This window comes from Andrographis paniculata, unplaced genomic scaffold, assembly GCF_009805555.1.
Source record: "Andrographis paniculata isolate CXL003 unplaced genomic scaffold, ASM980555v1 Contig55END, whole genome shotgun sequence".
Taxonomy (NCBI): Eukaryota; Viridiplantae; Streptophyta; class Magnoliopsida; order Lamiales; family Acanthaceae; genus Andrographis; species Andrographis paniculata.
The window spans coordinates 2,517,238-2,661,416 of NW_026137590.1; the positions used below are offsets into that span (position 1 = coordinate 2,517,238).

General features: G+C 31.2%; 15 protein-coding genes and 1 non-coding gene across 23 annotated transcripts in view; 8 read left to right on the top strand and 8 right to left on the bottom strand.

Annotated features, from left to right (window-relative positions):
* The window catches only part of LOC127256147 (WRKY DNA-binding transcription factor 70-like), a 4,438-nt gene extending 1,225 nt beyond the window's left edge, over window positions 1–3,213 (top strand). Inside the window, exon 3 of the mRNA XM_051281995.1 lies at window positions 2,439–3,213. Coding sequence (XP_051137952.1) covers window positions 2,439–2,913 — 475 coding nt within the window. The 3' untranslated portion in view covers window positions 2,914–3,213. The remainder of the gene's footprint in view (window positions 1–2,438) is intronic.
* A 1,592-nt stretch (window positions 3,214–4,805) lies between these two features.
* LOC127256119 (WRKY DNA-binding transcription factor 70-like) lies at window positions 4,806–8,617 on the bottom strand. The gene is made up of 3 exons (XM_051281959.1): window positions 8,204–8,617; window positions 6,914–7,015; window positions 4,806–5,434 (listed from the first exon to the last, which is right to left on the bottom strand). Exons 1-3 carry the CDS (start codon window positions 8,509–8,511, stop codon window positions 4,966–4,968), a joined length of 879 nt encoding a protein of 292 aa, XP_051137916.1. The 5' UTR covers window positions 8,512–8,617; the 3' UTR covers window positions 4,806–4,965.
* Window positions 8,618–18,207: 9,590 nt separating this feature from the next.
* On the bottom strand, window positions 18,208–25,255 carry LOC127256455 (diphthamide biosynthesis protein 3-like). Of its 5 annotated transcripts, none has more exons than XM_051282471.1 (3): window positions 25,131–25,255; window positions 21,429–21,737; window positions 18,208–18,225 (listed from the first exon to the last, which is right to left on the bottom strand). In XM_051282471.1, the coding sequence occupies exon 2, from the start codon at window positions 21,673–21,675 to the stop codon at window positions 21,439–21,441; it is 237 nt and encodes a 78-aa protein (XP_051138428.1). In that variant the 5' UTR covers window positions 21,676–21,737; window positions 25,131–25,255; the 3' UTR covers window positions 18,208–18,225; window positions 21,429–21,438. The 5 variants fall into 5 exon arrangements, with proteins under 5 accessions (XP_051138428.1, XP_051138426.1, XP_051138425.1 ...); XM_051282469.1 differs by lacking the exon at window positions 18,208–18,225 and adding an exon at window positions 20,785–20,945; XM_051282468.1 differs by lacking the exon at window positions 18,208–18,225 and adding an exon at window positions 20,956–21,238.
* On the bottom strand, window positions 25,135–32,205 carry LOC127256453 (uncharacterized). 2 transcript variants are annotated; one of them, XR_007839859.1, is made up of 8 exons: window positions 31,704–32,205; window positions 31,453–31,522; window positions 31,234–31,289; window positions 31,010–31,085; window positions 30,885–30,921; window positions 30,053–30,167; window positions 26,590–29,975; window positions 25,135–25,255 (listed from the first exon to the last, which is right to left on the bottom strand). XR_007839859.1 is itself a non-coding variant. In XM_051282466.1 (7 exons), the coding sequence occupies exons 1-7, from the start codon at window positions 32,009–32,011 to the stop codon at window positions 29,732–29,734; spliced, it is 906 nt and encodes a 301-aa protein (XP_051138423.1). In that variant the 5' UTR covers window positions 32,012–32,205; the 3' UTR covers window positions 26,239–29,731. The 2 variants fall into 2 exon arrangements, 1 of the variants encoding a protein (XP_051138423.1); XM_051282466.1 differs by lacking the exon at window positions 25,135–25,255 and having other exon boundaries at window positions 26,239–29,975.
* Window positions 32,206–32,387: 182 nt separating this feature from the next.
* LOC127256452 (uncharacterized) lies at window positions 32,388–44,499 on the top strand. Its single transcript, XM_051282465.1, has 21 exons — window positions 32,388–32,631; window positions 32,957–33,055; window positions 34,526–34,677; window positions 34,951–35,023; window positions 35,175–35,297; window positions 36,078–36,186; window positions 36,968–37,047; window positions 37,200–37,281; window positions 37,510–37,649; window positions 37,730–37,840; window positions 37,947–38,063; window positions 38,154–38,243; window positions 38,556–38,609; window positions 38,726–38,800; window positions 38,879–38,954; window positions 39,162–39,261; window positions 42,224–42,293; window positions 42,845–42,918; window positions 43,133–43,242; window positions 43,516–43,761; window positions 43,880–44,499. The coding sequence occupies exons 1-21, from the start codon at window positions 32,506–32,508 to the stop codon at window positions 44,245–44,247; spliced, it is 2,475 nt and encodes an 824-aa protein (XP_051138422.1). The 5' UTR covers window positions 32,388–32,505; the 3' UTR covers window positions 44,248–44,499.
* Window positions 44,500–46,907: 2,408 nt separating this feature from the next.
* On the top strand, window positions 46,908–51,207 carry LOC127256483 (glycerol-3-phosphate acyltransferase 9-like). Of its 2 annotated transcripts, none has more exons than XM_051282514.1 (13): window positions 46,908–47,329; window positions 47,422–47,479; window positions 47,789–47,907; window positions 48,110–48,209; window positions 48,543–48,638; window positions 48,746–48,842; window positions 49,440–49,527; window positions 49,618–49,714; window positions 49,965–50,050; window positions 50,341–50,460; window positions 50,565–50,663; window positions 50,786–50,861; window positions 50,946–51,207. In XM_051282514.1, the coding sequence occupies exons 1-12, from the start codon at window positions 47,223–47,225 to the stop codon at window positions 50,832–50,834; spliced, it is 1,116 nt and encodes a 371-aa protein (XP_051138471.1). In that variant the 5' UTR covers window positions 46,908–47,222; the 3' UTR covers window positions 50,835–50,861; window positions 50,946–51,207. The 2 variants fall into 2 exon arrangements, with proteins under 2 accessions (XP_051138471.1, XP_051138472.1); XM_051282515.1 differs by having other exon boundaries at window positions 50,950–51,207.
* Window positions 51,208–54,538: 3,331 nt separating this feature from the next.
* TRNAH-GUG (transfer RNA histidin (anticodon GUG)) lies at window positions 54,539–54,610 on the top strand. The gene has a single exon. It is a non-coding gene; the product is annotated as a tRNA-His (tRNA).
* A 68-nt stretch (window positions 54,611–54,678) lies between these two features.
* Window positions 54,679–59,335, top strand: LOC127256318 (U-box domain-containing protein 62). 2 transcript variants are annotated; one of them, XR_007839834.1, is made up of 8 exons: window positions 54,679–55,309; window positions 55,434–55,686; window positions 56,264–56,345; window positions 57,133–57,190; window positions 57,464–57,552; window positions 57,668–57,777; window positions 57,855–57,925; window positions 58,124–58,201. XR_007839834.1 is itself a non-coding variant. In XM_051282278.1 (8 exons), exons 1-8 carry the CDS (start codon window positions 54,871–54,873, stop codon window positions 58,215–58,217), a joined length of 1,179 nt encoding a protein of 392 aa, XP_051138235.1. In that variant the 5' UTR covers window positions 54,683–54,870; the 3' UTR covers window positions 58,218–59,335. The 2 variants fall into 2 exon arrangements, 1 of the variants encoding a protein (XP_051138235.1); XM_051282278.1 differs by having other exon boundaries at window positions 54,683–55,309; window positions 57,685–57,777; window positions 58,124–59,335.
* Window positions 58,464–59,636, bottom strand: LOC127256319 (uncharacterized). Its single transcript, XM_051282279.1, has one exon. It carries the CDS (start codon window positions 59,322–59,324, stop codon window positions 58,656–58,658), a length of 669 nt encoding a protein of 222 aa, XP_051138236.1. The 5' UTR covers window positions 59,325–59,636; the 3' UTR covers window positions 58,464–58,655.
* A 17,842-nt stretch (window positions 59,637–77,478) lies between these two features.
* LOC127256488 (expansin-A2-like) lies at window positions 77,479–79,463 on the top strand. Its single transcript, XM_051282520.1, has 2 exons — window positions 77,479–77,705; window positions 78,530–79,463. The coding sequence occupies exons 1-2, from the start codon at window positions 77,555–77,557 to the stop codon at window positions 79,144–79,146; spliced, it is 768 nt and encodes a 255-aa protein (XP_051138477.1). The 5' UTR covers window positions 77,479–77,554; the 3' UTR covers window positions 79,147–79,463.
* A 3,959-nt stretch (window positions 79,464–83,422) lies between these two features.
* LOC127256417 (NPL4-like protein 1) lies at window positions 83,423–86,655 on the top strand. The gene is made up of 2 exons (XM_051282425.1): window positions 83,423–84,625; window positions 86,159–86,655. Exons 1-2 carry the CDS (start codon window positions 83,645–83,647, stop codon window positions 86,411–86,413), a joined length of 1,236 nt encoding a protein of 411 aa, XP_051138382.1. The 5' UTR covers window positions 83,423–83,644; the 3' UTR covers window positions 86,414–86,655.
* A 284-nt stretch (window positions 86,656–86,939) lies between these two features.
* On the bottom strand, window positions 86,940–91,533 carry LOC127256471 (alpha-galactosidase 3-like). Its single transcript, XM_051282496.1, has 15 exons — window positions 91,084–91,533; window positions 90,735–90,793; window positions 89,781–89,837; window positions 89,670–89,704; window positions 89,341–89,444; window positions 89,131–89,203; window positions 88,851–88,909; window positions 88,705–88,770; window positions 88,526–88,609; window positions 88,345–88,409; window positions 88,136–88,218; window positions 87,932–88,022; window positions 87,724–87,782; window positions 87,338–87,478; window positions 86,940–87,239 (listed from the first exon to the last, which is right to left on the bottom strand). Exons 1-15 carry the CDS (start codon window positions 91,296–91,298, stop codon window positions 87,120–87,122), a joined length of 1,311 nt encoding a protein of 436 aa, XP_051138453.1. The 5' UTR covers window positions 91,299–91,533; the 3' UTR covers window positions 86,940–87,119.
* Window positions 91,534–97,021: 5,488 nt separating this feature from the next.
* LOC127256473 (alpha-galactosidase 3-like) lies at window positions 97,022–100,372 on the bottom strand. The gene is made up of 15 exons (XM_051282498.1): window positions 100,062–100,372; window positions 99,901–99,959; window positions 99,773–99,829; window positions 99,646–99,680; window positions 99,460–99,563; window positions 99,310–99,382; window positions 99,167–99,225; window positions 99,013–99,078; window positions 98,704–98,787; window positions 98,565–98,629; window positions 98,406–98,488; window positions 98,253–98,343; window positions 98,128–98,186; window positions 97,906–98,046; window positions 97,022–97,325 (listed from the first exon to the last, which is right to left on the bottom strand). The coding sequence occupies exons 1-15, from the start codon at window positions 100,259–100,261 to the stop codon at window positions 97,215–97,217; spliced, it is 1,287 nt and encodes a 428-aa protein (XP_051138455.1). The 5' UTR covers window positions 100,262–100,372; the 3' UTR covers window positions 97,022–97,214.
* A 14,405-nt stretch (window positions 100,373–114,777) lies between these two features.
* LOC127256309 (uncharacterized) lies at window positions 114,778–116,592 on the top strand. Its single transcript, XM_051282263.1, has 3 exons — window positions 114,778–115,166; window positions 115,891–115,954; window positions 116,229–116,592. The coding sequence occupies exons 1-3, from the start codon at window positions 114,864–114,866 to the stop codon at window positions 116,399–116,401; spliced, it is 540 nt and encodes a 179-aa protein (XP_051138220.1). The 5' UTR covers window positions 114,778–114,863; the 3' UTR covers window positions 116,402–116,592.
* Window positions 116,593–118,250: 1,658 nt separating this feature from the next.
* LOC127256071 (self-incompatibility protein S1-like) lies at window positions 118,251–118,673 on the bottom strand. The gene has a single exon (XM_051281901.1). The coding sequence runs from the start codon at window positions 118,671–118,673 to the stop codon at window positions 118,251–118,253; it is 423 nt and encodes a 140-aa protein (XP_051137858.1).
* A 3,102-nt stretch (window positions 118,674–121,775) lies between these two features.
* LOC127256307 (adenine/guanine permease AZG1-like) lies at window positions 121,776–123,735 on the bottom strand. The gene has a single exon (XM_051282262.1). It carries the CDS (start codon window positions 123,684–123,686, stop codon window positions 121,950–121,952), a length of 1,737 nt encoding a protein of 578 aa, XP_051138219.1. The 5' UTR covers window positions 123,687–123,735; the 3' UTR covers window positions 121,776–121,949.
* Between the last annotated feature and the right edge of the window lie 20,444 nt (window positions 123,736–144,179).

Consider the following 144,179-nt stretch of genomic DNA (forward strand, 5'->3'; position numbering starts at 1 on the left):
TAATGTGTGTGTATGTAGGTCATTTTCATTCATCCTTTCAATATGTAATTAATTGGTATTTTTATTAATTATTGTATTCTTTCATCTTTATTTTTGAACTATTTATTAAAACAAAAAAATACTCTGAAAAATCACCTTTAATAGTATTTTTCATTCAAAACTTTATTATTTTTAATATAACTAAAATTTATAAACTTAGATGGTGTGTTATTTCAATTTTTTCCCTTTTGTTGGGTGTGTTCTTTTCATGTTTGTTTTATGTGTTTTTTATTTTGGATTTTGATATTTTGAGGTTCAATATAATGGGTTTGTTTGGTGTGTTTTCAATTTCTCATTTTCACTATTTATTTTATTTTATTTTATTTTTATCAAAATATTACATCCTATATCAATTCCTTAATTTTACTCTTTCGGTTCCGGATGAAAATATACATTTGAATTTTTGTAGTATATTGAAAAAAATAAATAAATTATTTCTTAGTGAAAGTGTGGAAGATAGTTTTAATACTTTTTCCTTTATATTTTATGTATATGTGTGTGTAATCTTGTCATTTATGTAAAAATTAAACATATTTTAGTATTAATGTTGTAATTAGTTTTACTATACGAAATGAATAATTTTGAGTAGGATAAAAATAATAAAAAATGTATTTTTAATTGAAACGGAAAGAGTATATTATATAGGAATTTTTTTTTATATTTAAAATTATATAACACAATATTGATTTATATTACATTAAATAATTATTATAATTAAAAAATATATATTAGATTAAAATACTTGAAAACACAACCAATATTTTTATATGAAAATTATGTGGAAGGATATAATTTTCTTGAAGAAAAATTGTAAGATTGTATAGAAAAGGAATTAAATAATAATAATAATAATAATAATAATAATATTATTATTATTATTATTATTATTATTATTATTATTATTATTATTATTATTATGATGATGATGGAACAAAACTTCTTTCTTTGCCCATTCCTCTTTAGCTTATCAACACTTGCCATAATTTATATCAAAAGATTGTCCAAATAAAAAGGTGTAAGTGATTACTTTTCTTGATGTGTACACTTTTGTCTTGTGTCTAATACTATATAATAAAAAATTTCATTAATAAAGCTTTATGTGTTCCAAATGGTGGCTGGTTTTAGAAAATAAATAAATAACATTTTGTTTGCATAAATATTTTGTAAAGTTTTCATACTAGTCATAAAAAATAAAAAATAAAAATTGTTTTTTCAAAAAATATAATATATATATTTTTTTCTAGCACAATATATCATGCCAAATATATAATTTTTTATTATTTTCAAATTTTTTCAAAACTTCCAAAATATATATGTAAATAGAGCCCAAATCATTGGAGATTTAGGTAATATTAATTTTTATTTTAATGTAGTCTTAAAAGGGTAAAATTCATTTTATTTTATCGGTCCATTTTCTTATTAATAAGTTTGATACCTAATTTATCATGATCATGGTCATCATCATCATCGCCATCACCATCACCGTTACTTATTATTTTCATATTATTGAATGCTCAATTGCATTTTTGTTTATTGTAATTTTTTTTTGTCAATTATGTTAAATTACTATGAAATAAATGAATTATTAATAGGATGAAATAAATTAGCAGCTCCTAACCAAAGCTCTATTTAACATTTAGTTGTACTGTTGCAATTTACAGTATTGACAAAAAGAACAACAGTAAACAAAAATGATGAATTACAGACCAAACAAAAGGCCAAAATGGAAAAAGGAAATCAAATAAAAGGAAACAAAAACCTACTTTTAAAAGAATAATAATAATATCTTATTATTATTATTATTATTATTATTATTATTATTATTATTATTATTATTATTATTATGTATGTGAAATAGTTGTTGAATGTAATATTTTCAATATATTTTTTTTAGTGCGTTTTATTTTCTTCTTTTGAAAACAAAAAAAAAACAACTATCAGTAAATGATGGTCAAGTTTTCATTTCTTTTTTTTAATATGAAACTAATTACATGTAAAAATTCGAATAGAAAAAGAAATGTGTTTGGAGATAAAAATGAATGTTTAAAAGAATTTAGAAATTATATATATAATTGCATATAATAAAACATCATCCTCAATTTAAATAACAAATTCTCTTATAATAATTTTTTTGTGAAACAATTAGGGTGTGTTTGTTGGAGGTTTGGATTTTGAGTTGAGATTTGAATAGTAAAAAAATTAATTGGAATAGTAGTATGATGTGATATAAATATGTATTAATGTGATATTTTCAACTTAACATTAATTTTCTGAATAATATTGAAAAATAGAAAATAGGTGTTTGATTTGATATTTTTTTTTGAAGAAAATTTTTTGTGTGAATTTTACAAACTTTTTAAATCCTTCAAACAAACTTCTTGGTGTGGGTGTTGTACCAGGTGCTATTACAGGTGTACCCACAAGAATGAAGGGTGCAAAGCTACAAAGCAGGTTCAAATGATCAAGAAGAATCCCACATTATTATACCAAACTACATACATCACTCGCCATTCTTGCTCCAATTTTAGGGCTTACAATAATTCCAATCTCATTTTGTGCCCTTCCGATGTCCCGGAGCCCGAAAATCTCATCAGTTTCCGGCCCACAATTAGGGATGATATCGAAATCATTAATTCTACAGAAAAAATCACATCTGAATCAGTTTCAGAAAAATCGAAGAATCATGATGATCAAGATCAATCGAGGGCAGTAATCTTGCCGGAGAATGAGAATGATCGAGCCGGAGTTGGTTATGGTCTGGCGTCGTCGTGTGAGTCTACTAGCTTGCAGTATTATGGGATGGACGACGTCGACTGCAATCAGTTTGATAGTTTATTCTGTTATAATGTTGATGATGATCAGATTGTGTTCTGATGATGAAAAGATTATTGTGTGCTGCTTGCATGGAAAATGTTTCATTGTTGTTGTAATAAGCTAAAAAAAATAAAATTAAGATACAAAGTTACTTGATGGAGTGATGAAGTTGGGATATATTGTTTTACCTTAAACATTGTTGTAATAAGTGAAATATTGGGACAAGGGTTTTTTTTTTTTTTTTTTTTTTTTTGAGTTTTAACGTGATGGAGTTGGACAAATGTATGTACAAGATTTACCTTGAACATTGTTGTAAGAAGTGAAACTTTTGTTTAAGGGTTTTGATTTATCGAGTTTTAATGTGATGGAGTTGTACAAATATTTGTACGAGATTTACCTAAAACATTGTTGTAAGAAGTGAAACTTTCGTGTATAAGGGCTTTGATTTATCGAGTTTTAATTTATTGGAGTTGGACAAAAATACTAATGAGTGTTAATTTAAACTTTGTTGTAACTTGTAATTAATTAAGAAGTGAAATTGTTGTATAAGGGCTTTGTTTTTTAGAGTTTTACCGTGTTTGAGTTGGACATAAGAGCACACTTATAGTATATTTGGTAGTACTCACTTCATCCGCAAAAATCATGTTAGTAGTTTTTTAATTATCGATTAAACTTATGCACAATTTATTTATAGTAACTAATTTTATTTATTTATAATTTAATTATTCCTTAACAATAATAATTAATTTTCCACTGTTTTTTCTAATCATACATCCCATCACTTTTTTTTTTTTTTTATCAATTATTTAATAAATTTTTATAAAACTTTTCACTTTAGTTTTAACCTATCCTACTTAAAAATTAAAAGACTATTAGTTTTTAATATCTATAATTTTTGCAAACAGAAGAACTATGTTATATGTTCAAGGAGGTAAATTATATTTGCAGAGTGGTGTTTTCCCTAGGCATTCGGTTTAGATAAGGGTGTTTCGGAGTTTTAACAAAATTTTAAAATAATAAAAATTAAGATTTGATTTGATATTTTTAAAATATATATATTTAAATTTTTGCATAAATTATTTGAATTTGGATTTATATAAATTATTAATATATATACTTTTTTCTTAAAAAATATTAAATCAAATCTTTAATTTTTCCTAGATATATATCTGTTGGATGTGATATGTTTAAGGTTGGAAATATATATCTTTGAATAATATAATGATTTATTATTTCAGTTTTAAAGTATTCAAGTCATATATATGCGCACATTTATATTATTTGATTGTGTGTAATATATTTTGAATTTTAAACGAGTTAAATAAAGTTGAGATGTACTTAAAATTTTTACTTAATTTATTATTATATGTATACTTTTTTAAAGAATCAATTTAAACATCTATTTATATCACAAATTACTTCAAACAATTACTATTGTTTAAAATTTTTATTATTTCAAAAACAACAAAACACAACCAAACAAATCCTTATTTATTGTTAAATTTAAAACATATACTCCCTCCGTCCCTAAGTATCCATTTACTTTTAGCGTGTTGATCTTTGGATATTAATTATTATATCAAAACGTATTACAAATCAAGGAAAAATTGCAAAAATATTTCTGTTAGTGTCTTATAATATTAATATAACATTTGTATAAAAAATTATACAAATAAAGATATTTTTAATATTAAGTACAATGACGTAAAATGTAAATGAATACCTTATTATGGGACGAATGAAGTATATAATATATATAGGGCTGTAAATGAATATTACACTGAATAGTTTGCTATATCTATAAAAGCTAGAACTCTTTCTTGGTTCAAATTATATTTAGATAAACAACAAACATTTTAAGGAAAAATATAAGATAAAATATTAGCAGTAACACTTACTTGTCTACTGTATTAGCAAATCTCAATCCCTGCACGAATCATTAGGGTATGTAATTTCAGTAATAAATCAAAAATCGACATTATTATATCTTAGAATACACTGTTTATTTTTGAATTTCAGTTATTTATGTTAGAACACACACACTTATACAACTCATATATAGCTTATTACAGCAAGGTAACAATGGAACACTTAGTATAATATATAACCAATTTAATACATGAAGTGATCATCAATCTCGTCGTCGCCAAAGCAAAAGAAGCTATCGATCTCCTCGTTGCCAAACGGATCGCTAATATCTTCACTATACGGAAAATTATTTGTTGACCCACAAGACTGTAAACCAGCAAGTGATCGTGCATCGGTTTGTTCTTCTGATTTCACCGCCGGATGATGGTTTCCGGAGGTGATGATACGGCTGTCGCCGCCATTTTTGGCCTCGAAAGTGATGATGAGATTATTAATTTTGTTGGGGTGCACAAGAACATCATCATCATCATCCAAACTGAAATTGGGGTTTTTGTAAAAAGCCCTAATTGGATTTGATGATGATGATGATGAGGAGCAAGAGTGATGATTGATGTATGTAATTTGGTAAAGTGTATTAGGCTTCTCTTTGATCATTTGAACTTGCTTTGTGGCTTTGCACCCTCCATTCTTGTACGTGCATCTGTAATAGCACCTGTTACGTGCAACATGTTACATGATAGCATATGAAAATAAAACAGATAACTAATGAAAATAGATTATACAATTAATGATCTATTTTGTGGATTGTGTTAGGGTGTGTTTGTTTGGGGGATTGGATTTTAAATACACTATTATTCATTCAATTTTTTTTCTAAAAAATATCAAATCACAACACCTATTTTTTATTTTTTATTTTTTATATTATACTAAAAATTAATTTTACATTCAAAACATCACATCAATATCTATTTATATCACATCATACAATTATTCAAGTTTAAAATTTTTACTATTCAAATCCTAACTCAAAATCCAAACCCCCAAACAAACACACCCTAAGATCTTGTAAGTAAGATCAAGTGTAATATGTGGTAACAGGCGCATATTTGATTCAGTCAGTATATGTAATAAAGGTAAACAACACATGTTTCTACATAGATATGTTATATAGAACTCCCTCTGTCCGATTCTAAGTGTCTCATTTAGCTTTTGCGTCGTTATACTTAACATTAAAAATATCTTTATATTTGTATAATTTTTTGTACAAATATCATTATAATAGTATTATAAGACACTGATAAAAATATTTGTCTTTTTCCCTTGATTTGTACTACGTTTTCATATAATAATTAATATTTAAAAATTCTTAGAGCCGACGGAGGTAGTATATAATATAAAAAACAATGGATGAAGATAAAGTACACAATCATTTTTATTTTATATTGTAGATCTTGTATGATGAGCTCAATTGTAGTCGGGACCAACCCTGGACCCGGGGAAGAGGAGTGATCGCGCAAGACAAATATAAGTAGAGAGTTGGTTATATATTTATGTTATATATATATATATATTTAATTTGTTATATATAAAACTTATTTGATATACTACAATGTAAACGAATGTGCTTTGGTGGTGTATGGTAGTCTTTGTACTAAGATCATAGGTTCAATTTCTCTTATCTAAAAATTTTGGATTTTTTTTTAATATTATTTTTGCATTGAAAAATGTTAAAAAAAAATTATATTTTATTTTACTTGAAATAAAATATTATTTATATACATTTAGAGGCCCTTATTTTTATTTTGCCCCAACCCTTGTGGTGATATTTGTTGTATCTATTTATATCCTATAAATATATCTTAGGTTGTTGATTTATGCATTGTGGATATATATACATATTATTTGTGCTATCATCATTATACTTAATAAACATAATCAGTGCAGTTAGACAGACAAAAAAAAAAATATCGATCTACACAAATTCTTACAACCATATATACACTTTAATTAGTGATCAGAAACCAATTAGAACAACTATATAGTGACCAATAGAAATAGTGATGATAATGAAGTGATGCACAACTTAGAACATACATATACATATATATATATATATATATAAAGAGAAATTATCATAATTAAAAATAATATGGGAATTAATAAATAATTAATTAAAAAATTAAATAATTACCTGGGATAATGGGAATTCAAGATAAGCTTTTGTCCATATTTTCTCCAGGCAAACTCATCTTCTGCAGTGGAAGACTCCACTGTCCATGAATCTGAAGTCCTTCTGGATATAAAATTAATAATTATATATCAAAATTCAATAAATGATGTAGTGCATGCCTGATCGATTATTTTTAATTAAAAATAATCATAATTAATTATATAACCCCACCATCAAATTAATTAAACCCCACAAAATGCTTGTTAAATAAATATAAGAAATTAATCTATATATATATATGTATGTTGATTAAGATAGCTAGGCAGTGGTGCTTGGAAGATAACAATAATAACTTTTAATTTGTTTCTAAGCCACAACTCAAAAAAAGTACCAACTTGGGTCATTTTAAGAAATAATTAAAGAGTTTGTTCATGGGAGATTTTTGGAAATTTGGAAGTTTGGAAAAAGTAAAAATTTACTCTCTCCATCCCAGATACCGTGTCTGGTACACTGTAGACACCGTATTTTAGGAAGAGGTGTAATTAATTGATAATTAATAATTATCCTATAATATAAATAATTATAAATTAAGATTAAGATAACTAATTAGTTTACTTAAAATTAAAAAAATTTAAAATGAGATTAAAGTGTGTAATCATTTTCCAAAAAAAGGAAAGTGACATGGTATGTGGGACGAACAGAAACGACAACGTGGACATGATATCTGGGACGGAAGGGGGTAGTATTTGATTTAATATTTTGTGAGAAAAAAAAAATGAATAGTACCAAATGAGTAAAAATATATTGTGTAAACAGAACAAAAATCTTTTTCATATGTATACCATATATAATATATATATATCTATAGGTTCCTATCAGCCATATGCCAAAATTTATGAAGAATCAAAAAGCAGCAAGTAGGCAGTAGCTGCTCAAGTTGAACTTGAACAGCAACTACGACTGTTTGTTGCAATTTAATCATCTCTCTCTCCTCTCTCTCCCTCTCTATGTATTAATCAGAAAAAAAAAAAAAAAAAAAAAAAAACATGATAATACTTTAGGTTCTGAATCTCTGATATACTTATGTATGTAAAGATCCATCACTTTTGATCATTTTCCACGAGAAGATGGTTTTTCCAAAAAAGGATAAATTAAGTACAGTAAATTTGACACTGAAAAGTTTGGTCGATTCTCATAAGCATTGAAGGAAGTGTGTGAATCAAAACAGATTCAGCAAATTTCTATTAAAGTATGATACTGATTAATTAATTAATTACTATATATCTCATAAAAATTAATTTCAAATCTGACCTTCGCTTGTAACAGCCCCTCCGATTTCTCAACCCTAACGGCGCCGGAGTCTTCTTCCTGACGCCGGAGTCAACGGCGGGGATCTGAGCTGACGACGACTCGACCGACACGGCGCGAGAACTGAGCTGGGAGAGAGAATTTCCAAAGGATGTCAAGATCTGGTGCGCGAGTTCCTCCGCGGAGACGACGAGGTCGTCGTCTCGAGCCGAGTTCTTCAGGTGATTGAGGAGCTGGATTGCGAGCTCTTTTCCTTTCAGAAGCTCCGCAGCCATCCGCGTCTTCCTTCCATGGCGATTTCCGCCTCCCATTTTGGATAATTTCTGTGGATTTTCGGATCTAGTTAGGGGAATAGAAACGAGGGTTTCGTGGTTGCTGCTGCTGCTGCTCTTTAGATGGAAAGAGAGTAATTAATGAACAATGGGGACAGAGGGTTTTGATGGTTTTATTTTTTATTTTTTATTTTTTATTTTATCAATAAATACAAAATATAATATTTTATTTTGAATTATTATTTATATTTTATAAATATATATATATTATATTTTTTATTAATATTCATTTAAAATATGTGTCTCCATAACTTATTGGATAGTAATACTATTATATCAGATTAATTAATTAATTCCAAAATCGAATGAATTATGATGCAGTAGAGCTGGCGTCATCTGGTGACGTTTGCGCGCCAAACGATCGGAAGATCTTGGCCGTAGACTTTCGGGATCATTGTACAGGAACAGGTCCCTGTACTGGGAGACCAGCTTCTGGAACTATTTCATTGCTCGCTATTTGTTAATTCAAATAAATATAAAGAAGTTTTTTACTTTTTTTTTTTTTCGTTTTTTACAATATACTTCCTCCCGTCTAATTTCAATGGACAGTTTTTCTATTTTTTTTTTATGGCATTTTATTTGATAAATTTTAGTTTTAGTAAATTTATCGATATTAAATAACTTAATAAATATAAATTAATTTAATAAATTTTTAACACTTTATAGGTAGGATTCACACAAAATCTTTTATTTTGATTTATTTTTTAGAAAATAATAAATATGTTTATCTATATTTAAATCTTCGCATATTTTATAAAATTAATTTATGTTAATTATATATAAATTAAAATATTTTTTATGTATTTACTTGTATTATATAAGGTTTTATTCTCTTTAAATTGATATCTATATTCCATTATATTTTTTATTGTGATATAATTTTTTAAAAATATTTAAATATATATTCTAATTTTTTAATCATATATAATATTAAATTTATTTTAAAACCATCAATATTATTAATTATATATAAAAAAATAATATTACTATAATAAATCACTATTATTAACTACTTAAATAGCATTACCTCAAACATTGTGTTCCTAATTAAACATGAGAATGTTAATTTACTTTTATCACCTTAAAAGTTTAAAATTATAAATACAAAACAAAAATGAAACATAAAAAATATACATATATTTTTTCATATATCTAATTATAGATGTAATCTTTATTGATAATTAATAATTACAATCATAACTAATTATTTGTATATGTACATGTATGTACATATTCATTTACATGGAGTTTGATACTAATAATGAAATTGCGAAGAAATAAAAGTGATAATAGAATCACAGAGAAAATAAATTGAATAGAGAATGACAATTCACTTGAAAATTTTTTAAAAAAGATATCTGTTTTAATGAATCGATTAAGAATAAATGATTAATCATAGGAGAAATAAATTTTAACTAGTGAAAATTTATTAAAAAATATTTTTTTGATTATTTTGTTTAGATAATAAATTAGATACGATGATCAAATTTTAGTGTAATTCTTTAAGAAATAGTAAAAATATATATATATATTTGAATAATAAATTAAATATGATATTTTATAAAATTGAAATATAATATTTTTAAAAATATAAAAGTTAAATAATAAAATGATATAAAAAATAAAATAAATATATTGTATCAATAGATCATTCTCTATATTTCTACATACAAATAAAATTAGAGAATGAGAAATGATTTATTTCTCAAATTTTAGGGGTATATTCAATATAGATTTTGTAGGATTCCGTTGGACGTTCAAAATCTCGGTGTATTCAATCAAGACTTTTAAAAGTCTTTTAAAATCTAGAGGTATTCAATCAAGATTTTTAAAAGTCTTTTAAAATTTTGAGGTATTCAACATAGACTTTTAAAAGTCTTTTAAAACATTGAGATATTCAACGATCCATAGACTTTGAAAGTCTATAGATTTTAATGGATTTTTGTGAAAATTTTGTATAGAAAAGTATCTCTCTTGACCATCACAGATTTTGATGGATTCTTAAAATTATTATTATTATTATTATTATTGTTGTTGTATATGTGATCAATAATACGATAATATTTATTACTATTATTATAATTTTTAATAAAAATAATAATTTAAAACTAAAATATATTAACAAATTATTATGAATTTTTTTAAATATATATTTTTATATTACAAATATAATTTTAAAAATATTATTATCACAATAAATATGTATTACTGTTGTCTTTTCTTTTCAATTATCGAATACACTGTATTATCATAACGATAGCGGTGAAATAGATATTTAAATATATATTTTTTGTTGAACCGGTTAATTTATATATATATTTTTTAATCATAAATTATTTATTTATTTATTTTAATATAACGGTTTTACATAAAAAAAGTAAATATGTATATGTTATTTATTAATACTTCAATATTATTTATTAATATTAAATATTATCTTATTAATAATTATTTATTATATTTATAAAATTTGTTGTTTGATATAAATTTATATAATTAATATATATTTAAAAAAAAAAATTTACAATCCTACAAAATTCATATAAAAAATCCATAAAGAATTCAATCAAATCCGTAGAAATCTATCTAAATCAATTACTAAAATCTATCAAACTCAATGTAGACTATGTGGATTTTCTAAATCCACATAAATCCATAGACTTTTTAAAATCCAAAACAATCCATTAAAATCCGAATTGAATACACCCCCTTAATTTTCTGCCACAATCAAACAGAGAAATAAAATCACTTTCATTTATCCGATTTCATTTCTATGTACCAAACAAACCCTTATAGTTGAATTTTGATGTTTTGGTATATTTTTAAAATTATAAAATTTTGAATTTATATAAATAAGTTGTGTGATGTTTTTTACTATAAGAATATACTTTATGAAAAAATATATACTCCCTCCATCCCATTGAAAGGTTGCCATTTTTTTACTTTCGTCCGTCCCAAAATAAGGTTACTATTTCCTAATTTAGTAATTGTACTATCTACCTAACATAATAAATATCATTCAAACTTACACTATATTACACAAATATCATTACTTTTATATTACACAATATTAATAGGGGTATTTTCGTCTTTTTTACTACAACCCATTATAATACTAATATTCAAAAATCTACGTGCAAAAAAGTAAACGGCAACCTTGCACCGGGACGGAGGGAGTATAATATTGTTGAAACAAATATATTTTATTGAAGATGAATAATAAAAGGGTAAACAATTTTGTAGTCATTTTAAGACTTCAATTGGACCCTGTTTGAAAATGGTTCCATAAGTTAAAAAATTTTGCTAAAAAAGTCATCCGGTATCGGAATCGACACACTGTCTCGCTGAAGCTGACGTGACGCTGACGCAACTGACATTTCATTGCAACGCCGATGCCACGTCAGCGACATGTACATTTTTTTTCTAAAATTTTTTAATTTAAAACAAAAATGATGACTTTGGTCAACATTAGACCAAAGTGTAATATGATTAACTTGGTGACCATAGACCCAGGAACAAACACCCTCTCTTTTCTCCTAACTATTTCCAACTTGCTCTAAAAGACTGCCGCACCTCTCCTCTCAACGCCGTCTGTGAAATCGCCACTACCACCTAAGGAGCCACCGGTGGGGGACTTCTTCACCGCATAAGTAGCTCTCTTTTCCTTTCTTTAATTTGGATAGGGTTTAGAAAATCTTCGAAAAATGTAACAAACATGCCGCCCATGGAGACCACAGTAATTTTCTTTGTAAAAATTTTTGAATTTTGTTTTGAGTTTCCTATGGTTATCTTAAAAACTTTTCCATACCAACAAAGTTAGGTGTTTGTTAATTGGTTGGCTATAATAATGAACAACAAGACCGAACCCCGATAGTGTGGGTCAGATGAGTATTTTGTAGAAATTTTTTAATTTTATTGATGCTAGTGCTATATTATCTGAGTTCAAAGTTTGTGAAAAGTGAATCAACAAATCTTCCAAAATGTTAACTTCCTTAATAACAACCGGCATAACTGAGTGTTTGTGTGGATGACAGAGTGTCACTAGAACATCATGGACAAATGAAAATTTGGGACGCAGGCTCAATTCTTGCGAGCAATATCATGTAAAAACTGAAATATGATTTAAATTTGTTTAAGTTATGTAGTTCGAGTGTAATTTGGTTTCGTTGTATTTCATTCTTAGTGAGGTGGAAAAGATGGGTGTAGATACATTCTTGCATGAGAATTGTGCAACTATATGCAACCGACCATTCACCGTAGGGCTTGATTGTGAATTTTGTGTGAGAATATCCATAGCAACAGTACGATTGTACTCCATTGAAATGACCTCTTTTTTTGGCCCCTCACTGTTTGATTGCAACCATAGATAAAAATAAAAACACAAGAAAATAAGTCACGATTAATCGTTAAAGATGTGAACAAGCTAGAATAAATGAAATTTACACTACGCCTTGGTTAGATAGAACTTGCAAGTGTCTTGTGTTTGCCCTTTTTGTGGTGGCACTGGGGCCTAAACAAAAGCAGTTATTAGCAATATTAGTAATGACAAGTATACAATCATTCATGCTCTGAAATATAGTTAAAAATAATTGAAATAATAGGTACCAATGTTAAAAATTATATCTGAAAGTTGTTGAGCAAATCTAAAAATGAGCAGAAGTGTGAATACCTGATCATCCAAAATTTCCACAATTTGTGTGTCGATATTTTGTGGGAAATAACGTGCATTGTGGCCAACTTCTTGACAAGTCCCACATGTAATCGGTTGCTACTGCGTTTTCAGCCTCATAGTGCCATTCTTTCCTTAACCTTTTCTCTGTTTTCACCAGCTTCCCGTTTCCTCAGCCTCTTCGGCCTACCAACTCCGTTTTTTATTGGTGGTGGCCTAGGTGGTACACAGTTGGTTGGCTTCTAAAACATTTAACTGCTAACATATTTGATGGAGAATGTGTAAACTCAATTGTATATTTTAATATAGTAAAATTGCTCAACATAATTTATCACGTCCTCTCCTTGGTTGTTCATGGCTAAAATAGCATGGTGGCAAGGGATTTAAATCAGCTGTCATTTCCTACACGTGCAGCTTCGTGCAGACAAGTCCATACAATGTTGACAACCGTCGAAACAGAAAATTTGATAATGTATATCATCATATTTCAATAGGATACAATCACCTACCTTAGCCTGATTCCTAGAAAGTACTTTCATAATCCTTGGACATATGACTTTATCAGTCCACCGTCTTCTGAAATAATCCTTGGAGCCTCTACATCAAGTACTCTCGAATAGATTCCAGCACGTTCAGAATACATTTGTCTCTGGCATCACTAATACATCTATTGAAACTCACATAAGTTATTTACAAGAAACTCCCACTTTGCAAGACACTTAAAATGTGACCTAATCCACTCGTTTACCAGCCAAATTTCCAACCATTCACAACATTTTTCATCAATCTGTTTAAGCTCCAACATTGTTGTCTTGAATTCTCCCACAGCGGCTACCTTCGTAGCTTTCCACAATCCATTCTTCACAACCAATCCTTTAAATCCTATTTTCATGAAGTTTTATGTAAGTGCCGTACATAACTTCTATGCTCCATCCAAAAAAGAAACTCTCTAATGTATTTACAAGTCTTTTTTTTTTTGTCGCATATAAAACACATTTCATGATGGTTTTACTTCAATTCGACCATTGACAAACTCCGGTGGCGACTCATAACAACTCTGACTCGATCTCTAGTCTACCGAAACAACCAGTGGCAGCCAACCACCAAGAAATGGAATACTCCGATCAAACGGCAGACGCTTCGATCATCTTCTCAAGTGACTTTTAGCAGCTCCGGAGACCAATTCCACCGTTGATTTATTAGGTGGCAGACTGTTCATTTGATAACCCCAACTCTGATCTTCATCATCTCTAGTGTTGGGATGTTAATTTGGGCTCAGATCCAAGTGCGTATATATTATACATACACATGTGTGTATGTATATATATTATGTGTGTGGGAATAAAGGGATATTATTTATTTTTAGGACAAAGAATCGTATGAGCACCATACCCTCGTAAAAATTAATAAGAGTCCTTCAGAAAACTAATACATTGTTTATTTTTTTTTTCCATATTAAGTCCTGCTAAAGTGAAATTAACATATAAATGAAAGGCCTTCAGGTGTTCGTGTCGAAAAAAAAAGTTACATTTCAAGATATAGTAGTTCGAAAATTTAACAGTGCTAGACTTAGATATTTATTTGATATTATTTTGTTAGATTTAGATATTTTCTTGATATTATTTTGTTAGTTTAGGCCTAAATCCACTATTATATATATCTTGTAAACTCTTACTTTTGAGAATAGACAATTTCATTATTTTCTTCTAAAATTTTTAATATGGTATCAGAGACCGATTATTAAAATACGAAACCCTAGTCGCCACCATCGTTGTTCACCGTCCTCCGCCGCCGTTTTTCGGCCGTCGCCTCCTGTCTTGGTTCCTTACGTCGTGGTGTGGTTGGTTTTGTCATCAAAGTTGATTTCATTTTGCGACTGTTACCGGTTGGATTATTCGATTTGATTTCTTGATTTGAATCTTGATTTCGTGATTTATACCGGTGCGTGATTGGTTTTGTCATCGGAGTTAATTTTATTTTTGTGTTGTTATTGTCATGGCTTCCTCGGTCCAAAATCTCGTGACTCTTTTGCATCAAGTTTTTGCTTATAATTTCCTTTATGTTATGAAAAATTCATGGTATTTTGATTCTGGTTGCTACCATCATATGACACCTACACTTGGCCTCTTGACTGATGTTCATCATGTGTCTTCTTCGTTGCCTATACATACTGCTAATGGGAATCGCATGGATATCACTCATTGAGGATCTGTCTCTACCATTTATATTTTTTTCTTGATACTTATTGCATTTCTCAATTGACTTTAAATCTTGTATCAATTGGCCAACTAATTGAGCAAGGATTTACTATTACCTTTTTTTTCTTCTGGTGTGCAGGTTCAGAATCCACGTACGGGTCAAATTCTTGGAACAGGTCGAAAAGTGGGTCAACTATTTGAGGTACAATCTTTGAAAAATTCCTCCAAGTAATTTCTCTGCTGCTACTACCCATACCCCTCTTAATACATTTCCTTCCATTAGCCTTCAATAGCACATTCTTCTTGGTCATGCGTCTTCCTCTGAAATTCAGTCTCTCGTTAATAAGGATCATTTGGGTTATATTCGTTTTGAGTCATTTGATTGCTTACATTGTCATTTGGGAAAACAACCAACTTTATTTTTTTCAAAAAATATTGTTTTCCTTGGTTCATTATGATATTTGAGGTCTTCATCTGTTCCCTCTATGAGTGAGTGTCGTTATTATGTCATTTTCATAGATGATTACTCCCATTTTATATGGATATATTTTTTGAAACACGTTCAGAATTACCTTAAACATACATTCAATTTTCGCAAATTGTTCGAACTCAATTTTCTTGTCCCATACAGACCCTCTTTACTGATAATACCCTTGAGTATAGAGATTCTACCTTATTAAGTTTTCTCTCTGCTCAAGGTACATTGATTCAGAGTTCCTATCCATGCACCTCTCAACATAATGGTCGTGCTGAGCGCAAACGTCGTCACATTCTAAATATTGTTCGTGCATTATTTTGGTCTGCTTCTTGTCCTGATAAGTTCTATGGGGAAGCCGCTCTCACTGTTGTCTATACCATAAATTGTATTCCATCATCTGTCCTCCATAATAGCACCCCTTTCGAGCGTCTATATGGTCAACCACTCGATTATAGTACCCTTCGTCCCTTCGGTTGTGTTGGTTTTGTCCTTATTCCTCCGCATGAACGTTCCAAATTAGAACCTCGTGCATGTGTACGTTGTCTTCTTGGTTATGGGTCAAAGCATAAATTTTTAGGTTTTGGGATCCGGTTTCTAAACAGTTGCGTATTTCTCGTCATGTTACCTTTTGGAGAGTATCATGTTTTCCACCCTATCTAAATTCCATGTCTCATCTGTTCCTGATTTACCTTCCTTCCTATCAGCATGTTCTCCCTTGTTTCCTGATCCTGATCCTATGGCTCTATCACCGTCTTTGGATCATGTTCCAGTTGAGGCTTATGATCCACCTTAAGTTGAGGCTTTTGATCCACCTCCGACCTTGTCTTCATATGTTGATCCACCTGCGGTCCCTGGACCTGTCATACTTCGCCGAACACATAGAGTGAGTCACCCTCCTCCTCACTTGCATGATTATCATTGTTACTCTGTCATATTATCTCATCATAAGCCTAGGTCATTTTGTGAGGTGAGTGCTGATCCATTATGGCATTAAGCTATGACTGAAGAATTGGAGGCTCTGGTAAAGACTCACACTTATAATTTAGTGGATTTGCCCTCTGGCAAGACACCTATTGGATGCAAGTGGGTTTTCAAAATTAAGACTAATTATGATGGCTCAATTGAGTGCTAGAAGCCGTCTATTGGCCAAAGGTTATTCCCAAAAGTATGGAGTTGACTATGAGGAGACTTTTGTTCTCGTTGCTCGTCTCACTACTATTCGTTGTATTCCTGTAGTTGCTGCTACTCATCAGTGGTCTCTTCTTCAGTTGGATGTCAAGAATGCATTCTTACATGGCACACTTTCTGAAGAATTTTATACGATTCCCTCTCCAAGTTTCTCGTATTCTGGAAAGGGTTGTCGTTTACATCGCGCTTTATATAGGTTGAAGCAGCCCCTTGGGCTTGGTATGCTACATTTAGTGTTGCACTATTGGAGTTAGGTTTTACCACATGCGCTTACGACTCTAGCCTAGTTCTTCGTCGTTCTTCATCTGAGATAGTTATACCATTGCTTTATGTTGATGATATGATTATCACGGGAGATGATGCATTTGATATTTCTGATCTACAGACATATCTTAACCAACAGTTTGAGATAAAGAGCTTGGGTCCCCTTCGTTACTTCTTGGGGCTTGAAGTCTCTAATTTTTCTTATGGTTTATTTCTGCCCCAAGTTAAGTATGTCTCTGATCTTCTTACTCGAGCTGGTCTCACAGACTATCAGGTAATCTCTTCACCACTTCCCTATGAAGTTCAACTTACTCTCACAATGGTTCTTTTCTTGATGGTCCTACCTTCTACGGTCAGCTTGTTGGGAGCTTGATCTATTTGACTGTCACTCGACCAGATATCGCTTATGCAGTCCATATTATGAATCAGTTCATGGCCGCTCCGAAGACTCTCACCACTTTGCTGTCTTACATATTCTTCGTTATGTGAAATGTGTCTTCTGCATGACTAACACTTCTCTCACTCGTCCTTGACTCTCAATGGTTACTTTGATGCTGATTGGACTGGTGATCTCAGCGATCGTTGTTCGACCACTGGTTTTTACTTCTTCCGGGGTGATTATCTCATTTTTTGGCACAACAAGAAGCAGACTTTAGTTTCCCACTCGAGTGCCGAATTAGAGTATCGTGCTCTTGCTGACTCTACTTCAGAACTTTAATGGTTTCGACGACTACTCACTGGTCTGGGTGTTCCTCTGTCATCTCCTACGGCTCTTCACTGTGATAGTTAGATTGCTATGAGGATGACCCACGAGCGCACTAAGCATATTGAACTTGATTGTCACTTAATTCGACATCATGTTGTTAATTAGGGAGTTCATCTCGTTCCAGTATCCTCTGCAGATCAAACAACAGATATCTTCATCAAGTCTAGTCTTCTAAGCCGGTTCCGGTTACTCTTGAACAAATTCAAATTGATCTTTACTGCCCTATCTTGAGTTTGAGAGGATGTTAGATTTAGATATTTTTTTATATTATTTCAATATATTATTTTTTTAAATTTAGGTCTGAGTCTACTACTATATATATCTCGTAAACTCTTACTTTTGAGAATATACAATCTTATTCTTTTTTTCCCAAAATTTTTAACAAACGGTGCGTGGGTTAGCTTCAAATTCAAAATTAAACCAGAAAACAGTTTCTTTTCAAAAATTAATGGCCGAATCAAATTGAACAATTAGGTCTCAAGGATTAGATGACTGCATTCCATGGCATTATCACAATATTATTATATCCCCACCCAATATCACAAAAAATAGTAATAATAATAATAATAATAATAATAAATGAAGAGTTTAGATGTGGCAGGGATATATTTCGTTGTGCCCGGTCCGATACAATGGCAAAGTGACTCAACTCTCCTACTCCTGTCTCTTCCCCGATACAATTAAACTCGTATCCATGACCAAATAGGCATATAAAAGAAACAATAATAATAATAATAATAATAAATTTCATCACCATCACCATCTCCATTTAAATTATATATATATATATATTTCAATAAGTTATGCCCATGAAGACAATTTATCAGGATAATTCTTCACCACATAGATTGGTGGTGTGTTTGTTCGGGGGTTTGGATTTTGAGTTAGGATTTCAATAGTCAAAATTTTGAATTTGAACAGTTGTATGATGTGATATAAATAAGTATTGATGTGATGTTTTGAATGTAAAATTGATTTTTAGTATAATATAAAAAATAAAAAATAAGTGTTTGATTTGATGTTTTTTTAAGAAAAAAAATTGGATGAATAGTATAAATCCAAGCCCATCCCCCAAACAAACACGCATAGGGGCAGCAATTAAACAGCATGCATTTGTCCACCCAAAACAAGATTAAGAGTGTTGAAAAATAGCTTAGAACTTTTACTTCATTGCTTTTAACTATTTGACCCGTAAAAATAAATAAATAGATAAATATTTTCTCATTGCTTTTAGTTGTTTGATCCGTAAAAGAAAATATTTAAATATTTGATAAATTAATTTTTTAAAATAGTTTGTTGGTTTCAAAAAACTAATTTTTAAAACATTATAAGTATATTAGAATGTTTCATAATAGTTGTTTTACTTTAATTTATTTTATTTCTTATTTGACTTTAATAATAAATCATTACATTTATACATATTGATATATTTTTCATTGTAATATTTATTAATTATATTAATATATATTTTTTTAAGTTAACCTTTAAATTTACTTTTATAATTTGATATAAATTGAAGTTATGCCAAACACACCCAAGCTCAAATTAATCAGAAAATTGATCAATTGCCTGCAACCTGGAATTTAGGAAATAATAATATAGCATAGTTTTTCCTTCTGTCTTGTTATCAATTTTTTACTATTCTATCTTTTTTTTTTTTTTTCCAACAAAAAACATTACATGATATACCAATTTTCAATACAATTCATCACATCCGACTCTTATTTTCATCCCAAAAACTTCAAAATGAACCAAAAAAAACAAAAAAATATTTTACTATTTAATATTTTATTCTCTTAAAAAACATCATATTCATATTTATTTTTCATACAAAACATGATGGCAAACAACTACTTTCCCCTTAAATATATCAAAACAAAAACACAAAATAATAAAAAAACCATAAATTTAAAAATATACTCTACTTCAAATAGATTAACGAAATTGCCTATACCTTGATACAAAGTAATACTTCCTCCGTCCGGCTCTAAAGTCTCGTTTACTTTTTGCATATTAATTTTTGAATATTAATTATTATATCAAAATATAGTACAATTAAAAAAAATTGAAAAAATACTTTTATTAGTGTCTTATAATACTAATAATAAAAAATATTTGTAAAAAAAATATATATACAAATATAAAAATATTTTTAATGTTAAATACAATTACACAAAAAAATAGTAATATTGAATAATATAAGAAAATACTATTATCGAACAACACACACAGGCGATGCACCATATGACATTGAACTACAATACCTGTTTATACAGCACATTTTCACTCATTTGCCACTATTTATTTTTAAAAAAATATCATATCAAATACATTTTTTTCTCTCACAAAATATCAAATCAAATACTAATTTTTTATTTTTTCCTAACTTCCAAATTTTCAAAAACCTCAAAAAAAAAAAAAAAAAAAAAAAAAAATCCTTGTCTAAACAAACCCTTAAAGTTAAAAAAGTTAATAATTTGGGCAAAATAATTAATCATATCAACAAACACTTAATTGAAGCAAATTATTCTGTCTAGGGCACAAACATATGAATATAAGTAGAATTGCCTACCTCAAACTATAGATATGAAAATACACCCAAGAGGATATTCTTCACCTAAAAAATTTACAGTGGGATCCAAACTCACAGTAAGAGTATTCTTCTATAGATAACTGCAGATTCACAGCACAATAAAATTTGATCCTGATAATAATTTACATTGAATATCAAACAAAAAATTTAATGGGTGTAGTTCTCTTGCCCTAATTTCATTCTTACTATCATCTGTAGGAGCAACCATGAAAGTTGACATTGCAGAAGCTGCGACTAAGATTTTAATCACATCTTAACTGGAAAAAGATTGAAAAAGTTTGAACCAAACTATAATGGAATTATGGAAATGAATTCCTAAATCACAAAAGGGAACTATAAAACAAAGTAAAATTGACAAATATAGTTCATGTTGTTCACTATTTAAAAGTTGCTTGAGAGAAAAGTCACAATGGTCTGTTTACAAGTGAGAAAAAAGAAAAGAAAAGTTAATCAATAATTGTTAATAAACAACAAACTTGACATCAATGGATTCACAGGGGACCAAATCTCACTCTTTTCAGCTCCAATCTAAAGAATCTTGTCTCTAAAACTACACTCAGTAAAAAATTTTATTGATTATCGAGTGAAATCAATCAATAAATTTGTATTTAAAACCGTATGAAATCCTATGTATAAATAAATATATAGTCAATTGTAAAAATTGTAAACACATTATAAACCAAACTCCTCAAAAAACAACACGGTGCAAAAATGATTCATCTATGAAAGTTGTATCCAACCTGAGAATTTTCAAGCGACGGCGACTGGCTGCGGCTCGACTTTTTTGCAGGACTTGTCCTGGAAATCTTCCATGTTGTAAATTACGGTTATGTAAAGCGAGCAACTAGGGCAGCGCGCAATTTCCTCGCCAATTCGCAGATCCTCCTTCGTTATCTGGAAGAGATCGCCGCAGGGGCACGGGTAAGTGTAAGCCTGGAGCACCTCGCTCCACTCCATATCCTCAATTTCCACATCATCGTATGACATCGCTACTGTGACCTCCTCGTCCTCGTTCTCCGGGGGCGGTGCGGTTGATATGATTCAAAGCCCTAATTTCAGATATGAAATCAAAATCGTTAAATGTACAGAGCAGGTGGTAAACATGCCAAATAGTGAAAAGATGAAACTTGATAGTATTTGTCCGAGAAACAGATTGGGTGTACTTAAGCATCATCATCAATCAAGAAATGACTACAACTACAATGAAGCCTGCATATTATTCAAATATATATATATATATATTTAACTTAAGCATCATCAATCAATGAATGACTACAACGACAATCAAGCCTACAGTGCTATTTAGAACTACAACTTAACCCACCTTTCTTGCCACCACTATCAAGCCTGCATTTTTCTTCTTCTACTTTACACACAAATGCAATCAATATATATATACCACCAACATAGCGAAAAAGTGACCATTCAACTGTTCTACTTTACACACATTTATAGATGGAATAAATACACAATAAATAAATAAATAAATATATAAAATCATATAAATGGTTCAATAACAATGAAATTAAAGCAAATAACACGAAAGTTTTCGGATACATTGGAATGAATTATTTTCATTCCAATGAACTGCTAATGAAGCATGATTAAGTGGAATTAATTAAACTGCATAAACCAAAAATATTCACAAAAACTACTGCTGCAATGTTTGTTTGCATGATATAACCGATCAGGCAAAAATGTTCTTACCGTAGCATGCACACATAAACAAAATAATTCTGAAACATACATAAATAGCCCCTTTCTTTCAACTTGAAATATAATATAGACCCAAGAAGAATATAATGTTGATAGAAAATGAACTTGTGATTGACTCATAAGTATCAATCAGCAGAACACTTTAACCATCGGCTTCACATTTGATGCTAACGAAATTGTCATACAGTTTCATTCACCATTGAGACACTAAAATAGGAAAGATGATATCACCACGTTATTGACTTAAATTCGTCTATCATCGCTGTCTATTTGTGAATCCTCCAAAATTCAACTATCCATTTCCCAATATAATATACTCCCTCCGTCCCAAACACCGCGCAACATTTAACTTCAACAAGAAAATTTAGGTAGGTAGTATTAAGTATTACAATTTGAGAATTAGGTGATATAATGAGAGATAAGTGTAAATTTATTTATTTATTCATTTATTTTGATTAATGTGATGGAATAAAATGTAAAATAGAAATTAAGTATATTTAATTATTTCTTATTTTGAAAATATTGCAGGTGTTCAGGACGGAGGGAGATATTAGCCCTAGCAATAATAATGAAGTTTTAAGCTGATTACTAAACCTTTGAGTGTGGAAGTATATTGACCTCTTTCAAATTAATGAACATTAATAGTACGATTTATATATATAATTGAAAATGCAAAAAATGAATATAAAAAATGGAACAAGAAAAGAGGGGAAAGGCAACACCCAAATTAGAAGAAAGTGCAACAACAGTGGACTGCACTTAAGTCCTTATTCTTGTCGTGTTGACCATTCTACAAAGTTCTTGGTGGTGTGTTTAGTGTGATACCCCGGCCTACAAGCTATGCAAAGTCGAGCATGACGAGATCATAGACCGGCCCCACAGGTCAACACGAGTCCTTCCAGCGCGCTTCTGTCCTCACTCACACACACCCTGGATCCCATCCTCAAATTACTCTAGGGTAAACACGCTTAACTAAAGTTCTTTCAACGGGACTCCCGAAAAGGAATGTGCACATTATTGACATGAGTAGTCTATTTAATCCATCTAACCTATATTCAACCTCGGATGGCCTGACACCGGCTCATCCATGGGAGTTGGCCTAATACCGGCCCAACTCCGGAGGTATTACATTTAGAGAGTATGGGAGCATGCATGAAAAGGACAATTACAATAATCATCTGATTTAGGTCATCCAGAGTCCAGACAACATATTGCTTTTGTGCAGTGCAGATTCTTTCCGTGCTAAGTGCAATGACCAAAAATAATATAAATCAGAATGAGATCAATGCATAAAATTTGATTATTTAATTTGCAATTTGACCTGTTCACGTTTCTTACTTTTGCCTGCACCACAGATTCTGCAAAGTGTAATTAGAGGAATTAAAGCCAAACACATCTCAGCACAGTACTCTACATGTCTAATGAAGCTATTATCAAATTCAAATAACATACCAACAAAAAGGCAAAAGCTACCTGATATACATACATATATGTATAATACACTTTCCCCTATAAAATATACTCCCTCCGTCAAGTAAAATTAGAACATTTGAGTCCAGTATAGAGATTAAAAAAATGATTGTTTGGTTTTTTTTTTTTTAATTTAGTTAGTAATTAAGGAAAATGAAGAAATCGAATGTAATAAAAGTAATAATATTAGTTGTAAAGAAGTGTTAAATAAAGGGTAATAGTTAAAGGTTGATTTTTTAATTTTTCCAAAATTAGTAACGGAGCATATTTAGTGGACGGACTAAAAAGAAAAGTGAGAATCAATTTGACAGAAGAAGGAAGTATAATGGAAGATGTAATTTTATTTTTTGAGGGGGAGGTGGGGTTTCTTGATGGGTTTAGTCCTAATAACTTATAGTGATAATTATGTGACTTTTCTTGGTAGAAGATATTGTGTCCAAAGACATGTATACCAAAGAGAAATCCCAATATCATACTATCCCTATTTTATGAATGATGACATAATTCAGGATGACTTGATGGTATATATATACATATTAGGTAGTGGTGCTGAAATGAAGGGAAAATTTTATGTGAAATATAGTGCAGCTTTTAGTATTCCAGACTTTCTGTCACCTATCTATGAATTATGATTCAGAACACAAGCCAATGCCAATAGCAATAAAACATTTGTGTCTATATATATATGTGTGTGTGTGTGTAGGCCCTTGTTCTTGCATAATCACCAACACTTCTGATGTATTTATTGGCATTCAAGAATAGAGCACTTCTGATAACTTCCCAAGTTCAGAAACTACAATACTTTCAAGATCAAATGACTCAAGTCAAGCATGAGTTCATGTAGGAAATCAACTAGTAAAACATATATATTGAAACCAGCATCCGTCCAGTAAATCATCACCGTGTAGTTTGTGTGTACAGCAGGCTGAATACATAAGCTTCTTTATCATGTTTTTGCAAGTAATGTAAGCAGCATAAATAGAAACTAATGATTAATCAAATATATATGTTACACAGAACAGGAAGAGAGGAACGAAGCTGAAAATAAGATATGGAATAAGGTGGGGAACAAAAACCCAGATTAGAGAGCAAAATCAAGTAAACATCATGGCAGTGTCATCATTTCCACAAATAACAAGAAGATCAAATTAATTACGATTCAAACCCTAAATACAATTTCATGACAGCGGTATGCTGCATTGAAAAATTGAAAAGTTCTGAAAATAAATCGAAAATAGTGTAAGGATTGGGTATACCTCCGACGAAATTGCAGAAGAGGAAAACGAAGCTTCCCTGTCGATGGTGAAAAAACCTACGCCGGAGAGTCGCTGCTGCCCGAAAAAAATTAAGCCTTCAGAGTCCCCGTCGGTGGTGAGAAAACCTTCAAAATGATCGAAATCGACGTCAACGGTGAGGAAAAATGTATGATTCGATAGATTGGTATGAATCTATTATGCTTTGCGTAGGCGGGGGAGTGGCTGGGACGAACTAGCTTCCGAAGTTTGGAGGGCGTAGTTGTCCGTACATTTATCGTTCGATTTTGATTTTAAACCTAATTCGTCGATTTGTTTTTTATTAAAATAGACTATTTTATTTTTTTAATAAAAATTTTAAAAATTTATAAAAATATATCATCATGTTATCTGATATACTATTTCAATCTTATTTTTTTCATTTATTTTAATGTAAAAAAAATAAAAAAAATAAAAAATATATCTATAATTATATTTAGTATAAAAAAAATTATATTTTTATATAAATAAAATATAATTAAAATTATTATATTAATATAAATTAAACTAAACAAAGAAACATGGAAAACAAAAAAGAAGACAACATTGTTCTTGAATCATGCATAGTGATAGCTTAACAGTACACTTGAGACAACGGCATTCAAAAATAAAAACTACTTGGAATAATTGAAAAATGTATTACACCCTCCGTTGGAAGGTTGACGTTTGCTTTTTGCAAGTAAATTTTTTAATATTAGTATTATATTAAATTGTAATAAAAAAAAACAAAAATACCAAAATAACGACATTTGTGTAGTATATTTTAAGTTGAAAGAGTATTTATTATATTAAGTAGACATACAATTACTAAATTAAAAAATGATAACCTTATTTTGAAACGGATAAAAATGGAAAATAATAACCTTTTAATAGGATGGAGGGAGTATTAGAGTTCAAAAAACGCTTTAGTAGTTATAGACATGCGGCATGGCAGCACATTAAATCATAAAAAGTAATGCTATGCAACTCGGAGCTACTTGCAAGATCTTACATGCTCTATTTCAGCATATTGTGAAGGCCAACTGTTAAAGTTCATCTACAATATTGGCATCTATCCTCTCGACAGGAAATATCACACTTGTAAGTATGAGATTCCAAATTCTAAGTCGACCGGTTGATGAATGATCGACATAAATATTTCAATGACCTCGGACTTGTATTCTGGTTCCAAATAAGGAACACCAATATTCCAATTTATATCCACTAAATCGTTTTCATACATACAAAATTTAAATATGACCACATCAGTCTGTTTGCAATTGAAGAGTACCAAGCTCAAGCTCACACTGAAACAGGATATGTTTGTCTTCCAAACAATGAGTTCGGAAAACATGTCAAATTCAAAATATTATGACCTTATATTCAGAAGTCCAAATAAATGGACTTTTCAAATAGATTACATGGTACATAGATATAAATATACCTGTTAAACATCTATATACAGCAACTGAAACTTTGGGATTCTCTCAGGAAGCAGTGGACAATTAATAATAAGTTTTCCCTTCATTGCTCCTCTATATATTGCCTGCAGTCAGATAGTGTAAATATAATAATACATCGTCACATTTTAGGCCCCGTTAACACATACTAAAGACATCAACAGAAAAACACTAAGATTAATCAATGCTGCATCGCATTAAAATATTGGCAAGAAGAAAGAATTAAAAAATAAAATTGCGGGGGAATTAGTTCTATATATTGTACTACTTTTTCATATACAAGTTATAACACCTACGATGGTCATCAGACACACCAACATGACTTTATATCAAATACAGAACTCAACATTGATCAAGATTGACAATTTAACATTCGCCCATACTTACATAGATCATCTCCTAAGCACACAGAAAACAGAGATTTATATTTGTTTTGGAGGATTTATGCATAACATACAAATTCGCCCAATAATATTTTGATGTTTTCGGTTCTCCAAGATAATGAACCTTAACTATTTTGATGTTTTGTATTAGAATTTGAAAAAATAAAAGTCATGAGAATCATGAACTCGAAATCACAGATACTGTTCAAATAAGAAGAAACAACATAAAAGTATCCAACATATGAATACCTCCACAACATCAATGAAGTCGAAGACACTAATGTACTTCTGCAATAGTTAAGAATTAGGAATTGAATGACTTACCAAACCAAAAACCCTAATGCATAAATAATTTCTACGGTGATGTCAAAGCCGCATTAAGCCCAATGTTTCATAGACAATGGTATCTTACTAATGAACTTTCTCAATTACATAAACACAATCTTAGAACAGATTAATCCGTGGACAGAATTCCAGCAACGTCGAAAGTCTGCAATGGAACCAATCAAATCATGAAGAAAAATTGAATTAGGAAGAGCAATTACCTGGAATCCATCTTCATGTGGTGTGCATTGAAGAAGAAAACAATGGGGGGGATGAATGTTATATCAAAATACTTTACATAAACCTGAATCTCCTCCGAATCCACCTCCAATAACCCTCCGTAGCAAATCTGGACACATCTCTCGCTGATTTGAACAGTCGTCTAACTGGAGGCAGATGGCATCGGAGGAGCGGCCAAAGGGAAGGACGAGGACCTTGTCGAAGGTGTCTCTGATGAGGGAATCGACTGCTCTCTTCTCCCTCAACGTTGGCAGCAAATACTCCATTACTACCCGCTGCAGGGCACCTGTCCCTCTTCTCTGCAATTTATACTAGCATACATATATTTTGGGATTTTTTTAAAATAACAATATTATGGGTTTTTTTTTAAACTCCATGCATATGGGACATGAAACTTCATCCCAATCCTTGTATAGTGCTGACACATCGATATGATGCTTCTTTTCATACAAGCCACCTATTGCACGGTGTCATTCATTACTAATATCGAATTCATTAGCATACCAATTTAAGCTCCACCAAAAAGGCAAGAAAGTAAAGTTGAATGGACATTTAATCTAAACAACGACAGAAAAACATGAACAGCAGTAACATTCTATAAATTTAAGAAATTACAGAACAGAGCCGTAGCTAACTGAAGAAACCAAAGAAAACAGAGTTATATCAGGTTTGCTACCATGGAATTACTGTTTAGAAGGAAGAAAACTCGAAACTAACTTTTAACATAAAATTAAGAAACATACTTTCGTCTTTAGTCAATTAATTATATGCAAAGAGGAAACTAACATACCCCAAGAGCTCATTTCTAATCTAATGAGTCAAATTCTCTGTTCTCGTAAACAGTCAAAAGAATCCTATTTGTTGAACTGATTTATCAGGAGAAAGATGTGATGATAAGCTTATCACACCACAAAATAATTTGTAACCATGCCCCAGAATCCACTTCCAATCCAAAAGGACAATGATGCGACAGAAAACTATCCCCTATCCATACCCCAACCCCATCCCCCCTCCCCTAGGGGCTAATCAAAGAAGAAAGTTAGGCATCCTCAAATAGAAACAAGTCAACAACAGACACGAAACTTAACAGAAACTCAAGGCAGGTACACAACAACCAGAAAGCAAGTCGGTTATCAAGAGCAATAAGCTTTTCATGTCACAGAAAATCACAATTTAATCACATTTCCATTAGGCATCTTATTATCGCTTACAACTAAAAGCCACTGATGTTTCTTTCTTTTACTTGCAGCTTCAGAAACTACAAATGCAGGATCTAAATCTTTATAACCAATGAAATTTAGCAAATTGAGAAAATATGGTATCTTTAGTTGACTTTACAGCATATCTGGCATCAATGCATCACGATCATTTACTAAAATAGCATATCAGAACATTCTTAACATAATCTTGGAGTAAATTGCCTGATTGAACAGAATTATCTGACATCAATCAACAATGACCTCCACAACCTGCAACAACAGTATCATGGAACAGAAAAAATATATAATAATAATAATAATAAATGGTCACTTGGATAAGATACAGCTCAATACAAAGAACTTGTTGGTATCTAATTGATTACAAAGTTAACTACTCATCCAAAAAAAACAAAAAAATCAATGAGTCAGAACGGTAACTCTCTCTCTCTTTAAAAACTTTTGAACCATTTATCATGTACACCCAAAGCAATATTGACGTATGCACATGTTCGACCATACACAAACATACAAAATAACTCCAAAACGAATTAATGCATATGTCCTACTCAAAGTAGGACATTTAATAAATTATATTACAGGAAGACAACTTAAGAAATCCATTAAAACATCATCCTACTAGGTTCACAAGTGGCAAAATGATCAGCTTACCGCTAGATGGCACTGGCTATCTATTAGGCATTGTTTTCGTATTGTTGCATCACAGGTTCAATATACGAAGTTTACATTTTCCGTTTCATCCCCTTAGTTAAATCAAACACACCATCGATAACAACAAACTAATGAATATCACATTGTATTCATTTCTCCTTGTCTACACAACAACTACATAATAGCAACATTCCTAAGTTCTAGGTCGATCCCATATCGATATTGTGGTTTCTCCTTACAGAGCATCAGTCATTGAAGAAGGGGAAAAAGGTGCAAGTTTTGGCAATATGTATCAAATATGTGTATAGGCTTCAAAGCTCATCGTGCAAAGGTTGTTCTAGTGGTGCATCTAAATTGGGAGGGGGGACTATATTTTGGTGAACAATATTCATACCTTGTTCACCGACTACAGGTGGTTTTGGAATTAGTTGTTCTGCCGTGCCAGATTTGACTGCTTCGATTACCTTCCTTTGTAGCTTGAGTATACCAATGCGCTTCGACACAACATAAAGCACGGCCAAAGAGAAAAGAAGAAATCCCGCAACCATTATTATTCTATCAAAAGAAAACTCAAAGTTAGGCATAAGTGAGAGATATTTACGTTATTGAAATTTTTAAAAGAGTGGTCACACCTGTCAATAACATCTTGGCGCTGCATTGTCGAGAGAAGATTTCGGGTCCGTGAAAGTAATGAGCCATGGCCCTTGTACTCACTTTCAGCTTTCTTTAATACACCCGTTGATTCCTCTGTGATAACATTCAAATTGTCGCAATAAATTATCTACTTTGTATCGACTCAATATCATACAAAATTTTGTATTACATTTACCTCAGATAAAAACTCACAATTCTAAGTCACTTAAAGAATGCAGTTCATACAACTAATTGCTTACATTTTCTTACAAATATTGGCTCTAGAATTCAACAACGATTTCACAAGGTCTACCAACATATACTCAATCAAATCCACAAAAACAACATTCTTGTGCATGCCTCAATTGTTTGAACTAGAGTTTAATATACGGAAAAAAGAATCTTGGTTATTGTTTAACATAAAGAGTCTTCTAATATGGGCAACGGCATACAATGAAAAAACAACAATTCGGGTACAGTGAGAAATAAAACAACAGCAGTCAGTAGGCTAAATAAGTGAAGGCAAAATATCGATCATCATCTCACTACAACCTCTTCTTTTTTTCACCAGATCTGGAGAGGAAAGTTTTATGACCATTGATTTGAAATTCAGTTGTAAACACATCTTTCTTATTTCCTTTCATATTGCAAGGTCCCCATTACTCCTTGATCTTTTGTTTAGGTATGGATTAGTTAAACTTGCTATGCTAAAGTCTAGATTGCTTATGAATGTGTTATAAAGTCAGCAAATATACGAAAGCATATCGAACACAAAGATATTAAGTACGTTCAGAGTGCAAAAGAGCACAGTTGTTATAGTAAATCACATACCAAAGGTCATCAGAGTGCTTGCACTTCGTTCAACCTCCTATTAAAGCGATAAACGACATAAACTTGCATTACTAACCACAAACCCATATTAACATTAGAGATTTAGAATGTTTGATATGTCCAACCTGAACCATGAGTTGGCGAGTTCGCCTGAGACTCTCTGTGATGCTCTCTGCAGCAGAAGTCATTCCAGCTTTTGTCCTGACCAATATATGTTTTTTAAATACAATGTACTTGCTTTATATTCTTCAAAAACCATGAATTACCCCAAATCATTTCCTTGTTGATGTTGAACAATGTCAAAAGTTTATTGCCTAGAAAATATAATTAAACTGCATTATAAACATACTGGAGATTCCTCCTCCGTGTCGTGGACTCTTCGCCGCCTCCTAAAAGAAGCTCTCTCTGAAATGGATCAAATAATGTCTCAACAATTGCATAATATCAAGTCACTCAAAATAATTCATATTTCCTATCACTAAACCAATTAACTCAGAAATTAATTGCTCATTGTCTGCATCCAAGTGGAAAAAAGAATTGCATATATGTTCGTATACACTTGCATTACCTCTTTTTGAGCAGCTTTCTTCATATTATCCCTTGCTTGCAAATGTGCATTCCTTAGGTTCCCCGTCAAACTGAAATTCCATAGCATAGATAAAAAGAAACTTGAAACACGAATCATTTGATTGAATTACTATGAAATCGACAAGAAAACTACATTGAAGGGGGGAAACTAATCAATTAAAAAGATGTGGCTACAAAGACTAAATTAAGAATATCTGATCAAAGAATTAGCAAATAGATGCAGACGGTCACCTCTGGATATGATATTTCCAAGACTGAGCCAAAGCTTGAGCCCTTTCAGCCTCATCCGCCGATGGCAGTTGTGGAGCAAGAAGATCGAGATCGAAAAGCAATGATTTCAGCCGGTTCAGACCATCTTGAACCAATCCATTTAACCTAGGCAACGAATCTTTCTTCTCCGCCTCTTCGTCTCCGCCTGAATCGGCAACTCTCGATTTCTTCCCGTATTCTTGAATGGAGGCTATATGTTCCTGCACTTGACGGCATGTTTCTTCGAAATCCTTCTTGACTTTCTCCACTTCTTCGGTCACTTGATCCATCGGAAATTCGAGAATTGGAACTCCGAGTGAGAGAAAGTGTCCACCAAAAATCTAAGAAGAAGACGAAGGCGAAGGTGAAAGCGAAGACGACGGCGCGACCGGAGAGTATGAAGCGGATGAACGCAGGCGACGATGCTACACCGGCGCGGCTGAGAAAGAAGTGAGAACTGTGGTCGCCCGGATGACGATGAATAGAGGGATCCGATCAGATTGAATGAATTAATAAGGTATGTAATTAGGAGCCTAAAGACGAACACATCGTGGTCGTCAATCTTAAAATGATCAACGGCTCCTACTGGTTGAGGTACATGCATTTACAGTGCACCGGCACGCAGAGGATTAAGAACGATATAGTTCAATTCATCTCCTTCATTTATTCTTTAATGCGAAAGGGGAAATATTCTTCCAATTAATCCCCTGCTTCTCTTCTTCTCCCGCAAAACCCATAGCAGATCCACTCTCTCTCACCTTGATCGGTCGGGACGTGAAAGAAAATGTTGAAATTCTTGAAAGGGGTAGTTGCCGGATCGGGGACGGGCCCCAAGGATCTGCCGTATACCATTGGAGAGCCGTACGCTTCAGCCTGGGGATCCTGGGCGCACTACCGTGGAACATCTAAGGTTTATTTTATTCTCATGTGTTTGAGTAATTTTTAGTTAATGGATTCTGTTTGATTCTATTGGTTTTTGAATGTTTCTCGCTATTTTGCGTCGTTGAGCACTGACAATTGTGAGATCAATGTTTCTGTTGCACAATGCATGGTTTCTCAGAGATGATAAAACTAGAATTTCCGAAGGAAAACTTTGCCGTATGTTTTTCGGTTTATTAGATTTGATTTGTTTGGAAGGCTGTGAATATTATTGTTGTTGCTGAAGTGGTGCTCTTGAGATAACGTTTTATCAGGATCATGGGAGAGGTCTGTGATTTTAGTCTTTACTTTGACAGGATGATGGATCTCCTGTCTCAATATTTTCTCTTTCTGGGAGTAGTGCCAATGATGGGCATTTAGTTGCTGGCCGCAATGGTGTCAAGCGTCTCCGAACGGTGAGCTTCTGAATTTTATTTATCTTTTCTGGCTTCAGGAATTTTTTTAGCTTTTTCGTTCACCATCCTTGATTGATTACCATCACTTTCCATTGCAATGATTAATCCAGGAATTTGCTAGTTTATTTTCTGCCCCTGTGTTTGCTTTTACCATGGTTGATGGGATTTAACGGATCATGTGCTGATTAAAAAAAAAATCCAAAATCACATAAAAATGTCACAAACTGATGAAAAATGTAAGTTTAACATGAAGCTGAAAACTCAAACTGTGAAAATCTGTTGCACAGTGCAATGAAATGCACTAGATCGAGAAGATGGACAGTAAATGGTGGTGCCTCTCCCTATGTTTTTTCTCTCAAATGTAAAAATTAATGTAACCTCAATTCCATACTTGCATATGTTATATATATAATAGCCAACTATGGATTCCATTGACAGCGTTTACAGAAAATTAGAAGCTAGAGTGTCAACGGGACGGTACAATTGCTTGAAAACAGCCTATATTGGGTAGACTACTTAAAAGTAATCTTTCTCATGAAAATTGCTTGGAAATGGAATGAACTAAATAGCATAGAGGGGTGAAGCTAGCTTTGGGATAGATGCCCAAACTCACATCTCAAGCGGCTTTCAAGTTTCAATCTCAATCAAACCAAGATCTTTCAATGCTGGCTACTTCAAAGCTTGCCTAGGAAAGAGACTGAATTAAGAACCTGAAGTACACAAATTTTAGGAAATTCCGTGCATGCTCTCTTCAGCAATTTCTTTGCTCAGTGGCATGTATCTGATTTTGGTCCTGTAATTTGCTTTCTAGTTTCTGATTACTAGATCGTTCTACTGAAGTTTTTTTAAATTTTGATGCCTCTGCTTTGCATGAATTAAAATTTGAAATATTAACTTTGCGCTATTTTTCTGATACCCTGATCCAGTTTCCCGCAACTAAAGAGCAAACAAAAAGAAATGAAAAAATGTGTGTGTTGAGGGGTGTGCGGTGGAGAGCTTGTGGTGTGAATCTGAACGTGCTCAAGCTTCCTATTTAGTTTTGAGGGCGTTTTGTATGTGCTAGGGTTGAGATTGAGTAATTTAGCTAATAGTTGGATCACATAATGATACTTCAAGGGACAAAAATAACATGATGAGGGTGCCTTCCTAAGAAGAATGCAAATCTAATACATCTGATCAATTTTGAATTGTAGCATTAGGATTTGTTGAAATATGACCCCAAGGATGTCATTTGCTTGTTTACAACAAGTTTGTATAACAGTTTATACTTTATACAATCCTGTAGTATCGGTATTAGGTTTTAGTTATTTATATTTTTTGAAGGTTTTAATCTTTATTTTTTGAATCTCTTACCCTCCCCCCCCCCCCAAAAAAAAAAAGGCTCATGAAGCCTGTCAAATCAACGCATGTATCTGAGAGGCACTGATCTCAGATTCTATAGTGCTTACAGTTACGTTCATATTCTTTCAGGTCAGACATCCAAATATTTTGTCGTTTCTGCATAGCACAGAGGCTGAAATTGTGGATGGTTCTGGTACAAAGGTTGTTATCTACATTGTGACAGAGCCTGTTATGCCCCTTTCAGAAAAGCTCAAGGAATTGGGGTTAGAAGGCAGTCAAAGGTGTAAATGTTGTTGAATTATTTTTTGCTCGTTATTCTGGCATCCGTTTTGATGATTACATACCTTTTTGGGTTGTGTTTACAAATGCATATTGAATCTGCTTATGATTCTATGGTTTGATGAGCTTTTGTTTTCATCCTGAATGTGTTTTTCACAATAAATCTCTTATTTTGGTTCATTGTTGTTATCTAAAAATTTATCTTGCTTATATGTTGGGTATCCTCATGTTTTCTAGACCATTAAAGTCTTGATTGGTTTACTTCCTCAAATCAGGGATGAATATTATGCGTGGGGACTGCATCGGATAGCCAAAGCTGTGAGTTTCTTGAACAATGATTGTAAACTGGTATGTGCCTAAGATCCAACAGAACTTCTCCATATATCAATATTAGCTATATATCTAGCTTCACGAGATTGAGAAATTTCATGAGGATCCGTAGTCACCATAAACCTGATTTAGTCGTACCAAATTTTGTTTTCTATGCTGGTTATTGCAGGTTCATGGTAATGTTTGTACTGCTAGCGTTGTTGTAACACAAACTTTGGACTGGAAGCTTCATGCATTTGATGTTTTATCCGAGTTCGATGGAAATAATGAAGCTTCGAATGGACCAATGCTTGTGAGTTCTCTTTTGTCTATCAATTCTGGAGTTCTGATTGAAATGTTCAACAAACTTCAATTGGCTTTATCTAGCATAGGTATGAAGGTGAAAAAATGAAGGTTAGATACAAAATTGTAACGAACAGCTTGGTATCCTGTGAAGAAAAATCTTTGCTACCTGCATATTTGTAATATTCAAAATAATCCACGTGCTGTTGTCTTATAGATTATTTTAGTGAGAGAATTTTGGATCCCTTCTTACAGTAAATTTGAAAGAAGTTCTAGGGCAATATCATATACTGCACTCATGGTTCCAGGAGGTCTTTTTTTCTACTTGAAAAGGGTTCCTTGTTTTCTCAAAGTAGTATGCATACTTTATAGCCCAACTAATGTTTTTGGAAAAAAAAAAAAAATTAAAAAAAAATTAGGAGAAGTATTGGAAAATAAGCAAAACAAAGGATTTCTTCTGAAAATGCAACCAAACTGTTGGTTGACAAATCCAGAGAGCAGTTTTTTTAGAAATTATATATATGAATCTAATGCAATCATGTTTGAGCTTTACCATTTCAACCTGAATTCCTGAATAATGCTGAAATGATTATAATATGTCCTGATATTATTCACTATACAGATAGTTGTTATGACTAACCAACTGGATGAAAAGTTTGTAATATATCAGCGATCTGATAAGCATTTTTTATTGATGTATTATGGAAAAGGTGCTGCCCCATTTTTCTTTTTCTTGATACTGGATTAGATGCTGGCTAATTGTCATCTTTTTATTTCATTTTTACTACAGCAATATGAATGGCTTATTGGCTCACAATACAAACCAATGGAATTGTCAAAATCTGATTGGTCAACCATCAGAAAATCTCCACCTTGGGCTTTAGATTCTTGGGGTTTGGGTAAGTGTATTTTAACACTTTAATAGACAGTGAGTTGGCAAATAAACTTTTGTACCTATGTTTACCTTATGGGTGCGATTGTAATGCCAAATTATTGTGTTTGGTTTCTAATTTGTTCTGCCCGGTGGGAATGGATTATTGTAATGATTATTAGCTTAATTGTACCAAGCCTTCTTATAATAAAGCCCCCTAATTATCCAAAACAAGCATCCCTTATAAAAAAACAGCATGACTGAACTGACTTGTAGTTTGAAGACAGAATCTTTATGTTGGTGGGACGCTAAAGCAGTGTAGACTTGGTTCAAACTTAATCATGGCAACTATTGAAAAATTCTTTCTGGCCTAGGGGGTGGTATGGTTTGTCTGTCTGTATAGTTTCTCTATATGTAACATAGAGCACAGTGTTTGAATCATCCAATAGTCAATTCTATTAAGAAAATATTTGGCATTTTTGTGAAATCGAAACTGAGGATATAGCAGTTAACCTATATTTAATTATGGGCAAATCCTTTTTTAATTGTTTTGCTTGGAAAGGAGAAGATTGGTGTGGCACATATTGCCATTTTTGGAGATGTACAAATAATTCTTTTTTATGTTGGATATCATATTAGATTATTAGTACATCCTAGTGTTGTCTCACCTACCTCAGCTCCCCTGCATTTTTGTTTGCCTTGCCTCTTATGTATTCATTTAACAATATTCCATACGAACAATCATTTGATTGTACAACACAAAGTACCTTATAACATCCTTTTGTTCTTTCTCGCACTCTATATGGCAGGCTGCCTAATTTATGAACTTTTCTCTGGCATGAAGTTGACTAGAACAGAGGAGTTGCGGAATACTGCTAATATACCTAAGGTAAGATTGTTTATTACATTTTCCCTGAACTTGTCCAAGGTTCTCTTCTCATTCTCACTTGAAAATTAAATCACCTTCAAGAAACTTATGTTTTAGTAAGTACTTTCTTTCACCTTCATATGATTGAATGCATATATTTCCTGGTCTCACAGTCTTTGCTTCAAGATTATCAGCGCCTATTGAGTTCTGCACCTTCTCGCAGGTTGAATCCATCAAAGCTTCTGGAGAATAGCGGTGAGTTCTTTTTCCTGCTTTCTGATATTGGGGATTGAAATGTTCATTGTCACCTATATAGCATGATGGTAACAGTAGCATGGTTATACTATGTTTCTCAGTTTTATCCTTTTGTTATACATAAGGCTGCATTAGTTGGAGCATTTAATCCTTTCTATTATTCATCTTATTCTTATGAATGTGGAAAATAATTTTGATGAGTAAAATATTTTGGTGGGATGTTGGCAGAGTATTTCCAAAATAAGTTGGTGGAAACCATACAATTTATGGAAATTCTTAATTTGAAGGACAGTGTGGAAAAGGATACCTTTTTCCGTAAGCTTCCAAGTCTTGCTGACAAGCTTCCTCGGCAGATAGTTCTGAAGAAGGTACCTTTTTTGAAGTCTAATGTTATTTTGTTAGTACCTTGCTAGTTGCTTCAGTAATTGGATTATTGGAATTCTTCCAGCTGCTTCCGTTACTTGCATCCGCCTTAGAATTTGGTTCAGCTTCTGCACCTGCTTTGACTGCATTGTTGAAAATGGGATCTTGGCTTTCAGCGGAAGAATATACCCTTAAGGTAACTGTTGCGAAATTTGTGTGGCAGTCTCGGTGTCCTGTTTTAGTTTGTCTTAGCAGTACTGGTTAGGAATGGAATGTAATTTTCTGTATGCTTTGTTTTGCAGGTGTCACCAACTATCATAAAACTCTTTACATCAAATGATCGCGCCATTCGTGTTGGTCTTCTTCAGCATATTGATCAATATGGCGATTCATTATCTGCGCAAATTGTTGATGAACAGGTTCAGTGTCGTGTGATTATTGTTAATCATAGTTTATGCGCAACTGCATGGAAAATTCTGGAAGTAAATTGTCTCAATGTTCTTTGATAGGTTTATCCTCATGTTGCTAATGGGTTCTCTGACACATCCGCTTTTCTACGGGAACTGACGCTGAAATCCATGCTTGTGCTGGCTCCTAAGGTAAAATGTTCTTTCAGGATCATGTCTGTCTACTTCGGGCAGGTTTTCTCATAGTTTATTCTGAAACTTGCTCCGCCTGACATGCTTAATCCAATGCTTTAAAGTGACTGAGTCATGTTATTTTGTGATATTGTGACTCATTAGAGACATATGATAGTGCACAACTGCACATTGCTGATGTTACTTGTTCAAGATGAATCAATGGCATTAGATGGAAGAATTGATCATTGAGCTGACAGTGTCTTGTTTGGTTCCATCATTCAGTATAAGTTACGTTTGGTTCTTTGGTTGTCTATTTGCATCTTGTGACAGCTCTCCCAGCGTACAATTTCAGGATCACTGTTGAAATTTCTTTCAAAGCTTCAGGTATGGATTTCTTGCTGTTTAGCAACAAACACTCTTAAATGTAAATGCGCTGCTATTTTTCCCTGTTTATCTTCTATATATTTCAAATTGAGTTTAAACTTCAACTTGCGATGCAGGTTGATGAAGAACCTGCAATTCGTACAAATACTACGATATTACTTGGAAACATTGCCTGCCACCTAAATGAAGGGGTAAGTGCTAGATGTTTTCAATAGAAGTGCATTCTCATATAAATGTGTTAAGATTCTTACCATCTCACTGGAATGCAGACAAGGAAGAGAGTGCTAATAAATGCATTCACAGTTCGAGCTTTGCGCGATACTTTCTCTCCGGCACGAGGAGCAGGTCAAGATTTTTTTTTTTTTTTCTTGGTCTCCTATTCTTTGATTTTATTGAGTTAGAGTTTCCCTTTACTGTCCATGCTTAAACTTTTTCCTGTGACAACTTTCTGTTACAACCTTCCCATCCCCACTAACTTAAAATTTGCTCTCGCCCATGTTTTAACACCTGCTTAAGCACTTTCTTTTCACTGACAATTATACCCTCTGCCAGGTATAATGGCTTTGTGCGCGACTAGTTCTTATTATGATGCTACTGAGATTGCAACTAGAATTTTGCCAAATGTTGTTGTCCTGACTATTGATCCTGACAGGTATTATTTTTCTCATTCTTTCTTTCTTGTTTTTTCCCCTAGATTTATAGGATTGGTTCTGGTCTATTTTCTTTTACAATTATCTTTCATCCTTTCCTATAATTTTACTGCATATTCAACTCATTTTCTTAATTAAGAGTTTCAATGAATTATATCACCTCATGATGTTTAGAGTACTCTGCGGAGCTTTGGTTGATATTCTTGTTGATAGTGATTATATGTGGTAATTGTACATGCTGAGTATGTTTATACAAAGAAAATTATTAGTTTAATTCAGGAAATAATTCAGCTTACCGACTAATTGTTGATAACGGCCAATATCTGTTAAGAGGTTCTTGATCTAGAAGGAGTTTAGAGTTAGCATTCGTAAGAGTGTCACGGGGTTACAATCTGTCAAGTGTGTTTCGAACCTATCCTGAGCATACTTCTGTTGCAAAATCACAATATTGTCAGGTGATGATGCAACTCCAATGCCAACAAAATATCGAAGTGGTCCTAAGTTCTTAGTTTGAAACTGCTGGAATAAATACTGTTTGAGAGCATGTAACAAAACCATTAGGTGATGAGGCAACTCCAATGCCAACAAAGTGTGAAGCAATCCTAAGTTCTTAGTTTGAAAACTGCTGGAATAAATATTGTTTGAGAGCATGTATGCCAACATAATAACTGCTAGTCGTGACAATATCAACATAACTAAACTGCTCAAACCAAGCATGATGTGACTATTTTAAGCCAGTCAGAGAATGACGAAGCTTACACACAAGATCAAACTCCCCCCAAGGAACAAAACTATCCTCCTGAAGATCATGGTGGAGGAAGGCATTCTTAATATCCAAATGATAAAGGGACGAAACTCGGATAAGAGCAAGAGAACTAAACGAGCGGGCCATAGGAGAGAAGGTATTAGTATAATCTTGACCATAGACTTGACCTTTGGCAACTAGACGAGCCTTAAGATAATTATGTTTCCATTTGCACAAACTTTAATGGCATAAACCAAATGATACCAATGGTATAGTGACAAAGAGGTAAGCAAATGAGCTCCCAAGTACCATTTCGTATTCAAAGCACCATTTCGTCCATCATTGCTTGCCTTTGACTGGGATAATAGAGCCTTCAAGACAGACTTGATGATGGAAACAATATCATAAAACTATAAAAAAAGAAACATATGGTGGTCATTTAAAAATTTTTAAATAAAATTACGTGTGGAGTAGTCGAGGGGCCAATGGAGGGAGTCGTCGGATGCTGGAGGGGGTAGGACCAGCGGCAAGTCGAAGACCACAAAGGAGGGGGTATGATTAAGATGGGAAAAGGAAGACTGAGGATGACATTGATAAATCTGAAGATGATGAATGGGAACAAAGGTTTTGGAGAAAAGGGAATGTTAGGGCTATAGAAATAAGAGGAGAAGAAGAAAGGTAATACAATGGTGATCACTAAAAGAATTTGACATCAGTAGAAAAGAAATATTGATGATGTGTAGGTTAGTAGCACTTGTATACCTTTTGAAGTTGAGAGTAACGAAGAAAGATCCACTTCATAGCATGCGGAGAGAGTTTATGATACCAGAAGAGTGATCATGAACAAAACAAGAACAAAAAAACCCGATGTGGCAAAGGGAATATTGGCGTAGCTAGAAACATATATTGATGAAGGCCCCACCCTAAAGGATAGAAGAAGACACATGTTTGATGAGGTAGCAAACGGTAAGTATTCATCCACCTAAACCGGCTATAATGGAACATTGCGATAAATGAGAAGGGTTTGGGCAAATTTCAATAAGATGATGGTTTCTATGTTTGGCAATCTCATATTGCTGAGAATTATAAGCACATAAAGACTGATGAATGATACCGTGAGATGACATGTATGAAGTCATAGAGGAAGAAAAACACTCAGGCGCATTATGCCATTATCACTACATAAAACTTTGATAGACAAGTCAAATTGAGTTTGAATTTCAGCACAAATGAGGAAAACATACTGACTAATTCGAAATGATTTTTCGACATGTAAAGCTATGTGCAACGTGAAAATCATCTACGAGTGTGACAAAATATTGAAATCAAAAAGCACACAAGGTACATCCAAAGGCCCAGTTACATACTTGCTTAGGAAACAATGGATGGGACTGTTTACAATGTTGGCATGACTTACACTCAAAAGATGACAACAAAGACAAATAGGGTTGACCGAATAACTGATGAAGGAGGTTTGGATCATAGGTGGAGACGTTGACTATTGGCAGAGGAAAACAGAGATTGAGGAAAAATAGTAAATACCATGTGACTCATGACTAGCTTCAAAAAGCCCTCATGTCCAGCAATCCTGGATAGATGGAGATTGAGGAAAATAATAAATCGCAGTGACTCATGACTGGCTCCCATCGGCCGTCCTATCCAGAAATCCTAGATAAAGAAAGTTTCGTCATTAATGATGATAAAACAATCTAAAGATTGAATCAATCTACTGACATAAACAATATTAAACGGGCATGTTGGAACATAGAAGACCAAGTCAATAGAAACATGAGGAAGAATAGCAAGATCTTTACCCTCAATTCAGACATTTGGGCACAAAATGCTATCCTGACTCTGATAGCCGCTCTTCAAGCTGATGGGCGGTAAGATACTGATTTTTCTGGTGTAATAGTCTTCCTTACAAGCCTTCATTCTTGCGTTTTATTCTATTTATAGCTGTGGACATGAAGGCTGTAGATTTATTGGCCTGTGGAATCGATGCTTGGAATTGCTCTTTTTACCTTTATCCTCTATTTGTTGTTGCTTGTAGTCCAATTATCTAATTAGTAGGCATCCCTCCAAACTTTCCATGCTCTATGTTGCTACTGGAGACCACAAAAAAATGCTTTCTCACCTTTTATTCTTCATTATTAAACACTTTTTAAGCTAAATCTGACTCTTTATTGTCAATCATTTGCTCACTTCTCTGCTTGCTTCAGTGATGTACGATCGAAATCATTCCAAGCTGTTGAACAGTTCTTGCAATTAGTGAAACAATACCACGAAAAGGTGTGTATATAGTCTTTAGCTGTTTCTTGTCTGCATGTAACATTCTGAAATGCTGTATAATATATTGTTTAAATTTCAATCATTTGATTTTAATGTTCAATGACGGACTAAGTTTATTATATATTTTGCCCCTATTTTGTTTATCGTATTATACATTATTTTATGGCATGTGAGTTTTCTGTGGGGTATATTCTGGGAAAGAAGAGTTTTAGGTGCTCATGTTCTTGCAAGGATAAGGATCCCCTACATGATTTTTAACATCCTTGTATGTTAGTTTTAGTTTTTCAATTCTGAACTTCCAATGAAGTGGATGCTTGAAAGGGGCCTTCACGTATATCTTGGTGTATTGTTTAAACTCATATTCTGGTTGGGTAGTAGTTTTCTCGATTTTGTTTAAAAATCATAAACCTGATATATTATCATGTTTGTCTATGTTAGTTCTCTCAGTGAATTTTCCATAATCTTCTGATGATAGTTTGATGTCTGTCTCTTCCTTGTCCCTCGTTAATGTTATTGCATATTTGATGTCTCTTATGATTTGCTCTTTGAAGGCAACCAATGGGGATGCCACAAGTGCAGCAGGCACTGGAATTTCACCAATACCTGGAAATGCAAGTTTGCTGGGGTAATGATGAATTCAAATCTTTTTGTACCTCAAGAACACTGATTAGCCTGGTGTAGAAACAGTATTTATTTTCTTGTTTTCCTTTTCGTTCTCTGGGAGCTTCATAATCTCGCGTTACATAGTAGTGGAATTCCTTAACTAGATTAAGGTAGCACACCTTTCTCTCTCAAGGAATATGGCTCTCATAGTTTTCTTAATTGCAATGATAATGCAGATGGGCAATGAGCTCACTGACATTGAAAGGCAAACCATCTGAGCAGAGTACAAGCTCATCAAACACAAGTGATCCTGCTACGTCTTCAATCAATTCCAATTCCAACTCTGGTGCACTTTTGTTCTCTCTCTCTTATCCTCTCAATTGCTTAATATGTTGTGCAATATACTCTCTCCATTTATATTTTGTACCCCCACAAGAGTTATTTTGTTAGATGGGATAAAGATAACTTTAGCCTAACTAATCAGACTGAATAGTTATCCAGAAACAGTCCTCATTTAGCCAAGGCTCATCATCACTTTGGCTGTATTTACTTTACATGATTAAATAATCTTTGTGCTCAATGTATGGTCGTTTCTGAAACTAGCATGTTTGTATTACAGTGACCGATAGTACAAGTTTGGCACCAGTACGTGTAAGTTCCTCAACAGATTTACCTGATTTTGCCGATCAGCCCCACACATCCCCTACAACAACTGATGGATGGGGAGAACTCGAAAATGGCATTCATGACACAGACAAGGATGGTTGGGACGACCTCGAACCATTGGAGGAGGCAAAACCATCTCCTGCTCTTGCCAATATCCAAGCAGCTCAAAAAAGGCCCGTCGTCCCTCCTCCAAAACAAGGTAACTCCAATTTCTCATCAACAACCAGTTTTAAAAACCTTCCCCTTGTCTTTCTGTTTCAAAGTTCCCACATCTTTTCAATCGTTCATTCCATATTAACGTATATACGGTTTTCCAGTTTCTAATGCGAGACCACAGACCACATTGAAACCCAACAAAGAAGATGATGAAGGCGACTTGTGGGGTGCTGCACCAACGCCTGCTCCTAGAGCCATTTCAAAACCCTCTGCAAAAGCCACTCGATTAGTCGAAGATGATGATCCATGGGGTGCAGTTGCTGCCCCAGTTCCGAAATCCTCATCCAAGCCAGTAAATCTGAAATCCAGCAGCTCAGCAGACGACGACCTTTGGGCTTCCATTGCAGCTCCTCCACCAACAACTGCAGGGCACAGACCGTCATCAGGTGGCGGACGAGGGCGAGGGACCAAAGCTGCTGCCCCGAAATTAGGTGCTCAGAGGATAAACAGAACTTCATCAGGGGTGTAAGAGGAAAGGATTCTAGAGCAGTGTACATTTGTGTGTGTTTTAACCGGAAATGGTGAGTTTAATATCCTGAAAAAAAAAAAAAAAAAAAAAAATGTAGTACAGAGAGAGCATGCATGTATTTTGGATGGCGATTTTTTTTTTATTTTTTATTTTTACTACGATTATTATTAGTATCCCCTCCATGTCAGTCAATTTGTATTAATACTTATACTTGCTGCAATTAGAGCATTAACGAACTTGCATATCTTCAAATTCTCTTGATGTTTTTAAATGTTATATACTATAATTGTCTAATGATATTAAGTTCAGCTGGAATGTAGTATGTGATTTGAAATTGAATTGAGTAATTTGGCGGGCTTTCTTATCATTCATGCTTTCGAAAAATTTTTACCAAGAATTTACTTATAATTTATTATTTATTTCTTTTACTTTTTGAAATATATAGATATATTTATATACGAACATTATATTTTATTTTTATAAAATTTATTTTTTATGAGTTATATTTCTTCTGTTCGGCTTTAAGGGTTCTATTTATCTTTATATTTGTATAACTATCTGTGACTAATTTTTCCTCTCTTTTTTGATTTTTTTCTTTTTTTCAAATTTTGAAAATTAAGAGACGAAACAGAAAGCATAAAAGTGAATTCAACGTCTGTGTTCAAGTTCGAATTAAATGAATAGTAATAATACACTAATACTAATAGAGACGTGTGGATAGAATGCGGATCTAGAGCAAGAATACAAGATCTTTAAGGGAAATATTATTTTTCGGGTTGAAATAATTAGTACTATAAGACAGTAATTGAAGTATTTTTGCAATTTTTTCTTTTGATATAATAATTAATGTTCAATGATCAACACTAAAAAAATAAATAGGATCCTTAAAATTGGATGGAGGTAGTACAATATATACACTTATATCCATAAATATATTTATATACGATTATTATATTTTATTTTTATAAATTAGATTTATTATAACTATATACAATATATACTCTTGTATCCATTAAGTATAGGTTCGATAGACAGTAAGTGTATAAATATTAAAATACTTTCACTTAATTGATACTTTTATACTTTAATTAGAATAATATTTTCTCCGTATTTATTTTTTACATAAAGATTTTAGTATATTAATATTTTATTAAAGTATAGTATAAATGAAATATGCAAAGACAACATATATTTGCATGTCATTAACGAATCCTAATAACAACGTTCGTCATATGATGGAGGATAGATTATGTAATATATGTCTACTTCTACAATATAATTAGAATAATATAGTCAAAAGTATGGTCATTTTCTAGGAAAATTATCATGTTTGATCTCCGATTATTTAATATTTAGATTTAATAAAAAATAAAGAGGATTTTTAAATTAAGGAATAAAAATAAAAATGAATTTAGGGTGTGTTTGTTTGGGGATTTGAATTTTGGATTGGGATTTGAATAGTAAAAATTTTGAATTTAAATAGTTGTATGATGTGATATAAATAGGGTTTGATGTGATGTTTTGAATGTAAAATTGATTTTTAGTATAATATAAAAAATGAAAAATAGGTGTTTGATTTGATGTTTTTGGGGGGGAAAAATTGAATGAATAGTGGAAATCCTCCAAAATCCTTCAAACAAACACACCCTTAGAAAATTACGCCACTACAAAATATCCTAGGACTAAGGTTAACTTCAATAATAATAAACTTCTAGTCTAAGAGTGAAATTGATACTTTGGATATGAATTTGATATCGATAAATATTTAATTATTCTGATTTTTAAATAAATTAGTTATAATTATTGATGGACAGTCTAACTAAATCAAAAGTAATTAAACATTAAAATTTGAAATCATAGAAATACTTACCACCAACATAATATTAAAGAATCGAAACAAAGTCAAATCTCATAAATTTATACCAATCTGTTTTTCACCTCTAAACTAAAAAATAAACTACTAGTTAGATGTGCTAAGAAAAATAAGAATTACTAAGAAAAATAAGAATAACAAAAAGGTATACCAAAAAAAATACATCTCTTTCTCCTCATAGAGTGTGTTTGTTTGGAGATTTGGATTTTGAGTTAATATTGAATAGAAAAAATTTTGAATTTGAATAGTTGTATGATGTGATATAAATAGGTGTTGATGTGATGTTTTGAATGTAAAATTGATTTTTAGTATAATATAAAAAATAAAAAGTAGGTGTTTGATTTAATGTTTTTTGGAAAAAAAAAAAATGAGATGAACCCAAACAAACACACCCTTAGTATCAAATGAGTAATATTTTCTTATAAACTTTATCAACTTTCCAACATTATTTCCCAAAATCTTTTTATTTGACAACTTTTTTTATTTTTTTTAGTAACCTTGCACTTAGTATGATAAATATAATTGATTGTAATTTATTTTTTAATTTTAATTTTAATAACTATTTTTATTAATATATATTTTTAATTATTTACTAATTTATCTTGAAGTTTCAGGCCCCACTTTTAAAGCGGATAAAATAGTTAAATATAATCCGATAAAAAAAAAAAAAAAAAAAAAAAAAGTTAAGTATAAATATTTCTGCAAATAATTAATATAATAATATTCAAATATATAAAAAGAAAAATGAAAATCTAAAACTAGGGTATGTATATATAGATAAAGTGTGTCTAATGGATAGACAGAGTCAGAGTCGATGAAGAGACGATCTCAGAGTGTTCCGAAATTCGGATTGTTCAGGTTCTTGGGAGAATTTTGGTAGCGTCCCCATTTTGGCACATTCGCAGGGCCCTCCTCGTCGGCTTCCTCTGTACAGGTCGCACTGCGCTTTGCTACAATGCTCGTTTGAATATTTGGTTAGCTATATTGGATTTGTTAGAACAAGTAATCTATAAAGATAGATGCGGTGTATGCTTTTGTTTTCCTCGACTAGTATTTGTGATAACTAAGGATCACATCGCATCGAATCGGAGGCGTTCATTCAATGAGTAAGCTAAACACATCATCCTCTGAATTGGATTTGGATCGCCCAAATATCGAAGATTATCTTCCTTCTGAATCCATTCAAGAACCCCACGGAAAACTCCGCCTGTAATGATTTGTGCTTTTATTTTATTTTTCAACTTTTATGTATCCCTAATTTCTTGTTTATAAATTGCGGGCTATTGTGATTTTCTGTTTAGCTGTGATTTGCTCGATATTTCACCTACTCTAACGGAGGCAGCTGGTGCCATTGTTGATGTAAGCCATCTTGCATTTTCTGAGTTTTTTAATTTTAATGTCGATCTATTAATCCACTTTTTTAACCATCTTGATGAGCATATTCATGTTTACCATTTTGTTCCTGAGCCATTATTATGCAACATGCCTTGTTTTGGTTTAATTGACCATGATATGTTTTCCTATCGAATTTCTTCACTAATGTAGCATTTGGTGCTTGCTTTCCTACTTCACATATCTTAATCCTCTTTCGTGAATACCTCAGTTCGGCAGGTCTATGAGGATAGTTATCGATATATTCTTCTATTTCTTAATCTTTGTTCAATACAGGATTCTTTCACAAGATGCTTCAAGTCTAACCCTCCAGAACCCTGGAACTGGAACATATATTTGTTTCCTTTATGGTGTTTGGGAGTTGTTGTTAGATACGGGTTTCTTTTTCCATTAAGGTGAGCTTTGGGCTTATGGGAGTTTATGTGAATGTATGTTATATCCTTCGATACTGAATAATTGAAAAATACACCATTTTTAGCTACAATGATGCATGCTACTTATTCTGTTTTATCTTTGATATATTCAAATTGAGTAGCACATAGGTTTGCCCAACAGTATGCTCTGGGAATTTTTTGATGAAATTCACCTTAAGTGCAGGGTTTTCGTGCTCACGGTAGGATGGATTATATTTCTTTCATGCTATTTTCCGGTGCATTTCCTGCTAAAAGGTCATGACAAACTTAGAAAAAACTTAGAGGTATGATGGATTAGTTCTCTTTCAAATGTAATGTTTGTTTGGATGTCATCTTGAGAATTTATACCTTCCCTTTCCTCAATTTTAGTTTTGTCTCGGTTACATAGTGCTAGGGAAATAAGTACTCCAATATTCCAATTTATTTCTTGGGAGATCATGGTACAATGACAGTTAGATAATTATATGTAAATCTAAAGACTGGGTGGGGTTGGGGAAGCTTCAAAAGTAGAGATAAGATAATGTTAGTACAAGATTTTTGGCCTTGTTGTGTGTAAGCCATATATAACCTTGAATGGCCATTTCCCACTTTCTCATCTTATTTTATTTTCTTATCAGAGAGGTTTGGTGGAGTTGATTTGCAGTTTCTTTGTTGCATCATGGACTGGGGTAGTCAAGTACCATGGTCCGCGGCCCAGCATGAGGCCTAAGCAGGTGAGCTATATGTGCTGTATATTAGCTGCTATTAGTGTTTATTGCATTTACTTTGCAATTATGGCGATGTACAAATTTTAAAATCTAATTTGGAATGTGTTGTTCAGGTCTTTGTAGCTAATCATACATCCATGATTGATTTCATTGTTTTGGAACAAATGACTGCATTTGCAGTGATCATGCAAAAACATCCTGGGTGGGTTGGTATGTTTCTTTTAATATAGTAACTATTGTAGAAATTTCAGCTTCTTTTATTTATTTATTGTTGATGCATGATATTTTACACTATTATTATCATTGTTTTGACCATTCGAAATCCTGTTTTATGTGGCATGCTAAATGTGTGATTATCTTTACTGTTTTTTTTACCTAACTATTTACACTAGTTTGTTATCCATAATAAGATCTATTATCTATGTAGTTGAAAGAGTATTTAATTAGTAAATAATTGATTGGGGACATTTTTTATATTATCTTAATGGACTTGAATTGTTCTTCCAATCATTTAGCACTGATTTGAGGAATCTAAATCTGAATTGAAAGTAGTCTTAAAATTGATGGTGATTAATTTCCTGGAACTATTTGTTGGATTAATGTTATTTCTACGGGAACAACACTTCCCATTGCTGGTAATGTATCTTGTTGGGTTATTTGCTAAATGAGAATTTACCTGAATATTGAGATAATAATCTTCTTATTTGTTAAGTTAGAATTGGCGTTTGTTCGCTGAATGCTTTCTTTATATTTTCCTTTGCTTTTTATTTATCTATTCATTATTTTCTTGGTCTTGTTGTTGCATAGGATTATTGCAAAGTACCATCTTGGAAAGTTTAGGGTGTATCTGGTTCAACCGCTCAGAGTCCAAGGATCGCGAAATTGTTGCAAGAAAGTATGTGTTACCATGATGGGCTCAATAATATTCTACAATTTCACCATCTTTCCTATTCCTTATCTTGATTTTCTTATTATTTCTATACAGGTTAAGAGAACATGTTAATGCGTCGGATAGTAATCCTCTGCTTATATTCCCTGAGGGAACTTGTGTGAACAACCATTACACAGTGATGTTTAAGAAGGTGGTCATTTTTTCACATGGTTCTTCATCATTTATAATATACTACTTGATTTTTCCTAATATTGATAATGTTGATCCTTTCTGAATTATTGGTTAGTTAAGGAAAGTTTCAGCATGTGTATTCTAATTGGACCTTAGTACCTTACTGAATCATTCACTTGCTGTTTTTGACAATTATGTTTTTCAATGTGTTTATCTTCACTTTTGTAGCTAGTATATATATATATATCTTATGTTTTCATGGTATTCAGGGTGCTTTTGAACTTGGCTGCACCGTATGTCCAATTGCAATAAAGTATAACAAGATCTTCGTTGATGCCTTCTGGAACAGCCGAAAGTAAGTTATTTAATGGTACTTTTCATTCCAATACCAGTTCAACTGTCAGTCTTATATTTATGTGATTTAGGTTTCTCTCCATAGTTTACTCAAATACTTTCGATATCTCCCAAACTCGTTTTGTGTAAACTGAATATACTAACAATTATTTGCACAACTAACTACAAGAATCTAGATTTCAAAACTTCCAACTTACCCAACATGATGTTTCATATCAGATTTCTAATAATGATGCAAAATCAAGATTAGCCTTCTTTCAAAAACATACTTATGAACTAACTCTTCCGCAGGCAATCCTTCACAACACACTTGTTGCAGCTTATGACATCTTGGGCTGTTGTTTGTGATGTTTGGTACTTGGAACCCCAAAATCTGAAACCGGGGGAAACTCCAATTGAATTTGCTGAAAGGTGCTTGTTTTTCAACCAAATCTGATTTTTTATTTCCTTGGGCATTCCTGAATAAATGTAGCGAAATCCGTGCTTTGCATTGACATAGTTTTTGTTTTTTCAAGGGTGAGGGACATCATCTCCGTGCGAGCTGGGCTCAAGAAGGTGCCTTGGGATGGATATTTGAAATACTCTCGTCCCAGCCCAAAGCATCGCGAGCAAAAGTAAGCCTTTTCCTTTGTGATTCTCCAATATCTTGCAAGTGATTGAATTATTCAATCAAATAATTTCATTCAACTTGAATTAGATATGACATATATAGCTAAAGTATGAAATCTCATGACAGGCAACAAAGCTTTGCAGATTCGGTTCTCCGTCGCCTGGAAGAGAAATAGAACTGTATGGTTGCTGGTTTTCATAAGGTATGGTTGTTGTTTCTTGTTTGTGGGATAGGTAGTTCGAAAGTTTCTATGTAGGAATCAGTTGTTACATCTTTCCTGTGCCAGGTAGGCAGGCTGGGTTTCTTTTTTCCAAAACAAACACCCAACCAGGCAGGCAGGCAGGCAGTGTTGAAGATGTGATTATGCTACTATCGGGTGATGATTCACCAATTTAATTTTTCTTGTTTGCGTTTGTTCTCTTTGTTGTAATAAGAAATTTCATGTCTGAATGTCTGTTTAATACCCCAGCCTCAATTTTCATGTGGTTATGAGGGCAGGGTGTATTTATTTGAAGTTTGATTGAATTTTATTAGATTTTAAAAATTGATATTGTGGGGTTTTTTTTTAGTTTTTTTTTTTTTTTGGGATGCCATATTTTTGTAAATGGGTGAATTGTAGTACTTCATATTTTGAAATAGATAAATAATATTATTATATCAGATATGTGTTCTAATAATTTTAATGAAAATAAGAGATTGATATCATAACGTAAATTCTATTGTTAAATATAATTCTCCCTATATCAGTCTCTAAGAGTCATTTTTATATTTTGTATTGTACTTAATATTAAAAATATTTTTATATTTGTATAATTTTTTTTACAAATAAATTTTTTTTTTTGTAATTTTTTTTTTAAAATTTATACTCTATTTTGATATGATAATTAATAGACCAAAAATAAATAAGAGCTTAGAGTCTGAAGGAGGTTATGGTGTGTTTGTTTGGGGTTTGGATTTTGAGTTGGAATTTATATAGTAAAAAATTTTGAATTTGAATAGTTGTATGATGTGATATAAATAGGTGTTAATGTGATGTTTTGAATATAAAATTAATTTTTAGTATAATATAAAAAAATAAAAATAGGCGTTGATGTTTTTAGAGGAAAAAATGAGATGAACAGTGGATATAAAATCCAATCTCCAAACAAACACACCCTTAAATATTATATATTTTTCTTAGTTACTCGGAAGCTTTTTTATAATTATATTATGTGCTTTCTTTATTTACTCCGTGTGTTTTTTTTTTATATGTTCTTTGCTTTTTGTTATTTTTCACGTGTCCTTATTATTATTATATTATATGTTTCATTAGGTTTTTTTTTTTTTTTTTTTTTTTTTTAATTAAGATGAATTCTTCTAAAAATCTAAAATTCTAGATTGAGTTTTATATTGATTTTTTCTCTTCGAATGCAATGATTTTGTGTAATTAGATCACAATAAAAGAAAAGAAAACAGATAAAAATAAAGAAATTGCGTAGAAAGATCACACATAAAAAATGCTCCATCTGTCACAGTATAATAGTCTTGTTTACCTTTTTTTTTTTCTCAAAACAATAGTCTTATTTTCTATAAATACTCATATCACCGTAAAATTATCCCTACATTTTCATTATTATTTCACAAATGTCACTGCTTTTTACACTTAATACACTCATAAGGGTAAAGAAGTTTTTTACATATATCTTTTACTTTTTACCAACTATCAATATAATATCAAAATTTGTATTATATATATATATATATATGTTGCAGTAAGTGTATATTTTATGTAAAAGTTATTAATCTAAATATTATTTTTATTATAATAGAAAATATATAATCTCGTGTGGAATTAACCAAATGTATAAATTAAAATGGAGTGGAAGAAATATACACGTGTCTTATATTTATTGTCCAAATCTAGTATTTTGTCGATTCAAAATTAATTGTTTCATTATGATAAGTGGTTTATATGTACTTTTATTATTATATACAAATACTATTAAATTTACACCTAAATTAAAACACTCATCCGCAAGAACATAAAATTTAACTACAAATAAAATATCAATATATTTTATTTTATACCAAAAATATTATTTTCTTTCTAACTGAAAGTAACATTTTTAACATTTTCGTTCCACTGAAAATATTTATTTTTTATTATAATAAAAATAATCACATATTAATACTAAAATACCTTTAATTTTTACATAAATTACAAATATACTATTACATATATAATTAATTTATAAACAAAATATAAAGAATAAAAATATTAAAATCATTTTACAGATTTCAATAATCAATAAAATATTATTAATTTTTAATTTACTATAAAATTTCAAAAAAAAAAAAACAAACATTGAAATAGGACAAAAAGGATATGTATCACTTCATATATATATATAAATAACGTGTAGTAGACACTTGTTAGTCGGATCGAAATAGATTAGAGCATGTGCAATGGACATGATAGGTAGAAAAAAGCTTCAATGCAATGTATGGAGCATGGAGCTGATGTGTCAAAAATCTTACGTAAAATTGTTCATAACTTTCATGTAGTTTTGAAATTCATGCGTAAAATCTTTCTTATTTAAAAAATTGCATGAATACTTTCAAAAAGCATAAAAATCCACTCCCATTAAACATTCTTTGTGTGATGAGAAGATAATTTTCTATCTATATTTTTGCACGACAAGAGAGTTTTATGCAATATTTTTGAAAGTATAAGAGAGCGTCATGCAATTTTTAAAGTAAAGTAGAGATTTACGCCGAATTTCAAAACTACATAGGAGTTTCATGCCACGTTTTTTTTAAAGTATAAGATAATATCATATCATTTTTAAAGTAAATAAGAAATTTACTCTAAATTTCAAAACCACAATAAAATTATGAATAATTTTATCAAAATTTTGTGTGATATAAAGAAAAAGATTGTACAATGGTTTACCATCAATTTTTAAAAGAGAGAACAAAAACCAAGGAAAAAAATGCATTCATAGAGCTTGGACTGCTCGATGGTCCGTCCATGTTATATTCATTTTTAACCGGGATATTTTTAGATCATTATATTTGATTTTTATTTGACAAGAATGGAAAAAGCTACCATATAAAAATAGAAGTCATAAAAAAAACTCCACCCTATATGCACTTAGATAATGATTAGGGATGTCAAAAGGAGAGGATACGGAACGAGTTCTGGAGGTCCCGGGACCTGCCCCATTATAAAATATTAGGCTCCAGGTTCGTCTCGCCCTGCTTCAGCTCAGCTCCAGGGCGGGTCTTGGGGCCAATCCGGCAAATTCCAAATTTAAAAAAAAAAATGATTTTTTTTAATAATGTAATATTAAAAGAATAAGCGTTAAAACACTAAAAAAATTTAACAATAAAATGTTGGCGGTGGTTCATAATGATGACGGTCAGGGATAGACAAGACAAAATTTTAGTTGAAAAAACAAGTCCGCAGGCGGTCGGCAGCCAGAGACGCGACGACAATAGTCCCAATTGTAAAGAGAATTAAAGAAAAAAAAATGGACAAATTTGATTTAGAAATTAGAGTTTTAGTATATATTTAATTTTTTAAAAATAAATATGTAATATAATTTAAATTATATAAATATATATATTCATTTTTATAATTATTAAAATATCCGAATTCGAATCCGGGTCCGGAGTGGGACGAATTTTTAGTAAAACCCGTAACCCACCCCAAACTCGGTCAAGTTTAAAACTTAAAATCCACAACTCGCTCCGAAGCATATTTTGTAGACCCGAATCCGCCCCATTGAAGGGCTGATCCAGAATGAGTCCGGAGCTAACTCGCCCCGTTTAACATCCTTAGTAATGATATATCTGTTATATTATAAATATATTATTTTGACTAAACCAACCAATCAAGTGGCTGTAGTTTAGTGGTAAGAATTCTACGTTGTGGCCGTAGAGACCTGGGCTCGAATCCCAGCAGCCACACTTAGTTTATTTTTTTTCTTTTATTGAAGAGACCGGGTCATAGTTTCCTTTTCTTCTCCAATCATCCATATGTATTTCCATTTCCCAATCCAATATTGTAGAACGAACCTGCTCTGTTGAAACCACTACGACGTCGTTTTAACCTTCTTCTGTTCAAACCAAACCCTATACTATACCCTAATTGTTCCTTTTGTTTTCCTTATCAACACCCACCCTCTTCCCTTTTTCACTTCTCTGAACCTCCACTCTTAACCCTAATAATGGCTTCCGATAAATTGGGCGCTGTTCCAGCACCGCAACTTCACGCGGGCCTCAACCAGCCTCCTCAGCTCGTTTTCCCGGATGCTTTCGGCTGCGGCCCGCTCCGGCTTTCTGCCGCCGTCGCCGATCCCGGCGCGAAGGTGACCACTCGCGAGCTCACCGCTAGCTTCCTTGGTAATCGCCACTATTTCCAGCATCAGCCGCAGCCGGCTGAGTTTCGCCACCCGTGGAACACGACCAGCCGGAGCTCTGGTGGCGACGTATCGGAAGCGGATGATGAAGACGACGATGATGACGACGAGGTTGACGATGATGAAGACAAGGAGGAGGAAGAACCCAATTTGGCGAGCATGGTGACTGTCGCCAAACTCAGTGAAAGGAATCAAAACGAGGAGGCGTACAGCACTAGCCAGAAAATGAAACACATTTCGTTGTTGGGTAGGTTTGAATGTCAACTGCAATAATCTCATCATTTCATTGGAAAAAAAGAACAGTAAGATACCATAAAGGTCCTTCCTTATCTGGAAGTCTTCATTACATAGTATTCTATGTTCAACTTTAGGTTTCAAAGAGGGAAATGTAGCGCAGAGATTACATGAAAGAAACAGCAATAGCAATAGTGGTGAAGTGATGAATGCCAGAGGAGGGGAAATATATTATATGCAGTACTTGAATGGGGCAGAAGGTCCAAGCTCTTCATCAAGGCAGAAGGAGATGACATTGGAGAATGAATGTGGTTTCAGTGGTAAAAAGGAGAGTTCATATTATTGTGAACCAGGGGATCCCCTGAGGACTATATTCTCAGACCCTATAAGGTATATACATACATATTCTGCCATTCATGTCTTTCTGTCTCATTGTTTTTACTTTAGTAGTTTCTTCTTGAGCTAAATTGAAGTTTTAATTGGTTAATCTGGAAATCCGGGTTTGTTTTGCTAGGTTTTTATATTGCTGGACTTATACCAATGCAGCTTTCTTAATGAGATTATGAGGAATAGGACTACAATGCATCATTTTACCTTTAATTATTTCTATGCATTTTCTTTTAAGAGCTGATTCATATGGTGTATTGCTGCTTCTCTAAACCAAATATAGGAAATTGCTTTTAAGATACATGATCGACATTCGTTTTCTAGAAACCTGCCATTAATTTGTAATTCCAGGTGAACAATAATCTAGAAATTAAACTAGTTCGATTTTATTTTTGGGTTATCATGAAACTTGTTTTCTCTTTCTTTTTGTTTCATTTAATTTCAGGAGTGAAAAGAATGATGAATATCAAGAGTGCTTACATATGATTTTGGTTAACTTTTGTAGTTATTTATATTATTCAACGCAGTGAGTTATGCTTGGACTCATGAGCACTTATGATGCTAACTCGCCCTTGTGCAGTGGCCTTCTTATGGATGATGCTATGATATTGCCTTGTGGACACTCCTTTGGTAGCGGTGGAATACAACAAATAATTAGAACTGTAAGTCTGTAATTCATTACCATAGTTGACTAATATTTGTGATATGTGAAACAAATTAAAAAAGAAAAAGATTTTTTAATCTTTATATGATAGAAATTATGAATAATGTAAGCATTTTAGTTGATTCTATATTTTTATATATGTAGCATGATATAACATAATGATGGTAATGTGTGAATTTTTATGGATTTAGGCAAATTATTTATTTATTTATTTATTTTTAAATTCAAGTAATTGTTATCTTGGTTAATAATGAAATTTTTATTGTATATGTAGAGAAAGAGTTATGTATAAATTTTACATTTCGTGTACATGCATGTTGGTTTGAAAGTTTGTACATATCGCGACAAGAAATATCCAGTTAATTTTGCTAAATATTTAGGGGGTATAGTTTTGATTGGTCGTTTAATTGCTTTTCTCATTAGAAGGAACTTCAGATTTAATTTGAAACCCTATTTTAAAGAATCTTTCTTGACAGGCTATAATGGAGATATATGTTCCATGGATAAAACAAGAATTTTTTATGTAACTCAGTTGAGCTGTCATCGGTTTTTTTTACTTTCACATATGATCTGAAAATTGATGAGTTTTGGATATTCTGATGCTCACTTATGTTCAATCTAATAGCTGCAGTATTTTGTCTAGAGTGAACACTTCTATAACAAAGTTACCCAAAATTTTTAAGCTGTTTTCATTTAAGTTGTTCTTAGTACTAGGCTATTTCACTTTCTGGTGTTTTTAGCGGCTGTAAACGTAGCTTGCCTAATATTAAAACTTGCATTTTCAGAAAACATGCTATTCTTGCTCACATCCAGTGTCTGAGGACAGTATTGCTCCAAATCTGTGTAAGTTGATTTATCATTCATTAACATGGAAAACTGGATATGTTGCATTAATTCAAAATTATTGTAGCTACATATATATTTCATGCCTATAATTCTTGACTTTGGATACACTGTATTTTTTTGAAATTAATGCATTAAGGATTATATCTATTTCCTAAATTCTAATCACAGTTAGGTTATTATTACTACACATTATATATCACTGATGAGTGGATATTGAACATCTATATATTCTTTGCATTTGTCAAGTTACTTGACCTTTCTTTTGTGTAGCTCTACGCCATGCTGTTCAGGCATTCAGGAGGGAAGAAGAGCTCCAGATTAATCGTTCATTGAAAAGACGGAGGGAAAGATATGACAGGGTATTTCTTCGTATCTAAAACTATTCGTGAAACTTATTGTTTATAAGTGTGCTGTACTGATTTCATGTTATCCTGCATACCCCATTTTCCCTCTCGTATTCTGATTGTTTTTTAGTACTACCATTTGTGTAGGACAAAAATACTTATGATTCCATGTTTGCCGATCACCTAAGAGCAAGGGGAGCTCAATTTCCATTTTCCGTTACTGACAGGGTTATCATAAAGGTTCTGCGAAGAAAATCCGAAGTTTATGTTTACTTGATCTGTTATGAAGAAATTTCTAACTTGAAAAGTGATTCCAGGGAAACAAGAGAACACCACCCCGTTTTGTTGGGCGCGAAGCTATTGTTACAACTCAGTGCTTGAATGGATGGTAAGTCTTGATGGTTATAAAATAAACATCCCACGTCGTGAATAGGTTCTAGCCGCAGACCATATATTTGTGATTTCTTCTTTACCATTAGCTAGCTAATGATGCAACCTCATTTCAAGTTCAAACTACAAACCTAATGATACAATGTGGTGGGGCATTGAGAAAGGTTGTCAAGTTTGTGGTGCTTTTTTCTGATAGGTATGTGGTGAAGACATTGGACAATGCAGAAAGTGTGAAGCTGCAATATCGATCGCTTGCCAAAGTTTCCGAGAACCCTTCTGCAAAGCCTTGAGATGAGTCGAGAGGCTGTAAAGTTGTGCATATAGGTAACATTAGTTGGTGTTCTTAGTTAGATACATAGAGGAAGTAACATGTTTGGAAAGTAGTTATTATTTTAGGTTTGGGGCTCCATGTCTATGATCTTGCAGTGCTATGTTTGTATATATATACCTCATCCAATCTTATTGTGCCTATTTGTTGTTATGTTATATCAAATTGGGCATTGATTATTTCACACAGCCAATCATAGAACAAGAAATCAATCAAAAACAAGAAATCAATCATAGAACAGTAAGTTGTGCATATTTCAATCAATCTTTGATTATTATTTGTGTATGTATATCCAATTCCAAGTCTAATCCCAACCCATATCCTGCAGCAATGCAACAAAGTTCATTCTTAACAACAAAGAATCAATGGGTTGGGCAATTCAAAATCAAATGAAATCAAATCAGTGGTCTGTAGCAAGCAGCCAAGAATCCCTCAACTGCTGGAGAGCAGTATCCCTGAAATTGTTGACCTTCATCAAGCAGAAATGAGTGCAGAACCCCAACCCCATCCCACCCAACACCCTGTTCGTCTTCAGCAAGTAGCAGGCTGGTCCATACTCACCACCCAACCCTACCCCCTTCCCCTGTACAACCACCCCCCACGCCCTTGTCACGCCTTCACCATCGCCATTACCATCACCATTCTCTTCTTCCTCCAGTTCATCCACAAGTATTAATCCATCTGGCTTTGATTCCCCTGTCTCCCACTGGATCTTCACCTCAGGCCATCTCTCCACATTCGCCTTCTCCGTTTGGATCCTTACTTCCCCATCCTTCATTGCATAGATCTGCACCAGCAATGGCGCCTGCTTCAGATTCTTCACAATATCCGCCACCGACTCCCTCATCCACGCATCGATCTTCTCCGGAGACGCTCCGCCGCGAGAATCGCCTTTTTCGATCGGCGGAGACACGGCGGCGGATGCTGCCGACGCGGATAAACCCTGCGGCGGCTTGATTCTACTGCAGATCGACAAATTAGACTTCGCGGAGAATGTCGAATCGCCGGAGACGTAACCTGAGGGAATCGATAATCTCGCGCCGGTATGAATCCCGATCGACGCCGCCATCGCGACGGCAAGCAATCGGAAAAATTGTAGGGAGCTAGCTTGTGATTCCACGGCGGCGAATCGGAGGGAGGATTCGGAGAGAAAACTGGGGAGGAGAGGCGGATGAAATTCCGAATCCGATGATTACGAACATGAAAACCGTTGCTAGGGAACTGGATGGCGTGTATATATAAACTGAGCCGAGGAGTAATGGCGAGGGAATCTGCGATGGAGGTTCCCGCCGTGGCGGAGTAGACTCGTCACGTGCCGCCTCGCTCACGGCGCGTGCCTGCCGCAATGAAGGCACGCCGGGCACGAGCCAAACGTGGAAAATGCTGCTGACTGTATAATAATAATATATATTCTTCGTTTTTTGAGTATCTACTATTCACCTAACAAAATTGAATTTTTGTTATTGATTAATATTAATGAACAAAACTTTTATTTTCGTTTCCATTCGAAAGGTTGTTTGGAGGTTTTTTTAGAGGAAATTAACAAATAATAATATTTTTTTAGTTAAAAAAACTTATTATTATTATTATTTTTTTAATTTTAGTAAAATGAATTATATATTAATAATAATTGTAATTTTAATTTAAATTATAGATATACTATTATAAATATAATTATTTTATACTCATTCTGTCCAGTTTAATTTATATATTTTTTTTTATTTAAGCGTCCGTCCTACATTATATGTTATTTTTTAAAAATATCATTATATATTTTAATTACATTTTAAAATTCAAAAGTATTAAAATATTTTACATATTTTTACTAATAAATAAAATATCATTATTTTTTAATTTTCTACCAAATAAAAAATAAAAAAAAGTACATTCAAGTGGGACAAAGGTAAGTAGTGCAGTAAAGAATAAAGAATAAATACGCCGGACATACCCGGAAGATCTATACATTAATGATTCGGAACCGGAAGGCAAATTCACTAAAAGACTCAAAGATACATTCCTTGAAAAAGGACAATAGCAGTGAATGTGCTTGTCTTGAATCTGGAATAAACAGTGAACAAAATACGAATTCAGGTGGAAGGGCGATCTTTGCCAGAATTTTTTATATCCAAAATAATAGTGGTGCATTCATTGAATCCCGAGAGACTCATTGTTCAAATAAAGCAACCGGATAAATTTGGTAAGAAGATCGAGATTCCAAGTAGGAAAGGATCGAAGGCCAAGACCTCACTCTTCTTTTGGATATCACATTGTTTTTCCACACAACCACAATTGAGAAGATCTTCCAAAGAAAAAATCCGACACAATTTCGAAATATGGTGGGGCACGTCGAGGGCATGGGGAATATGTAGAATCAAAAGCCGTATACGCCTTGAATCACAAACGGATAAGCTCAATCCATCTAGCATAAGACAAGTTGCAACAACTTCAATATCTAATAAGTTTAGAGATTGAATTAATTAATCCATCAAATTGAGTCAATTTAGGTTTTCCGGGTTAATTTTAATTTACAGGTACTTAAATGACACTTGGCCACGTTGAAATCCTGTGACCGAAACGAGTTGATTTATTTTAGGAATTAAGGAACCGACTACCAAAATATTGAATTTTGAAATGAGGAAGATATCAAAAGTTACTTCTAATTTATTCAAACAGTTCATGAGAATTCCTTTATAATGTGCATCACTCCGAGAGAGGAGAATAATATCATCTTCAAAATCCAAGTAGCCGATTTTGAGGGGTTCAAAGCTCGGGTGATAGTCCATCTCAAGCTCATGACATAATAAAGAGGTACGAAAAAAAAAAAAAAGGATCACCTTGCCGAAGATCTTTTCATCATTTGAAAAATCCATGGATACTTCCATTGATAGAAAACTAGAATGATGTAATAGTAACGCATTCCATCAAGAGATTGATGAACAAATTCAGTTAGTTTAAATAAACCAACATGTCTCACAAGAAAGTTCAAGAAATCTAGTCGAAAGCTAACAGTAAAAGTTGTCGAGGTGGAGCATCTCGTGAAGAATGCTCACGTAGCTCGAAACCAAAATCATCGGAGCGAAGCTCGCTCTCACATACGCAAGGAGACAATTTCGATATCGAAAAAGAACTAGATGAGTCCTTCTTAAACATGTTTAATTAGTAAAACTGTTAAATCGATTTAATATTTAATCTTGTAGCTTTAGCTTATAATGATTGAAAGAAATTTAAAAATTTGATTAAAATTGATTTTATGGTATTTTAATTAAGAAAATGTAATAACATTAATTTACTACGTTATATTTGGAAATAAAAATTAATCCAAAATATAGAAACTTGATATACTACCTCGTCCCTTAACTAAGTATTAAGTTTATTTTTGCGTGTCGGATTTTGAATATGAATATGATATTCATACATAGTACAAATTAAGAGAAAAATAAAAATAAAAATACTTCTATTAGTGTTGTATAATGCAAGTACAATGACATTTATTATGTTGAGTTATGTTTCAGTTAGGATGCTAATTTGGTCGATTCAACATATTATTGATTTAATCCGGTCAGTATATATATATATATATATATATAAGACAAATAATGCATATGTGACACATATGATATAATTCTACATAGCATAGTATATTATTTATTTCAGTACACTAAAAATATTTATACAGTACAATATATTATATAAATAACTCAACATGCTTTTATTTGATACAATATTATATTTTCTATTTTTTTATGGGTAGATTAGATCAAATCAACATAGTATCGATTTGATCAAATTAGCACCCTAACAACCATGGTTAAGTCAAAAATGAAATTAATATTGATCATCCCATATATCTAAGAAGTGAATTTGATTTGTCATAAAAAAATAATAATAATAATAAAATTGAATTATGTTTTTGCGGATGTCATATAACGTGACCAAATTTAAATTCCAAACATTTTTTATATGATTAAATTTACATAGAGGTTGTTTTGTTATGTTATATTTTTTATTTAAAAAAAAATATATTTTGATTCTTTCGATTTTATCTTTTGAACAAAGAGAAAATGAGAAGAAACTCTATCCAAGATTTTCTTTCATCGATTTTCCTTTTAAATTATTGTTTAAATTGCATATATATATATATATATATTGATGATTTTGACATGAATTTTATTTCATCCGTTCACAAATTAATGTCATATTTTTTTATTTGGAATCCCAACAATTATTGTTCTATTTTCCTTTTTAAATATAAATTTTATTTTTTACGCTTAATTTATTTACCACTTTTAATTTCTACATTACCATAAAAGATAAATTTGTCAATTTATATAAAAAAAAAACCTTAAATAACCGTACAAATATACTTTAGGATAATATATATTGTACGAAAGGAGTATTAAACATCATCATCATCATCATCATCATCATCATCATCATCATCATCATCATCATCATCATCATCATCAAGTTCTATTTCCGTGAAACTCGAAGAGAATCACTTGTTTAATATTTTTAGTTTGAAGTTTTTGTTAATTAAATATAAAAAAAATAATAGTAGTATTTTAATTTGAATTATTGATTTTTTTTTTTGAATGAGCAGAATAAATATATTATATATATATATATTAATGATAAAATATTTTTTTTTTTAGTTAGGTAAACCATATTTTGAAACAACATATTTTTTTATTTTATTGTTGTACTCCTTCCAACCCGGAATACTTGACACATTTGATCTGGTCATAATATTTAAGATAGTTGGGATTAAAGAGTTAATGATAGTAGATTAAGATATTATTTTTTTAATTATATTATTTGAGTGATGTCGTTGGTATTTTTAAAATAAAAATTAATATATAATTAAAAAAAATTTAAAATATTTATTTAAATATTTTAATTATTACTCATTTCGTCTTAAAATAATAGAAACATTTGAGATGTGCATGAAAATGAAGGAATAATGGTATTATATTGATAATAAGTATAAAAGTGTTTGTAAAAGACCAATATGTTTTTACTTTATGTAATTATTGTTAATAAAACAAGGATAATTTTGTAAAAAAGTGGGAAGATAGTTACCAAAAATAAAAATGTGACTATTATTTTGGCACGAACGAAAATGACAAAATAAGACTATTATTTTGGAACGGATGAAGTATATCTCAATTAAAAATATATGACATAAATATCATTTTGAAGAAAAAATAAACTTTTACGCGTAAATAAAAAAATATGTTTATTTATGATTAATGTAAATTAATTTTATATGAAATAGAGAATTAACGTAGATAAAAATATATGTTTATTTATAAGAGATAAAAAAAAAAATAAAAATAGATGGGTCTAATATAAAAATAGGAACCTGTTGATTACTATAAAATCATGATGTCAACTTTTATTATAGGATAAAAAAAGTATTATTTTAATTCTTATAAATCCTAAATTCGAAACAATTTATTAATCCTACATATTAATAATCTGCACATACAATATTTATTAATTAGCCTACTCAACACCATATATTCATTTCTATCATTGATTTGTTCCCCTATTTTTAATCGATAAATTTAAATGTGTCCTGTCAATTTAATTTTGATTTATTATTTATTTTGTTGATTCAATTTTTATTGTTTAGTTTTGCTTTTAAATTAAAGGGAAAAAAATGGTCCAAATATAATCAAAATTAATCAATTTTGGTCCCAATATAAAAAATTCATCAATTTTGGTCTCAATATAACCAAAATTTATCAATTTTGGTCCCAATATAAAAAACTCATCAATTTTGGTCGCAATATAATCAATTTCAATCAATTTTGGTCCCATTATAAACAATTTTTATCAATTTTGGTTCCACCGTTAAAAAATTGACGGAAATTGCTGACGTGGACATGACGGAAGTGACGTGGCAGTTGACCTGGAAAGTACACGGCCATGTACAATTATACACGGCTATGTAACAACATGGCCATGTATATTTCAGTGTATAATTATACATTGTCATGTTGTTACACGGCCATGTACAATTATACACGGCCATGTTGTTACAGGGCCATGTATATTTCAGTGTATAATTATACATAGCCATGTTGTTACACGGCCATGTTGTTACATGACCATGTATATTTCAGTGTATAATTATACATGACCATGTTGTTACATGGCCATATATATAAGTATTTATCGAGTATGTTCTTTTGGAAGATTTTGTCTAAAATTATACTATTTAGCAAAAATTTCAATACATTAATTGGATGTTTGTAAGAAATATTTTTTTTTTTTTGCTAAATAGTAGAATTTTAGACAAAATATTCCAAAAGAACATACTCGATAAATACTTATATTTGAACTAAAATTGATATATTTTAATTATACATGGCCGTGTAACAACATGGTCATGTATAATTATACACTGAAATATACATGGTCATGTTTACACGGCCATGTACAATTATACACTGAAATATACATGGTCATGTAACAACATGGCCGTGTATAATTGTACATGGCCGTGTAACAACATGACCATGTATAATTATACACTGAAATATACATGGCCGTGTATAATTGTACATGGCCATGTACTTTCACAGTCAACTGCCACGTCACCTCCGTCATGTCTACGTCAGCAATTTCCATTAATTTTTTAACGGTGGGACCAAAATTGATAAAAATTGTTTATAATGGGACCAAAATTGATTGAAATTGTTTATATTGAGACCAAAATTGATGAGCTTTTTATATTGGGACCAAAATTGATAAATTTTGGTTATATTGGGACTAAAATTGATGAATTTTTTATATTTGGACCAAAATTGATTAATTTTGATTATATTGGGACCAAAATTGATTTTTTCCCTAAATTAAAATATTATTGAAATAAAAATTTAATTAAAAATTTTAAATTTAAATAAAAACCAAACAAACTCTAAGCTTTGATTGTTATTAATTATTTAATTTTCATTAAATACTAAAAGTTTTTAGATAAATAGTTTTAAAAGACAGAAGAAAATATATTTGATTTTAGTTTCATATCAAAAAATTATTACTATTTAATATTTTTGTTTATAAAACACCATATTTAAACTTCATTTAAATTAAAGCTTAAGTCAAATCAAAGAAAAAAAATAGGTTTAAAAAGAATATTGTAACAAACAATAGGTAATTATAAAAAATAGGTTTACTCATTACGCAGTTTCGGGTAGCGACTACGAATTCTCGGATTATAAAAGAAATAATAAAGAATATCGTAACAAAGAAAAAAATTGTTGGGTATTTTTATGCACATGTATAATGTGTACAACTAATTGAGAGGCAATTTTCACAAAATTATTGTCCAATGTATTTGTCGGTGGATATGGACGGCTGCTTTGTGTTTTCACTCTTAGACACGTGAAATTGGTGTCTAAGTTATTTATTTATCTTTATAATTATAATATCATCATGAATGCATATGTTGAAATATTTACTTATTTAATTTTAAATTAAATTTAGTTATTTTAGATTTGACTGTATCTATTATATTATAGTAGGTTTTTATAATTTGAGTTCATGAGTAAAATGTCATGCATTTATTTATTTTTATGTTTTTATTATGAATATTGCTACGAGACAACTCAGATAATCAAGAAGGGCAAACAAGAACAGGTGAACATAAGAATTTGATAAGTCAATTCGATCAGAATGATCTACGCAAACACATGTTAAAGTAAGTATACATAGATATTTATAGCCTAAGTCTATACCAATAATATCCAAACCATATCTAAATCATATCCCTAGATTTTACCGATATAATCGGCCTTCATATCTCAACAAATATAATGCGATCTTCTAGTTTTTGTAAAATAATTATACATTTTAGAGCAAAAAGCGCTTATGCTCTTTGCTAAAGGGCAGGTCATCATCGTCTGGATGTTTTTTGGAAAGCTTTGTGGTATCTGGATATTGGTTATCAGATTAAATTATTTCTTTGAAAGTTAGACTCGAATATTCTGCCCATAGCGCAAGTTTGCTTTCACTGGAACATCGTTTCATCTCTTGTATGCTCTTTGTGTGGCTCTCATTCTGATGACACTCTCACACTGAAGCTGTTTGGAATGTTGGTGGAATTTTCCATTGGTTGATGCCATCGTGAGACGTTCTTGGCAGCCACATCCTTGGGCGTCTTTTATCCTATGAGCACAATGGTGTTATATGCAAGGATTATTTCTTTACAATATTTGGTGGAACTAAAACTGCCTCTTATTTTCGCTAGAAGATGCTATCCCCCCGGACCATATTGCTACACGTTCCTAGGTCTTTGCCGATCATATGGTATCCGATGGTTTATGGCTTGAGGATTGTTAAGATAAACAAGATAATCTAACAATCAAATTTATCAATAAGAGTGAGGAACAACTACACTCCAATCACATTTACTGTCAATCACACTGATGTACATAGACGATAAAATTTCAAAGAGTACTTGCCGTGATCATAAAAGATCAGAAATCATACAAATCGACATATGAATCAACAAGGAAAACAACAGTGTTCTCAAAGGAACACTTGTAATGGTTCAAAACAGTTATAAACCAACATACAAGCATAACATTAGAAACGATACAACTAAATTGGAGAGATTCAACCGAATTAGATCATATCAGATGTTTTCCATAGTCCTAGGACACCGGTACCTCAAGTTGAACCAAACGAAGTAACCAAACTAGACTGTAACCTGCGGATGAAAGAGAGGTGATAGAAGAAGCACAAAAACAAATGCAAGTGAAGAATTAGCAATGAATGAGGTGAAGGAAACCGATACGGAGATCCTTTAAGGAGCGGACAAAGGAGAATGCATAGTGATGCGATTCAAGTAATCGCAAGCTAATTGTGCGCAAGTGTGATGAGAGTGTATGAAATAGAAGTGAGATATGGAGGATTTAGAGTGCTCTGTGTGTATTGCGAGTGTATGAAAGATGGTATAGAAGATGGTAGAGATGGAGATGAAGTTCATAGTGAGTTTGTGTGTGAGAGACGGGCGGCAAAATGTTTCACATTGAGGATGAAAGGATGAAGATAATGAATGAATGAATGTACCCATTAGGGTTAAGAATATATATATATACAGGTGTGTTTATTTGAGGGATTTTTTTCAAATTTTACTATTAATTCAATTTGTTTTTTTTTTTAAAAAAATATCAAATTAAACACTTATTTTTTATTTTTTATATTATACTAAAAATCAATTTTACATTCAAAATATCACATCAATACTTATTTATATCATATACAGCTATTCACATTCAAACTTTTTCCTATTTAATTCCCAATCCAAAATCCAAACCCTCAAACAAATACACCCATAGTATATAATGGGCTTGGCCCAACACGAGGCCCAACAAGTGGCAACCCCCACGTCACCTTGGATTAAAATAAATGTTCATAACTCAAAGTCGTGATCCAAATGACATGTTTCAAATCCTAAAATAAAATTATCTTCAAACGTGATAACATACAAGTCATCCAGAATATTATAAACAAAATAAAAAAAAGCAAAAAAAAAAAAATAATTATACCAAACTCATTTTTACTAAAAATATCAAATTTGTTGAAAATATTGGCTTATCGATATTTTTTTGTACTATATAAATAAATAATTTTCAAATATTAGATATACCATATCATATTGTACCATACAAGCTACACCAGTGAGAAGTGTGTAACAATTAGTTCATAAAGATCAAATTAGTGAAGTTTTCTAATCTACAATCCTAGCCCCCATAGCAATATAATTTTATTTATTTTTTATGTACTTTTCGGTATAATATAACAATTTTTTGTGCGGTATTCATATGAAAATTTACTATATCGAAAAATTTGTTATTGGAATTAAATATATTGAAGTTTCAGTTCCGTAGCAATATAAGAATTTGACATATAAAAAATTTCAATGAAATATATACGATATAGATTTTTGGTATATTATACCGAATCTTCCTTGAGTAAAAACAAAGATCAATTTGCTGCTTCATAACGGGTGGCAAAATTATGCGATGAGTTTATCTGCCGACAAGTTTATCTAGCAAGCATTAAAAAAAATAGCGAATTGCAGGTTTCAACGTCATTAAAATTATATATATATTTTTTTGATAATATAAAAAATATATAATGTTGACTTTTTTAATATAAAAAATACTACTAATATATTTTTTTTGAATTGTTGACTTTTTTTATGAATACATAATGTATATATTATATTAATGTGTGTATATTTATATTTTTTTAATAATATTTATGAAAAATTATTTCATTGAGAAATGATCCGTGAAAGTGTTTTCTTTCTTTGATTCTATGATTAATTTTTTTACCCAAAATATCATTCATAATCTTATTATGAATTAAACTCCATAAAAGTTATTTTATAATATTTTTTTTTAATATATACTAATATATTAAAATTTGGTTGTGACATTTTATCATGATATATATGTACATATAACTAGCATAGCACGGGTATATATTTATTAAATTGTATAATATTTAATTTTAATTGTTATACATATTAATATGAATTTATCATAATACTATAACACATATTTTCTACTTAAAAAAAAAAAATTTGTATAAATATACATAAAATTATTCATAATTTAAATAATATATATCTTTCATCTAAATAAAATAAAATAAAATAAATAAATTCTAATAAACAAATTTATTAAAGCAAATCAATGTATAGTAGAAACTTACTTTAAAAAGTATTTTTTACTTGGCAATATATACGTAGCTTTTATGACAAACAACTTTGGAGAAATAATTGGCATAAATTCGACTTAGAAATATATTTTTAATTTTTAATTATAATTAATTTCAATATTAAAAACTCTACAACAAAATCAATATAAGCTTATATTGCTCATCTCATATACTGCTTAATATTTCATTCGTTGAATATATGTAGAATAAATTTTAGCACCAACCAAAAAAAAAATAAAAATACAATTGATGTTTCATATGAAAATAGATGGAATGTTACTTATATAAGTTAATATGTAATTATGTATCAAATCCCTAAATTTAAGAAAATTATAGTTATCATAATTAATTTACTTAGTAAAAATTACATTAAAGTCACTAAATACAATTTTGAATACAGACATTTAAAATCATTCAATATCCGATAAAAGACGGCGGGTACAGTGCTGAATATAAGATTCAAAACTAACAAATAACACACGGTAATGTTAGTTACAACACATCATTTGTATTAATATAATACAAACACAACACATAAATTAACAACACACAGATAACTACTAACAGCACATTATTTATATTTATATAATACAAACACAACACATGAACTAACAATACATAGTCTCACAGAACATATACATCGGCTCATTTAAGCACATAACATACAATTGTCAGCATTCGTGTAACTATAAATAAACAATACAGGTCATTATTATAAACAACAACACGTGCTGTTTTTAGTAAAAAATTTTATTGTTTTTGTATTTTATGGATACTGCATATCAATACGATACATTTTTCTAATAAAAATACTAAATCAACACCGTGTTAGATTTTCAATAAGAGTATCGATGCTTTGTGATTATATATATATATATATATATAATATTCCGACAAGGAATCCTAATATAGTTAGAATTCTCGCTCATAGTTAATGCCAAAAGCAACACGTTTTCCTCTATAAGAAACACTCCAACATCCTTCCACAAATTTTTCCATCTTTAGGATATACAATAGGGTTGGCTCCACCTACTTCTAATTTCTTCTTCTTCTTCTTATTATTTTTTCACATAATTTTATATATATTTTTATTATACTCCATCTGTTCCACCGGAATTGAACATTTTGATTAGGGACACGGTATTTAAGGTGAAGATGTTTAATTAGTTAATAATAATTAGTTACAATATTATTATATTATTTTTTTGTATAATTAATAATATTAATATTTTTAAAGTAAATTTAATATATATGATTAAAAAAATTAAAATTTATGTTTAAATATTTAAAAATTATATAACAATTAAAAAATATATGCAATATGAATATCATTTTGTAAAGAATAAAATTTTCTATAATACACGAAAATAAAAAAATATTTTTTTTATTTATAATTAACATAAATCAATTTTATAAAAGATGTGTAGTTTTAAATGTAAATAAAAATATTTATTTATTTTGAAGAGAGAGGTAGAAATAAAGGGGTTTTGAGTGGGTCCTATGTTATATGTTATATATTTAATTAAATTGATTTATATTTGTTAAATATGTTTTAATTTAGTAATTTTTACAAAAAATAGAAATGTGTCAATTGTTACGGAACATATAAAAATAAAAATAGTGTCAATTGTGGTGGAACGAAGAGAGTACAATCTTACATCTTTATCTAAAAAACATTGTAGTTAATACGGATTGTTCATAGAGAATATCACATTCAATAATTATTTTATCTAAAAATAAAAAGTTCAAAAACACATACATAAAATAAATTGGAAAATAATACAAGAAAAAATAAAATAAAAGAACACACTCAAATTACATGCGAGTGCTTTTTTTTTTAAATAAAGATGTTTGAAAATATTTTTCAAAAATGACTATAATCAAATATTTAAAAAATCGAAATATTTGCTAGTCCAAAATTAACACTCCATGTTACAATTAACTAACTAGGGACCCAATTGTTGGCTTGTCACGACCAAAATTATTGCACATGGCACATATTGATTTCTTAGTTGGTTCACGTACCAATTTTTGAACTTTTGATCATATTCATATTAATATTGATATTTTTATTCAATCTAAATAAAAGATGCGGACATAACATGAAATTAATGATGATGGATGGTCCGTAAGAATGACCTGGTGGTGTAGGGATTGGACTTGTGACCGTGAGGTCATGAGTTTAAACCTCCGACGCCTCAGGTCACCTGCCACACATGGTTCACATAGTGTGACTTTCCCGTCGGGCCTGGTTCGGCCGGGGTTTACCCAGTGCGAATTTCGGTATTTTTATTTATTTATTTATTTATTATATTTTGCACAATTGACTGTTGCATGTATTTTTTTTTTATGACATGGAAATCCGCGGCCAGTGCGAAATTGGTAAATCCTCGACTGAATCTAATACTCTGCAAAGTAGCTTCAATCGTAATTATCTGTTTCAAATTACAACTATCGAAATCACAATCAAGTCAATTAAAAAATAAAATAAAATAAAATTGTATGTTGAACGATTATTTTACTTTGTATTTTGATAAAAATAAAAAACTAGTATGATTCCGACCATTTGGATAAATTAAAGGAAGGATGTATGGGTCCATTATAATAAATTTGAAGGTAATGTTTGTGTGGGGAAATTGGGACAAAACCTTTGCCAACATCTCTACCCTTTGGTCCCTAAATAACTACACATCACATGCCTTTTGTGGATGCTATTTTAAGGTATCATTGTCTTGTCTATTTTACAAACATATACTTCATATGTTATCATTTTTGTTTGTTTCAAAACAATAGTCTCATTTGCATAAATAATCATATCACTATAAAACTACCTTTACTTTTTCATTATTATCACACAATTGCCACTACTTTTTACAAAGGCAAAAAAATCTTTTACCCGTACTTTTTATCCACTACCAATATAATATCAATATTCCTTAAATTCCGTGCCAAACACAACTCAGACTATAGTTCTGGGACGGATGGAGTATATATATATATATATATATGGATATGAATATGGAGGCCCAAACACGATTTTTCATGCCGTGCTCGGACCGGGCTTTCGAGCCGTGCTTGTTTCTGCCACCCCTACCGTAATTAATGGATATTGATAAATGAGGTTAGAATTATAATTTTAGATTTAAAAAGTTTTGGTAATAATTTTAAATTAAGTAAGTAATTTAATTTAATCCAGAATTAACTATCACATTAATTAAAAAAGTTATCTTAATTAATAAAATCCCAATAATTATGAATTTAAATCTTATTCGAATTTTAATTTTAAATATTATATTATGCTATCGACAATATATATGCTTTGCGTAATTGAATTATATGTTTTTTTTTATCTATACAATATATATTATATAAGTTATTTACTGTATTAAATTTTATATTTGTTATTTATAGTAAAATATTTTTTTTCATATATAAATATTATAAGTACTTTATATTTGTTATTCGATTTCCACATTATAAAAATATATATATATATAGTATATATTAATATTTTAAAATCCTAATTATTAGAATTACTATTATTTCACAAAATATTCACTTCTCTTCTCTTCTTCCGGTGGTGATCTGTAATTTCTTCCTTGGTCATTCGCAACAATCGCCCGTTGCCATTGTCATCGGCATCTTTGCTATTGCCGTCTTTATCGCCATGGAAAAAATAGTTCTAACCCTTATTTCAATTTTCGTTCTAATCCGTAAAGTAAAATACAGTTGCAAAATTGACTTCCTCCACCACTCGTTGCAATTCGAATGCTGGATCATCCCATCTCTAATTCCCTATACAATTGAGTGATTCACGCATGAAATTGAAGTTTTCACTGTTGTTCAATATAGCTTAAAAAGAAGACGAAGTTACTCGTGAAAAAGCAGGACTAGGAAAAATGAAATGTATAGTGAATTTGTTTAAACAGAAGATAGAATTATTCGTGGAAAAGTCTAAGCTAAAACTAGGAGAAATGAGAGGTACAATGAATTTTTTTATTGATTTTTTTTTTTAGTCAATAATTTTTGTTAGTGTTTATACTGAAACTATTTTTGTAGAAAATAGATTTTTCTTAAAAATATATTATAGAGTAGACTTATATTATGATATATATATACATATATAGATGTCTGAAATGCTATTAACATATTTGTATTATGTTTTTGTATTTTTATTTTTATTTTTATTTTTATTGGCTATTCTCCATACATTTATTTATTATATAAATCATAATAATTAGAAAGAATTTATAATTACATGTTTCTATAATTAATATAATATATATAATTACTTTTTAATCCATTGCTCAAATTTCAATTATTGATATAATCTTGCAATACTATAATCAGCCCCAAAATTCTATTTTCTAAATGGAGCCAAAATCAAACAAATATAAATTATCTTGATTATAAAATGGCAACTGAATCTCATGCTTCACCATCCAATCATATTTGCCCATAATAAGTGACAAATTTTATGATATCCTGCTGATGTCCATATAATTCAATAATAATTAATTTATGTGTGTGTTTATTTTTATTTTATTTTTTGTGATGACTGGTAATTGTTTGTACATTTAATATTGCTTGTGACCAGTACAAATTGTGATAATGATATATAAATGTTGCAAAGGGCCCTTTATTTTTATTGTACTATTTTTATTATTATCATTATTATTATTTTGCCTTAGGGAATTCCATGTGCTCTAACACATGGTAGGGTCCTTAAAAGTGTATTGCATATCTACTAATTTCTTTACTAATATTAATTTTAGTGAATTATTAGTTCTATGGTTACATCACATTATTAATTGCTTTAAAATTTATTAATGATTGAAATCCGTATGGAAAATTACTGTGGTGAAATAATAATAATAATAATAAAAAATAAATAAATAACTACTCAAGGTTTGTTCACTCAACCTATTTTCATGTGATATGATTCTCAGTAAATATCATAAAATTAGTACAACACATATATTTTAATACTACATCCGTCTGACTCTAAGAGTCTTTTTTACTTTTTGGAATATCTTATAATACGAATAGAATGACATTTGTATAAAAAATTATATAAATATAAAGATATTTTTAATGTTAAGTACAATAGCGCAAAAGATAAATTTGACCAGACGGATGAAGGAAGTATAATATATATATTATTTATTTATTTATTTTTGTTCTTATAATCCAATGTAAAAACAAAAATACATCTATAAAAAAATACAAAATAAACACACCCTTGTTTAAGACAAAAGTAATAAATAAAGAAATTATCTAATGTCCTATAGAGATGAGTGCCTTAATGAAATATTGTAGTGAGTTCCTATTTATATATTGTATACTCTTTTTTTCCCATAAAAGATTATTCATTTTATAATTTTAGTTTGTCTATCAAAACTATGCTATTATATTTATTAGAAAAATAAATTTTTTCTTAAATCTATACACACTATTTTTCCATCTAGTTATACAAATGTTGCTAATAGATCGCCCATATTTCTTATACACATTCTACTTTAAGCAAAAATTACATTACTAATACTATAAAATTTAAAATCTACCTTTAAAAAAATACACACACTATTAAACTATTATTATCATTATTATTAATTTTTTTTTTGGGTAAATTGTTTTTTTTTTCGTAACTGGACCCTTATCATTTTAGTCTCGTAAGTGGAATCTGTCGTAAACTAGTTCCATAAATTTTCGTTGTGTTAGTCCTCCAGCACCGGAGACGCCCGCATGGCTCTCCGGAAGCCACGTGTCCGCCAGGTGTCCCGCCAGGTCAGCGACACCTGGCGGACACGTGGATTTTATTTTATTTTTTAAGTTTTTTTTCAATTGGACCAAATAAAAAAAATTAAAAAAAAGCAAATAAAATTAAAAATAAATTTTTAAAAAAATAAAAAAATAATAATAAAATCCACGTGTCCGCCAGGTGTCGCTGACCTGGCGGACAGGTAGCCTCTGGCGAGCCACGCGGGCGTCTCCGGCGCCGGAGGACTAAAACAGCGAAAAATTTTCACTTATGGGACTAATTTGCGACAACCTCTACTTACGAGACTAAAATGATAAGGGAGTCCAGTTACGAGATTAAAAAAGCCGTTTACCCTAATTTGTTTAGGGGGTGTTTGGCAAATAGCTTTTTGAAGAGCTTTTAGCTTATTGAACAGCTTTTAGCTGTTTGACCAGTTAAAAAGTTAATTTAGGTGTTTGGTAAATTAGCTTTTTGGAATAGCTTTTTGGACTCAGAAAGCTAATTTCTGAAAAACTAACTTACCCAGCGTTTTGAAATAGTTTTTTTTATAAAAAAAAAAAATTATTCCTTATATGCCCTTAAAAATTTATTATGCATTTTACACAAATAAATATATTTTTGATTATATTAGAATCTTTTATTATAATATAGTTTTACTTTTATAAATTTAAAATAATTAATTTATATATAAAAATTATTTTAATTGTAAAATATATAAATTTATTAAAATCAACATAAAATATAAATATTAATAATTTATTTTTATATTAAAATTACATTATATAAATTTTATACTAAAAATAAATTAAATAAATTAAATTTATTGAAAATTATAAATATAATGAACTAATCTATAACTAACATAATAAATATATACACGAAAAATTTATTATTTTATATTTTATATAATTTTCAATAGAAAAAACTATTTATATATTTTAATAAAAATATATTATTTTTTAAAATCTAACTCTAATAAAATAAATACTTTTATAACACTTTTACAATTTTCAATAACTAATAACAAAAAATTTTAAACATTCTAAGCTCAAAAGAACATAATTGAATATATTAGAAACAAAAATAAAATAGAAATGTCCTCAATTGTCATTTTACGTATAAACAGCTAATATCAAACAGTTGTTTTACCAAACATTTTAATACAAACAGCTAATCGAATCAGCTAGTCAAACCAACTAATTGAATCAACTAACAGCTATCAGCTAATTGAATCAGCTAACACCTAACAGCTATCAGCTGCCAAACACGCCCTTAATCCCTATCTCCAAAAAAAAATTGAGTATAATTTTATAAGACGGAGAACATGTGATATTATCACTTATTTAATTTGGTCGTCCGTGATTGTAAGCTTTGTTATTATTATTATTTAGAAAATAGAGACGACACTTTTCAAATATTTCCTAGTATGGAGAATCAAAGACCTAATTTGAAATTAAGCTGAGGTTAGTTTCAAGAGATTTAATTGCCAAATCTTTATTTGAATGATGGTTAGAATGTAATATTTTATTAGAAAAAATAACTGTTTATAATAATAATAACTCAAAAAAATTAATATAAAATATTAAATATTATGTGTAGGATACATAGTTATATAGTTATATTCCAAATTATTATATTTAATAGTTCCTTGTCCTTCACATATCAACCAACCACAAATTGTGGCAAATCTTACATATAATATTACTCACAACATTACAAATATACAACATTACTGGTTTTTGTCTTTTTTTTTTTTTTTTTTTTTTTTTTTTTTTTACCATTTGAAATCAAAATTAACATTATTCACTTAACACAATTTTCAATAAAAATATCCTTATAAGACACTAATAGAAGTATTTTTGTCATTTTCTCTTTATTTGTACTTTGTTTTTATATAATAATTAATATTCAAAAATCAACATGCAAAAAAGTAAATAAAATCTTTATAACCGAACGATATATAGTATTTTAAATTAATTTCAAACTACAATCAAACAAACTAAAATAAAAACACACTATAGTTTTTGTGCAAAATCTCTCTCTCTCTCTCTCTCTCTCTCTCTCTCTCTCTATATATATATATATATATAGTTGTGAGAAGTAGTGCATGTGGGTAGGACCATTTAGATTGGCAGTTGATAGTTCATATTGGAGCAATTGCATGTGCAACACTTGTGGCCATTCTTCTCTTCCTCAAACTCTTACATACCATACACACATTTCGTTTATATATTTAATATATATATATATATATATGAAATTATCTTACTCAAATGTATATGATCAACTAATAAATTGAATTTTGCCCACAATATGAAAATGAAGTTTTATCCTATTGGAATTATTATTAATTAATTTTGTACATTTTATCTCGATTTTTGCATTTTTTTTTTAAAAAAAAGACAATTGTAAATAATATTAAATCACATAATCCCATAACAAATGATCGAGTCGTAAGGAGTGAATTTATAACGGTGAAATTATGCATTCAAATCCTCGATATCCCTTGGTCTTTGTATGCTATACAAACTTGTAATTTACAATCTAAACAATTACGACAATATTGACAAATTGATTTTGAACATAAGAATCAAACCAAACCATATACGTATGAATGCATTGATTGATTCTTGTTAATATTTCACTTTCTAAACTTGTATTTCCACTCCATAGCCAATTAATGCATATAAATTTCCTATCTATAAATAAGCCTTATTATTTCTTCCCATTTTGCACCAACCAACTAACCAAGTCTCAAAGCTACAAATCCTTTACTACCTATACGTACATTAATCTCTCTAATGGAAGCCATTCTCATTCCCAAAAATTCTCTACTACTACTACTACTACTACTAACGGTCTTCTTGCTCAAGAGGGCTTATGCCGATTACGGCGGTTGGGAGAGCGCTCACGCAACTTTTTATGGAGGCGGTGATGCTTCCGGCACAATGGGTACTTTCTTCTTCTTCTTTTTCTTTTTTTATCTGGCATGGTCATTTTCACCTGACCATGACTCGAAAGATACATTTCATACATAATATTTGAAGGTGAAATTGCTCCTAATTTTTCCGTAGTTTTGAAATTCAGTTTCAATTGCATGGCGCCCCCTTATACTTTAAAAAGCGTTGCATGAAACCCCACGATCATGAAACCTCGCTTGCGTGATGAGAAGATGATTTTCTATCTATATTTTTTTTGCATGACGAGGAGTTTTATCCAACGTTTTTTAAAGTATAAGGAGGTGTCATGCAATTTTTAAAGTAAGGGGGAAAATTACGCTGAATTTCGAAACCATGTAGGGGTTTAATACAATATTTTTGAAAGTATAAGGAGCCAATGTCATGCAATTTTTAAAATAAAAGGGAATTTACGCTGAGTTTCGAAACTATGTAGGAGTTTAATACAATATTTTTGAAAGTATAAAAAGACGTAATACAATTTTTAAAGTAAAAGAGAATTTACGTTGAGTTTCGAAATCATAACGAAAAATAATGGACAATTTTGCCTTATTTGAAAGTAACAAAAGACTTTTGAAAGTTTTGTTTTATTTGAGAATAGTACAGAATTAGTAATATTTAGTGTAAAAAATAAAATAGTAAGTTTCCCAAATTTTACTATTTAGACTCTAGTTTTTTGAAAAAAATACAATTTTTTTTCTCACATAACATCATATCAAATATTATTTTAATACCAAACCAAAATCAATTTTTTTTCAAATTCAACCAAAAGAAACACTCTTAATTAATTACTTCGAAATTTTGTATGAATGCACGCAGGAGGTGCCTGTGGCTACGGTAACTTATACAGTCAAGGCTACGGTACAAACACAGCAGCGCTAAGTACCGCTCTATTCAACAACGGGTTGACATGCGGGGCCTGCTACGAGCTGACCTGCTCGAGCGACCCGCGGTGGTGCCTCGCCGGCACCATCACCGTCACCGCCACCAATTTCTGCCCGCCCAACCCCTCCCTGCCCAACGACAACGGCGGGTGGTGCAACCCGCCCCGGCAGCACTTCGACCTGGCAGAGCCGGCCTTCTTGCAAATCGCGCAATACAGAGCTGGAATCGTTCCGGTCTCTTTCCGACGAGTGCCGTGCCGGAAGAAGGGCGGCATAAGGTTTACGATCAACGGCCACTCCTACTTCAATTTAGTCCTGGTGACCAATGTCGGCGGGGCAGGCGACGTCCACGCCGTGTCGATTAAAGGATCGAGAACGGGATGGCAGCCGATGTCGAGAAATTGGGGGCAGAATTGGCAGAGTAACTCGCTACTTAACGGACAAAGCTTGTCGTTTCAGGTCACCGCCAGCGACGGCCGGACAGTCGCCAGCTACAATGCGGCACCCGCCGGTTGGCATTTCGGACAAACATTTGAAGGAGGACAGTTTTAAGGACTAAGAGCATCTATCTCATCTTCCCGATCAAATTTGGATTCTTCGTACGTTTTTCTGCAAATTTTTGGAGCTGTGGTGAAAGAGTTCGCACCCGCTTGGGCCTAAATGGGAAATCTAAATTATTTATATATATATATATGTATGTATGTATGTATTGTATTGTATTGTATTGTGGTCATCTTCTTCACAATGTGTTGAAGTTACAGGGTTGGTTCTTGTTTGATTTTATTGGTTTCTGGTGGTGGTGAGCAAATTTAAAGAAGCCACTAAGTTTGTGTAATTGAACATTGTAATATATTTGCACTTTTTCGTAATTAACTCGAACTGTATTAACCGCACCGACTCTACCGCACGGTATTTCGTATTCGGTACTTAGTATATATATTCGATTCCAGATCGAAATCAGTCAAATTTTGAGGCGACTTCGAGCACTTAATCCTGCTTTCTTTCAGATGGAACTTCGCAGGCAATTTAAGGCTGTTCTGGTTGTGTTTCGTCTGTTATCAATGGAACGAGCGGCGGGCGGCGGTGTTCCGGTTGTCGCCGTCGAGTGTTTTCGAGGTTCAGAGAGGGGATGGATACCAATCGGTAGTCCGCCGGCGTCTCCTCCGATGCTATTGTAATTACTCTGACCTAATTTTTTTTCGCTATTTCGTTAAAGCAGTATTTTCAGTTTGTCTTCGTACGTATTTGTTAGATTATTTTGATTTATTTTCTTCACTTAGATTTTTTAATATTAGCATTATAATGGATTATAATGAAAAAAATGAAAATATTTTTATTAATATTGTATAATATATAAATAATAATATTTTATTTAATATAATATAAATTTAGAGAGTAATTACGGTAACTAGTACATTTAATAAATTGAGAACTAAAGAAAGATCGGTGCGGCAGACACGTTGGATTGCATGCTTAGTAAAGCTACAATCATCACTTTGCAAAAGCTTATAGTGAAAGAAGAGATTAATTTATAAAAGTACGTGCTCACACCTAAGAGCACATACACCGGTGTGAAAGTTAAAACCCTCCATTTGCTTACGTGTATCCTACGTGTCAATTATAATGTTTTATGTATCGATTTTCATTTTCCAAACAAACACAGTAGCTCTTTTTTTCGGTCCTTCGTAATTCTTTCTCGCAATATTCCTCGCACACAATATTCACACCCAATTGTCCCCAAATCTTTCATCCCAACCGGCGATTCATCCCAATCAAACCTGCGATTGCCGGCGTTTGAAGGAAGTTGGCGACGGAGAACCTGTACCCTATCGATCTCCCAATCTTTGCCAAAACCTTCGTCCCAATCAAACCGGCGATTCATCCCAATCGAACCGGCGATTGCATCTGAAGAAGGTGGGCGACGATTAATCCCAATCGAACGGGTGATTGCATCTGAAGAAGGTGGGCGACGGACAATCTGTATTCAATCGATCGTCGGCGACGGGAATATAAAAGGGTTTGGGGAGAAGAGAACACCAAAGTCTGCAATTGGGGGGGAGAGAGAGAGAAGGGCAAAGAAGAGAGATGGGGAGAGAGAAGGGCAAAGAAGAGAGAAGAGAGAAACGATACCGTCGATGATGCCGTCGCCTGCACGAGGACTGACTCGATTTTTAATCGAAAATTTATGGTTGAAATTTAGATCAGTGGGGATGAGATTTTTCGAAGGGAATAAGAAAAGGTTCGAGACAGATGAGAAGTCCTATTTATGTGTCGTTGTATATGCTCTAAGGGCATGCGTTGTCAAATATCATGTCAGTATTTTGAATTTTAAATAAAATAAAAGAAAATTTGAAGAGATACTTATAGATTTTTATTTTTTGTTTTGTTTTATTTAATTTTATAATATTTATATTTATATTTTAATTATTTTAATATTTTTATATTGTATAAAATTTTATTTTTTAAGTAATGATATATATATTGATACATTTTTTTAGTTTTTTAATTTTAAAAATAAGTAATTCGAATATGAATATGAATATAAATATAAATATAAATATAAATATATATATATTGTTTAATTGGAAGAGATATAATATGATATGAAAAAAAGTAATGTGACGTAGAAGTATGGAGATATTTTAAGTGAGTATTTTTGTTGCATGCGACTTAAACTAAGTATCTTTTTCAAATAGTGTTTGAGTTTAAAATTTGAATGGAACGGTCACGACCTGATGATTCATGTGAAAGATGAGAGTTCTTGATTTCATGTACAATGTTGAGATATAATCTTTTTATATATAATTTATTTTCGTTGCAAAAGATGGATTTTTTTTTTTTTTTTTTTTGATCTTGTTACATATGTGAAAATTTTGTTATATGTGGTAAAACATAAGGTGAAATTATTGTATTTGAACAATATGTCCAACATGATTTGAAAGAACTATCCAACCATTAAAGTCGTCACACCATAAAATAATATCTGTAACAAACACTAGCAACTATTTATAACTTTTTTTTTTAAGTACATGAGAAGCAAATATCACACCTTATGTGTTCTTTAATTTGGTTAAATAATTTCATTCTTCTTATTTTGCTAATATGTCGAATAGTAGACATAGAGGCTTTCGATTATCAGCTCCTCGTGTTATTCACACTATTGGACTGGTTTACCACAAGAATCCTAAGCCGGATGAGGAATTAATGCTAAGTCGGAGTGATCTAATTTTCCGTCGATTACTAGTATTATGATGTGTTTTCAAACATCAGCCCTGACAACTTATTTATAAATTTATAGTTGTCACTATCTTTGCAATCTTAGACTCAAAACAAATCTATCACAAATCTTGATTATATATTCACTACCCCAAAAAAGGGGCATTCGGTGCGGATAAGAAGGCGTGGCATGGCGCCGACGGTAATGATAACCAAAATTCACACTAAAATGTGCAGAAAAGAAAATTTTTTTGACGTAGAATATAGAATTTTATTATTTTTAGATAATAATAATAATAATAATTTTTTTCACGTAGGTGCCATTTTATGTGTTTAATTTTAATTTTTTTCAATAAAATATTAAGGCGCCAAAGTCGGTACCTATTTCTTTTAAAAAAAATAAAATGTAGTATTTTCGCCCTCAAGACCCAAATCTCAAACCCGTAATGATTAATTCACCCTTAACAATTAATTTTACTATTTTCACCTTTTTGCTCATCCATTTCGATAAATGTGAGAAAAATAAATAAATAGTGTAACTCGTATATTTTTTTTTTTTATTTTTATATGTCATTTAAAATTTTTTTTTTTATATAATAAAAGCAATCCATAGACAAATTTAAAATATTTCTAATTTTTTTTTGTAAAAATATCATATTCTTTAGGTGTAAAAGTATTAAGAATATTTTACATATTTTCACTTTGAATATTAATTATTATATCAAAAATTATAAAAATATTTCTATTAGTCTCTTAATACAGTGACATTTATGGAGTAAATTATATAAATATAAGAATATTTTCAAGGTAAAGTACAATGACACGCAAAAGACAAAGTAATACTCCTTCAGTTCAGCTAGAAAGTATATACATTTCTATTTTGGGATGTCCAATTAAAAGTAAATATTTCATTAAATACCTCACTTTTTTCCACAAATACTCTTACTTTACATCACATCATTACTTTTATATCAAAAAGTAAGAGCAAAAATGTCATTACACTACTTTTAACTATCCACTATAATTAAAATACTATTATTTCTTAAACACTGCGTCAAGAGTAAATGTATACTTTATCTATGGACGGAGGGAGTATTATTTTTCAATCTATTTATAAGAAAAAAAATTGAAAAATACATTGAATTAGAGCATAAAAAGTAATATATTTATTTAATAAAAAATATTAAAAATAATTCTCTATTCCATAAAATTATGTAAAATTTGTTGAGAAAAATTTAAAAATGATAATGTTTTTAATATTAAAAAAAATTACATAAAGGATGTTGATAAAAAAATAATATATATATATATATTAAATACGAATAAATCGTTTTTAAAATAATTAATATATATATTAGATAGATTTTTCAATCAAACATATACATCACATTATAATATAACGATTAATCAAACAAATATAAAAAATGGAACTTGGAATCATAATCTGACCCGATATCAAATCAGACCCAAATTTGATACGTTTTAGTGAAAAATCAGCTAAATAATTGGGGATTGGATGCTGGAGATACTGTTAGGGCAATAGCCAGCCCAGCCCAGCCCAATATAAATAACTATAAAAGGAGGCTAATCGTGACCCTGTTTATTTGCTTGTTTGATATATTTCGCCATTCCAAAATCTTTTCTTACTCCCCAATCTAACTTTCTTGCAATCCCTTCCGAAGAATCGCATTAATCTTCTTGCAGGTTGATTAATTTGCTTATTTGATCGATTCGTAGTTGTTTGCACAACTCAACTTTTGGCCACAATCTTCCTATACCAACTGTTTGTTGGTTTTCTGGAACGATCGGATTGGGGTTTGTACAGTGGGCGAATATGATGATCAGAATCCGAAGCCGCGACGGTTTGGAGCGGGTTTCGGTCGACAATCCGGCCGCCACCGTCGCCGAACTCAAGTTCGCGATCGAGTCGCAGCTCCGAGTTCCCGTCCACGCCCAAATCCTTTCAACTAACCAGAATCTGCTCCTGGCGAAAGCCCCAGGCGATTTGAACAAGTTCACAGACATGCTCGATCCCAACGCTAGGGTTTCCGCACTGGGTATATCCCACGGTTCGATCGTGTTCTTAGCTTACGAGGGCGAGCGCACTGTCGCCGGGCCGGCTTTTCACCCATCGGGATCCTTCGGGAAGAAGATGACTATGGACGACTTGATTGCGAAGCAAATGAGGATTACGCGGCAGGAGAATCCGCATTGTGAGCTCGTGTCGTTCGATCGAGATGCTGCGAACGCGTTCCAGCACTATGTGAATGAAAGTTTAGCTTTTGCTGTGAAGCGCGGCGGATTTATGTACGGGACGGTGTCGGAGGAAGGGAAGGTGGAGGTGGATTTTATCTATGAGCCTCCTCAGCAGGGGACAGAGGATAATTTGATACTTCTAAGGGATCCTGAAGAAGAGAAGTTTGTTGAGGCTATAGCACTGGGGCTGCAAATGAGGAAGGTGGGGTTTATATTTACCCAGACTATTAGCCAGGACAAGAAGGATTACACAATGTCGAATGCTGAGGTTTTGCAGGCCGTGGAGTTGCACGCCGAGGGGGATTTGAAAGAGTGGGTTACAGCTGTGGTGAAGCTTGAGGTGAATGAGGATGGTGGAGCAGATGTGCATTTTGAGGCTTTTCAGATGAGTGATATGTGTGTTAGGTTGTTTAAAGAAGGGTGGTTTGAGACTGAGGTGAAAGGGGAGATTGATCCGAAGCTGTCGAGGATGAAGAAAGATGTGGTGGTTGGGGGGAAGGATGTTACGAGTGTGGACAATGATTTCTTTCTGGTGGTTGTCAAGATCTTCGATCACCAGGTTAGCAAGACAATTCTGTTGTGATTTGTCTTTTTTCGCATTATTTGATTCGATGAATATTGGTTCTCTTGATTATCTGGATTCTATAGATTTCGTATCGGTAATTTAACTTGTCTTGTGATGCAAGAACATATTGGGCCTGAGTTGTCGGAGTTTATTTAGTTAGAACATATGCTTTCCATTCTTGTGGGGCGGGGTGAGTTGGAGTGATGACGTAGCTATTATTTCTCGAGAGTGGCAATGGGATGAGCGAAAATGATGAAGTTAAAATATCCAGTAGATTTAGAAGTGGATTAACTTTGATTCTTTATTTATCTAAGTAGTATTTATTCAACTGTTTTTGTTTATACAAGTTGTATATGATCGTATATTTTGATATCTTGTTTTGTGTAGCATAAGAATTTATGTATTAGTTGAAATGATAGCTGTAAGATTAATTATAAACATTACATATAAATTTGATTGTGATTTTGCATATAAAATCATTTATATGTATGTATATTTAAGTTTTCAAATAGCAGGCTTCCGCTCTTTGTAATCCCACCATAACGTTTTAGGATTCAACCATCATTCACTGCTATCTGAGTTTGACAGCTGTAGGTGGAACTAAAAGCAATGATTTAGATGGTTGGAGAGAATTTAGCATTGATTAGGATGCTAGTACATAAATCGCAACTCTTCTCTGTTCTTCTTTGTTGAACTTGTATGTGTCTTTCCTGTGAACATAGTTAAAATCCCGAAATTTTCATGCTTTAATGCTTTAATTGACCAGTCTATTGCGCCTTTTGTTGGTTTGTTTGGAAGCTCACTCTAAGATAGATGCTCCAGAACCTTACTATATTCATTCCTACAGTTCAATTGATATGAGACCTGATTCATGTTCTGTTTCGATAAATATTGGGTTGAAAATGGTCTCGTGGCTGTAAGAGAGTGAAAGTTATGCTTGTTCTGTGACAGTTTTGAGTTCACGGTGCAGGAGAAGTGAGGGAAAATTCTTTTATATCCAGGACATTGTTCGAGATTATATTGTTTATTGTGTTATTGTCATCCATTGACATTGATTTCTGTCACAATTTTCTCAGCTTCAATAACTTATTGCGCGTATTTTATTCTTATTTTAACTTTTATCGTCTACTATTCTGCGAATAGTGCTTTCTGTTAGTTTGAGTTTTGATTGCTTTTAGGTTTTGTTCCTTGATACTGTATTTTCAGTTTCCTGTAACGATTGGAGATTATTAATGTAATCGAGCCACCCTCTCCACTATGCATCTGATTACATTGAACATTGCGATAATCCAAATTGAAAAAAAGAAAAGAAATTGCTTTACATGGACATTGGGAAACACAGAAACTATGAGGCAAATAAACTATCGTAGTTCCTAGTTAATTTTTACAGCTTAATGGTAGTTAATTATCCGATGATATCTTTGTATACTATGTGTTATTTCACATCTACTAAGTTTTCTGTATATGTCGCATATAACTTTCAAGGGAATCTTCTTATTTCAACCTTTGAATCGTAATCCTATGCAGGGTCCTCTGGCAACTACATTTCCAGTCGAGAACAGAAGAATTCCAGTGTCGCCGGGTGCACTAAGGTCCCATCTGGACAGGAGCAGGAATCTGCCATTCGTGAAACGGATTTCTGATTTTCACCTACTGCTCTTCCTTTCCAAATATCTAGACGTCAACAGCGATGTCCCTGCCTTATCTGGCTGTGTAAGGGCGCAGGCTACAGTGCCGGAAGGATACCAGCTACTGATTGAGTCCATGGCCAGTGCTTGTTAAGATTACCGACCCACAATGGGCTCTCGCCTACGCCTTGGCAGATAAGTGAACAAAAGAAAGAAACTGAATCCAAACATCTCAGATACTTTTTGGTCTGTTTGGGTGAAATATATGCTATATATATATATATATATATATGACTATGTACCCTTTTGTCAAGTATAGTTTCTTCTCTTGCTTTGGTATTTATTCGGACATTAACACCCTTACTCTTGATTTATTTATCCATTTTATGTTCTCAATTGATGCAGTGTGAATCTTGATGATGTTCTGGTTTTTTGTTTTGTTTTGTTTTTCCTATTTTAACCATGAATGATATACACTCATCTAAAACAATTTCAAATTATTATAGTAAAATTGCTCGTAACTTCTCCGTATTTTCACAAGTCACTGAGCAGTGTCATGCAATTTTTTATAATAAAATAAAAAATTTACGCCAAATTTTAAAATTACAGAGATTTCATATGTAACAATTTTTAAAATATAAGAAAATGTCATACAATTTTTAAGATAAAAAGAATTCACGTTGAGTAACCACAAGAAAATTATGGACAATTTTGCCAATTATTATTGTATGGTACAAGAATTCAACAACATCAAGATCAATATAAGGGGAAACCAGAATAGTTACATACAACACAAACAATGCATGTTCTTGGCAAATGCAATTCAACCAAGGATCCGTCTGTTTGTTTCCTCAGCAAAGTTAAGTTGCTGAGTGAAGAGAATGAGCTACTGTCAATGGAGTGAAGACATACATTTCACACCCATGAGCCTCTACTCGAGTGCTGAACGAATCTACAGTGTTCCCCGGGATGCTTTCGTGCTGCAAAATTGTTTGTTACAATGAATTCACAATTCAAGACATCAAAATCCTAAGGAACGCAGTAAGTATCCTATGGGAAGAACCATTTTTCAACTCACCTTCCACAAATCTTTGATAGACACCGCCGTAGAAGACTCGAGCCCAAGTGCATCCCATTGTACAGTGACAATGGCTGCTTCCGAACCTCTATTCCATAGAACAACTGCCAAACGTTGGCCGCTAAGTGGACCTGCCCAAACCTGATCCGCCAAATTTGTTTGTTACCAAGAAATATCAAACAATGCTATGAAAAGATGATCGTAAAGTAGACAACAGTTAAAGTAAAAAAGGTAACAAGGTGCAAAATTGTGCCATCTATTTTCACTGTTAAGTCTATACAACAAAGATTATGTTTCCGGGCATCTAGGCATTAAAAACTACACAAGAAATTACAGGGAATAATAACCAGCACTTAACGCAAAAGAGAATCAAGAATAGAGAATACCTGATAAGACTCGTCTGGCCCATAGGCATGGACTTTCCTTCCTTGAACTCCAATCGGATCTGTGAGCATAACAACGTATCACTTTGCTCCACGACTAAAAATAGCATAATTCAAGATGCAGTGGGCAAGGCAAGAACAAGAATCACAAAAAGGAATTCACACACTCAACAGCTAAGGCTGAGAGAGTAGTAGGGGATTAATCTTATACCTTGGTTTACAGCAATAACCTCCTCATTGCCAAGAATTTCTAATGTCTCCAAAGTGATATTTCTAACGTCACAACCAATTAAAAGAGGAGCCTGAAAACTCAAGAACAATTTTAATGAAAAATGATCCAGAAAATGTTCATATATATATATATATATATCTATAAAGATGGTTACAGGGATATTGAATGACTAGTTAAAGGCACCTTCATCAGAGCCCAAATGCTGAAATGCACACGGTATTCTTGGTAAGTCATGCCACCGTTGCCAACTTCTAGCATGTCCGGATCTGGCAAACAGGATCAAAGAGACCTTTGTAATATTTATAGAAAGCATGTAATTGATTTGCTGGTCACAACTGTTTATAAAATACACATAACAATGAGTGTGTGTGCAGGTGTGTGTTGTATCCGACCATTCCAGCCGCCAGGTCCGGCATAGGCTGCCCACTTGTCGTTGAGATCAGCAATTGTAGTCATGCTATACCCAAAAATACAAAAGTTATAAAAGCCACATTAGTACAACATCATGTCATCATAATATATCTGAAACTCAGCATAAGTGGTTTTCCATTATCAACAATGAAGTTACGAAACCTTGCCCATGTATCATTAATGTCGTCTGTTGTTCGCCAACTGTTTCCAACTTTGCCTGCCCATAAGGCTGGGTCGTGCACACCCCTGCCAAATGTTGTCGAAAGACAAAAAAAGTGTTTAGAATGCAAAGGGCGATGTACGAAAGTAGGATGGAGTTAGTCAGATAGTTTAGGAGCTACCATTCACAAAGAGAATAGAATATTGGACGTCCTGTTGCATTCAGGGCTTCGCGCATAGGTGGATACCTGGAACCATGAATCCATAGTTAAAGCGAGATAATGCTACGGGGATATCAGATTTAAGAAAAAAAAAAAAAGCTACTTACCTCTTCTCTGGATCAATGCCGAGATTGAAACAATTGTCGTACTTCAAATAATCGACACCCTAGATGATATGCATTATCGAAGAAATATAGTTACAGAAGATGAAAGAAAGGACAAAACGTCTTGCAGATCACAGAGTACACAACTTTGAATTGAGATGGAGGAAAGGATCCAGGGAGAAAATCAACATAAACCATAAAAACATGTAACTAGAGATGCAACAACATTCAGCATGAATAGGGCAACAGAAAATGATGGATAAAGAACGAAGCACCAACTAACCCAAGATGCAAAGAGTTCTGCATCATCACTTTCATGATATAGTGAACCAGGTCGAACTTGGCATGTGAAGATCCTGAGAAATCAAAACTCACAAATCAGAAAGGAGAGTTGCAACTAGAAGAAAATGCAAAATTAGAGATCACGGATAGCAACTTGAAGAAAATGCAAAATAGAGATCACTGATAGCCCGCAACACGGAATTTCTACTACCCTGCATCCGAGTAGATGCCTAGCTTCAGCCCTTTAGAATGCACATAATCAGCAAGAAATTTAATGCCAGATGGAAAAGTTCTTGAATCAGGAGCTAATTGACCCTGCACATTAATGGCACTTAATATCAAGAACCTTACAGTCATATTGTTTGTTGCATTCAATGCTTGAATAGAAAGCTAAACATTGTTCAGGTGATGTTTCTGGTTATGCAAATTGTAGTTCCACTAGATCGGTATGCCTTTTACTCAACAAAATTCATCATTTATCAAGAAATCCATAAATAAACCCACAATTATATATAGAGACTAGCTGCCATGCCTATTTACCTCTGAATCCCGCACAACTTCAGACCAGCAATCATCTGCATTCCAGAACACTGAGTAAATACAAGCCCGAATTTACAAGATGAAACAGACAATAGAATGCCACTTCATTACCTATGTTTACATAGATGTAGCCCAGCTTCGCCAAGCCAGTGGAGACAAGTGCATCGGCTGTAAAAGGCACAAAATTAGAATATCAAAACTAAGCTTCAAATGTGTCAGTCCTTTAAATCGAAGAATAGATGCAAACTAGTGTTAGAAAAACTGCTTGATGTATCAGACAGACTACAGAAGTGTAGCAATCGCAGATAAGAAGAGGGATAATAGCATAGTCAGCTTACTTGTTGCACATCCTACACAAAGAAGACTGCCTAACACGATGGAAAATAATATAAACAGATGTATTATTCAATTGCAAGTTACTAAATGTGATGGAGACAAGAAGTTTATCATTACAACAGCCTACTAACTAACATTTGGATGGGCATGGATACTTGGAAAATGAACTATATGCCTATGATATAATGCCACCAACATTATAAACAAAAGAACTGGTTAGCTCTGTATTTGGTATTTAAAATTATTCTAAGGATGGTGAATTGTCCAGTCTCCTTTATCAATTATATGTTCTTCTTTCAATGTTTTCTGTAAATGTAGTATCGCATACATACTTTTGGAAGTTTTGACGCTATTTCTCAGTAAAAACTTTTTAAAAAAAATATCATATCAAATACCTATTTCCTTTTGCAAACCATCACATAAAAAATAACATAAAAAATAATTAACTTTTTACTATTTTCAAAGCTTTCCGAAATTCAGCAAAAACATATATACAAATGGTAGATCTTTTATTCTCAATATGTTGACAAATTGAGAATGGCCGCAGGAATTCCACTTTTAGCTTTGGCATTACTGAGAAACATAGCTACCACAAATGCATGGTAATTTATAGCAGGTCAAAAGATTCGACACCGGTGAATTAGTAGAAGCCAAGCAGCGACCGACAAAGCAAATATTCATACAAACAGCAATGTAATCGGGAAAAATGCAGCAAAATAAAAGCAATACCTGTTTCTTTAATAACCTCTTCCCTGATATTGCAAGCAAAGTGGTTCCAGCTATTCCATCTGTAAAGCAGAAACACGAACCAAGTATAAGGCAACTACATTTTTCATGTCTTTAAATTACAAAAAACAAATTGCATCAACTCCATCAAAAAGATCAAAATCAAATGCATCCCCATTTAATCTTGAAAAGCATATGCATCAAATCAATCAAACCAAGGCTAATCAATAGTGAGATCTTTTCAACAATAAAAACCCAGAACCTCTTTTCTTCCTCCACAACCAAGCAGCCAAAACTCTGAATAAAATAAGTCCAATTAAAAACAAAAAACTAAAATAGTATAGTTACGCACCCCATCTGAGGAGTTCTGGCCAAACCGTTGTTCAGCTGCAATATTCCATACTTGGTAGTATCGAAAACATTACTAATTGGCTTTTCTGGCCCATCCAAATAAGGATGCAAAGGCAGCGGCAGCACTCTCGCCGTCGCTGTCGCTGAAATCATCCACACACAGATAACTGCTCCAAGCATCCTTACGCTTCCACTGCTTTCCCAAACACTCCCCATGGATGAATCAAACAGGAATTGAGCCAAAATTGCGAGAGGAGAATAAAGACACTCCCAGAGAAGAGCCTGGAAGAATATTTCCTTTTCTAGAGCAATTAACCGATAAATTGGTGTCCACCGGACCCAGCTCCTGAATTAGAGGCAGTGATTATCCACCGTAATTACTTCTTCACCTTACTCACAACGCCCAAATACAATTGGATATCGCTGCTGCAGTACAGTTGGCGTTGGTTAATTTGACTGAGCTTTTTGAATTCTTTGCCTGTGGCCATTTCCGTGAGTACTTATTTTGTATTATTAGTAATTAGTTTAGCTTCAAACCTTCTATCACATAGGAGGATTGAGAGGGTACGGTGATGAATTTGAAAAGCCAGCATCATGCCCGTTAATACATGTAAAATCTAAAAATAATATATTCGTGCATTATCCCGTATGTGTTGTTTATAATAAAAATATCAGTTATTTATTCATTTGCAAAAATCAATTGTTTTTTATATTATATAGAACTATAGTATGTGCCATATGTTGTACGTGCTGGCACATGGTGTACTATTCAATACAATTATATTCAGCATGGTACCCGCCGCCATATGTGTATATATATATATCTATTTTTCGTATATATTCAAGTTAATACAATTTATAATTTTTTTTTAAAGTAGTATAATATCTTAACTTTATAGCCATTTTTCATTTTTACCTCCTGCACCATCTTTTTCCTTGTCTTTCAGAGACTGTATATCGGAAAATTCATCCCGATAAGCGGCGTGTATACATCATATGCGCCCGGTCAATCCGCATGCTGCCGGAACTTTGACTGGCGCATGAAGTCCACCGCCAACACTAATTGCCGCCGTCTTTCAACCCTCACCTCATGCACGTTCTCATTCATGTAATGGAAATTGCGGTGACATTTGCAATTCGAGCACCATAGTGCTTCAATGGTCCTATCTTCTCCGATGGGGAGAAACTTTCCGCAGCCGTCTCGGGCGGTAGGATGGGGCAATTATAGGAAAATATTTGATACGATATCGTAAATGATGATAATCGATGAAAATCTATGTTGGACCTGGGTCCAAAAGCACCCTAAACATGAAGAAAGCTTAACTAGAAACATAATAAGAAGAGTCCCACAACAGGCCAAAGCTTTCCGAAGGTGAAGCCTCCTAATCTGTCGAGCCGCTTCACAGAAGGCCAAAAAAGCCTTCCAAAGTGAAGCCTCCCAGTCTTCCGAGCCACTTTTAAGCAGACCAGAGCCGTCGGAATATAAAGCCTCCTAGTCCATAGAGCCGCTAGCTGCTAGGCTCTCTCAACCACCAAGGGGAGTTTGAGAAAGTTAAAGGTGGTTAAGGGACATGAGACATGGGAAGAGCAATTGGAGATCATATCCGAAGCCACTTGGGGAGAGTAGTTTGAAAGAATAACCAACCCACATAATGCACCCAAGAAAACATATTTGATCCAAACTTATACGTTATCCTTTCAATTTCCTAGTAGTTAATCCATAAATTTTTAGTTTTATCCAATTATATCTTAATTTCCATTGTCTTTTGTTAATTTTAGCATAGTTTATGTTAATTTATGTTTTTATGCCGAATTTCAATAAATTTTAGTCCAATTCCTCAAATTCAGCCGTTAAGGCTCGTAGTAGTGCAACGGCTCCACCGTCGGAGCCGCTTCCTAATCCGAAGACGGACATACTTTGTAGAGTGCTGTCGGGACTTACGCCGCTTGATACAAGATGCATCATATTCAGAAAAGGCTCAAAGCCCTTTTCAGAAAAATCTATGTTTGAGCCACACTAAAATCCATTTTTCGGAACCAACAATTGGCACGCCCAGTGGGATTAAAGTCAGATTTTTCGAAGAACGATGTTGGGGTTTACATGAATTTCATTTTTACCGCTTGAGAAAAGTTACGGAATGATCGCAGAACATTCTATGCTTCAGGCCTTAAGGCTGAGGCAGGCGGGATCAAGCTAGAGCCTCCAAACCCCAGGAGCCTAAAGCCATCAGGCTGCTGGAGGCTGCAGACCCCAAAGGTCATGGAAGCTCTAGATGAAAAGGAAGTTGCAAGAGCAAAGGCCCCAGGCTCTAGGCTGCAGGAGCCTAGAGCCATCAGGCTGCTGGAGGCTGCAGACCCCAGAGGTCATGGAAGCTCCAGATGAAAAGGAAGTTGCAAGAGCAAAGGCTCTAGAGGCCATAGAGGCTCTAAACGGAAAAGAATTTGCTAAGGAAGAGGCTTTCTTCAGAGGCCCTGGCGGTTTCGGACCAAGAGGCTTCTGAGTGGGCAGAGGCTCTGTTGGCTAGTGGAAATCTAGAAGAAATGAAGCCTGCAAGGGCAAAAGCCCTAGCGGCTTCAAACAAATAGGGCTTTGCGGAGGTAGAGGCTATGGCCGCAAAAGCAGCGAAAATAGAGCTTTATTCCTGTCCGGCCTTGAGGCCGACCAAAGGGTTTGCTCCCGCTGTTAATGAGCCTAAGAGAGACAGATTTGGAAACTAGCCATTGAGGCCTTCGGTTCATGGCTGTTTAGGACCAAAGGCACCCGTCCAAAAAGCCATCTTCACAATAATGACAAATGGGAAAGGCTCAAGTTTTAACACAAATGAGGCAAGACAAAGGATGGTCAAAGATGAAGCCTAGTGTTGTTGTCACCATCCCAAGACTAAAAGCCTTAAGATTGGAAAAGAAGCAAGTATACAAAGGATCCAAACCCAAGGCTACCGTAGCAGAAGTGAAGGTTGCGAACAGAGAACGGGTTTGGACTATCACCACGGCTGACGAGATCACCATTATTCCCAATGTGACACGGAAGCCTTTTGTCATGAAAGATAATAAAAAATGGTTTATTAACGAGCTGAAGCATTCCACCAGGAGGGCAATGGGGAGACACAACATGACTCAAAAGAGGCGGGCTCAAAAAAAAAAAGCTGCAGGTTCGTTTAGAAGTGGAAGGGTCACTGGAGCCGCCTTCATAAATAAAGCAGGCCGAAGAGCCGCCTCCAAAAAGAAAGCAAATTGATGAGCCGCTTCTAAAAAGAAAACAGGCTTATAAGTCGCTTCAAAAAAGAAAGCAGTTTGATGAGTCACTTCCAAAAAGAAAGCAGGCTCAGAGCCGCCTCCAGAAATAAAGCAGGGTCAAGCTCAGGAGCCGCCTAAAAAAAAACAGCAGGCTGATAAGCAACTTCCTAAAAGAAAGCAGGTTGATGAGCCACATCTAGAAAGAGAGCAAGCTTAGGAGCCACCTCTAAAAAGAAAGTAGGCTTATCAGCCGTTTCCAAAAGGAAAGTGCTGATAAGCCGCCTTAAAAAAAAGAGTAGGCCCATGAGCGGTCTCCAAAATGAAAGCAGATTGAGGAGCCCTCTTCGAAGGTCACACAAAAATGGGCTCAAAAAAACAAAAATAAACCTTCGAGCGAAGGGAAATCCTCAAAGCAACAGTAAACAAAAGCATTATCTGTAGTAGGGTTGATGCCACCATTATTTAAGGCCCCGGAAGAATCTCAAGAATTAGAGGGAGTTGTCGTTGACGAAAAGCCTATCGCCAAATGGAATGATGTTGCAACTATGATGGAATTCAAGGGGCTCAGGCCTGGCCAAAACCAAAATGTCAAACCTTTGTACATTCGGGCCTTGATGAATGGTTTTTCGCTTGGCTGAGTCCTAGTTGACGGCGGAGCCATTGTGAATGTGATGTCAATCGGAACTTTATGGAAGCTCGAAAAGTCTAGAGATGATTTGATACCTACATTTGTATGGATTATCGATTTCATGGGAACTTCTTACAAATCTAAAAGTATTATCACTGTGAATGTGCAGGTAGGAACAAAGAAAATATCATCAACTTTCGTGGTAATCGATAGTAGGCTATTCTATTCGGCCCTCTTGAGGCGAAACTGGATTCACGCATGCGAGTGTATGCCATTGGCACTCCATAGTAAGGCATTCTATTCTTCCCTTTTGGGATGGAGATGAAGTCCAAAAAGTGAAGACCGAGAATGGTCTATTTTCAAAAGAAGTGATCACAATTGAGGCAAACGAACGGCTTAGAGCAAAAGGACATGGGCTCAGCGGAAACAATCGTTCAATCCTTTTGAGGAGAGTATTTTTGAACATGGGTCCAAAAGCACCTAAACATGAAAGAGGCTTGGCTAGAAGCATCAACAGAAAGAGACTTCAGAATCCCGCAGCAGGCCATACCCGTTCGAAGGTGAAGCTTCCTAGTCTGCCGAGTCGCTTCAAAGCATACTAGAGCCGTCCGGATATAAAGCCTCATAGTAAAAAGTATGCCACCTGAAATGCAAGATGTTTATCTCTCATGCGAAAATAAACAAACTCGATTGAAATCATGTGTGAGAGATAAAAGGTAGAAAAAGAATTAGGGTTTGGATAAGAGTATAAATGAAAATTGGTAAGGATAGGGAGTTAATGTCAAACATTTTCATAAATGTAAGAGTGCAGTGCTCTTCAATTATGTAAATGGGCTAAATTTAAAGTTAAAATATGGGTTGAGTATTTATATCAAATTGTCCGTATTGTAGACACTCAATCCAAAATTTATTTTGATTTCAAAAAACGAAATTATAGAATTGAGAAATAAAAAAATGGATACTTGGAATTAAATTTCTCTGACCTTAAAAACATTTAGGTTTAGTCCCTCCTTATTTTGTATTTGCAATGCACTCCCTACTTTTTATTTTCAATTACACTTGACTCTCTAAACTATATAAACTTAGACTTAGAAAAACACTCCATTTTGTTAAAAATATATAGATTCTTAATTATAAAATTTTTTTAGACTTATAGTTTATTATTTAAATCCATATATTTGTGACAAATATTCATGACAAAAGTAAAACAATTATTGCAAACTTAGGAATCACTTTTGTTATTATTTTATTTAATGAATTGTCGCAAATATTTGCAACGAAACATAAAGAAATTTATTTTCGTTGCAAAATTTTGCAACAAAAACTATAAAAGAGTAATATTTTTAATTGTATAAATATTTTTTGCAGAACTCTACGATAATAAATTGTATATTTTATTTATCTTTATTTATAGTAATATGTCGTAACAATATATTCAGTTGCAACTAATGTTCCACCACATTAGTAATATCCAATCCATTAAAATCTAATATTATAAAATAAATATTAAAATATTTTTAAAATTATTTTTTTCATATATAGCATGGGTATTCAACTAGTTATTTTATAAATTTACTGATTTTATACATTTTTTAACCAATAAATGTTTATTTTGAAATAAAAAAATAGTGCGTTTTAATTACAAAACTTGAAATTAAAAAATTGATTAAAAAAAAAACAAATTTAACATGAATAGACTATTCAAACCGAACGAATGGTTTTTAAATTTTGAAATCGAATGAAAATCTTGATTCAAAACGTTCAATTTCGGTTTTAGCCTTTTGATAAACAAAATTGATTGTTCAAACTGTTTGGGCAAATCTACGTTCGACAGTAGTACAAGAGTATCAAAAGTTGCAACAAAATTGATTATTTTAAAAGAATATCCATAGAAAATAAGTCTGCATGGATCCGTCTTCTTACGTATGGCAAATACATTTGCAATTAGACGTTGCAAGACAAATGTTTTTATCTACTTATTTTTTTGTAGTATGATTTTACTAATGAATTTGCACTTTTGAATAATAGATAAGGGTAAAAAATTTCTTAAAGATTCTTGCTAGAAGACACCCTATTTTAAAGTTCAAATCATATAACATCAACAATTCTTATTTAGATATCACACAACACCAACATTCCAAAGTTGCAACATATTTAAAATCACAGAAGACATTCCAAATCCAAAACAAAAATTTTACTCAACTAGAAAGACTCATAAGGTTCACTTGACATCTTCGAAACTTCGAAGATAAAATTAAAGGTCGAATTTAGGCAGCGGAGTGAGCTGCTGCAACCGGAGCCAAAACATACATTTCACAAGCATGGGATTTGACGCGGGCGCTGATGGAGGCTGTGGCATCCATAGAAGTGTACTCGTGCTGCATTCATCAGTCAAACAAGAATGAAAATTCATATGCAAAAACTTTGGACGAGGATCGATGTAAAGTTATTACAAATAAAACGACAAAATTGCCCATAACTCCTCTATAGTTTCAAAATTCAGCGTAAATTATATTTTTACTGTAAAAATTATACGACGCCCCTTATACTTTAGAAAATGTTGCATAAAACCCTTCTGTGATTTCAAAACTCAGCGTAAATTCTCATTTACTTTAAAAATTGCATGTGACACCCTTATACTTTAAAAATTGTTGCATCACTTTTTAAAAATTGCATAGTGCCCCCTTATACTTTAAAAAATATTACATGAAATCCCCGTCATGCAAAAAATATTGATAATAAATCATCTTCTCATCACACAAGGGAGTTGTGGAGTTTTATGCAATATATTTTTTTTTTTTATATATATATATATATAACGTTTTATACAAACGTTTTTTTTAAGTATAAAGAGACACCATGTAATTTTTAAAGTATAGGGATATGTTACACTGAATTTTGAAACCATATAAGAGTTATGAGCAATTTTATCCAAATAAACAGTAGAGTGGCGTTCACCTTCCACAAATCTTTAACAGAAAAATGGGAGGAAGGTTCGAGCCCCATTACGGCCCATTCAGCTGTAATAGTAGCCGGTTTCGAACATCGGTTCCATAATACCACGGCCATTCGCTCCCCGGTCAGTGGTCCTGCCCAAATCTGAAAAAAAAATAAAAACACAAGAGATCGATGTAGTAAGAAGACAAGCAACATGTCCTGCCCAAATCCGAAAAGCCTTACTTGGTAGCAATTTTCGGGGCCGTATGTGTGAACTTTTCTGCCTTGCACTCCAAGTAGATCTGATGTAATAAAATAATCAAAACCCGAGATCTGTTTTCATATCTATCATCATTGTTTGTTGTTACCTTGGTCGACTGCGATAACCTCCTCGTTGGTGAGAATCTCGCGTGTCTCTGCCGTCATGTTTCTTACATCGCAGCCAATCAGGAGTGGCGCCTGCCCGAATGAAATCAAAGTTATTTGATGAAATTTGGAATAAACCCATCGAAAATGCATACCTTCATGAGAGCCCAAATGCTGAAATGTGCCCTGTATTCTTCGTAAGTCATTCCCCCATTTCCTACTTCCAACATGTCGGGATCTGTCAAAACAAGACATTCGATGTAATAATTCTGTAGCTACTACAGGTTCACACAAAACTAGTACAATGTTATCACCATTCCATCCACCAGGGCCGGCGTAGGCTGCCCACTTGTTGTTGATATCAGCAATCGTAGTCATGCTGCAGCAAAACAGAAAACGGCATTCTATGTCATTGCATCGTAATTTTCTCAAACTTAGCGCGATTTTTCAAACCTTTGCCATGTATCTTCGATGTCATCTGTAGTTCGCCAGCTGTTCCCGATTTGGTCAGCCCATAAGGCCGGATCGTTCACACCCCTAACAAACAAAGTCGTAATAATAATCATGTTAAGAATCCTTTCGCCTCGAGAATCACTGAGTGAATTTGAACAGTTGTTTGATGTGATATAAATAGAGGTTCATGCAATGTTTTGAATGTAAAATAAATTTGTAATATAATATAAAAATAATAATAATTAATTGATATGATATTTGAACAGTTATTTGAGGAAAAAAAAAATTTGAATAGTAAAATGTAAGCACCATTCACATAGCGAATAGAATATCGCTCTCCCGGTCTTGTTCAGAGCATCACGCATCAATGGGAACCTGGAAAAGCACGGCTCCAATACTAAGACCAACACATCAATGGATTCAAGATCGTGAAAAAAATAAAAAACCAAATCTCGCCGCTTACCTCTCCTCTGGTTTAATCCCCATGTTATAGCAATTGTCATACTTCAAGTAATCAATCTCCTAAACAACCAACCAAACCTATAAACATACAGAACAAAATCCTCACACAACCAAACAAATTGTAAATACAAGAAATGCAGCTACCCATTCGGCAAAAAGCTCTGCATCATCGTGTTCATGCTTGAGGGAGCCGGGCCGAATCTGACATGTGTATAATCTGTCAAAATTCCGAATTCAAGCATCAATATGATTACAAAGAATGATCTGAAATTGTGTTAGAAGCTTATCCCAGACCCTGCATCAGAATAGATCCCAATCTTGAGTCCTTTGGAGTGCACATAATCAGCAAGAGCTTTCATCCCCGATGGAAATGCTTCCATGTCCGGAACCATTTTATCCTACAGCAGGGTGTCTCTTCTCATTACATTACATTACAGTGCTGTCTTGTCGTTACAAGAAAGGAGTGTGTAGGAAGTTTACCTCCGAGTTTCTTGTTGGCTCGGACCAACAATCATCTGCAGTGATTAGTGAATGAGTGAGTGAGTAAGAACATAAACATAAAAAGGGAATTAGAGAATCGATCGATCCATCGAGTTTCGTGACCTACCTATATTGACATAGTCGTAGCCCAATCTAGCCAGTCCCGTGGCGACAAGGGCATCAGCTGCCAAAGACGATGAACACAGTCGATCAGTGATCGATCGATCACTAGAAAATTAAATTAAACCAACCAACCTGTTTCTTTGATGACATCTTCGGTTATGTTGCACCTGAAGAAATTCCAGCTGTTCCATCTGTCCCAAGAGTTTAAGTTAAGTTCTCAAAACTAAAGAAGCAGGGAAGAATTGATATACATATATATAAATATATATATGCTGTTGGTTACTACTACCCACCCCATCTGAGGAGTGGCAGCGAGGCCATTGCCGAGCTGCAAAATCCCAAATTTGGAGGTGTCGAAAACCCTAGCTATATTGGGGTTTTCTGCGCCATTCCAGAAAGGGTGCCGAGACGCCACTCTGGCAGCAACTGCGGAGGAGACGTAGACAGAGAGGAGGACGACAACCCAGTGGACATGAACATGATTAGCGGCCATTAACGGCGGATCGGAGATTAATGAACACTACGTATATACATATATGATATTTTGATTTGATTTGATTGCCCAGTAAAGAAAAAGGCTTAAAGGGCAGGTAGGTAAGGTTGCATATCATATATATATATATATATATACAAAAGCAACTGGGAGATGGAGAGTGAGCATCGTCCATTTGGCACGATTGGAGAGGACGATACCATTAATGTTTTCTGGGGAATAATTTGGGGTTGGTTCTTGGCATTTCGTATGTGGGACATGGTGGCTCATTGGAATGGGTGGCCGGGAGGGGGGTGGGGGTGCGGGTTGGTGCTTCTGTTGTGTTCCAAAAAAGTTGAATCGTGAAAGTGATTTGATGTTTAATTAAACATTCTTCCAATACATGATTGATTGCTGTGCTGTTCTGTTCTGTTCTGTTCTAGTGCCCTTTCTCAACTTTCTTCTTTAATCAATGTGCTCTAACAATTATGGCTAATAAGAATTATTAATTACTCTTTTCTACCTTAATAATTTATCTATTTTTTTTATCCTGGTGTTTTAGTAACAAATATTAATTTTCTTTTATACCAAGCAAAAAGCAAATAAATATATAGATATGAGACGGAGAAAGTATAATAAATAAATAATTTGAAACTCTCTTATGTACCGGAAGGGTTTGGTTTTTTTTTTTTTTTTTCGCTATTCGAAAGTACGTATTCAAACTTAATATTTTGCAAACTAAGTTCAAAAAAAAAAGTGAAAGTACGATAATAAAAATTTTAGAATGGAGAAGATGAATTAGTAATAAAAATTGTTACATCAGCACCATATATAGTGATGAACGTTAATTTTTTAGCAATTGTTAATAGTGCACATCCAAAATGAAAACTACTAATTCCGATATTCGAATTTTTTTTTCTATATATATTTTAAAAGTATTTTCATTCAAATTCAATTTTAAATTTATATTTTTCAATTTTAATTTCCCATTCCGAAATCAATTCGAATTCAATATTTATCGAATTGAGTAAATTCAAATTGAATGCAGTTAAATTGCATTTGGGTTCAACATTTTTTTAAAAAAAATTATATATAATTTAAATTTTTATTTTTGAAAAAATATTATAAAAATATAATTAAACATAACTCTGGACTATAAGTAAATATATGTATTTATAGTAGTATATCTAAATAAAATATTAGTATATTTTATATAAAACCAATAATATAATATGATTCAAATATAAGTATATAATTTTAAAAAATCAATTAATTGAATTTGAAATTGGATAACTCCAAATTAAAAAATTAAATAAATATATTTTCGATTCAATTTGAGGAATTTTGAATTCGGAAAATCTGAATATTGAATTACTAAATTATCGAATTTGAAATATTGATTTAAATTCAAATTCGGTTGGAATTTTGGATATCGATATTTTTGCACACCCCTACCAATTGTAGCGACAATACACGAAACATCTAAATGGATAACACATAAAATATAAATCGACAATACGAAATTTATATTATTATAATATGAAATCAATAATAGTTTGTACATCACATATTATTATTGACGTAATTGCAAGAATTATATTCTATCGGTCCCAAACATCGTGCTATATTTGTGTTTGGCACGAGAATTTAGGTGTGGAGTATTAAGTACGGTAATTAGAGAGAATTTTGATATTAAGTGATGTAATTGGAGAGAGAAATTATTATTTATTTATTTTATTTGAGTGATGCGATAGGATAAAGTGAAATATATATTAATATATGTATATAAATATTACTCCCTTCGTCCACAAACTAACGTCCTACTTTCCTATTTTCCTATTTGGAATGTCCAACAATTATTGTCCTCTTTCTATTTTTATACACAAAATTTATTCTTTTACCCTTACTTTATTTACTCATTCATTTTCTATACACAAGATTAATGGTTAATTTGTCATTTTATAACAAAAACTCTAATTGCCTAAAAATGCATGTAAATATCAAATAGAACATTAGAAAATGGACGGAGGGAGTATTAATTATTTCTAAATTTAGAAATGTTGCAGTAAGTTTGGAACAAAAAAGAAAAAAAATATTGCAAAATGTTTGAAACGGAGGAGTATATATAATATATTTGTAAATATTCAAATCTATACAACACATATTATAAGATTTTGAAACCAAATAAAGATATTTTATGTACAAATTAGGACTAATCAACATGAATGATTAGCCTTAGTACACTAGCTATTCTTCCATATATCATATTAGTGTACAAGAAAAAAAATATGTATATATATATATTCCCTCCATCCTATTTCAATCGATTTTTTTTTTATTATTTTTTTATTATTGTTTATTCCACTTTAATGAGATATTCCTATTTTTGATAAAATTAATAAATCGAAACATATTTAACAAATATAAATAAATTTAATTAACTTACATATAATATCATGTGTTATTTAGAATTCACCAAAAACCTCTTTATTTCTATATTTCTCTTCAATAAACAAATATGTTTATTTAAAACTCTTTTTTTTTTTTTTATAAAATTAGTTTATCTTAATTATAAATGAATAAATATTTGTATTATTTAAAATTATATTATCTACAAAATGAAATACATATTGCATATATTTTATTGAGATATAATATTAGGGCTATTTGGTTCAAGGATTTTATGGGATTTGAACATGTTTGGTTAAAAATAAAAGGATAGAATTTAAAATGATAGGATTTAAAAAATGTGTCAAAAATCCTACAAATAATTAAATGAAGGATTTTTTTTAGCAGAAGTACCCTGTTACTTTTAAATTCCATTATTTTGAATTTTAAATTTTATTTTTATATCCTCTTATAAAAAGATAATATTATATATTATAAATATATTTATATAAAACAAAATTAAATAATTTTTAAATTAATTATTATTTGAATTATATATCTAAGTAAATTTATATTATTTTTTATGGTACAATATTTTTTAAATAAATTAATAAATTGATTGTTTAAAAATATTATATATTGTAAATTTTATTTGAATTACAAAATTTTAGGGATGACAATTAGTTGGGTTCAGTCGGAACTAAAATTCATCCCAAATATATAATATTAGATCCGAGACTCAAATTGAATCCGGTTATACTGGATCCAACTGAAACTATACCCGGTAAGACTGGGATCCGAAAAATTCAATTTTTTTTTAAAATTTTTAAATTTTAATTTAAAATTGTTATGCATGGACTCAACATATATTAAAATGTATGTATTTTATTAACAAAAATATTAGGCAAAATTGCACATAACTCCCTTGTGGTTTCGAAACTCAGCTTAAATTCCCCCTCTACTTTAAAAATTGTATAACGCCCCTTATACTTTAAAAAATGTTACATGAAACCACTTTGTGGTTTCGAAACTCAGCATAAATTTTCATTTTACTTTAAAAAATTGCATGACGCTCACTTATACTTTTAAAAATATTGCATAAAACCCCCATGTCATGCAAAACATATAGATAGAAAATCATCTTCTTATCACACGAGGAAAGTTTCATGGCGGTGGGGTTTCATACAACATTTTTTAAAGTATAAGGGGGTACCATGCAACTTTTAAAGTATAGGAAAATTTTACGCTGAATTTTGAAACCACATGGGAGAGTTATAAGCAATTTTACCAACATATTATAATAAAATAATGAATAAGTTAAACTCAAAATTTATTTTAAATATAATTATAGTGTTATAAATTATTTTTCATATGTATAGTTGATATATTATTAATATATTACCCCGAATATGACCTAGACCTAATACGCAAATAATTGAACTCAACTTCAAACAAATAGGTCGGATCCGGGTCGGGTCTCGAGTTTACATGAACATATTGTCATCTCTATAAAATTATTGATATCTTTCAATTTATATTAATTATAAATTAGAGGTTTAATTTATCAAAATAAATAAAATTCATACGAGGACAATTATGTTATTTATAATATAAAAAACCCAATTGCTTCAACTCATATAAAAAACAAACAAGATTTGAGTCCCACATAATTTTACCAACCAAACACAGGGTAGGATTCCAAATTCTAAATATAATAAATCCCATAACATATAAATCCTACTTGTCAAATCTCAATCCCACACAAAAAAAAAAAAAAATCCATAAACCAAACAACTTAAAGTATTTAAACACATTCTTAAATTTATTTTAATCATATATATTACTTTTTATTTTAAAACTACAACAAAAACTACTTCTATAAAAAGTTAATAAAATAATATATTAATTCAATATTATTAACTAATTAAACTTTATTACATTAAATACCGTGTTACTAATGAAATAAGTCAATTCAACCCGAACTCAACCCGATCGGAAGAAGTACTCCCTCCCTCCCTTACAGCTTACAATATATTACACAAATATCATTACTTTTATATTACATTATACTGATAGGGACATTTTTACAAAGTATCCATTTTTTTTTTTTTAGTAATTGTACTATCTACCTAACATTACAAATACCCTTACAATTTACAATATATTACACAAATATCATTACTTTTATACCATACAATACTAATAAGATTATTTTAGTGATTTCTACTTTATTCCTACTACATCCCAATATAATACTAATATTTCTAAAATTTCGTGTAAAAAGCAAACGGATATATAATTATGGGACGGAGGGAGTATTTCAAAATTATTAGAAAACACTATTGATTATGCTACAAATTCATAATTCCAATATCACTTATGTTTGATCAATCAAACCCACAATTACTTAGCTAGTCCTATGGAACTTATATTTCCTTAGAAAAATATGGAACCTAAAATTGCATAGCAGTATTTTGTCTCTTTCAATGAATTTCTTATGAAAGATGATAATGTCATACTATCACTTATCTTTTCTTTATACAACTCAACATGCTCATTCCATTAAAGATAATTTGTGTTGACTTTGAAAAATTTTGGTTTTAAATAGTAAAATCTTGAATTAAAATAGTTATTTGATGTGATATAAATATATATTAATGTGATATTTTGAATGTAAAATTTAATTTTAGTGTAATATAATAAATAAAAAATAGGTGATTGATTTGATATTTATTGAGAGAAAAAAAAAATTGAAATAATAAAATCGAAAATCAAATCTCACAATTAAATACACTTCTTACGTTGGGCAAATAATATTTCAAAGTTCAAAGATTGAATCAAGGGTGTGTCTTTTTTTCTTTTTTTTTTTATGAGTTTGGGGGATTTGTGTTTGAGTTTAGATGGGATTTGGATTTGAATTTTAAAATGAGTTTAAAATTTTGTATTCCTCTATGTTTAGAGGTTTGGTTTGAGTTTGAATATTTTGATATGTATTGATTTGATAGATAAAAAACTGTAATAATATCAATATGTATTAAATTAAATTTATAAAATTAATAATTGTGTGATTTGAATATTAAGCTGTGTTAATTATAGATAAATATTTATATTTTTATTTATTTATTTGTATTATATAATTTTTTTATATATAAAATGACATTAATATTGTATATATTTTATTAAATAATAATTATTAATATAATAAAACTAATAAGTTGCTGCAATTTTTGCAAGGGTGTGATATATTGTGTCTATTTTTAAATTTAAAAGAGGAAAATTAAAAGAAAAAATTATAGGAGTAGCCGTCTACCCTAAATATAGCTTTGCATAAGTTGTCGCACACTTAAGTTTCACAAGCAAACTAAGACCATCTCTACCGGAGATATCCGCTTTTGGGTATTTCTACTATTTTTTTTTATCCACGTTACATTCTCTCTCTGCCACATCAGCGGAGATACTCTCTTCTATTTTATATTCACAATAAAGATACTCATCCTAATTTTTTAATAAATTTTTATTTTCATATTATATATATTATTTTTTAATTATAATTTTAATTTGTAGTATTAATTATTTATTTAATTGCTTTAAAATTTATAATTATATTTTATTTAATAAATTAAATTTACTAATATTGATTTGTTTAATAGAATTATATAATATTTATATTTATATATTTTAAATATCAAATTGATAAAATATATTCAATATTGGTATTATTTTGTAGAATACAAAATATTATGAATTATAAAAATACTATAAATTTAAATATAAAAATAAATTCAATATAAATTACAAATACAAAACATATATGTTCCCAAAATATGCGAAAATCCTAGTTTAGTCCACTCTTTTCATTGTGGAGCATAGAATCCCCAAGTGTTGGATCGCCGTCATCAGAAATCCTCATTCGAACATTATCTTTCGCAACACAAGTATCTTTTAGAGGCATAACAACATTCAATTGTTGATTCCTCAAGTGCATTCAACATTGAGATGCAAGACAAAATGGTCTCACTACGCTTGCTAATTTGTTATCCTTAAGATGTGTTTGTTTGAAGGATTTTGTCGGATTTTCAATATTCTGACAAAATTTCTTCCCTAAAAATATCAAATCAAATATTTATTTTTTTTATATTATACTAAAAATGAATTTTACATTCAAAACATCACATCAATTCTCATTTATATCACATTATAAAACTATTCAAATTCAAAAATTTTTATTATTCAAATTTCAACCCTTGAACAAACACCGTAAATGGATTTTCCAAAAAATTCTAGAAAGCCTCTGAATTTTATCTTGTGTATAATTAATCCAACAATTGGAAATAGAGACCAAAATAAAAATAGCCAGCGAACAAACACATTGAGAGCTGGAATATGGGATTGGAAGGTAAGAAAAATAAATTAAATTAACAAGAAGCCAAAATAAAAAATATTGAGAAGCTAAAACATTAGAACATTAACAAATTTGTAAAAAATCTGCAAGGAACGCTAATGTTTCCTCTGGGAAAGGTTACGGCGCTGATTTTGAAAAATCAGTATCGTGTTGATTTTTCAAGTTAGCACCCATGAAATACAAAAACAATACAAGTTTTTATTAAAAACAACATGTTTTGTTTGTAATAATGACATGTGTCGTTTGTTTATAATTATACGTGTGTACAAGTGTATGTCAGGTGTTGAAATGAATTTTCTGTATGTGATGTTAGTTCATATGCTGTGTTTGTATTATATGAATATAAATAATGTGTTGTGCTGTGTTTGTATTATATGAATATAAATAATGTGTTGTGCTGTGTTTGTATTATATGAATATAAATAATGTGTTGTCACTAACATTAGCGTGTTGTTGTTTGCTAACTATCTGTGTGTTGTTAGTTCATGTGCTATATTTGTACTATATTAATATAGATAATGTGTCGTCACTAACTGTTGTAAATTTATTCCCGAATCTTTTGGATTTACCAAACAAACCTCGTATACAAAATACAAAATCAATTAGTAGCGGAAGCGATTAAATCGAATAAACCCAAATTAATCTAAAATCGAATCGAAATGAAAAGGAATTAAGGCTAAATTCATAATTTAGATTTTATCAATCAAACACAAACACACAGTGCATTGAATTTTCTATGGAATTGAAATTAAAGGAAGAAAAACACTTCCTGTTCGTCTTCTTCATTCCAGCCACAAGAAATCACTTCAGCCACCGACGACATATGACGACGAGTTCAGCAGACGGCGGCTGAGCGCGGATGGACAGCAGCGAACTCCAGGCAGATCTAACTGGTGGCGCTCTGGCGACTCCGAGCAGCGACTGCTCCTTCAGTCTTCTCCGGCGACAACGCAACTTCTCCAGATGGCTCCGACGATCCTTCTGTCACCCGATCTTTTCTCCGATCTTCACACCGGCGAACCGGTGAAAGGACGATGAACTAAGGCTCAGTCTATAGGTGAGAGAATGGCCCGAGGTAATCACGCCTCAAGGTGGAGGCCGGCATCTTCACATCAAGCATAGACACCCACCGAAATCGGCCATCGGAAAGGGCTATTCACTCGCCGGAAAATCACTCGGAACTCACTGGAACTCCAATCACGGTTGTCCCCCTTTGACTCTCTCTCGTTAGAAAACTTCTCCCTCAATTCTAATCTTACCCTATAAAAACTAACCGTCAAATTAAAACCTATATATCTAACTAATTAACAAACTCGCCAATGATTGGGCTTAAAATTTAGCATTTGGGCTTAGAGTTTAAGATAAAGGGGGCTGGGCCAATAAGGTGGGCCGGGCTACGGAATAGGCCAACTCATTTATTTATCGAAAGACTTGTCAAGTTAGACTTCGAACAACCAAAATTCTCAACATTAACATTACCGTATGTTATTTGCTAGTTATCTGTGTTCTGTTAAGCACAGTATATAGATAGTCGTCGCGGTCCCCTGTATCCCTCTCTATTTGTCATTAATATACTTTACTAATGAAGTAATCCTCAAAGTATAAATAATTCAATTATCCTAAAATACTGCCACGCACATTATTTCCTTTCTATTTTAGATTGTCATTTGGGTTAGGCTTCCCACTCCCTAGAATTGTTTGTTATTGAAAAATAAAAAGCAAACAGGATTGTAACATTTTGATATATTATATGAAGTCGTATATATTAGAATAATTTAAATATTTTTTTATAAAAATTAGCAATTTTGTTTTCTCAATAATTTTGTAAGTGAGATTGTCAATGCCGCCGGCCAGAAATTTTGTAGACTAAACCTCAATAATTTTCTTATGTCAAACAACACACTTAATGAGTATGGAAAATTATACATACATATATATATATACACACATTTGTATCATGCATTATTTTCTATAGATATAGATCAAGAAAATAATGTCATGTGGACCCCTGTATATATAAAAAATAAATAAATGAATGCATTTAATAAGTAGTTCCTTCTCAACCATTGACTCCTTCATATATCATCGAATACCCAATTCTTATATTTTTTCTTTAAATTTATTTAGAAATACATATATTCGTGTGTAATGTTTAGTGTTCTCGAGGAACATATGATGATGTAATGAAATGGCAATTTTTCTAGAATTATTTAATAATAATAATCAGAAACTAAGCATGCGCATCATTAACCTTAATATAAATATTTTCCAACATTCTTAGCTAAATAACACACATTCATACAAAAAACATACATAACAAAAATTATAAATTTTTTATTTAGTTATATTTAAATGAATAAGTAGAGAGAGAGATATGAAATATGTTAGAACGATTTTACTGTCCTTTGTGTAACTGAAAGTTAGCCTCATCAATGCAATGGTTTGGTGACTCGGTCATTCAACCCAACTCATCACATACATATATAACATTTATTATTTATCGTGATATTCAACTGACTACCTTCTCAAATTTTAATACATAATACGTTTTGTCTTACTATAAGGTTTATCTATTTTTTTTTTGTCTTAAATATTAATTATTATATCAAAATATAAAATAATTTAAAAAAAATTGTAAAAATACTTATATTACTAATAAAAAAATTATATAAATATAAAAATAATTTTAATATTAAATATAATGAGGCAAAAGATAAATGTTACCTTAGAGGGCGGACAGAGGGAGTATATATTTACAGAGCCATTCCTTCCAACTTCCAAGTACTACCAAGAATCTCATTTACTTTTTTTTTTTTTTATGGTAATCTTTGAACATTTATTATAATATCACAATATAGTAAAAATTAGGAAAAAATTGTAAAATACTAATAAAAGAACATTTCTAAAAAAAATAAATTATACAAATATAAAGATATTTTTAATGTTAAGCACAATGGCGCAACTGATTTAGCAATGGCCTTCATATATAATTATGTAACTATGTATATATATATATATGCAATTAGTTTTGATAAAGAGCAACTGAGAAATAATTGAAAAAAATAACAGTATTATATGGAGCTAGAATTCTCTGAAGAAGACTGTGCCTGTATGTATGCATAATGTATGTATGTATGTATACAGTTATATATATATATATACTTAGCAAAGAGCAAATTAACACACGATTTCTGTCAAAAAAATGGGGAAGAGCAGGTAGAACAGAGAGATCGAGAAACTGACTGACTGATTCAAATCAGGATCACTTGATTAGTTCTTAGCATCGTTGATCCTTCTGCTCGGTCCAGACACAGGCATCTTCCCCTTCGGAAGCATGTTCATCAGCGAACTTCCGTAAATCAATCCACGCCTAGGAAAACCGCCTCCTCCTGCTGCTGCTGTTTCTTCATTCTTCGATGATTTCTCGCTTACTGCTGCAGCCTTACCATCAACGATCAATACAGAGGCGTCGAAATTGCCTGGATCCGATAGAGGTCTGCTGGCGAAGGACAATTGAATCGCAATTAGGAAGAAGAAAAAGGTGAGAACGGTGCAGGAATGGAGGAAATTAGGGTTTGTGGCCATGTGAGGAATGGACGAGGGAGAAAATTTCAAAGTGTGCAGTGCAGTGCAGAGAGGGAGGGGCGGAAATGTGAAGAGAGGGAATATATATAAGGGCGCGTTTGGCTGTGCGATTTTGTGAATTAATTTATGAAAATACCGTCAGACGGTGTGCGTATTATGTTGGAAGAGTCGCGTTTTATATACGTATGTATTGTAGGAGACAGAGTCGCGTTTTAAGAATCCCACGCGCTTTTTGCTGTTTCGGTTTCGGGTATTTCCCATTTTGATCTGGTCAATGTTTGGGCGGTTTCCGTTTCAGATTCCAGATTTATTTAAAATAGGAAGATAAACGTTAATTCATTAGTCGTGTGGGAGCACGCGCTGAAGTAAAGAATGCTGAGTATGAAATGATATCGGCAAGTATGACGTAATTATTACGGGGGAAGGTTAAGTTTCAAATCAGCACTCATAAAATATAAAACTACCACAAGTTTTTATTAAAAATTGTACATATTGTTTGTAATAGTGACATGTGTTGTTGTTTGTATATAATCATACGTGTGTTGTACAAGTGTACGTCATATGTTGAAATCAACTGTTGCATCTGCTGTGTGAGTATAGTAATGTATTGTTAGTTCATATTCTGTATTTATATTATATAAATATAAACGATATATTGTCACTAATATTACTGTATATTGTTTGCTAATTATCAGTGTCTGATTAATTCATGCATTATACTTGTACTATATTATCACACTGTAGTAAAAATTAATAATAATGGGGCATCGCATTGGCTAAGCCTTGCCACGCAAGTCTGTTACAATACTTAGCTGTCCGAGTACGCTACCAGAATATTAATTAGACTCCTCATTCTTCTTTATTTATTTTTATTTGAATTTTTTTTTTATTTTAAATTTAAATTATATTTTGATTTGATATTGTGTGTGTAAAACATAATATTTTATCCGTCCCAAAATAAAGTATTTATTTTTTTATTTTAGTCCGTCCTATAACAAAATATCTATTTCCTTTTTTAGTAACTCTACTTCTACTTAACATTACAAATATCCTTACAACTTACAATATATTACACAAATGTCATTACCTTTATATCACACATACTAATAAGGTTATTTTAGTCATTTCTACTTTATTCATACTATATCCTAATATAATACTAATATTTCTAAAACTACGTGTAAAAAGCAAGCGGATATTTAGTTCCGGGACGGAGGAAGTATCTTATACTCTCTTTGTCCTAAAATTATAGTCTTATTTGAGTTGGATATGAGATTTAAGGAATATTGATATTATATTGATAATTGGTAAAAAATATGAGTAAGAAACTTCTTTGCTCCTGTGAGTATATTATTATAAAAAATAGTGACATTTGTATAATAATAATAAAAATGTAGGGATAATTTAACGATGATACAAATATTTATAGAAATGAGACTATTATTTTGAAACGAACAAAAATGATAAACAAGTTTATTATATTGGGACGGGAAAGTATTAAATTATTATTTTTTTAACGAATAATATATTTTATATTTTTTTGTCAATATATATATACATATATATTTATATTAATAAAAAAATATGCTGAAATCCAAAATATCAAAAAAAACATGTAAACACGTAAGCGAATAAGTTCTAAATATATTTTGAAAGGTTTAAGGTTATCATAAACACGATGTTAAATAAAGATATATTATTTTTTAATAAAATATTTTAAAAAATAACAAAGATAAATATTTTAATAATAAATAGAATTCTAAATAAATAAATAAAATATATCTTAAAAAATAAATACTAAAAGAACAACTAAAAATATTTAATATTATATTTCAAAAAAGAATATATATATATATGTTTAAATTAATTTTTGATATAAACTATTTTAACATAATTGTTTATAATAAATTAACCTAAAAACCCATGCTACGCCCAACAAAAATCAAATCATAAAAATTCTATTTTAATTTGATTCTATAATAACAATAATTGATCTCTCGCTCTTATGTAAGGTAAACTGTTTTTTAAGTCTCGTAATTGGATCCTCTTATCATTTTAGTTCTTTAAGTGGAGTCTGTCGCAAACTAATTCAAGTGAAAGTTTTTTGTTGTTTCAGTCCTCCCGCGCCGAAAACACCCGTGTGGTTCGCCGGAAGGCACCTGGTGGACACGTGGATTTTATTTTAGGTGTCGTTGACCTGGCGGACACGTGAATTTTATTTTAAGTGTCGTTGACCTGGCGGACACGTGGATTTTATTTTAGGTGTCGTTGACCTGGCGGACACGTGGATTTTATTTTAAGTGTCGTTGACCTGGCGGACACGTGGATTTTATTTTAGGTGTCGTTGACCTGGCGGACACGTGGATTTTATTTTAGGTGTCGTTGACCTGGCGGACACGTGGCTTTCGGCGAGCCATGCGGGTATCTCCGGTGCCGCAGGACTAAAACAACGAAAATTTTTCACTTATGAGACTAGTTTGCGACAGACTCCACTTATGAAACTAAAATAATAAGGGTCCAATTACGGGGCTAAAAAAACAGTTTACTATATTAATTAAAGTATGTGGAATTTTGGTGGCCCATGAGATATTTCTTTTTTAGGCCCATAAAATTTCAATTCAAAAGCCCAACACAATTTCCAATTCACTTCTACAATCCATTTGATTGGCTGATCCAAACACATGAATTAATCTGGCCTGTCCACTCTAAGGATTGAATCTGTGCCCTTCATTCCTCCATGACCTACATATGTAATCAATTGTAGGCATTTACACTTACAATAGTGTGTTTGTTTTGTGAGATTGTTAGAATTTTATTATTATTATTATTATTATTTTTATATGAGATATAAAAAATTGTGTAGAAAATATAAAAATAATAAATGTGTATAGTGTCGCAATTTGGGTTTGGATTGTGATGCTTTTTGTGATTTTTTGTTTTATTCGAGTGATTTAGGCTTGAACCTCACATCACCTTGTTAAATGAAATCTTGTTTAATTGGCTTTTTTTTTTTCTTGAATATTTTTAATAAAATTAATTTTTTGTCCTAATTTTTTTTTTCAGTGGTATCAAAACATATTGTGTTTTCTTTAGGAAAATTAATTTTTGGGCTCTATTGTTTGAAGATATAAAAAGATCTTTGAATTAACGATCCAAAAGTAAGAGGATTTGGTTCAAATTCAAAATTCAAGAGACACAATTATTTGATAAAGAACACATCTTATCATCTGAAATTTTAGAGAATATATCTTTTTTAGGTGTGGTAACACTGAATTTCTAAAACATGAATCATTCTTTAGACGTGATCATACTGAATTTTTAGAACATAATCCATTCCGTAGGTATGATCAAGCCAAATCCCTTTTTTTTTTTTTTTTTTTTCCTCTTTGTCATTTTTTTTAGACTATATTTTATTTCTTTTCAAAAATATCAATTACTTTAAAATATAGGCTTTCTATACATAGCATAGCTCTCTTGAAACCATTCAACAGTGAGGCAAGTTTCCACCACAAAAATTTCCTAATAAGTCTTTGAAATTTCCTAAGGCAGTCAAATTGATTCAAGTCTATTGGTTATCTGAAAACTGCAAGAACCTCACAACACCAATATATAATACTTTGTAAGTGAAAAAATCCCATTAAAGGTGAAGTTTTGTGAAAGAACATTTAATAATTAAATAAATAAAAAAAAAAAATTAGAAAAGTAAACGAACATTTAAACATTATTTACTTTGAGTTTTATATTATTTACTATTTGAATTTTATGTTGCTAAAAAATATATAGTTTTTTTCATAAAATATTGTACTATACTATTATTTTTCTTAAAAAAAAAATCCCAAACCTTTAAAAATTCAATAATCCAGACCGAAAATAAACATTCAATTTCATTTCAAAATTTCTTTATAAATTATGATTATTAAACCATTGTTTCTACAATGAATTACTTAATTACGTTTGAATTTAAATTTTTTAAAAAATAGACATTAATTCGTAGTTAAATATAAAAAAGAGATTTTATATATATTTGTTAGTAGACAAAAAGAAAGCCACGTCTCGTGGTGTGAGCCATGATCTCCACGAGCAATTGGTAGCCATGCATCCATATCCAATTTATCGATCATTTCCTTACAGCCTCACACTCGATCTGCTCACTTTCAATGACTTGTTGATATGATATATACACACACTTACCATTATTAATTAATGATTCACTAATAATTAGTTAGCTACAAAAGAAAGACAGACAATATGGGAGTACTGAGGGCAATTCCAGTTCCTCCTGTATCTGTACATTCTTCAAAAAATCAAAATCAAAATCAAAATCAAAATGGCCTCCGGACAGCTCAGTATGTTTGTTCTAGGCCGATGTCGGTAAAGTGCGCGAAGAAGGAGGCCGCTGATGAGGAGCCTAAGCAGAAGAGGAAGCAGTCGTTCTTGGAGAGTGTGACAGAGGCTCTTGATTTCTCGCAGGTTCGATCCGATAGGGATGCTGAGCTCCTCGACGACGCCCGCCAAGCCACCACCTCTGGAGAAAGAATGTCGAGGGAGCAGGTCTCTCTCTCTCATATAATAAGTAATTTATTCAGAAGGATAGTGGCCGCGGATTTTCACGTTATAAAAATAAAAAAAAAAAAAAAAATCTTGCTTCTAATTATTTTGTGTTAATTCGTAAATCCTTAAAAGATATAATTAAAACAAATTAAAAATTTAACAAACGGCCAAAATTGATGATTTAAAAACAAAGCTAACAAACCCCTAGTATCCTCGTATCATATTAGACTAAATGTTTTTTTAAAAGTAAAAGCTAAAAACACTTTTTAAAAGTCAATTCAATTTATATGAGTTGTATGTAGGCATAGATCAGCTGTTGATCCAGTCAAGTCAGCATGATACTGATTTGACCGAATCAATATATGTTATATCAACTAAAAACATATATTTATACATATTTTAACATATTTTATAATACAACATATGTTATACTATGTATAAATATATGTTGGTCATATGTATGACATATGCTGATCGGTCAAATTGGCACCATACTGACTTGGCCAGATCAGCATAAGATCTGTTGTCGTTGTTGTATGTACTACATCTATATATATATATATACATACATAACAAAAATGAACATCAAATTAGGCGTAGTTTGCAACTTTTGGTACCGCACAATTTGTCTTGTTTTGTAGACACCTAACAAATTAAAGAAGCTAGAAATTAGATGGATAATAATGCATCAATAATATAAATTTGTTTTGTTGAATGTACTTAGTATGGAGCGCTGAGGAGGAAGATTGGGGGCACATACAAGGATTTCTTCAAGTCATATGTTGAGGGTAATAATAATAATAATAATAACAAATAATATATTTATCAAATTCCAATATTTCTTTATTTTATAGGGCTTCATTCAATTTACATCTCAATTTTTTTTACTATTTTTTCATTCAAATGTGTTGTATCGTATACTTTCAACATCTATCTATTTTCATTCAATCATTTATTCTACCTTAAAAATTCAAAATAATTTGTGACTGCAATATATAATTTTTTTTTTTTTTTTTATAACATGAGAATTCTGCAATATATAAATATTAATGAAATTAACAGTGGAGGGAGAGTACGTGGAAGAAGGATGGGTGGACAAGACATGCAAAATATGCAAAAAGGATACAAGAGGAGAGGCAAGACAAGTCGATAAATTGGGGAGATACGCTCATGTTGCATGCTTGCAGTCCAACAACAATGCTTCTCCCAACTTCTTCACAAAGTTTTTCAAATAATTTATACTATTAATTTCATACACTCCTTCTTAATTTATATATATATAAATGTCTAATAGTCAAATTCATTATGTTATTCTTATACTATTTTATTTTGATTTTGTGACTTACAAAAATTTCTCATTGTGGTCATGTCATTCAAACACTGTGTTTGTTTGGGGGATTGGATTGGATTTACATTATTCATCCAATTTTTTTCCCCCAAAAATATCAAATCAAACACCTCTTTCTCATTTTTTATATTATACTAAAAATCAATTTTACATTCAAAATATCACATCAACAACTATTTATATCACATCATACAGCTATTCAAATTCAAAATTTTTTTTATTCAAATCACAACTCAAAATCCAAACCACCAAACAAACACACCTATGTTCACTCAATTTTCTATTTTCTTTTCTTTTTTGGAACAAAGGACATAAAGTACACAAAAAATATGTTTTTTTGTGGACCTATGAAGTAAAATTTTCTATTGGTAAAAATTTCTTAATAGTCAGCATATCATTTTTAACTAAGAGCATATTTATATGTCACTATGGATGTAGTTTTAAGCATATGTAGGTGGCACTACTAGAAAATGACCTATTTATTCACTCATAATAATAGGTTCGGAAAAATTGGTGAATTTTGTAACGAAATATATTGGGATGAATATTTTTATTTTTTATTTTTACTTTGGTCAATATTTTATCTTTTTCGATAAATTTTTCCGTAATAAATACAAATATTACGATATGTGGCAAAATTTTGGTCAAAAGTCCTACAAATTTGACATCGTCTAGCACTAGCTAATCGAGATTGTCAAGACGAAGAGGATCCACGAGTAAAGGAGGACACAACTAGGGCAGAATCAGAGCTTGCTCTATTGCCTAGCTGAAGTCGAGTCTCCTCAAATATAATCTTCAAGAGTAGGCAATGGATGTCGAAGAGCTATCAAGATCTAAATAAGGTCAAAATGGTCCTGAATAATTTGTGCGTATCACAGACGATATTGGATAAGCTGAAGATGTGCATGAAACACATTTACGAACTGACCATTTATCTGTCGGATGGAGTTCAGTGTGCTCAAAAGCTGATAATAATGAACAAAACCTATAGTCTGAAAATGAGCAGTAAGAAAATCTCAAACCTCATTTACAGTATTAAAAGAAGTCAATTGGACCTGAATAGTAGTCACAGGGATATTATGCAACCAAATAGGAATTTATGATTTTTACTATCTCAATCTTCCAACTTAGCAATATAATATGCAATCTCCTGAAAAGTGAGATCAACATTCACAACGAGATGGGGGAACAAGTGGCAGAACATCTCCAATTACAATACGTCATAGCTTTCCACGAATCAGGAAACTTTTCATAGACTGTAGTCAAATATCATAATTATTTCCAAATAAGAGAATATTGATAAGAGAGTGAACATTCATACACTCCATTAGAGGATACAAGATGAGAACACGACGAAAAAACGGCGACAGTGACGCTCACGTGCCGGTGAAAAAAAATGCTGTCGTCGGACTGATCGGGCGTGTGATACGCACACTACCGAATGGCAAGAATTTTTTGCTGAGAGGTCACCAAACAGTGGGCAAGACGGTGGTGGTGGCGGTGATGCTCGAAGGTAGCCGGAAGTAAGTGGATCAAAAAATAAGTTATGAGACTAAAATGCAAAACCTTACTTTGATAGCGTGTAAGTTCTATAATTAACAATTTATCAACTAAGCCATCACATAAAAAAAGAAATATATGCTTTTTTATTAACGGTCATATAATCATACGAAGACAAAGATAGAGACCTATAAATATATATTCTTATTCCATATAACATATACGTATATAAATATCTACGAGTCCGACAACCAATCGTACTTCTGCTTAACATTGGTAGGATCTTTCCCGAAAGCGATACCGTACTCGGTAGCCACCCAATAGCAATCCGGCCCGCATAGGCGGTCGATCTCAAAACTCGACTTAAATGCTTCAATCGAAGCAAAAAGGTTGCTCCAACGAAGTTCGCATATGAACTTAGTGTCTTCGAAAAATGAATTGCAAAAATGAAAATTGTAGTCGTCATCCTGCGAAAGGGTATGCTCGCCGCGGTCGTCGCCTATCGCCCGGCAATGCACCTTTATATAAGAGCTCGACGACAACTTGTTAAGGATGTGAACTCGATACCCCCTTGTAAATACACATGTTGATGAGATTGCCATGAAGCCATTAGCAGCCAACAATATTAATATTGCAACAACTTTCACGTGACAATCCATTCTCATCAAATTTCTATGATCGAGTTTTGGACACTTGGTTGGATGTACTTAATTGGTATTTATAAGGATTTTTTATTTGAAGGTGTATTGTTGTATTTGTTGAAAATTAATTCTATTACCAAAATTAAGGAAAGGTAACCTATTTAATTATGTATAGATGCCATATTAGACTCTAGGAAATAACCTGAAAATGGTATTTAAAAATAGTTTGATTTGTTTGGGAAATAAGTGTTGAACGTTGACTCTGTTCATTTTGTGTTTTGGAATATTTGTTTATTCGTAAGATTTTAGTTTTTGATTTTGAATAATAAAACTTTGAATTGAAATAGTTGTTTGACGTGATATTTTGAATGTAAAATTAAATTTTAGTGAAATATAATAAATAAAAAATGAGTGTTTTATTTGATATTTTTGAAAAAGAAAAAATTAGAATAGTAAAATGAGATGAAAAATTATACAAGTAAACATTAATGTTTAAGCCAAATAATCATTAGGGCTGCTCTTAGAGAACACAGACAATGTTGAGTTTTATATAGTTGTAGGATCAGAATTAATTGTCGATTCAATGGATTATGGATATCAATAAACGAGTTTAAAATTATAAATTTTAATTTAAAATTTTTTAGTAATAATTTAATTCAAGTAATTAATTGAATCTAGTCATAATAATAATAATAATAATAACAATAATAGTAATAATAAAATAATAATAATAATAATATATGTTACCATAATTAACAAAATTACATTAATTACGAATTCAAATTTTATCTGAACATTGGTCATATTATATTATACCGGGTATTGTGCTGAATTATAGATTCAACACTGTGGTAACCAAATTCTAATTGTTAGATTTTAAAATCGGTCAACAGTCTACGTTAATCCAATGGGTAAAATTGTCAATTTGTCACTAATATTAATAATAGTATTGATTTCATCATTTATAGATTTGATTTAAGTATTGCAAATTTGAAAAATATATAATTATATAAATCATTTCTTATTTGATGGGAGAAACTATTTCATATGAAAAATAATAATAATTTTTTTTTTTTAATATCACTCGTTCTAAATATAAAATCGTCCAAAAAATTAAATTAAATTTTTCAATGATAATGGATCAATTTGAAAAGAAATCAATATTTCAAAATATTAGGAATTAAGAAAAATGATATTAGGGCTTATTGATCGAAAATAAAATACAAAGGTTATGTTTACCTGTCCGATGGAAAAATAACGAAGAAGAAGAAGAAAGACATGAAAAAAAAAAAAAAAACTTATTCAGCTTCCCCTTCAATTCGGATATGCTATTAGCATCACGACCAGCAATAAACTTGGTATTCACATATAACAAAAGAATAATATAATCAACATCATAAAAATTATTAATAAATACATAAGAATTAGATGCGGTTTTATGAAAAATTATTTTTTCTACATCCAGTTGCTCAATTTTCAAATCAAGAGTAGTTGCAAGTTCTAAGGTCATCTCCAATCCATCAACTTCATTTATCCAGTTTTATCTCCAAATATGCCGTTGCTACCGTAATTTTACTCCAACCATAACTTCATTTTTCACTATTATTCTTCAACTATTCAATTTTTCCTATTATTTTAAACAACTTTTTATTTTTATAATTTTAAATAAATTTTTTAAAAATTTAAATAAATAAAAATTAAATTTAAAAGTCAAATTTATAATTTTAAAAATTTAAAAAAAAATAAACCATAAATAGCGTTTGCTACAGTGCAACACAAAAAAATATAGTATGAATTGGCGTCCAATTGGAGACGGTTAGCGACAAATATGGAGATGCAACGTCAATTTTGACGTTGCATTGAAAATGGTCTAACATAAGTTGAATAGAAGATATTTTAATCTCATGAGAGAAAATATCATCAAAATCAATACCTAGCTAGTTTTTGACAAATTTTTTATGACTAATATTGTTTTATATCTTGGTTGAGAATTGTGTTTAGTTGTCTTTAACTTAAGCATCCATGAGTTTGTATGTTTAATTTTCATATAAAGACTTCAATTGATTTTGCATGGCTTAAAACCAAATCTACTTACACTCATGTGTGATGACTTCGCGATAGTATTTTAGCTCTTCCACATCAGTTACCAGCAAGGGCGGAATTACATGGGAGTTAGGTGACTCTCTCGCCCTCAAAATATATGTATTTTTTTTCATGTAAAAAATAATAAAATTATATATTTTATAATAATTTGTCTTTTCTAATTTTTTTTATTTTGTAATGTAAAAAATCTTAAAAAATTTATCAGTTTGTGGATTTATACTTTTAGTTTTTAAAATTTTATTTTTTCATAGTAAAAAAAATATTAAACTTTATGTAATTTTGTTGAATTTTTTTCTAAAACATTTAAATTTTTCAATTTTTATCAATTTTTTGTTGCCAGAGTGTACTATGAATGAAAAAAAATAAATTGATAAAAAAAAAAAATCAATTTTGCCTCCCCTTCTCCCGAACTTTTACTGCTGGTTCTGTCACTGATTACCGGTACATATTCACGTAAATAATACTTTGTAGATATTTGATATTATCTGGTCGTGCGTTGTAACTTAAGTTGTGCTGATAATTCTTCCTGGTTACTATTATTTTATTCATTTGATTGAAATTCATCATTTGTCGAAAAAATTGCCTTATTATACCTAGTAATAAAAAATAAAAAATAAAAAATAAAAAAAAAAAAAAAAAACTATGTTCTATATTTGAAATAGGCTTTTAAATACGGTCTTCCAAGGTGGCTTCTAATTCTTTTACCTTATAGATGGGATTGGCGCTCGGATGTTGCATTGCGATAGTATTTATGGACATTGGCAACGGATTGATATTTGTATCAAGATTCTTGACCTTAGAAATAAATTAAAAGAGTATAAAAATTTCAAAATGACACACTTGTAATAGTATAAAACTCCTTACGCCTCGGATCATTTGTTGCACATGGTTCGTCTAGTGTGACTTGTCCGTCGGGTCTAATTTGCAGAGTATTAGGTTCGGCCGAAGATTTACCCAGTGCGCACTTTCGAGTAGTAGCAGCGGATTTCCACGTAATTCATAAAAATTAAAAAAAATAAAAAAAAACCCTATTATCTTTATTATTTATTCGGTTTCTAATGTACAAAATTTTACTATGTATAAAATTTAGCCCTAATTCCTTTTAACAAGCATTTAACACTTTTAAAACTGAAAATGACAAAAAAGATCCGAAACAATTGCAAAGCCTAATTGAGAGTGAGAGTGGAGCCGTCATACAGCCTGTCTGGATCCACCATTCTCCACCACTAGAGCATTACCAGGAGGTGATTTCCCCAAAATACCCCCAACCTTCCCAGACAATTCCTCCCCCCAGTCCCACAAATGCAGAACTATGTAAGAACCAATCCCGCCGATCAATCCGTACGCGATCGAATAAGTCAACGGCATCAGAATCATGGTCACGAACGCCGGAATCGCCTGCCGCATGTCCCCCCAGTCCACCTCCACCACCGTCCTCATCATCAGCACCCCCACCAGTATCAGCGGCGGCCCCACCGCCCACGGCGGAATCGACGCCAGCAGCGGCGTGAAGAAGAAGGCCAGCATGAAATATCCGGCCACCGTCAGCGCCGTCAGCCCCGTCCTCCCACCCTCCCGGATCCCCGTCGACGATTCGATGAACGTCGTCAACGGCGACGTCCCCAGCAACGCGCCGACGACGATCGCCGCCGCGTCGGACATGAAGGCGAAGTACTGCCCCTCGAAGTCGCCGTTGCCGTCGGTGAATCCGGCGAACCTCGCCATGGAGTAGAGAGTCCCGGTGCTGTCTAAAATGTCGATGTACAGAAAGGTCACCATCGCCTCCCAGAAATGGGGTTTTCCGATCCCCTTGAAGCTCAGAGCTCCGGCGGTCTCCTCAATTTTGTGGACGTCGATCACTTTCTTGAAGTAATCGAAACTCTCGTCGCCGGCGGGGGTGTCGGGAAACATGGTGACCTTCGTGTGCCGGAACCAGGACACGGCGGTGACGAAAAGTATGCCGTAAATCATTGCCCCCTTCACGTTCTTCATCAGACAGTAAGCAATTATTACAAACCCTAAAACCCCCAGCCAAAGCGTGGGGCTTTCCATCCTGTTGTGCAGGCAGAGAATGTCGCCGGACGGGGAGCCGTTCGGGTCGAGCAAAACGGTGCCGTTTACTGTAATCACCGGCGATACGGCTGACCGGTCGGAGATCGGGCAGCCGCCGAGGGTCACGAGGGTGTTGAGATGGAATCCGATGAGGCCGATGCCCTGACTGCCCTGAAGTCCGATGAAGGCCAGGAAGAGTCCGATGCCGGCGGAGGAAGAAATCCTGACGGGCTTGGGGACGAGCTTGGCGAGCTTGGCGCGCAATCCGACGGTGGAGATTGCGAGGAAGAGTAACCCTTCGACGAAGACGGCGGCGAGGGCGTTCTGGTAAGAAACGTTGCCGGAGCCATGAAACCCGACGACGGTGTAGGCGAAGTAAGCGTTGGTGCCCATGCCCGGCGCCACCGCGAGGGGGAGGTTCGCGGCGAGGCCCATGATGGTGCAGCCGATGAGGGAGGAGGCGACGGTGGCGACGATGAGGTCTTTGCGGGTTCTTTCGAGGCATCGGGCGTAGCCCGGGTTGACGGGGTTGAATTTGCAGGAGGGATATTCCGGCGGGAGGAGGGGGGTGGAGCAGTTGGTGGGGGTGCCGTTGGGGTCGGGGCAGGTGGCTATGCAGTCGGAGAAGGAGCACGTGCCGCCGGAGTCTTCAAGGATGGAGGCGTTGACGGCGAGGATGTAGGCAAGGGTGAGGAACGTGGCGGTGCCGGCGCGGAGCTCCGTCGTGAAGGAGGTGTTCCGGTCGGCGATCTTGAAGTACTTTCCGACGCGGCTTTTCGCTACGTATGAGTTGAGCCGCCCCACGGCGGAGGAGAACGGCCGCGGCGCCGGCGCCGGCGATGGGGGCGGCCGGGGGGGCGCGGATTCGACGTCCATTTGGGAGTGAATGAATGAGAGTGAGTGGAGAAAAAGGGATTCTTATTTTGACTACTCAAATAAAAAAATATCTTATTTCAGAGATATATATCTATATATGTATTGCCACTACCACTTTCTATCGAATTAAATGTTCTTGTTTTTCTGTCCACATATTCTTGAAAGGTCCGGGATCTCCAACATAAAAGGGAACCCGAATAAAACAAGTTTACCATATGATTATCTTTTAAAATAGAAATAATTACACAGTTTTAGTTCTAGAAGAACTTTACCAATTGTTCCAATGACATGATTGGTACTACGAATATGGGATGTATTGCCCACTATAGTATTATTGCCTAGTAAATATTAAAACTATATAGGCACGGTTTTTGGAGATTTTGAAATTTGGAAGGAAAAAAAAAAAGAAAACTTTTGTTGTGATATTTTGTGAAAAATATGGGAAAAAAATATCAATTTCAATCAATTAAAAGACTAACGAAAATAACTGGCATTGACGTAACGGGGTTTGACGTGACAACTGTCTTGGAAACAATACGATCATGTACAATTATATACGTTCATATTGTTATATATTCGTGTCTAATTTATTGTACAATTATACACGGTCATATTTAATTCTACAAAGCCGTTTACTTTTTTATGTTGATTTAAAATTTTATTTTTTGTTATATCTTTTTTAAAAATATATATATTTTGAATTTATAATAGTAGATATAGTTAAAATGAAAAAAATCAATAGTAATCTTAATATACTAAAATGTATAAATTTTAGTTCAAATATAAAAATTTATCGAGTATGTTCGTTTGGTTTTATAGAAGGATCAAGCTTCAAGCATCTCTTCACGTTGACGCGGGGTTCTTTAATTCATGTTAAAGCTTCAAAAGTTCTTCGCATTCTTTGTGTAAATTAATAATTCGGTCCTCCTCGATCCAAAAGTTAAAGGGACATAATGTCGAATAATGTTATGACGTACAAATTAAAATTCACATTTATGAAGTCACCAAAACCATCAAAGGAAATTTTAAAAGCCGATGATTAAATTCACATTCACAAATATCAAAGTTTTTCAAATCCTCTAAAAAAAAGTCACCCAAATTACTACAAAGAAGCTGTCATAGCTAAATCCAAAGTTCAAATTCATCTTCTTGAAACCTCAAATCATCTTCTTCAAAATCTTTAAAGATGTCATTCAAATTTGAATTAAAATTCGAATTGATCCGAAATGCGAATCAAATGGCTCATTTAAAGAATATGACCCGTTTTAAGTCAATTTAAATTCTACTCCCTCCATCCCGAAACTATAGTCTTGATTGTGTTGGGCACTATATTTAAGGAATATTGATATTATATTGATAGTGGGTAAAAAGTATAAGTAAAAGACATTTTTGCTTTTGTGAGTGTATTAGTGTAGAAAATAGTGACAATTGTGTAATAATAATGAAAGAGTAAGGGTAGTTATATAGTGATATAGTTATTTATGGAAATAAGACTATTATTTTGGGACAGACAAAAATAGTAAACAAGGCTATTGTATTGGGATGGAGAGAGTATGTAATATGTAGAAAACTTATGTTTGTGAAATTAATGCAATTTTTTTTTAACATATTTTTTAGGATGCCCAATAGGATCTCTCTACTATTCATTTTTTCCTTTTGTAGAACTTTTAACAATCAATAGTTTTTTATACAATCAAAATTTCCAAAACTTCATCAAAAGCAATCGCTCACGCCGCCTCTAAAAGAATCTTCACACCGACCTCATCAAGAACTTCAAATGCTTCTATAAACATTAGAATAACAACAAGAAACATGGTCAAAAGAACGTTATTTCTTCTGTGAAAATACTCCTCCCAAAATTACGGAGCAAAACTCACTCTATGAAGAAAATAAAAGCTTCAAGAGTACCTCAACTCCCATTTACGCCTTAGCAAATCGTAAGTCATTCAACCGTATCAAATTCTTCTTCGGTGATGACTACCAACACCTCAAATACAAAAGATCAACTCGTTACACTGACTAAAGTCGTTGAAGGGATATCTCAACACATCCAACAATAAAACACTCTCATTGCCAAACTTCTTGCAAAGTTAGACAAATTAGAAAAAAAATGGTCTAAATACTGAAAAAGAATCATCTTCCCCTCTAACCTAAGATGAAGTAGCAACATCTACGAATCAATGCCACAGTAAAGAAAACATGGCTGAACCAATTCCGTTTCAATCATCACCGGACTCCATCCATACATTCCGATATGACGAGTATATCACACAAGGTTTCAAAACAGAATTTAAAGAAGTTCAAGTTCGACACATTTACTCAAGCCTTACACTGCAAGAATCGAGCCTTCAAAATTTCATTGAGCTATGAACTGTTGAAACTTCAAAAATTCGATGGCTAGGACAACCTAAAGTAGCATGCAACACATTTTTTTGAAATAATGCGGGGACATGTGAAGACCTCCTATTCAAGAAATTTGTACGATCACTAAAATGCAACGCCTTTGACTAGTACATCGACTTAGAAGATACTTCTATCGACAGTTGTGAGCAACTAAAGTATAGATTCTTAAACTAGTTCTATAGCACAAAAAGAACATTTAATATGATAAAGCTCAACAATAACCATCAATGGAAAAATGAGCTAACAATCGACAATATCAACTCTTGGAGAAGTCAAACTCTGAACTGTAAAGACCATATTTGTAGACTTTCGGCATAGAAATGTATATCCAAAAATACAATGGAGATTGGAACATATCATCCAAATGATCCGATCTCATATTTTTGAAGATTTTGTTACACGTGCTCATTACATAGAGTTAAGTATGGTTTGAAGTGGAATGCATGAGCCATATGTTAAAAAATATTCAAAAATGAAAAGATATGAAAGATATGATGCTGCAAAAAAAATAAAGCAATATCCCAATCAAATCCTCCAAAAAAGGATCTTTGATCATAAAAGCAACGCCTAAAATATCCATAAAATTCTAAAATAAAGAAAACGAAGTTGTAAGGAAAATCTAACAAACTTAGACAAGCAAGCCTCTAAAGATAACCCTTAAAGATTTGCAAGCCAAGACTTATCATTTCTTGGATTATGACGTCTCGGACATCTTTAAAAATCTACTTAAAGTAAAGCTTATCAAACTTCCAAATTAGAAGAGATTGGAAAAAGTCGAAAAGGTTGATAACCCAAAATACTATAATTACCATTGTATCATAGGACATCTCATCAATGATTGTTTCAGTTTCAAAAACAAAGTCATGGAATTAGTTCATGAATGAAATATCACCCTCGAAGACGATTCTGTTGTTGTTAACATCGTTTTGATCATGTTTGGATCTCTTGAAATTGACATAAAAGATAAAAAATCTTATTATCTTACTACCAATAAGGATGAAGACTTAACGAAGGTAATCAAAGATGAATTAAGTGAAGAATATGTCACAATGACCTTCCCTAGTGAAGATTTGATCTTATGATCCAAACCTTATAACTGATTATTATTGGTCGTGGGTTATATCAATAAACAAAATATTAGCCGGATATACAAAGATGGAGGAGCTACAATCAACTTCCTTCATCTATATATTTCAAAAATTGGGAATATCTTTAAATCAACTCCTCAAAAGTTGTGTAATGATACGCGAATACAATCAAGAGGGGTAAAAAAATACTTGGTACTATAAGATTGATATTGAAAATTGATGAAATAACCAATCATTTCTTCTTCATTATAAATACGGAGATATTGTTCAACATTCTTTTGAGGAGACCATTGATACACGAGAATGGTGTAGTCTCTTCGACATAACATCAATACTTTAAAAATAGTTAAAATAAAGTGACAAAGAAAGTTCTTGGTGACACGAAATTGTATACTAAAATTAAGTCACACTTTGCAAATGCAATACTTTACAAAAGTAATAGAAACACCAAAAATAAATGAATATATCAAAGCACCACAAATAAACTTGAAGGCAAAATCAAGAAATAAAAGAAAGACACATGTCTCAATTTCGCCTAACTTTTTAATTGAACCTTTGAAAAAATTGATTCTTCCAACGACTCCTCTCAATTTCATATCTCCCTCGCAAATTAAGAAAGAAACTAAAGAAATAATGGAGGTCATACAGATATAAAAGATAAAAGCTTTGACCCGAAAGCCTATAAACTTCTCACAATAATTCGATTTAATCCAAACAAAAATTCAAACGAAAAGTCACGTTTGAAAAATTACTACAACAAAAGATCCAAAACTTCAAGAGCTAGTCTTGGATATGTGGCACAAGTTTTAGTGCCAATTGCTATCAAAATAACTGCAAACTATCATATTATGAAAAATGAATGCTCATCTTACAAGTTGCCTCAAAATGACGACGATTGAAGGGTTTCTGTCTGCAAAAGACTAAGACCCTCCATTTTCACAAAGTTAGAGTAAAAAATCAATAAAAACCATGGCAATGTGAATTCTACATCAACAAAACATATGGATGTTGGTGGAGAAATCAAATGTCTATTTCCATCCTGTATGATGCGTCAAACAAATATAATAATTTATTACTATAATATTTTTAAGACTAAATGACAAATCGTTATCTTTACCAAATTCAAAGAAGATAAAAAAAAAAGAAAAAAAAAAGTGTTTCATCATCTTATTGCATCAATGAATGCGGTGAAGAGACTATAGTCGAAGAAAATGTAGAAAATGCACTTTTTTGGACTTTTTTTTACGATTTATTTTAAAACAATTCAAACTCTCTAATATTTTTTATGATTTATTTCGAGATAATTTCTAACAATTCATACTTTCGAAATACTTTTTGTAACTTATTTAGAGACAATTCAAGCTTTTGAATATTTCATATTTTAAGATAATTCAAACTCTCGAAATATGTTTCTAATTTATTTTGAGATAATTTCTACGGTGGTATTTTTTTAGACAAATAAACAACAATTCATTGTCACGAAATAACTTCGATTGAGACAAATTATCCAAGTGATGTCTTAGATCATGAGTGAGATACTAATTGTCTCGAAAAAAGACAATCCTTCGAGACAAATTGCATTTTTGTGGTAGTATTGCAATTTTTTGAATTATAAAGGTTTTTTTAATTACTAAACCTTTTTTTTAATTATTAAATCTAATAATTTGTAGTAAATATATATAAATAAATATCATATCAAAATGGTAGCTAAGTTCAAAGAGAAAATACCCTCTAACTAAAACACAAATCAAACAAATCCTAAAGTGTATATATATATATATATATATATATATTACAATCAAATACCACAAATATCCATGAAGTGGAACAATATATTTTACTAGCATCATAATTAAAATATAAGAATGATAATTATATATATATATATATGATGTTTTTATTATTATTATTTTCCCTAATATTAATATGCTATTTTTTTGGAAATATGAAGTTCAAATGGTAAAAAAAAAAATTAAATAAATCTAAATCGGGAAGAAAGTGGATTGACAAGAGTGAGAGACCACTTAGATTAGCTTAAAAAAATAGAAGAAAAAGTATTGATTTTATATCTATGTGAAATTTTATCAATTTATTTTTTAAATATTTGAATATAATAAAATTTAAAATATTTTGAAGGAAGTGTATTTTTTTACTAAATCTTTATGCTTTACTTTACGATTTTATAAATTATATTTAAAACTTTTAAATTATCTAATATAATTATAAATATATTTTCTAAATTGAATATTTTAATTATATTGAAATTTTTAATTTAATTTTAATATATAAATTAAACTTAAACTACAATTTAAATTTTTATTAATTGTACCCTACACGCCAAACGCAATCTGTCAAACTACAAAATATATAATTTTGTTTATATATTGAGTTTTTAAGGAAAAAAAGGTAAAATCAAAGAAAAAAGAATTATGATGTAAAAATGGAAAGATATTTTTGATGAATATGTGATTGCGGATTGGTGTTAGTTCATGATTAGGTGGCAATGGGAGGTCCAGGACCAGGGCCAGGACCCTTTCTAGTGTGAATTCGGGCGGCTAAGTTTGACTAAGTCAACGAGACGACCAATAAAAGCGTTGGTTCGAATGCAGCTAACCAATAAATGGAATCATATAATTTCAATGATTTCATATGATTCATGTGCAGTCTACATTGCTTTTCTAAAAAAAAATAATAATAATAATAATTAAATCATTTAATATTTTTAGGGTGTGTTTGTTTGGGGATAAGATTAAATTTTCACTGTTCATCCAATTTTTTTTTCTAAAAAACATCAAATCAAACACTTATTTTTTATTTTTTATATTATACTAAAAATCAATTTTACATTCAAAACATCACATCAACATCTATTTATATCACGTCGTACAATTATTCAAATTCAAAATATTTACTATTCAAATCTCAATTCAAAATCCAAACCCAGAACAAACACACAGTAAGAGAAATATAGCAAACAAAGACTTGGGAAAGTCAACATAGATAATAACAATAAAAACCGGAATAAAAAAATTAAATAAAATAATAAAAACCAGAATCAATCCTTTTATTGGAGTCCAATCTTTGGACTTTTTGTTTATTCATTCACACCCAGTTTTTAGGCTACTTTTTGTTTGTGTTTGATCGTGTCCCCGTTTGTTTTTTCAAATTTAATTTGATTTTGAAAATTTTAATAGAAAATAGTGTGCTTATTTATTCACAGTATGTTTCTTTTGAAAGAATTTTTTGGATTGAATTTAAATTTTAAAATGAGTTTAATTTTTTTGTGTTCCTTTAAATTTTATTTAGTTTGGATTTGAGAATTGTGATATGCATTGATTTGATAAATAATGATTGAAAGAGTTTAAAAGTGTAATACTTCCTTTGTCCATAGTACATTTTAGTATATTAGTATTATATTGATATGTGGTACAATCGATATACATAAAGACTATTATACCCCTTAACATTTATGGTATTAAGTAGTGTTATTTGATGACATTTGCGTAATATCATATAAAGGGTGGGGTAATTTTATATTTTAATAGAATGTACATTTACTAAAAAAAAATGGATACATTTGCGATGAACAAACTAAAATAACAAAATGAGTATATTGGTGGTGCTGAGAGTATATAATTTTTTTTTTTTTCAAAATGGTAAGAATGGTTTTCCAAAGAATATTCTGAATTTTTTTCCCTAAAAAACTATAAAAAAAAAACCATTTTATTCAAAAAAATATTAAAAAATTGTATGAAATTTTTACTGAACAGTAGGTAATAGTAGAATTAGAAAACCATTTTATTTGAGTCAAAATAATATTTCTGCCTTTATCATCATTGCACGATAAAATATTAAGGTTGTGTTTCTTTATAAATTTTATTTTTTTACTATTCAAAATTTATTTTGAAAAAATATTAAATCAAATAATTAATTTTTTTATATATTATATTATAAATTTATTTAACATTTAAAATATCACAACAATCTCCATTTATATCTCATCCAATGATTATTCAAATTCATTTTTTTACTATTAAAAATCTAATAGTACCAAACTGTGAAACTGCCTTACAGAAATACATTTTCAATTTAAAAATAGTTATATTTAATTTAAGGGTATTTTTCCATTATTGTTTCACTATCTATTCATTTGTAAAATTAATTTATTTTAATTATAAATAAATATTTATATATTTTTACTTATTTGATTATATAAAATTTTATTTTCTGCAAAATATATTTATATTATATATATTTTATTACAATTAAGTCACTAAAATAATTAAATTTATATTTTAAAATTTGTTAATCCCATATTTATTACATTATAAATTAAATATTAATTAAATAAATATTATAATTCAACTTTCAACTCAAAAAGTCAACCTCTACCAAACTTCAAGTCAATTAATTCTTTTACATATAATTATGAATAAAAGTAAACAATTTTCTTTTTTATTTTTCTCTGAAGGTATTTGTACCAAATAACTATTGCAAAAATTTTATTTCCTTAAACTCTTATTACACCAACTCAAGCCTAACAAAGTTTGTTTAGTTTGACTTTCATAAATAACTAATACTTCCTCTGTTATCCGATTGTGTGCTCATTTGACCGACACGAATTTTAAAAAAAATATATAAATATAGAAAATTTTTTTTTTTTTGGTAAATAAAAGTAATATTTTTTTTACTAAAAAAAAAACGAGAATAAATTTGAATGACAACAAAAAAAAGTGAAAATAAATTTAAATGATAGAGGAAATACTGTTCAGTTTGTACAGTTTCTGATAAAAATATATCATTATTTATTCTAATAAATTATTGTATCAAAATATAATTTAAATCAAAATCAAATAAACCGGTATTAATTTGTGTATTTGAGGCTTTTTGGTATTTTTTATTTCAATATTTTTAATAGCTAAAACATTATTTTGATTTGAAAAATTAAATAATGAAATACGATTTAAAAGAAAGATATTTTAGATAATAAATTGTAGACAAAAAAAACTTTAAATATATTTGGATAATTGTACCTTGTTAACTAATACTTCTTTTGTCCCATATCTATCCGTCAATTGCTTTTTGCACATAATTTTAATAATATTAATATTATATTGGAATGTAAATAGAAATAAAAGTAAAAAGATTAAATTAACTTTATTAGTATTGTATGATATAAAAGTATCGACATTTGTGTACTATTTTGTAAATTGGAAGGGTATTTGTAATGTTAAGTAGATAGTACAATTACTAAAAAAACAAATGAGTACTTTGTTATAGGACAAACCAAAATGAAAAAATTAATAAATTGTCAAGGGATGTAGAGAGTATTGCATAGGGTAAAATGCATCTTTAGTCTATTTTATTTGTTTATCTGTCAACTTTAGTTCATTTATTTTTAAAATGATGATTTTGATCTATTTACTGGAACAAGATTTATTACCTTTTATTAGGAAATATAGTTATCACACACATATATTACATTTCCTAAAGACAGAATACTTCTAATAAAAATAATAATAATAATTAATTAATTAATCTCAAAATTTGAAATTTAAAATTTATCGCTAATTTATTTATACAAATATAATTCAAATTTATTTCAAAATATCATGTTAATTTACATATTTTTCAATTATTTAAATTTCTCCCATTTTTATATCAAATTTCAATATTTAAATTTTACTAAATTTTTATATTCAATTTTGCAAAAATAACTAATCCTACAAATTCAAATAATTTTAATATTTCCAAATTATTATAAAAATTATAACATTAACATAATTTATATAATTAATATCTTGAAATTTAAATATATTATTAATAATAGATATTATTTATATATTATTAGATAATAAAAAAATATATAAATTATATTGAATTTTATAAAATAGTAAAGATAATGGGTTGAAAGTAATTGTTACTTAAAAATAATAATTTAAAAGTTGATATGAATATGTGAATGAAAGAGATAAATAAAGTAATCATTATAACAGATGTTCTATGATGTCTCTTTTAGTCCTTCTATTTTAAAATGATAATTTTGGTCTCTTGTTTATTTAAATAGTTTAATTTTACTCATTAATTATTTTTTCTTTTAAAATCTAAAAATATGAGCACTTTTTTTTTTGTCTGTCATTTAAAATTAAAATAATTTCATTTTTAATTAAAAATCATACTATTTTTTATTTGTTAACTATAAAAGATAAAAAGTAAAGAATAAAATAAACACCGTATTAAAATTTATTTCGAAAAGTTTGAACCTGGCTAAAAAACACAAGTAATACTAAAAATACTGAAAATACTGAAGATCTTTCAATTATTATAGATTGTTTGACATTATACAACATGTAGACGAAAAAAATATCAATTTTTTAAAATAGGCAAACAGAGTCATCATCATCATCATTATTTTCTATTACAGTTAAATTAAAAAAATAAAATTTCAAACTAATATCAGTTGGTGCAGCCCGTCCGTCCTCATATCTATTGATCTACTCCTCACGTAACGAAAATAGTTCAATGGAAACCCGCTTGACGAGTGGGTCCTCCTAGAGTGAGCCACGATTTCCGTCAAACTTACGGTAGCAGTGTAGGTAAAGAATGAGGGTCTCGATTTAGTCTTTGAAGCCGAGCTTGATCATGGCCTAGACTATGTCCTTGGTGGTGATGGTCTTGCGCAGCTCGCGCTAGTAGCAGTTGTTGGGTTCGTTGGTGATAAAACTAATGTATTGTGTCACAAACTCTTGGACAGTCTCATTTGCGTTGTAAAAAATCTTCACATGTGTCAACAAAAACTTTTGCATGTTCTTGATGATGTTCATGATCGGCATGAAATGATTTTGGTCATAGACCACACATTCCATGTCTATGCCGGGATACGCTTGAGGAAGTAAGCCCATGCTGAAGTCTGCCGCCTTCATCTATGTTCTCGTTACACTCCAAATTTTCAATTATTATTAAATAAATCTCATACAATAAATGAAAAATTAATATCGATATATATATATATATATTTTGGTAGAAAGGCTTGAAATCATTCCTAAGTGGGGTTTATTGGAACTGAATTGATCCCACCCAAGAAGTAAAATTAAGATAAGAATAAAGAATAAGACAAAACTATTAGTAAGAATAACACATATATAAAGAAATTTGTTAAAAAATTGTGTTAGTGAGTTTCTCAATTGCAATTGTAGAGAAACTCTCTTTCATTTGTCACATTCTTTTTATGATAAAAAATAACAACAATAAAATTCTCAAGAAAAACTTCTTTCATTCTTAATATATTTGTCATCTTATATTATTTGGTTTGTATATTACATATATAACATTAGTTCTTTGCACAATAATCTGAAAAATGGTATATTTTTATTTAAATTTAATTTTTAAAATATATAATTTTGATATAAATATATATATATATATTACATATTGAGGTAGAAAAAAATGACAAGCACGTGAAGGTGATGAGAAACTCTATTATATCTAGTCTGTTTCTTTTGGGGATTGAATTTTAAATACACTATTCATTTCATTTTTTCCCCAAAAATATCAAATCAAACGCATATTTTTTATTTTTTATATTATACTAAAAATCAACTTTACATTCAAAACATCGCATGAACACCTATTTATATCACATCATATAACTATTCAAATTCAAAATTTTTACTATTCAAATCTCAACTCAAAATCCAAACCCCCAAATGAACACACTAGTGTCCCTCTATTTCTCTTTTTTCTAATTTTGTAATATGTCACCATATCATAAAAAACTTTGAAATAAATGCCTCAAAAAAATTTCTCAATCCTAAAAAAATAAAAACAAACTACGTAATCACTAGAAACAGAACTATTGTACTTCTCAAATATGTATATTAATTAAAAGCGTTAAAAAATCAAGTTAATACCTTAATTGCAGAATCACCACCAACTCCAACAGCACAAATCAAGGCGAAGAAAAGAAAAAAAATGTAAATCTTTATTTTCTAAAATCATGGTTAGAGTTCTATATCTAGTTCAATATCTAACATGAAAGATAAACTAAAAGAACAAATAAAAGGACATGATTTGGTGTCTAAATACAAATAATATTTGCCCACTATTTATTTTCTTATTAGAATACATTATTTTTAAAAAAGAACACAAGAAAATGAGAAGGTGAACTAAGAATGATGTCTAGATAGAAAAAGAAATATACGAGAATTGAATATAGTTCAATGGATTTTCAGATGAAAAATGTTTACAAATTTAAAATAATATAATTAAGAAAAAAAAAAAAAAAAGAGACTATTGTGTGTGTGCTTGTGTGTATTTGTTATGCTATTGCAGTGAGCAAATTAGTAGACAAGGTGTGGTATAGGGCACGAGCTATATGTTCGACACTTAGTTTCTTATTTTTTTTTCTTTTCTCTTAAACTTTATTAACTAATAACACAATCACTACTACTGCACCAATTGATTTTCTTTTATTTGATTTTCTTGAATTTTATTATTTTTGTTGGATTGGCACATGATGTGTATTAGGCTTTTTGTATTTTTCAACTCAACAATTGTTGACTTGGCCCACTTGTGATCTAACCCAAGTGACCAATTACTTATCATCATCAAATCATTAGATGTGTTTACGACCATTGAATGTATTAGGGCTATATGTATATGTATTTGTATTGTGCACCGCTGCTTAAGTATTCTATATTCTAGCATGATTGTGGTTCTCTCCCTCAACCCTTATTCTTCCTCTCGCTTCTATGTAGCTCGATCGAGGGATTCTTGTGAGATTTTTCATAGATTATTTAAGCTTAACGTTTCTAGTGTGATATGTGAGAGATTCACGAGATTTCAAGTTGTATCTTACGTGATTGTGAGTATTAGATCAATTAGGCTAGAGTTTAGTATTTCCAGTAAGTTTTGAGGCCATTCTTGCCCCTTTTTTGTCACACAGGAGTCGAAGTAGCCTCTACACTATCCTTTTTGAATAACAAGGGTGTTACAAGAATGAGTCTCTATATTCATTTTTTTTTTTTGTTTTCTTTTCTTGGTTTGATTCAATACGAGTTATTTTAAATTTAACATTGGTTGTTTCGATAAAAAGCTAATATTCCTAAATTATTACATATAGGAACTTATGACAAAATATAAAATTAATCTTTATAAAATATTACATATAGCAAATTTAATACAAAATATTATAAAAACATATATAACTAAATCTTCTGCATCAAAGCAAATATGTTGATCCTCATGATCTCTTTATTGTATTTCAAGTATGCACCAGCAAAATTTCAACAACTGTTAGAGAACTACCTTAAGATTCTTAGGGATGGTTTGAGGTCTTCTAAAACCTCATTGATCTTGCTATTGTTGTTTCAAATAATACATAATTTCTTTTGCTCTTATGCATGATAAATTACAAAAAAAATAAAAAATAAAAATTAAACATTGAAATTATTTTGATTGCATACGTTTTTGAAAAGTGAAAATAATACATGTACACATCGTCAGCATCTTTAGATCTACATAATTCTAAATCCGAATATAATTTCATTTCAAAATAAAATAACAAAATATAATTAACCATAAGAATATAGAACAAAATTTTTAAAACATATCATTATCAATACCTTCAATAGAATTCTTACCTATATATGCAAATAAAATAATAAACAATTTCGATAAAGTTCTATATAAATAATAGTTAAAGAGAATTTGTTTGGAGGAAACTCGAAAGAAGGTAGAAATAATGATGAATTATAATATAATTATATTAAATATATTAATGTTATAGATAGATTTTGATTATATCAAACTTATATTTAATGATGTAATTAATGTAATACTCTTTTCGTTCAACCAGAAAATATACATATTTATACTTTGAATTGTTTAATTATAAAGTAATTATTTCATTAAATATTTTACTTTTTTTTTTTGTTTACAAATGTCCTTACTTTAAAAAAAAAAAACCAAGTACATCTTTACACTACTTTTAACTAACCACTACAATTATACTATTATTACTTTTACTATTTTTAGAATTATATATATTATATCCATGATTGAAAAACAAATTTGCTATAAAAATAAGTTGTGGATAATTTTTTTTAATATTACTTATGGAAAAAAAATATATTGTAAATGTTGCTATTTATGAATAAGTATAATATTTATTTTTCTATAATATTTTGTGGCAAATATTTAGACAATTTTGTCCTATATTTATTACATAACAAAATTTCATGATTATATTAGTATTTTCTTGTAGTGATTTGTCTTCGTTAAGTCAAAATTATAGGTTTTCGTCAAATTTCTTATTATTATTATTATTATTATTATTATTATTATTTGTTTACAAAACTATTTGAGACTCATCTTGATAGAATAACCGTGAATCTTGAGTAATTTAAAAGGAAAATAAAGATTTTCTTCAAAATTTAAAATTCAAAACCCAAAATTTGTTTTTAGAAAACCTATGTATTCAAATGTTGCTTTTCGGTGAAAATGAAAAGAACACAAAATTTCTATTATTTTTTATCTCTAATTGTATTGCAGGTCAATTAAATTTATTATTTTAGTGAACACCTTGGTTGTTTACTGCAGTTTCATAAAGAAAAGAAAACATATGGTAGGTAAAAGACTAAATTCAACTTTTATTTATGTTAGAAAGATCTCTTATTGTAGTCTATTTTGATATTCCGTGAATATTTGTGTTAGGAGCTAGTGATTTTGGTTTTTATTGTTCTATTTTTATTTTTTTATTTCTTTTTATGTTGGGAAGACCACTTATTGTGTAAATATCATTTTAATAGTATTGTTTCGTGATTAATTTTTCTTTAGTGACGTAGATTAAAGTCCTATATATCTCTTATGTGATTTTATTTTAATTTATTTTTCTCTTTTTAAGAGAAAAATTGTTTTTTGAAAAAATTAAGTGAGTATGAAAAGTCATTCTTTCTTAAATTTAATTTAATTTGATGGTAAAATAGATTTTGGAATATGAAAATATAAAATAAAAGACATTTTAATAAACAAACTCTTTAGGATAATAGATGATAACTTTGGGCTTTTAAACCTATTAGAAAAAAGTTAAAATTGTGAAATGACATATTCAGATATAATACTTAATTTGTCTAATTCAAGCATTAGAAAAATATGTAAAATTAAACTACAAAGGAGTTATGGCATAAATTAGAAGAACTTTACACTAAAACTTCTCTTTCAAATAAATGGTATTTTCTTGAAAGGTTTTCAATTTTAAATTTGATTTATGTTAAAAATATTGACGAAAATTTGAATGTTTTTAAAAAAACTTATACAATACATAAAGCTCACTTATGATACTACTATAAATATATATAGCCCGATTGTTTTATTAAATGTTATACCTTATAATTTTTCAGATATAAAATAACCATTAAATATGGTATGAATAATATAACGTTAGATGTTGTTGTAAATAGTTTAAAAATTAAAAGAGTTAGATTTGACGGTTAATAAAAATTGTAAGTTTTTGAATGAGATTATATATACAAGAGGTAGATTACCCCATAAGAAAAATAATACAAATCAAAGTAATAACATCAAACTCTCAAAATGATAATAATAATAATAAAAAAATAGGTGAAGATCTTGACTAAAACATAAAATCAAAGATAGGTGGTCTTTTGCATGTCGTGAAAAATATTATTATTTTAAATAGTGTAAAAAAAATGAAAGAAGAAAAACATATTGCTAGTCAATAATATATAATAAAGGTTGCCCAAGAACATGTAAGCTTTACTTTAAAAAATAAATATTTTAATGATGTTTACCTGTTCAATCTGAAAGTTTCAATATGAACATTGTTTATGTAAATAATTTGTTAATATATTCAGCATGCACCTATCATCAAAATTATAAATAATATATATATATATTTTCACTATGAAATACTAAACATCAACACGGTAGTCATGAAAAATAATAGAATTTGTAAAGTTGATGGCATAAGCATTGTTAGGTCAAACTTCAATTCTAGTTTTGTTTTAACTTTTAACAATATGAGACATATGTCTGATTTGTGTAACAATTTGCTTTGCTGCGTTGTTTTATTATATATAGTACTTGAAGGTAAATGAAGTAATTGTGTAATGAAAGTGTTTCAGGGGTCTATGGTTGTTTTTAAACTTGAAAGGGGAAATTATTATTATGTGACTAATGTGAAATCCATTTTTAAAGGTATATGATGATAAAGACTATTTTGCCGCATAAAAAAATTGGTTCATATTAGTTACAAATATCTTGAAATTTTAAATAAAAGTGGTTGTTTTGGAAAAAATAGAATCTCATTTATCTTTTTTTTTAATTTTTTTTATTGCGTATTTGATAAACAACATAGAGTGTAATTTCAAAGTATTCCAACCCCTCGTGTGTCCAAGTCTTCTTGAATCTTTGAATATCTTCATACTAATATTTGAGGTCCATTTAGTGAATCCACTCATGGTGGGAATAAATATTTTTCGTTTATAATTGACAATTTTTTATTTATTTTATTTTTTTTATGAAAAATGTGTGTTTTCTCGTGAAAAATAAATTTAATGTGTTTGATACTTTCAAAAGTTAAAAAATTCTAATAGAAAACTAAGTTGTACAAAAATTAAATATTTAAGAATGGATAATGTACTATAATTTTATATAACCAGTGGATGAATATTTTGTAATAATATTAAATTATTAGATATAAAATAGTTTTCTTATTCACCCAAACAAAATATGATGACTGAGAAGATAACCACACTCTCTTAGAGAGAGTGGATATTATATTTGCCTCTAGTTTATCCAAAAATTTGTGTAGAGAATTCCTTAATACAACAACATATATAATAAATCGGTCACCTTCTATTGCTTTAAAAGAAAAAACTCTTGAATCGATGTGGTTAAGTGTAATGTTTCGATTTTGAAATTTATAAATAATATTATTATATTAAATAAATATTTTGACAATTTTAATGGGAGCAATAAATTAATATTATGGAATAAATTATATTTCTATTTTTGTATATCGATTGTATTTGAACATATTTTCAAAAGGATAACTGCCTATAAGGATAAATATGAATTATAATATATATAAAAATATAATATATTATATATAATGATGATGATGATACTAATAATAACATTACAAATATGTTTATGTAATACTATTATATTGTATATACATATATGTTTACGTGTAAACACCGAAATCAAATTTAAAAAGAAGCAATTGCGCAGGGAAAGAGAAAGTAGGAGAAAAAGAAAGGAAAAGATTTAATCGTTTAATTTCTATTCTGACTTCGATACAATATTCCTTGATGTGAGTAGAGTTTAATTATAGTTTTTAATATGAATTTGGGTATTGACGTATTAAATGAGAAATTTTTCGAAAATTCATAATTGACTATTTAACTATTTAATCAACAAATTTTTTTAGCTAATAGCTTATTTGTAGCCATAGCATTACATGAAAAAGTTTGAAAGCCAACGGGCTAGTTAGAAAAAGTAGCTCATATGAATAAACATGTAGCTCATGCTATTGTGATGCTCCTACTTTGATTTTGATATAATTGTTATTTTAGATCGTTTCGATCGTTAGAGGGGATTGTATGAATAGCTGCTTTGTGATTCATATCCGCGGTTAACGTATGAACGTAAATATCGTAAGCCGAATAGCCATCATAGTGTGCTTGAAATGAATAGACAAGTGATTATGTGTTTGATCGTGAGTTTAGATGTGAATTGTGATTGTATATCTCATGATGTATTGAACCAGATGATCTGTGCAACTTGACTATGATATGACGAGCTTATAACAATTTGAGGGCTTATATGGATAAAGATAAGCTTTTTTTTTATGTTTATTAAAGAATTTTTTTTTATGGATTAAAATAATTCTCTAGACAATAAACTTAAAGTTTAATGAGTGCATAAAATTATTAAATTTTAAAGAAAAATGAATATGATCATTGTTTGCATTTTAAAACAGTAAGTAGTATATCAGTTTTTCTCTTAATCTTTATTGATGACATATTATTAATAAGTTCAAATCTAAAAATAATAGATCAAATTAACAAATGTTTAGGTGATCATTATGACTTCAATTTTTTAGGGGATGCAAAAGTGATTTGGGAAATACATATTAAAAGAGATATAACAATCTTATTTTTTTAGAGTGGCCTTCTTACATTGAAATCATTTTGAAAAAGTTTAATATGTTCAATTTCAAAATTTGTAATGTTTCATTTGATTCTCACTTTTGTTTGAGCAAAAATTAATATTTTAAGGTGTGTTCGGTTGGAAGATTTTGTAAAAATCTTACTATTCATCCCATTTTTTCCCCCCAAAAACATCAAATCAAACACCTATTTTTCATTTTTTATATTATATTAAAAATCAATTTTACATTCAAAACATCACATCAACACCTATTTATATCACATCATACAACTATTCAAATTCAAAATTTTTACTATTCAAATCCCAACTCAAAATCCAAACCCCCAAACAAACACACCCTAAATCTTATTTTGATCATGCATATGTGAAAGTTATTTTATACTATTATAATGCAATAGGTTATGTGATACATCTCATGTTTAACACTAGACTTGTTAGTTGCTTGAGTAAATACACGTCTAATCAATAGTTGGAACATTGAGTAACTTTAAAATAACTTTTATATTATTTGTATACATAAAATAATTTGGGATTGATGTATAAACAATGATGTGCAAGTGTTATTTAGAAAGACTAAGAGGATTCTAATTATATGATACCTCTAAGTTGGATAGAGATTAGAGTTTAAGTTGATCGATTAGATTACTCATGTCAACAATGTATACATTTCTTTTCAGGAGTCCACTTAAAAGAGATCTAGAGTTAATCGTGTTTTTTAGAGAAATTTCAGAGTCCGAATATATTTATAGTATAGAAGCTATAAAATAAGCCTTGTGGATTAACAGATTGCTTATATAAATCGGGTACTTGAAAGATGAGATATAGGTATTTTTCGATAACCAATATGGTATTTAGTTATGCAAAGAATCCAATTTTTTATGATCGTATTTAGAACATTGATGTTAGATTCCATTTTATACGTAATATAGTTGCTAAAAGTTTTATTAAACTTGAAAAATTCTTTTATAATTCAATCATGCTGATATGGACACGAAACCATTACCTATTTCAAAATTTAAATCGTGTTTGAGGCTCTTAAATTTTGATATGATTGATTAGTTGTTAATTTTATGTAATGAAATTGATGTGTATTTATTGCTTTATATTTTTAAAAAATATTATTCCTTTCGTCCCATCTACCATGCCCACCTTTCCATTTTTTTCTATCTCACTTATTAACTCAATGATTTTCCTTCTTATTTGAAAAAAAAAATTATATACTTTAATCTCATTTTAATTTTTTATATTTATAATTATTTTAATTTTAATTAGACTAATTACTTATCTTAATTTTAATCTAAAATATTTTTTTATAGGATAATTAATTTCACAAACATATTCTTAATTATTTATTAATTATACCTCACTTAGATTTTTGTGTCTTAAATAAAAGGGACACGGTAGCCAGGACGGAGGAAGTACTGACTTTTTTTTCGAACGCAAGTGATTATGATAATCTCCCTAGCCGCCATTTTTACAAATTATGTTTCAAAATGGAAAAAATATTGGAATGACCCATGATGTATATTGATGCCTTTCATATTTTTCAACCCAAATTGTCTTGGCCCGGCTGTGATCTAGCTTAGATGACCAATTACTTATGATAATCAAATCGTACCCATCCAATCATTATATGTATTTACAGCCGTTGGATCTATTTTAGGGTTATATGTGTATGTTTTTGTATTGTGTGCCTTTTTTAAGTAATTCTCATTTTGTATTCTATCACGACTGTGGTTATCTTGCTCAATTAGTCTTCTTCCTCTTGCTTTTGTGTAGCTCGATTGTGGGATTTTTGTGAGATTCTTCCGTAGATTGTTTATATGAATGTTTCTAGTGTGATAGTGAGACATTCACGATGTTTAGAGTTGTATCTTGAGTGATTGTGAGAATGCGATCAAGTAGGCTAGGTTTGGTATTTTCGGTAATTTTGGGTTGTTCTTGTCTGTTTTTAGTTGCACTGGAGCCGAGGGAGGCTCCATACTATTTCTTTCGAACAACAAGGGTGCGCCAAGGGTTGAGCCTCTACATTCTTTGCGGTTTTATATTTTTTTCCTTGGTTTGATTCAATATAAATTATTTTATGTTTAACTTCGGTTATTTCGATAAAATTTCAAAATTTCCATTACATAAACACCACATATGTATATGTATACATGTCTTCGAAAAGATTGGTTTGTTATTCGGCTCAAGAATTTGAATAATTGGTCCTTAATTTTTAGATTAGAAAAAGAAGTTTTTGGAAAATAAAATTAACATAAACAAGAATAATATAGCAACAAAATTTAAACCATAAAAAAAAAAAAAAAATGTTTGTGGGGGTTGGTTAATGGTAATGACTGTAGCCATGAAAGCTTACATCATTGTTCGCTCTGAACTCCATTAGACGGTGTGTTTTTTTTATGCAAAAACAGAAAGGCAAAATGATGTGGGCAAGTATCAACATTTATAGAATCACAACTACAAGTTAAAACAAACAAGATTGGATTGCCAGTAGTCACTACTCACGGATGATTTTTTTTTTTTTCAAAAATTAAAATAATTGAAATATTAGTTCATTTTACAAAATTTTTAAAAATAATAAAAATAAATATTTAATACATTACATTCTTAGTAAGAATTAACAACAAAATTTTCAAAACACTAAAACAACACAACTTATAGTTTTATTATTTTTTAGTTTTAATTTTATTATTTAATTTTATTATTTTTTAGTTTTAATTTTATTATTTATTTAGAACTATGTATTGAATAAAATAGTAATCTCTCTCTTGCTGTGACTGTGAGTATTGGAATTTTGGATGCA

Excerpts from the sequence above, each read along its gene's own strand:
- LOC127256071 (XM_051281901.1), bottom strand. The coding sequence starts at position 118,673 with ATGGATTGTCACGTGAAAGTTGTTGCAATATTAATATTGTTGGCTGCT.
- LOC127256471 (XM_051282496.1), bottom strand. The coding sequence starts at position 91,298 with ATGGGGAGTGTTTGGGAAAGCAGTGGAAGCGTAAGGATGCTTGGAGCA. Across the intron at positions 88,219-88,344 it reads CGGACCTGGCGGCTGGAATG|ATCCGGACATGCTAGAAGTT; the intron begins GTCGGATACAAC and ends CCTGTTTGCCAG. Across the intron at positions 88,023-88,135 it reads GCATTTGGGCTCTGATGAAG|GCTCCTCTTTTAATTGGTTG; the intron begins GTGCCTTTAACT and ends TTGAGTTTTCAG.
- LOC127256483 (XM_051282514.1), top strand. The coding sequence starts at position 47,223 with ATGAGTAAGCTAAACACATCATCCTCTGAATTGGATTTGGATCGCCCA. Across the intron at positions 47,330-47,421 it reads CCCCACGGAAAACTCCGCCT|CTGTGATTTGCTCGATATTT; the intron begins GTAATGATTTGT and ends TTTTCTGTTTAG. Across the intron at positions 49,528-49,617 it reads CGCGAAATTGTTGCAAGAAA|GTTAAGAGAACATGTTAATG; the intron begins GTATGTGTTACC and ends ATTTCTATACAG.
- LOC127256452 (XM_051282465.1), top strand. The coding sequence starts at position 32,506 with ATGTTGAAATTCTTGAAAGGGGTAGTTGCCGGATCGGGGACGGGCCCC. Across the intron at positions 32,632-32,956 it reads ACTACCGTGGAACATCTAAG|GATGATGGATCTCCTGTCTC; the intron begins GTTTATTTTATT and ends TTACTTTGACAG. Across the intron at positions 42,919-43,132 it reads GGAAATGCAAGTTTGCTGGG|ATGGGCAATGAGCTCACTGA; the intron begins GTAATGATGAAT and ends ATGATAATGCAG.
- LOC127256488 (XM_051282520.1), top strand. The coding sequence starts at position 77,555 with ATGGAAGCCATTCTCATTCCCAAAAATTCTCTACTACTACTACTACTA. Across the intron at positions 77,706-78,529 it reads TGATGCTTCCGGCACAATGG|GAGGTGCCTGTGGCTACGGT; the intron begins GTACTTTCTTCT and ends GAATGCACGCAG.
- LOC127256473 (XM_051282498.1), bottom strand. The coding sequence starts at position 100,261 with ATGGCCGCTAATCATGTTCATGTCCACTGGGTTGTCGTCCTCCTCTCT. Across the intron at positions 99,383-99,459 it reads GGGATCTATTCTGATGCAGG|ATTATACACATGTCAGATTC; the intron begins GTCTGGGATAAG and ends GAATTTTGACAG. Across the intron at positions 98,630-98,703 it reads ATCGAAGATACATGGCAAAG|CATGACTACGATTGCTGATA; the intron begins GTTTGAAAAATC and ends GTTTTGCTGCAG.
- LOC127256453 (XM_051282466.1), bottom strand. The coding sequence starts at position 32,011 with ATGGATCAAGTGACCGAAGAAGTGGAGAAAGTCAAGAAGGATTTCGAA. Across the intron at positions 31,523-31,703 it reads TGGAAATATCATATCCAGAG|TTTGACGGGGAACCTAAGGA; the intron begins GTGACCGTCTGC and ends ATGGAATTTCAG. Across the intron at positions 31,086-31,233 it reads ACACGGAGGAGGAATCTCCA|GACAAAAGCTGGAATGACTT; the intron begins GTATGTTTATAA and ends TATATTGGTCAG.
- LOC127256417 (XM_051282425.1), top strand. The coding sequence starts at position 83,645 with ATGATGATCAGAATCCGAAGCCGCGACGGTTTGGAGCGGGTTTCGGTC. Across the intron at positions 84,626-86,158 it reads TCAAGATCTTCGATCACCAG|GGTCCTCTGGCAACTACATT; the intron begins GTTAGCAAGACA and ends AATCCTATGCAG.
- LOC127256307 (XM_051282262.1), bottom strand. The coding sequence starts at position 123,686 with ATGGACGTCGAATCCGCGCCCCCCCGGCCGCCCCCATCGCCGGCGCCG.
- LOC127256319 (XM_051282279.1), bottom strand. The coding sequence starts at position 59,324 with ATGGCGGCGTCGATCGGGATTCATACCGGCGCGAGATTATCGATTCCC.
- LOC127256309 (XM_051282263.1), top strand. The coding sequence starts at position 114,864 with ATGGGAGTACTGAGGGCAATTCCAGTTCCTCCTGTATCTGTACATTCT. Across the intron at positions 115,167-115,890 it reads AAAGAATGTCGAGGGAGCAG|TATGGAGCGCTGAGGAGGAA; the intron begins GTCTCTCTCTCT and ends GAATGTACTTAG. Across the intron at positions 115,955-116,228 it reads CTTCAAGTCATATGTTGAGG|TGGAGGGAGAGTACGTGGAA; the intron begins GTAATAATAATA and ends TGAAATTAACAG.
- LOC127256318 (XM_051282278.1), top strand. The coding sequence starts at position 54,871 with ATGGCTTCCGATAAATTGGGCGCTGTTCCAGCACCGCAACTTCACGCG. Across the intron at positions 55,687-56,263 it reads ATATTCTCAGACCCTATAAG|TGGCCTTCTTATGGATGATG; the intron begins GTATATACATAC and ends GCCCTTGTGCAG. Across the intron at positions 57,191-57,463 it reads CAGTATTGCTCCAAATCTGT|CTCTACGCCATGCTGTTCAG; the intron begins GTAAGTTGATTT and ends TCTTTTGTGTAG.
- LOC127256455 (XM_051282471.1), bottom strand. The coding sequence starts at position 21,675 with ATGTCATACGATGATGTGGAAATTGAGGATATGGAGTGGAGCGAGGTG.
- LOC127256119 (XM_051281959.1), bottom strand. The coding sequence starts at position 8,511 with ATGGGAGGCGGAAATCGCCATGGAAGGAAGACGCGGATGGCTGCGGAG. Across the intron at positions 7,016-8,203 it reads AGGGGCTGTTACAAGCGAAG|AAGGACTTCAGATTCATGGA; the intron begins GTCAGATTTGAA and ends TTTTATATCCAG. Across the intron at positions 5,435-6,913 it reads TTGAATTCCCATTATCCCAG|GTGCTATTACAGATGCACGT; the intron begins GTAATTATTTAA and ends TGCACGTAACAG.